The sequence below is a fragment of the Zingiber officinale genome, chromosome 6A (genome assembly GCF_018446385.1).
Source record: "Zingiber officinale cultivar Zhangliang chromosome 6A, Zo_v1.1, whole genome shotgun sequence".
Lineage (NCBI taxonomy): Eukaryota > Viridiplantae > Streptophyta > Magnoliopsida > Zingiberales > Zingiberaceae > Zingiber > Zingiber officinale.
Window position 1 is genome coordinate 148,345,798 of NC_055997.1, and position 141,533 is coordinate 148,487,330.

General features: G+C 40.5%; 10 protein-coding genes, 3 long non-coding RNA genes and 1 pseudogene across 24 annotated transcripts; 10 read left to right on the forward strand and 4 right to left on the reverse strand.

Annotated features, from left to right (window-relative positions):
- Positions 1-947: 947 nt before the first annotated feature.
- Positions 948-2,303, forward strand: LOC121998650. Its single transcript, XR_006116551.1, has 3 exons — positions 948-987; positions 1,099-1,231; positions 2,109-2,303. It is a non-coding gene; the product is annotated as an uncharacterized LOC121998650 (long non-coding RNA).
- Positions 2,304-2,487: 184 nt separating this feature from the next.
- LOC121998649 (protein NSP-INTERACTING KINASE 1-like) lies at positions 2,488-6,860 on the reverse strand. The gene is made up of 12 exons (XM_042553644.1): positions 6,726-6,860; positions 6,099-6,600; positions 5,895-6,027; positions 5,681-5,752; positions 5,461-5,604; positions 4,876-4,947; positions 4,735-4,794; positions 4,491-4,588; positions 4,223-4,372; positions 3,802-4,143; positions 3,242-3,621; positions 2,488-2,992 (listed from the first exon to the last, which is right to left on the reverse strand). The coding sequence occupies exons 2-12, from the start codon at positions 6,253-6,255 to the stop codon at positions 2,684-2,686; spliced, it is 1,917 nt and encodes a 638-aa protein (XP_042409578.1). The 5' UTR covers positions 6,256-6,600; positions 6,726-6,860; the 3' UTR covers positions 2,488-2,683.
- Positions 6,861-7,210: 350 nt separating this feature from the next.
- LOC121994553 (aspartic proteinase nepenthesin-1-like) lies at positions 7,211-8,582 on the reverse strand. The gene has a single exon (XM_042548550.1). The coding sequence runs from the start codon at positions 8,551-8,553 to the stop codon at positions 7,267-7,269; it is 1,287 nt and encodes a 428-aa protein (XP_042404484.1). The 5' UTR covers positions 8,554-8,582; the 3' UTR covers positions 7,211-7,266.
- A 4,752-nt stretch (positions 8,583-13,334) lies between these two features.
- Positions 13,335-27,907, forward strand: LOC121995474 (PLASMODESMATA CALLOSE-BINDING PROTEIN 3-like). Its single transcript, XM_042549205.1, has 5 exons — positions 13,335-13,376; positions 17,215-17,422; positions 17,493-17,551; positions 27,386-27,426; positions 27,874-27,907. Exons 1-5 carry the CDS (start codon positions 13,335-13,337, stop codon positions 27,905-27,907), a joined length of 384 nt encoding a protein of 127 aa, XP_042405139.1.
- Positions 27,908-34,809: 6,902 nt separating this feature from the next.
- On the reverse strand, positions 34,810-36,121 carry LOC121995475 (aspartic proteinase nepenthesin-1-like). The gene has a single exon (XM_042549206.1). It carries the CDS (start codon positions 36,119-36,121, stop codon positions 34,835-34,837), a length of 1,287 nt encoding a protein of 428 aa, XP_042405140.1. The 3' UTR covers positions 34,810-34,834.
- Positions 36,122-36,592: 471 nt separating this feature from the next.
- LOC121998651 (probable carboxylesterase Os04g0669500) lies at positions 36,593-56,350 on the forward strand. Of its 5 annotated transcripts, none has more exons than XM_042553646.1 (8): positions 36,593-36,835; positions 37,265-37,317; positions 37,519-37,600; positions 37,682-37,748; positions 40,428-40,602; positions 53,852-53,959; positions 55,522-55,614; positions 55,999-56,350. In XM_042553646.1, the coding sequence occupies exons 1-8, from the start codon at positions 36,775-36,777 to the stop codon at positions 56,074-56,076; spliced, it is 717 nt and encodes a 238-aa protein (XP_042409580.1). In that variant the 5' UTR covers positions 36,593-36,774; the 3' UTR covers positions 56,077-56,350. The 5 variants fall into 5 exon arrangements, with proteins under 5 accessions (XP_042409580.1, XP_042409583.1, XP_042409581.1 ...); XM_042553649.1 differs by having other exon boundaries at positions 36,593-36,826; positions 37,440-37,600; XM_042553647.1 differs by having other exon boundaries at positions 36,593-36,826.
- Positions 56,351-59,792: 3,442 nt separating this feature from the next.
- Positions 59,793-63,574, forward strand: LOC121998654. The gene is made up of 7 exons (XR_006116552.1): positions 59,793-59,884; positions 60,067-60,754; positions 60,851-60,937; positions 61,137-61,344; positions 61,912-62,038; positions 62,168-62,329; positions 62,425-63,574. It is a non-coding gene; the product is annotated as an uncharacterized LOC121998654 (long non-coding RNA).
- An 890-nt stretch (positions 63,575-64,464) lies between these two features.
- LOC121998653 (probable carboxylesterase Os04g0669500) lies at positions 64,465-67,186 on the forward strand. Its single transcript, XM_042553652.1, has 7 exons — positions 64,465-64,760; positions 65,238-65,290; positions 65,645-65,711; positions 65,948-66,004; positions 66,087-66,208; positions 66,502-66,609; positions 66,868-67,186. Exons 1-7 carry the CDS (start codon positions 64,478-64,480, stop codon positions 66,955-66,957), a joined length of 780 nt encoding a protein of 259 aa, XP_042409586.1. The 5' UTR covers positions 64,465-64,477; the 3' UTR covers positions 66,958-67,186.
- LOC121998652 lies at positions 66,951-68,208 on the forward strand. The gene is made up of 2 exons (XM_042553651.1): positions 66,951-67,092; positions 67,461-68,208. The coding sequence occupies exon 2, from the start codon at positions 67,598-67,600 to the stop codon at positions 68,132-68,134; it is 537 nt and encodes a 178-aa protein (XP_042409585.1). The 5' UTR covers positions 66,951-67,092; positions 67,461-67,597; the 3' UTR covers positions 68,135-68,208.
- Positions 68,209-68,889: 681 nt separating this feature from the next.
- Positions 68,890-73,063, forward strand: LOC121998655 (protein YELLOW LEAF 1, choloroplastic-like). 3 transcript variants are annotated; one of them, XM_042553654.1, is made up of 6 exons: positions 68,917-69,015; positions 69,407-69,439; positions 70,619-70,709; positions 72,303-72,400; positions 72,532-72,613; positions 72,721-73,063. In XM_042553654.1, the coding sequence occupies exons 3-6, from the start codon at positions 70,631-70,633 to the stop codon at positions 72,915-72,917; spliced, it is 456 nt and encodes a 151-aa protein (XP_042409588.1). In that variant the 5' UTR covers positions 68,917-69,015; positions 69,407-69,439; positions 70,619-70,630; the 3' UTR covers positions 72,918-73,063. The 3 variants fall into 3 exon arrangements, with proteins under 3 accessions (XP_042409587.1, XP_042409588.1, XP_042409589.1); XM_042553653.1 differs by lacking the exon at positions 69,407-69,439 and having other exon boundaries at positions 68,890-69,015; XM_042553655.1 differs by lacking the exon at positions 69,407-69,439 and having other exon boundaries at positions 68,923-69,015; positions 70,598-70,709.
- Positions 73,064-75,242: 2,179 nt separating this feature from the next.
- LOC121999029 lies at positions 75,243-75,391 on the reverse strand (annotated as a pseudogene).
- A 6,282-nt stretch (positions 75,392-81,673) lies between these two features.
- Positions 81,674-83,858, forward strand: LOC121994554. 2 transcript variants are annotated; one of them, XR_006115773.1, is made up of 4 exons: positions 81,674-81,772; positions 81,974-82,079; positions 82,682-82,976; positions 83,475-83,858. It is a non-coding gene; the product is annotated as an uncharacterized LOC121994554 (long non-coding RNA). The 2 variants fall into 2 exon arrangements; XR_006115772.1 differs by having other exon boundaries at positions 81,706-81,772; positions 81,967-82,079.
- Positions 83,859-106,078: 22,220 nt separating this feature from the next.
- LOC121998658 (glycerophosphodiester phosphodiesterase GDPDL1-like) lies at positions 106,079-107,430 on the forward strand. Of its 2 annotated transcripts, none has more exons than XM_042553661.1 (3): positions 106,079-106,171; positions 106,377-106,482; positions 107,080-107,430. In XM_042553661.1, exons 1-3 carry the CDS (start codon positions 106,118-106,120, stop codon positions 107,205-107,207), a joined length of 288 nt encoding a protein of 95 aa, XP_042409595.1. In that variant the 5' UTR covers positions 106,079-106,117; the 3' UTR covers positions 107,208-107,430. The 2 variants fall into 2 exon arrangements, with proteins under 2 accessions (XP_042409595.1, XP_042409596.1); XM_042553662.1 differs by having other exon boundaries at positions 106,095-106,171; positions 106,370-106,482.
- Positions 107,431-127,090: 19,660 nt separating this feature from the next.
- On the forward strand, positions 127,091-135,897 carry LOC121998657 (glycerophosphodiester phosphodiesterase GDPDL6-like). Of its 4 annotated transcripts, XM_042553656.1 has the most exons (8): positions 127,091-127,189; positions 128,080-128,373; positions 131,707-131,779; positions 133,410-133,451; positions 133,550-133,831; positions 134,223-134,363; positions 135,315-135,376; positions 135,448-135,897. In XM_042553656.1, exons 2-7 carry the CDS (start codon positions 128,365-128,367, stop codon positions 135,341-135,343), a joined length of 576 nt encoding a protein of 191 aa, XP_042409590.1. In that variant the 5' UTR covers positions 127,091-127,189; positions 128,080-128,364; the 3' UTR covers positions 135,344-135,376; positions 135,448-135,897. The 4 variants fall into 4 exon arrangements, with proteins under 4 accessions (XP_042409590.1, XP_042409591.1, XP_042409593.1 ...); XM_042553657.1 differs by having other exon boundaries at positions 127,107-128,373; XM_042553659.1 differs by having other exon boundaries at positions 127,113-128,373; positions 134,223-134,285.
- Positions 135,898-141,533: the final 5,636 nt, after the last annotated feature.

Here is a 141,533-nt window from a genome sequence, read left to right on the forward strand (position 1 = left end):
TCAACCATTGATGTTGAAATTCATGCTGTGCAAAATACAATGGAAGCTCTAAAGATTTATTTTCTTGACAAAACTGAACTTTGGTAAGCAGAACGGATTGTCAAGCCATTATAAGTTTCTTTGGTAAGACAGCTAATCACAAACCATCCAGAGTACGATGACTCTCATTTACCGATTATATCACTGGAGCTGGACCATTAGTGAAATTTGAACACATTGATGGCAAAAATAACCAGGTAGCAGACTCTCTCTCTCTCGCCTAATTTCAGTGTTAATTTTTACAGAATGGTCGGAACAAGACCTAGGCAGGTTAGCCTTGGTACCACTAGCACTCAAGGAGCTCGAAAGGAAGCCCAACCAGGAGGCCCAGGAGGCCCTGAAAGCCCTCTCGATCTCGATGAACAATACCAACGGGAGTCTAATAAATGCCATGGTCGTCCAGTCCCACTCGATGAGTTCCATCAAATCTCAGAAGATCTACATCAACTCGAGCAACGAGCAGCAATGCAAGCTATTATCGAACTACAACAACTACGACTCATCCACTCACTAAATCGTCAGGAATGCAATAAGTGTAGAGGAAAAGACAACTGGTGAAATGACTGATACCCAGCTGTCAAACAGTGCGATGATCAGCTTTCACAAACAGCCTACCTACTACAAGATTGTGTATCTCGGATGAGAAACTTTAAGATCTGATAGAGCGACATGGTGGACCCAATGATTTACGACTACTCGACTTTACTTTACATAAAGAAGAATAATTGCAAGCTGTCCAAACTACTTTAAGTAAAGTTACTTTTTCAAAGTAGCTTTAGTAGACGTGTAATAACAATTGTCTAGATTCCTTCTTATCTTCTTACTGATGAACGTGATGATGGAGCCCAATGAGCACCCAGCGTCATCTATAAGAAGAACTCTTGCAAGGAATTCAGGCATAACCTGAACCTTACTTGAGTGTTCTGCTTGCTTAGTATTCTAAATCTTGTAAGTTCCCTACTTTTATTTAAATTTTGTGTGTTTCTTGAATCTTGCGCGCTCTTTTTCTGGTATCAGAGCTATACATATTCTTGATTATTTGGGCTTGTTGGTATTAAGCAACCTTGAGAAGCAAAAGGATAGATCTTAACTTGGTTAGAGAAAGGCAAGGAGGCCTAAAATATAACCAAGGTCACATCTATATGAGATTCCCAGGGAAGGAACTGCCCTCGCCCGAGCTTCAGGAATCCCTGTAAGTACTGATCCCTTTTATGAATAATTATATCATTTCAAGAAACACTTCATCTTATAGAGAAGCCATTTCAAGAAACACTTCACCTTAAACAAGCTTGTTTTTTTATTATTAATATATCTTTTTATTAATTGATTAATAATCAATTCACGATTTGAAATTATTCGAATTCATCCTATTTTTTAACATAATATTTTTACTTCGTATTTTATATTTATCCTTACCTTGTTATTTATAACATTCCATATATTTTATAATTGTGCATGGACTCTTGATTAAATCTTTTGCATCCATAATTTATTATATTCGATCATTAAAAATTAATTTAAGTAGAAAAAAGCCGATTCAATTTGAATTGATAAAGAACTATCTTTGATCAACTATATCACAGCATAGATGGAATGACTATATTCTCTATTGAAAAGAACGAATCATCTTTTCCACGTTAATTTCTTTTATCTGTTGTTATTCTTACTTCAATCATACGGCTAATGTATAAAAATAATTATATTTAATAAATAAAATATATAAAACACTTTCATATTAATTTTTTTATGATCAAAATTACGTGATCAAAATCATTTTCATATTATTAAAATTATAGTGAAATTTGTGTTTTCTATGATATTATAATAGCTACTGTTATAATAATTTTATTCGTGTTGAAATAATTTTAAATAAGTAATTCTAATTAAATTGATAAAGAATTGTTTATACGAAAGTTCTATAAATTTTTAATCAAATTGAAATGATTTATTTTTAATAGCTATAACACTGCCAAAGTATATATATATATATATATATATATAGATAATAAAATGATTAAGGATTCCCTTTCGAATTTTGTCAAGTCTTTGAACTAATACAACTTCCCTAGTGGCTGGCTTCTGTAAACTCCTGGGAGTTGCCACAAAAGAATGAATGCCATCTCCCGCCATCGTCATGACCACAAACATCAGCTCCACTGCCATGGCGATCTCCGATGATCTCTCAGTCAGTGAAGGACTAGCTACTTGTGATCAGAGCAGAGCCATGGCTATTAGAATTACCATTGCCGTAATGCCTCCAGAAAGATATGGAATTGGAGTGTGTCACACTATCGATCCTGGTGAGCTTATCTCTTCTTTTTGTTCTTCTTGCTTCACCTTTTGGTGCCAAGGAAGCTCTACTTAAAGAGAGGAAAAGGGGTGGACCAATATAATTTAAACAGTTTGAAGTGTGGCTTTGGTCACTTAATGAAGCATTCAACTTTGAAGTGTTTCAACAAGAGCTTTTAGCACATAATTCCCATAAGAAACGACTTGTTATTACATGAGTTTAACTTTCAACACGCAATCATGAACAAATTCACCCATCACAAACTAATTCTATGCTATATATTCTATACAAGCTCTTTCACGCACTAATAACCAAGAACCAATTAAGATCTTTTATGTTTGTGGCTGTCACCAATTACCTTGGCCCCGAGAGCTCCATCGCTTCGACAAGCAAGTCATCGGTGAGGTCAGAGAAGCGCTCCAACGAGCACTCAGATGCCTTAAGCTTATGCACCTCTGCTCGCTGTGAGGCTTCCCATCTCTCTGCCAGGCCATCACCTTCAAGCATCCGAACAACTTCTGACATTTTGGGTCTGTGGCCTGGGAGATACTGAGTGCACAAGAGTGCGACTTGGACCATCTCCTCGAGCTCGATCCTATCGTAGTTCCTCAGCTCTTCATCCACAAGCGCATCGAGCCTCTTTTCTTCGTGCATCTTCTTTACCTGTCATAGAAAATAGTTTCATCAATGTGATTCCTTTTAGGCAAGACTAAATCAAGTCAAATCAATGTTAGGAGTACAGAATTTGGTTGTATCAATGTGATTTGTGGAATCAGCTAAAGAACAAGGCTTATTATGAGTTGTTATCATTGATTGAAGATTTGCAAAGCATTTCTAGCCTGAGATAAGCCATTTTGGCAACCCAAGTCATGTAATTGCCAAGAACAAAAGCAAACCATTTGAATTACATACCCAATCGAGCATGGCGCCTTTAGGCTTCGCTGCTTTTCCGAATCCCAAAGCTCTCGAGCCAGTGATCAGCTCCAGAAGAAGGATTCCAAATCCAAAAACATCAGTTTTCTCAGAAGACTGGCCTGTAGATAGATACTCCGGTGCTATGTGCCCCACCGTTCCTCTCACGGCTGTTGTTATATGTGTGTCCTTGTGATCTAAAAGTTTTGCAAGTCCAAAGTCTCCGACGACAGCCTCACAGTAGTCATCGAGCAATACATTAGCAGCCTTGACATCTCTATGAATGATCTTGGGATCACATTGTTCATGCAAGTAGAGTAAGCCTCTTCCAGCACCCAAAGCTATTCGTTTTCTGATACTCCAATCTAATGCTGGTTTTGCTGCAGAAGAAGATTTTTTTTAAAATAAAAAATGAAGGTACTAAATCAGTCACACATCCTTTTTGCCTAATTGCATCCAAAATCGACAAGGATATATATTTTTTCACATTGTAGAACTAGTTGCCTTATTGTGGCTTTGATGCATAAACTTTCATTCATCAAGATGACTTAAATTCTCACCTTTGAGCCGAGAAGCTACACTTCCATTCGACATGTACGGGTAAACCAGAAGCCTTTCCGTGTCAGTCATGCATATTCCATACAGCCTAAGAAGGTGTCGGTGCACAGCCAAACTTATCATTTTAACTTCAGTTCTGAATTGGATCTCTCCACCCATGGCATTTCCATCGTTTAACCTTTTAACAGCTACTAAAGTCCCATCTTGTAGTTGCCCCTTGTAGACGTTTCCGAAACCGCCTTTTCCGAGCAAGTTTTTGCTGCTGAAATTGTTCGTTGCAACTTGAAGTTCCCTCAAGTGAAACCGTCTCAAATTACCAAGGCAAACTTCTTCCTTTTCTTGGTCTGAGAAGAAGATATCACCAAGGATGTGAGATTGGGCAATGACACAGACATGGCTAAATTTCATGTTGAATATGATTACCATTTGCATTCAAGAACATTTGTCGATTAAGCTTTCGACTGCACCAAATAAATAGTCCCAATGTGATGCTAACAACGACAATGGTCCCAAGGCAGGAAGCAACGACAATCACTACTTTGTGCCTTTTTGGTTTTTGTGAAATTGGAACACCTTAAATAAACAAGAACAAACAAATGTCAGGATTAAAGGAGGATGAAGTATCTTGTGAATGATACTTCTTTGTGATTGTGGATGAACGATCACAATATTTATCTTGAATTGTGTATACCTTGAGAAATATTAGTGTAAAAGGTTCTTGGCACAGAAATCGTCGAATAGCATTTTTGCTCTAGGCGAGTAGGACAGATTAAGGGATTGCCAACAATGCTGCAGAAACAAAAAGCATATAATAAAATGGGAAACATTGTAGCTTAACATGTTTGATTCTGTCAATCCAAAGGCAAAACAAGTGTTCTTCTTTAAATAAACTATCGACAGTGTCTTGATGGCGAAAAATAGTGGATAATACTTACTTGAATGCTCTCTCTGGGAAATTTGGCACACGGCCACTCAAGTTGTTGTAAGACAAGTCCCTGCAAGTATAAAGTTATATACATCGATCAAATGATCAACCAGATCAAAAGGAAAAGCGAGTAGACTGCCAATAGGCTTACATGAATGTGAGTTGAGTGAGATTGAGCAAAGATTGAGGAAGTGCCCCTGAAAGACTGTTGTTGTTGAACCTCCTGCTCGGTCACCAAATCAATAACAAAAAGAAGGGTTAGCATATTTGTCTTATCATATCATATTAGCTTGTTAGATCATAAGAACATAAATTGAAACCAGTTAGTTTATCAGTTTGATTTAAGCTTTTGGAACTATGACAACCTGATTATGCACTAGCATGATTGATATTTCAACTAACAATGTCATAATCTCTAGATCTTATTACTCCATTAAGTTCGTCGCAAGGTTATATCACTAGTAATCTCGAGATCACATAACTCATTTTTTCAGCACATTAGCCCGGTATTTCAACTAGTTCATCTTGTCATTCTACTCTACCTTGACAAAATCATTGTAATTAGTTTAATGTCAGTAAAATAAGTCCATTCCTAACTACTTGAGCTTTTGGAATTCTTGATTTAACTTGTGAGATTATAAATATAGGACAAGTCCATTCCTAATTACTTTTTTTTTTCTGAATTGTAACAACTAAAATCAAATTTCAACCAAGAAACAAAAGTTTTGTCACTTACAAGTACATAAGGTCTTTCAAATTACCCAATGAAGCAGGGATTTCACCGGAAAAGTCGTTGTCGGAGAGATCCAACGTGTGAAGCTTGGAGAGCTTGCCGATCTCTGCAGGTATCTCTCCTGAGATGCTATTGTTCTGCAGCAGCCTGCAAACGCATCAAGTTCAGAAGAAAGGAGACTTAACTGATCGAAAGGTGGCAAAATTAGCCATTAAAAGCTTACACAAACTCAAGATTTGTCAAGTTTCCTATGCTTGGAGACAGTGTACCAGACAGATTTTGACCTGGTGTTCCTCTGCAAAAGATTTTCAAGTAAAGAACAACTACAAGAAACTACTTAGAAAGAAGGGGGAAAAAATAGATTAGAAGAACAGAAACTGGATAAGCACAAGCAATAATTTCAAGAAATGGTTGTAAAATTGCTCTTTATTTCTTACAGTCCGATGACCAGGTTCTCAGGTGAGCAGTTGATCATAGTCCAGCTGCATGGATCAACAGAGTTAAGGTCCCAGTTCTCAAGAACTTCGTGAGGATCCTCAAGGGAATCTTTTATGAACATGAGAGCTTGCACTGAAACACATACCGAGAAGATTTACAGAAAGAAGATTAAATAGGGAAGAAATATATCTCTAGACACATACCTTCAAAGTTGACACCTTTGGCCGAGAGAGCAGCAGCAGCAGCAGCCCAAGAGCAGAAGAAGAATACCCCAAAGGCCAAACCTTGCCACTCATTTGCCCCCATTGAGCTCACGGAGTCCACCAAGAACAGATGATAAGAGCTCGGCAGGGTTTTCATGGAGATCAGATGATTGATGGGGTGAAACTGGCAGCTTTATGGCATGCATGCGTTATGTCAGTCGCCATGACAACCAAGAACAAACAAGATGAGGGCGTAGGGTGTAGAAATTTGCGCAGGTTTTGGAATATTTGAAGGATGAATGATGCTCAACAAGAATCAAACTCAGTGTTTTGGGAACAGTACTATTGAGAATTTTTGGGCACGTTAAAGAATAACAATATTGGGAGTTTCTGCGAATATTGTTTGAACAAATTCTTAAAAAAAGGTGAGCTGATGTTCTTCTTCATCTACTTAATGCAATCCGTCAAAGATGCCTCGGTTCACAAGTGCACAATGTGATTACTGCCATAAGCATCAGATTCAAGCTTTTCAATAATTAAACAAAGACTAAGAACAGTAGGCTATCTTTTTATTAAAGCTTTGATAAGAACATTTTAAATTTTGGCTCGAGAATCCACCATGCATACCTTCTTCTCTAGGCTTTAGGTTTGGCCAAACTTGATTCGAGACACAAAAATTCGCAGTTGGCTAGGGACTAAATTGTGCTTGTGTAGTTGTGTATAGGGGGGAGAGCACAGACAGATGTTTGTTGGATTGTCTTGTCTTTTATGTCCTTTTTAATTAAAAAAAACAATAGGTACGTTGCAGTAATATAATAACAATGAATTGCAGAACCTAAGGATGAATGGTGTGGCGAAAAGCAAAAGAGTAATTTTATTTAATGTAAATGACTAATCAATAAATTAATTTTTGTGATATTTTTTTTTTTACAGGAGAGGCCCTTCCTTTAATATACTGACAAGTCAGGTAGTCTCACAGAGTGCACTGTAGAAGCAGCAGGCTCACAGTGATCAAATGAGCATTCAAAAGCAAAAGCTGCCACATCACTTCAATCACATTCAACATTTGAAAATGTCAAAAATAAATATTGATACATATAACATCTTTATTATTTCTCCAAAGAATCATTATAATCAACAACAATCAATTGCAGAAGAGAATATACATTTAAAAGCTTTCACAAGGGATGGACTCAAACAGGAGCATTCTTGAAGCTACATCGTAGATTATGTGCATATTTTGTTGTTGGTAGTTGCCGATGATGGTCAATTTGTCTCCGTTTTGCCCGGGTCGCATAACCAAGCAATAGGCTCTCGTTCTTTTATCGGCGAACATGTAGTTCATCTGCGGCATTCTCAGGTCGGCGCCGTTGTCGAAGTGGAACACCATGTCCGGCAACGGCGGTGGCGGCCATGACAACAAACCAAAGCAGAGGTCAAGGCCAACAGTCTTCGACATATCTTTCACCCGAAGTCCCACCAAAGACTGCAGCTCCTTCTTGATCACGTCGAACGCTGACTGCGGCAGCTGCGTCTGTCCGGTGCCGGAGTCAACGAGCACTCCGGTAGATTCTTCTTTGCTGTACTCAAAGACGGACGCCGGAATGGGCAGGAGGTTCCCACCGATGGAAATACCTCTCATGGCGACGTAGTACTGGTCGGTGGCATTCAGAAAAGGCGTCGATTGCACTTCGCCGGAACTCGCCTTCTTCGCGCTCGCAAAATCGCCGAGGAGAAGGTGGCTTTTGCTCGAGCTTTTGAACGGAGTGAGACAATAAGAAAACCTTCCCAAATTAAGCTGAGAAACCAACGAGAGTTTTCCTTGGCCGAGGCCGACGACGCCGGAGGCGCCTGAGAAAGTGCCCTTGACAAGTCTGTTGCAGCCGAAAGTCAAGTTGACCGTCGGTGACTCAGCGCCGAGCGAAAACGTCTCTGTCGCCAAGAATCCGTTGATCATCGCCGACCCATAAACATAAACATATTCACATTTTGGCACGCTGACGGACTTGAGTGGCTGGTAATCATACAAAGGACTGGAGCAGGGGAGCTTGGAGAAGGTGGAGGATTTCGACGGGTCATAAATGCCTATGCCTTTCTCATCGCATTGCTCACTGCAGGGGCGACACTTGGCCCAGACGACTTCACTTCCGGTGTCGAGGACGCCGGTCACGGGGAGCTTTGGAGTCCCTATGGAGTATTCTATGAAGTAGTCGAACATGGAAGCTTTGACAGGAACATTGAAGGATGCAGAGGGGTTATTTGCTAGCCTAGATTCGAGAACTTTTCGACGATGGAGACTCCGTTGCACGAGGCGATGAATGCGGCCAGTCGAGCTAAAGGGTTGGCCGGAGTCGACATGGGTCAACCGGAGATGAAGGCCGGCGGTATGAGCAGCAAAGATTGAGGGGAGAGAGGAGGACAATGCAAGCAGTGTAAACAAGAACAAGTGTGCCATCTTTGTCTTTATGCTATTGGTATTGAGATTGCAATGTGGAGAGGGATACGCTAGCATGCTTTTATATGCGAAGAAGGAGAGTCAAAATAGACTTCCAACAAATTGTTATAACGATTTGTTATATATAGATTTACATTGATGGATGCACATAAGAGAGGTTTAGGTGTTTAGTTTATTATTCCACGCTAAATTTAGATATCCATTAATTAGGAGATAGGATCTTTTGAATCATTTTTTGTGATCCAAGGGATGTGTCATTTGTATTTGTAGTTGGATCATGATCGTGATCTGGTCGTAAATGATTGTGATCCTTTTTTGGATTTATCATTCCCACCAGATTATAGTTTTTGTTCCGAGCGGGTGGCCTTCGGCCGCTTAGAGGATATCCTCGTTTGGCGCCCAGTAACCTGGCCACTTATTCACCACCGGAGATCTCCGGGCAGCCTCTGACAGCCCGCTCCAAATAAAAATTATAACCTGGTGGGGACGATGAATCCTGGAAGGGATGACAATAATTTACGACCGGATCGTAATCACTATTTGGCCACAAATACGAGTGACACATCCTCTAAACCACAAAAAAGTGGTTCAGGAGATTGTATTTATTAATTAGTTGGTTATATTATATGTTGAGCTAACTCATTAGGCTTAAACTTCTCTTCAGTTGTTCAGACGCCTCCAAAATGGAAAATAATATAATTTAATTAATTATTTTATAAAATAAGATAAAATATATCATTCAAATCCAATAATAAATTGGAATTTAATAAATTATTTAAGAGTAATGATATGCATAGTAAAAAAGAAAAAGCTGGATAAATATATATGTGTATCCAATGAAGGCGCGTAACTTCATCCTCTGGCTACATGGGTTGGCCAACGAGCCCATCCGGACCTTCTTCTCCGCTCCCGAGTTCAAGCTCTTCAAGTGGTCCTTCCCGTCCGCCCCTCGCTTTTCCGTCTCCTGCAACTGTACCATCCCTTATATGCTCCTTTGTTTCCTTTCGTTTATAAAGATAACGAAAAGGGGCAAGGCTTCATGCAATTGGAGTAACTTTGTTATCCGTTTCCGTTTCTTATCTGCATCGGTATTATGCCATAAGTTCACCTCTGAATTCCCGTGTCGTTTCGACGAGGAAAAGCACACTTTTTTTTTATGCAAAATGTAGCATTTCTCCCTATTTTTGTGCAAAATTAGGATGCTTTCTGATCTAGTGTTTATGCTTTGGAAGGGGTACTAGTTGTGTTTGGTCAATAGAAACCTGCTAAGTGAAGTTTGATCTATATGCATGCATCAAAGGAACGATCTTTCATTTCATACTTGTAGTATTTGTACTAGGAGAATAAATTTTCGCCTGAGTAGTGTTTTCTTACTTTGCAGATGGTGGTGTAATGCCTTCCTGGTTTGACATTAATTTATGAGATACCTGTGACTTCTGTAAGTGTTTCTTTAACTAATTCACGTTTTAATCCTTGTTCAATGCTAATGCTAGTCATTGCTACTTGTATTCCTGTAAAATAGCTGTTCATTGTCATCCATTCCAATATCTTGTTTGACACCCATCAACCCTGAGAATCCCATAATCTAAATTTTAAGTAGTTGGACATTTTCCTAACCATCCTACTTTGCCAATTTATAATAACTCGATAATGGAAGCTGATTAGGGTGATTAACTTTTTACAGGCGCCTTGACATTGGCAAGTGTATTGCTTTATCAGCGTATTCCTGGGCGCCCGTGGTGAGCGACCACTGTAGGCGCTTCTCACATTGTTTAAAACGTTGTTTTTTTAAAGTTCCTTGTTATACCAATAAGTTTTTATCTTTATCTTTAGATGGGAATGGTTTAAATTATCATGTATAATCATTATCTAGTAATCACATACCCAAGGTTATGATGAATAAAATATAACTTAATATTATTTAATTCAACTCTAGCTAATGCTATGACCTAATTTAATATTTACTGTACTATCCTTGGTTCAATCAAATATTTTTTTTAAAAAATAAATTAATAATATTAATGATAATAATAGATTGATAATATATATAATAAATAAATATATTACATAACGAAGTAAATATTCAAGCAACCACCTCATACATCCTTATGCTTTTTCACTATCAAAACTCAGATGCTCCAACATGCACTCCAATTTGATATCCAATCAATCTAAACTTATCAAGGAACTTAAGTCTCACAATGTAATTTTTTTTTTAAAACAAGTCTCTTTGACCGACTGATTTACTTAAACTTAGCTGATATTAAATGCATTTATTTACTAACATCCAAATAAAACAACTGAGATACCTATCCTTGCGTTTGCGTTATAAGCAAGTCTATTTTGAAACTACAATCCGTTCATTCTTAGTCTTATTTCACCTCATCGACTTTGTGGAAATCGATAATCACAGAAAAAAAAAACAGAAACATTCATCAAGCTTAGATTTTCTACTTCATAGCAATTCAATTAGAAGCCCCTTAGCTATAGAAAAGGGCAAAATTTTGATCAGCAGTCAATATGGTCAAATATGCAAAGGAGCCAATTTAAGAGTAGTTGATGAGGCGTGGGCAGTGGAGCCAGAGCCGGTCCTTGTTATTTAAAGGCCCTGGGCGAAACTATTAATAATGCCCCAATTTTATCCTTCATCAACCTAAATAATAATTATTTTAATCTATAAAATTTTATTTTCTGAAATGGGATAAAGAAACTTTTTAGTTGGAAGATGATTTTTTATTATAAGATGGTTGCTCCTTTCTTATTTACGTATAAATTTCTACTACTCTAACATAGAAATTAAGAATGAAGCATCATCTCTAAAATTATTGATATAATTTTTTTCCCATTCCTACATTATTAAATTATCTAAGAATGATAATTCTATTTGTAATCAATTTTATTCTGAATGCAAAAGGTATTTACAAAGAATGATCACAATTCTTAGTAAAATAACACTGACAGTGAAGAAAAATTTATAATCAATTTTAATGAATCTCTAAATCATTTACCCTTTGTTCTATAGTTAGAGAAGGAAAAAAATGGTATGAAAGAGTGTGTCACCAATTCCTTCATAATGTTGGTTTCAAGTTCGAAGTTCAACTAATCAATTGAAACAACTCATGGATTCAAATGTAAACAAATAAGAAAGTGATGTAAACGAAACACGAAAAGAATGAAAGCTACTTAAAACTTTCTTTTAACTCAAAAACATTTTATTATTCCAGCCTAATTAATGTATATACTTGCCACATATGATATCCTATAAAAGGATAAGTGCCACCAAATGACACTCATTTATCATAAAATCAAATTTGAGTTATACGATTTCAATATGGTGTTGAAATAAGTGAGTAAACTAATCATAAATCTTCTGCTTATATAGATTAAAGACTTGTGATCTAACATGATCATGCATAATATTTGGTTTCAGAATTAACAAAACCACCACACAGAATGATGTTAACAACATCACAAAGGTCTATTGAACATAAGAGTAAAGAATTGTAGTATTGATCTAAAATTAATGATGTTTAGATGAGGCAACAACCCGTACTAGGTAAATAAAATTGTTACCCTAGCAAATTAATTCCCTGTCAGAAGTGAGCAGGACAGTATTCTGTTGACATGGAGTTCTATTATGAAAATTAGCAAAATCGGCCAATTCACACCTGAAACAATAAAGATCAAATGCAAACAAGGTCATGAGACTTGCATGATACATACGTGACAACTCCACATTGTGACCTTTATCAAATATTTAGTAGCTTACAGGTGAGAGTAGTTAGAGTTGGTTGAAAATTATGAGATGAATCTATAGACAACAGCTTTTGAATTACGTTCCACATCCAATCTCTTTCTCTCTTTTTATATATTCATCTAAATGAACTACTGCACACTCTTTTGAACAATATGGTTCTAAAAAATACTGAACCTAGAGTGAAATTACCAATTTCCCTCAAGTTACAGACATTAACTAAGTAGCAATAACACTAGGAATCACAGGATCCGAATTTCATAGCACGCCAGTAAAGGCCTCAAACAAACTACTGGAATGAAAATTTTTAAATTTTGAAAATATTCAAATGTCAGATCTTAGATAAAAATAAGCAATTGGAAAGGCATTCCTTTGTCATATTATTTACTCGAACCCTGCAACCAAATCCCTAATCTAGAGCAACAAAAAGAGAAATAAAAGTAAAAATTGATGCAATAACTGGATTAATATGGCAAAAATCAATCGCTCAAAGTGATCAATCGAAATAAAAGAGCCAATCAAGACCTAAAAACAAATGGACCAGAAACTAACAATTTGTGTTGTTGTGCAGAAACAAAACATGACTAACAAGAAAATAGAAAGCATGAGTGTTACTAACAACGACAAGGGAGTTTCGTCGCGACGAGCGAAGGTTAGGCACAGCAAGGAAAATTAACAGCGAGGAAAATTAACAACGGAAGAGAGAGCCTCGTCTCACCGATGTAGGGCTCCTTTGAGAGAGGGCTTGTAGTTGTCGCGGCGAGGAGGGAGGCACGGCGAGGGAGGGCTTCGGCTACGAGAATCCCGAGGGCGAGAGAGCTGGGGCTCTAGAGGGGAGGGCTTCGGCGAAGAGTCGCGAGAGGGATAGAGAAGGACTTCGGCGAAGGTTTCAACGAGAGAACAAGAAAAAGTAATTTTTTAATATATATATATATATTAAAAATAGGCCCCTGAGTAATTTGGGCCCTGGGCAAGGGCCCTGGTAGCCCTGGGCCAGGGCCGGCTCTGAGTGGAGCCACATACCTTGATGGCGCTTGCTTGCTCGGAGGTGTGGGTGGCCTTGGCGAAGGTTTCCTTGTCCATGAAGATTGCAGAGAGTCAAAATTCGTACCCATCTCTGAGATGTTTACAAGCGCTGCCTTCCACCTCTCACCCTGGGCAGTAGGGAGCAGGTTGCTTCTTGTGTGAGGTGGCGTGGGCAGGAGGTAGGGGAAGAGGATCGTCGACACCACCTCCTCCGCAAGTTGCCGGTGCTGCCTCCTCCGCAAGCCGCCGACGCTGCTTCATAAGCTTCTGATCGCTAGCAGTCTGGTGCAGAACGAGTCATCCCGCTTTTGGCCGCTTGCCCTCCAACGCAGAACCATAAGGATAATTTTGCATAAATTTTGTTATTAAAAGACCCTACGCTTCCAAGATAATTGGATTCTCCTTTTTGCTGACGTTTTAATGATGTGACAGGTATCTTTCATTCATGAGAATTATCGATTATCTAAATCAAATAGGATTTTCATCGATAATCTTAGATGGATAATATAAATAAGATTATCAAGAATAACTCCTAACCAAACACACCTTAGGTTTCCAAGGTTTTCGAATTCTGGGTTATATCCCCTAATTATTGACGTGACGGGTATGCTTCATTTCAGGAAATCGCTCGTTACCTAAATTAAACAAGGTTTTTATTGACAACCTACTAAGGTTATCAACGATAAACTCCAACCAAACGTCTTTAGAGATTGTGTTATAGTATTAGGTAAAAAAAAAATTAAAACGAACAAAATTTTAGTTGTGCACAGGTGTGCAAGGTAACCAAACCCTATATATATTTATATATATATATATATATATAGCTTAACTCATACCATCAGTGTCAGAATTTGCTGGGGGTTGTAAGAAGAGAATTCCATCACCATTTGTGTTTTAACTTTTAAGTTCCTTGTTGATCATTTTTTAGTATTTTAGTATTCTAGTTCATTATTTACATTACACCCAACGATACATAATTCTTTAACCGCGAGCGGCAGGGAACAAACATATTGAAAACTGGTTGGTCAGGCATTTGCAAGAAATGTACGCGTTGAGCATTTTAACTACCTACATTTTTTTTCCACTATATCTAAGTTGGTTTCCATTTTAACTACCTACATTTCAAAACCCACTAATAGACCTAGAGAGCTCCGATTGTATTCATTTCAGTTTATATGGATTTCTAAAATTGCAAGGAGTTCAAATATGGTGTCCATTATTTATTTTGACTTTTTATATATGTTAACAAGCAAAAATCAAAAAATCGACAAAAAGCCCACATTGGACCTGATATAGACTCAAATCAGGCCCAACGTGGGCCTGATATGGAATGATATCAGGCCCACGTTGGGCCTGATATGATTCCATATCAGGCCCAACATGGGCTTTTATGTCGATTCTTTGATTTTGCTTGTTAACATCTATAAAATAGCTAAAATAAATAATGGATACCATATTTGAACTCCTTGCAATTTTAGAAATCCATAGAAACTGAAATGGGCGCAATCGGAGATCTCTAGGTCCATCAGTGGGTTTTGACCGAAACCCACTGATCGATCTAGAAAGTTCGATTGTACCAATTTCAGTTTTTATGAATTTCTAAAATTACAAGGAGTTAAAATATGGTGTTCATTATTATTTTTGGCACTCCTAGTGGTGGACCAGAGGTTTTGAAAATCCTAAATTTCTCTTTATTTCTTTTTTTTTATTTTATGTTGTGACTAGGCCTGATATCTCCCATATCAAGCCCACATGGGGCCTGATATGGGGAGATATCAGACCCACATTGGGCCTGATATGAAGAGATATCAGGCCCAACGTGGGCATGATATCTCTTCATATCATGCCTAAACAAAAAAAAAGGAAAAAAAGGAGAGATTTAGGGGTTTTCAAAACTTCTGGTCCACCATTAGGAGTGCCAAAAATAATAATTGACACCATATTTTCACTCCTTGTAATTTTCTAGATCGATCAGTGAGTTTCGGTCAAAACCCACTGATGGACCTAGAGAGCTCCGATTGCACTCATTTCAGTTTCTATGGATTTCTAAAATTGCAAGGAGTTCAAATATGGTGTCCATTATTTATTTTAACTTTTTATAGATGTTAACAAACAAAATCAAAGAATCAGCAAAAAAAGCTCACATTGGGCCTGATATGGACTCAAATCAGGCCCAACGTGGGCTTTTATACCGATTCTTTGATTTTGCTTGTTAACATCTATAAAAAGTCAAAATAAATAATGTACATCATATTTGAACTCCTTGTAATTTTAGAAATCGGAGCTCTCTAGGTCCATCAGTGGGTTTTGACCGAAACCCACTGATCGATCTAGAAAGCTCCGATTGCACCCATTTCAGTTCCTGTGGATTTCTAAAATTGCAAGGAGTTCAAATGTTATTTCTATATTCTGTCGATAGAGGAGAGAGAGAAGTGAGAGAAATATAATGAAGAAAAGAAAAATAATAGAAAAAATTAAATTATCAAAAGGGTAAAATAGGAAATGCTTTTAAAAAAGTACGCTCTTTGATAAATACCAAAATAGTATACGCCTTTTGATAAATTTAGATTTTCAAGTGCCCCTTTGGTAAATTGCCGCATATATTTTTTTACTGTTGAACAAAAGATGGCTCTCTTCCTGATGCTCTTTAATAGCTGCGTATTAACTTATAAACTGTGACTAGTGAAGAGTGGAAGCAGGCAGCCGCTTTCCAAACTTTTGAGACGAGCCCTAGCTGCCTTGCTCCAGCCCTCTAGCGGTTCTACTTCTCCCCCTCGCCGTGGGTGGTGGATCAGGCAAGTTCGAGTTCAAGCTCGTCGCCATCGTTTCGGAAGACTGCGACTTGTTTCTCTTAACCTTTTTTTTTTTTTTTTTGTCTTCCTTCTTCTAAAATTTTTTATGTTTCAAATCTGAGCATTGATCATGATGAGCTTTTTTTCTCCTGATCAAAACATGGAAACATGGAAGAAGTTCTCATCCTATATGGAGAAGATATGTGGGCATTTATTTTATGATATTTCTGTTTTTTTGTTCATTTCTCGGATCAAAACATGGTGAAAGTCAGTCTTTTTAGTAATGTAGTCTTCTGCTAGTCATCATGGTCCAGCCATATGCAGATTTCTATGATCTAAATCGAATGCACTATCTATATTTTGACATGGATTGGAAAAACTCTGCTCTCCCTGTTGTGCTTCCCTGAGTGATAGATAAGACATGAGACTGCCTATTGATGGTAGTGTTTGCTTTTAGTAAAGTTTGGGATAATCTTCTTCTCGATGCCTTTTTGCTGTTGATTTTAAGGGATTCGTTTCTTTCTTCTCTTATCCCTAACCCTAGCTCAAAGTTTCTTTTTAGCAGGTTGCTTTCCTGGTTTTCATCGCGCTGTGCTGTTCAGACTTTGCATTTTAACTTTCTCAAGTGTTCCTGTTACCGGTTTATTTCTCTAGTTTTCAGCAATTTTATTCAGATTGGATCGTTGAAACTAGCTGTTTACTTTTCCCATTTTACTTGTCTGAGTGTTTCTCTTTTCTTAAAAGAAGTTCTTCTGGAGTCCTTTGTTTTCTAGAGACGATAAATTCCCAAAACCTAAAATCATACCCAACTTATCCATTGCAATGCTGTTCCTACTATACGGAAAATATTTGAACTCCTCTAGAACAAAAAAAATTGAAAACTGCTCATCAGAAAATACCTTTTTCTGGTCTTTCATCCTATTCTTTTAAAATTTTTAGCTTGTTAATGCGTGAAATGAGTTGAGAGAAACTACATGTTGGTCTCTTTTCTCATTTTTTTCTCTCCTTTTACATATGTTTGCCATGGAATTTGAAGGTTTGCTTTCTGGCTTGGCAGATGCTGCTTGGTGTGTCTGTTAAGTCTGACAGAGTGATGCTGTTCTTCAGAAGACACTGGACTATACTTGTGGAGCAGGAGCTGATTGCTCCACCATTCTCCAAAATGGAGCTTGTTACAACCCCAACACAGTGAAAGCCCATTGCTATTATGCTACCAACAGTTACTTCCAGAGTAACGGGGAAGCACAAGGGGCTTGTGATTTCTTTGGTACTGCCACTCGCTCCACAACAGATCCAAGTCAGCTTCTTTGTCTCTTCTTAAACTCCATCAAATTATTCTGCGTTAACCTCACGCTACTTTCTTTCAGGTTACAGTGGCTGCACATACCCACATCGAGCTCCTCCCAGAACCATCGTTTCTTTGTGGGTCAGTTCGCCTTCCCATCTCTCCTATCTATTTTGATATTCTAGCTTTCTTTCATATTCCATTAAATCAGTTTTTCCCCAATTCCATTAAAATTCTAGCTGGCACATTAATCATTTTCAAACATCATAAAATCTCTATCACATTAATATTATTTTATTGTTTCTATTACATGAAGATGTCGGAATCAAGCATATTTTATTTCATTGCTCGTCCCGATTGTATCCTCTTTGTAAATATATACCATCATCCCAGAAGGGATGGAAACAACTTTTCTTCTCTGTATCTCTAAATTCTCTCCTTCGATCCCTACTCCTCTTCCTGGGCAACCCATGTTCCTACTCTACCGTCCCCTTGGGACGGACAATAGGCTAGCGCATGTGTGCAACTAAAATCTAACTAATTGAAAAGACATTTAATCAAACACTTGTGCGTGAGTCAATGCAATTGGAAACATAGTAGGTCAAGTTAATACAAGCACTTAGCATTCACATGAAATATATCAACTCAGCACATGAGAAGAATCCAACGCACAAAAACAACCAACAAACATAAACTACATATAAGAGTACGACCCAAGCTCGCAGATGGATTGCGGTTGTAGATGGTTCTTCAAATGTAGTGGTTGATTGGAGCTTGGATGAAGTAAGACCTCTGGTTAGAAGAGAAGTGGGCTGCTGGAATTTGGAAGGGCCTAACGTCGTAAGTGGAGATGGATTCTCCGATCTTCTAACCCTAAGAGGAGGTGGAGATGAAGTGGCCAGATCTCCCTCTTCTAACCTGAAGATGAAGTGTGGCCGGATCTCCCTCTTCTAACCCGAAGAGAACAGATGGCCGGATAATAAAGAAGGGGCTGCCCGAAGTGGAGGAAGAAAATGAAGCTTCGGTTCTCCCCCTTCTAACTCGAAGAGGGATGGCCGGAGATGGTGTGATAGGAATTCGGAGACCTATCACGTGGAAAAATCAAAAGAGAAAAATGAAAAAGGGGATAAAGTGATCACTTCGAGGGGATTAACTTCCAATAATCAAATGAAATTGATTAACTAAAAGGAAAATTACTTTTCTTCCAAAATTACGTAACGTCTCTTTAAAAAGACATCTAAACAACCTTTTCAAAGGAAAAGGTCTAAAATAAAACTATATTTTCAAGAGAAAATGTCTTATCTAAGACTTGTCTTATAAAAGGAAAATGTCTAAAACTTATCTTAAAAAAAAGGCAGGTGCACAAAACTCCCACTATGCGGGGTGAAGGATCCATTATGACCTTTTGATCACAAAACAACAACTTTACCGTTGCACCAAGGCTCCCCTTCATCTAAAACTTATCTTAGAAAAGGAAATAAAGTTAAAGGATTTATTTGAATAGATCCATTAAAGGATTCTATCATTCCACTGCCCTTCAAAACAACCTTGTCCTTTGTTTAGCAATAAACTCTGGAACATTTTCTTGAATGGTATCATATAATCATAAGTACTGCTCCAATTCTAACTTCGGATGCATCGGGTTCAGTGACAAATTGTTTATTAGGTAGTGCAAGAACTAGTGTTGTCATCATAGTCTCCTTTAAATTCTGGAATACCTTTTTTTTGCTTCAAGACACCATCTAAATGCATTTGTGAGACCCAAAAAATCACGTAATGCCTTGATACTCTTTGGGGTGGGCCACTTTATCATAACTAGCACCTTTGAGAGATCAGTAGCTACTCCTTTTTGGCTTACAATATGACCAAGGTATTCCACCTTAGTTGTCCCAAAGCTGTACTTTGCTCTTTTCATAGAAAGAGAATGCTCACGCAAAAGAGTGAGTACTTTATAAAGATGATGCAAATGATCTTCAAACGATGAACTATAAACAAGGATGTCATCAAAGAAATTCAAAATAAACTTACGGAGGTAAGGCCTGAAGATATCATTCATCAAACTTTAGAATGTAAAAGGTGCATTAGTTAAACCGAAAGACATGACTAAAAATTCATAATGACCATCATGAGTCTGAAAGGCTGTTTTTGGAATGTCTGGTTGATGGATTCTTATCTGATGGAAACCTGAGCAAAGATCCAACTTTGAGAAGAATGAGAAACCTCCTAATTCATCAAGTAATTCATCAATGATGGGGATGGGGTACTTGCCTTTCACTGTAATTTTATTGAGCGCCTGGTAATCTACACATTCACCAATTTCCGTCTTTCTTTCGTACATGCAGTATTGGAGGAAAATATGGAATTACACTTGGGCGAACGATACTAGCTTGATATTGGAGTGTATACTAAAAGCCTAGCTTTTGTAAACATTTATTTTTGAAATAAAAGAATCACATTGGTCAATATCTGCATTTATTTGTTAAATGTAATTGATCAATTAATTTATAAAGTAGATAACATGGAGTATGGTGTCACACTCAGGAGATCATGTTGTCGGTTCTCTATAAATTATAAACAGTTGCTCACGATTAAGATGGAAAGGAACAAACCATCAGAATAGTCGTAGTTTAATTAAGTATTAGTTTATCTTGACTAATAAATTACACTAATACACTTTAAGTGTATTGAGTAGGACCATTTAGGTAAGTTCTTTTTGTACTGACCTAGTAAAAGAACTAGACCTTAGTTATTATGGAAGTGTGTGCTCTTATAAAGGATGAGGTTTAGCTCGATAAATCAATATACCCGATAAGTTGGGAAATGATATTATTTATAGTGTGTGTTGTTGATTATAGAAGAAATCTGTGTCCTAATTATCTAGGTTGAGAATGTCTCCAAGAGGAGCTCATAAGGATTGTCATGTTAAACCCTGCAGGTGGACTTAGTCCGACATGACAATGAAGTTGAGTGATACTACTCTTGGAGCTGGATATTAATTAAGTGAGTTGTCAGTAACTTACTTAATTAGTGGGTGATCCGGTGGTAAGGACGGGGGACCCTCGTTAGCGGGAGGTCAACGACACGTGGAGGTCAATGGTCAATAGGGTCAACCCCAAGATCGCGCCGAGCGAATAGAGGCCGTGCCGAGCGGAATGGCAGGTCGACCGAGCATCCGGTCGATCGAACATCCGGCCAGGGGTCTCCAAGGCCGGACGAAAGACAACCCGAACAGGGTCGGGTTTCCGATACTCAAGGTAAAAGAGTCTATGGTCTGCTCGGCCGAGCCACAGGACAATAAGACGCAATTCCATCCGAGCACATGAGCAGGGCTTCCCTGCTCGAGTCGAGGTATGCACATTCATTGAGGCCATGAGCGCCGAGCGGTTGGTCCGCTCGGCCTGGGAATAGGCAAAAGCGCAAAGGGACAAAAAGGACAGTTGGTAACATCATCCTCGAGACACCTGCCGCCGACAAACAGCATGGTCGACGGCCGGAGCAGACAGAGTATCGTACGGTGGAAGTTTCCACCGTTACATCAGGGATATATTCGGACGATTGCGGAATGACGTCAGACATGCTTTTCTGACACAACCCTACTGAGGTATGTTTGGGGAAGTGCGCACGCATCGAGAAGCGTGCCCGCGCCTCCCCGGGGTCCTATATAAGGACCCCTAGACTTCGACGGAGGTATGCGATTCTCATCACTATAGCCGAGCGAATAGAGGCCGTGCCGAGCGGAATGGCATCAAGATCGCGCCGAGCGAATAGAGGCTGTGCCGAGCGGAATGGCAGGTCGACCGAGCATCCGGTCGACCGAACATCCGGTCAAGGGTCTCCAAGGCCGGACGAAAGACAGCCCGAACAGGGGTCGGGTTTCCGATGCTCAAGGTAAAAGAGTCTATGGTCCGCTCGGCCGAGCCACAGGACAATAAGACGTAATTCCATCCTAGCACATGAGCAGGGCTTCCCTACTCGAGTCGAGGTATGCGCATTCACTGAGGCCCTGAGCGCCGAGCGGCTGGTCCACTCGGCCCGGGAACAGGCAAGAGCGCAAAGGGACAAAAAGGACAACTGGTAACATCATCCTCGAGACACCTGCCGCCGACAAACAGCATGGTCGACAGCCGGAGCGGACAGAATATCGTACGGTGGAAGTTTCCACCGTTACATCAGGGATATGCTCGGACGATTGCGGAATGACGTCAGACATGCTTTTCTGACGCAACCCTACTGAGGTATGTTTGGGGAAGTGCGCACGCATCGAGAAGCGTGCCTGCGCCTCCCTGGGGTCCTATATAGGACCCCCAGATTTCGACGGAGGTATGCGATTCTCATCACTGTAGCCACAGTAGCGTTACTTCGTTCCTCTTCTTCTTCACTGCTTGACTTGAGCGTCGGAGGGTCGTCGCCGGGAAACCCCTCCCGGCTCGACTTCTTTGCTGGTTCATCGGTGGTCTACACCATCATCAGAGGACAGCGGAGAGCGCCACGTCCCTAGCGTCCATCGACTCAACGCTCGGACAGGATCAAATTGGTGCCGTCTGTGGGAACGCACCTGAATCCGAGCAAAGAAGATGGAAGAAGCTGGACGCCAACTCATTGTGACACTCTCCCCCGAAGAGCTCGACGCACTCATCCAAGCGCGAGCAGCCAAGATAGTCGAGCAACAACAAAAGGCTCAAGCCGATCAGATAGCGCAACAGGCAACGTCGGCATCAGGCGGTCTGGCGGCACCAGACGATCGGCCGGAGCAGCTCTCAATATGGGACCAAAACAAAGGGTCGATCGCCACTCAGGTGGAAGCCCCGCCCGCCCCGATACCGTTCAATCGGGCTTTATTCCAAACGCCCTCGAAAGTCGCGCAAGCCAACCTCGACCGGGGCTCTTCGTTCGATGAGGCGCCCCTCCGCCCCGATACCGTTCATGAATGAGCATTTGATGATAATGAAGGGTATGAGACCTTCATTTGAATCGTGTGTGAAGACAACGAGTGAAGTTGTATACAACAAGTGAATATACCAAGTGGTATATGCTCAAGGATGGACGTTAAGAATAATGAAGGGTATGTGACCTTCGTTATTATGTTGTGAACAACGTAGGGTAACTCTTCAGGAGGAGAGTTTGTTTTTGTTATATGCCCAAAAATGAGGCATGTAGGGATTTGATGTGTGCCAATAGGGAGAGAATGAAAGGGTTTAAGTTAGGTCTTCATTATCTAAGAGGGAGTTTGCCCTCTTAAGGGGAGAATGTAGGGTTTAACTTATGTCTTCATTACCTAGTGGCATGAAGGGAGTTGAGGCTATGTGATTAGCCTAACTTAAATGCGGTATTGTCAAACATCCAAAAGGGAGAGATTGTTGGTGAAATATTCCTTAGGTCAAGGTTGACCTGATTGACTGAGCTTGAATTGATTCAAGCTCGAGTCTTGATGTTTGGGTTTCAATGTTTGACAATACATGGAGATAAGATATGGAGATTGCAGGTGTAATTGTTCATGTGGTTAGATTGTGAAGGAGAGTCAAGTAGGTCAAGGTTGACTGGATACTTGACTGGAAAATCCTAGTGAGTGAAGTTAGGTGAAAGTCCTGGTGAGTGAAGCCAGACAGTTGGAAAATCCTAGTGAGTAAAGTTAAGTGAAAGTCCTGGTGAGTGAAGCCAGGCAACAGGAAAACCCTAGTGAGTGAAGCTAGGCAGAAGAGAAATCCTGGTGAGTGAAGTCAGGTGAAAGACCTGGTGAGTGAAGCCAAGCAAAGAAAATCCAGATGGATCAAGGATGATCGGACATCTGGTGTTGGGAAGTCCAAGTAGGTCAAAGGGATTGACCGAATACTTGACACGAGAAAATCCAGATGGGTCAAGGTTGACTAGATATCTGGTGGAAGTTCAAGTGGGTCAAAAGGATTGACTGGACACTTGGTGAGCGAGTTCTAGCAGGTTAAGGGTGTCCGGATGCTAGGCATGATGGACCAACAGGTCATAGTTGACCGGATGTTGGTTTAGGAGGCTTTAGACTTGATTTTGGGAGAAATCATGAGCTGGATCGATCCGTCGATCGATTGGCTCATGCCCAATCGATCGGCTGATCGATTGGGCAAGTCTTTGCGACAAGCCTCCTCCCAATCGATCAGTGGATCGATTGGGAGAAGTGCGCGATCGCACAGAATAGCTCTGGATCGATCGGCCGATCGATCCATAGCCCCTAATCGATCAATGAATCGATTGGGAGTCGCGATTCTGCGCAATAAGCCCTGGATCGATCAGCCGATCGATCCAAGCATTTCCCGAGAGCACAGAGGCGTTCTGGATCGATCGATCGATCGATCCAAAGCCTCCCCGATCGATTGGGAGCAATCCAATCGATCGTGATCCGATCATTGGCGTCGTATTTAGCTGGTGGCGTGCGATTTTTTCGAGAGCTCTCGACAAGAACTCACGGTCTTCGTCTCCAGCGAGAACAGATCTTCACAGCGACTTCTCCACAGCTCTCACGCCGGATCTTGAAGGTTCTTGGAGGTTTTCCAAGTCAAGAGGCGAGGAAGAAGCTAGGGTTAGAGTTTATTGTGCATATCTTGTAAGCTTTTGCTTATTTTGTATTTCCCTTTCCTTCCTCTTGTACTGAGAGTGTTGTAGGGCTTTTCCGTCTTTGGTAGTTATCATAAAGGAGTGTTTTTCACAGTGTTCTAAAACGCGGGCTAGGCGGCCGCCTAGGCGCCGCCTAGTCGCTGTGCGGCAGCAAGCCGCGCCGGAAAACCCCCAGGCGGGTGACCTCGGCGGCCCAGCCGCCTAGGCGGCTCTCGGCGGGCCTCGTCGGGCCTCCGCGACACGTTATTTAGGTTTAACTGTTTTGGTATTTTGTTCGAAATTTCCTGTTTACGCCTTCGTCGTCTCTCAGCGTCGCTTCGTCTTCTCATCGTTGCTGCGTAGCTGCATTGTTGCGTCGAAGGCTTCGTCGCTCCGGTAAGTTTTTACGTTTTTAAGTTTTTACGTTTAGACTTGATACATCAACAAAAGAACAGTGTTGAGTCATCGCCGTGGCACGTCTCCGGCGACGCCGGACGCGTCCGCAGCCGCCGGACGCGTCGTAGGACGCGTCCGACAGCATCGTGTGATGCTTGGACTTCGCCGAACGCGCCGGACACGTCCGGCGGAGCTTTTGGCGACGCCGGAGGCCTCCCGCGAGGCGCCGGTGGCGTCCTCGCTGTCGCGCGAGTCGCGAGACGGCGTTTTTTGTTTTTTTTTTAATTTAATAAATTCAAACAATTCCTTTAAAATTTAAATATATTTAAAATTTATTTTTTTAATAAATTTTATTAATTTATATAAAACAAATTTAAATATATAAAATTCCATTATTAATTTTATAATTTATTATTTATATAATCACTAATCAGATTTTAATATATAAATAATATATTTAATTTTTTTAATAAATAATATTAAATATTAATTTATATATTAACAGATTTAAAAATTATAATAAATATTATCATTTATCAGATATTCAGATTTAAAAAATAAAAAATATTTAAATTTTTAAAAAATATAATACATATTATTAATTTATATAAATCATATTTATAAATTTTATATATTATTAATTTATATTAATCGAATTTATAAATATTAAAATTATATTAAAATTCTAATAAATATTTTTAATTTATATAAATCAGTTTTAAAAATATGAAAATTAAATTAAAATTTTAAAATTTCCAATAAATAATAAATATGATTAGTTTATAATTATATATAACAGTATAAAACAGATTTAAAAATATAAAAAAAATATATTTAAAATTTAATTTATTTAAACACATATCTAATAAATTTTATTAATTAGATTAAGATATATAAAAAAATATTCTCAGATTGGTTAATGACTTAATGTTATTAAAATATTTTGTATTGTATGCCTGTATCTGTATAGTATAATTAAATATTTAAATTTTATTATCATGTTATGTCTTGTTAGTTATTAATATATATAATTTTTTCAGATTATATCTGTTATCAATGGCAAGTAATCCATCTTCGATAGCATCTGTCACTCAACTCGAATCCGGGATTCTTAGAAGAAAGTCAAATGACATCGGATGGGAGTTTGGGATATTAATTGATCCTAAGAACCTCGACAAAATTAAATGTAAGTTATGTGGAAAAGCAATGTCAGGGGGAGTGTATAGGATAAAGGAGCACATTGGAAATATACCTGGAAATATATCTGGTTGTCGAAAAGCATCTCAAGAAGACAAAAATAAGTGCAAACAGGCTATTTTAGAAGGGAGGAACAGAAAGAAGAACAAAATAATGGAAGAACAAAGTTGTAGAGCAGAGGTGGCTATTTCCGTAGATGAAGAAGAAGGTCTTGAAATTGAAGGGATGGATGGAGTTAAAAAACCTCTTCCACTTGGCCCCATGGATAGATATGCATCAGCAATTGCTCTAGAAAATGCAGGCTCCAGTGGAAGTAAAGTACTTCGCCAAAAAAACATAAATGAGACTCTTTTCAAAGAGAGAACTCAACAAGTTCAACAATATGTTGGGAGATGAGTTTATGAAAATGGAATCTCATTCAATGCTGTCGATAATGATAACTTCAAGCAACTAATGGAGGCAGTGGGTCAATTTGGACCAGGATTCAAGCCTCCAACTCAATATCAACTTAGAGAGCCACTATTGAAAGCCGAAGTTGAAAGAACAAAACAATTGCTGAAGAAACATGAAGAAGAATGGGTGCTCAATTATGACAGATGCATGGAGTGATAGAAAAAGAAGAAGCATCTTAAATTTATGTGTTAATTGCAAGGAGGGTGGCGCATACAGCTGAACTTATTTTTGAGTATGTTGACAAGTGTGTTGAACAAGTAGGAGCTCAGAATATTGTTCAGATTGTAACAGACAATGCCACCAACAATATGGCTGCAGCTAAATTGATGAGAGAAAAACGACCCGGGATCTTTTGGAGTTCATGTGCAACTCACACTATTAATCTCATGCTTGAAAGTATTGGCAAACTTCCACGATATAAAAAGGTGATTGAGCAATTCAAGGCTTTTACCATTTTCATCTATGCTCACCATAATACTTTATCATTGATGAGAAGTTTCACGAAGAAGAGAGACATAGTCCGACCAGGAGTTACCAGGTTTGCATCAAATTTCCTCACATTGCAAAGTTTGATTGAAAAAAAAGCTAGTTTAAGAGCCATGTTTACAAGTGATATGTGGGAGAAATGTAAATGGTCAAAAACAAACAAAGGAAAATTGGCTTACTCTACAGTGATGAGCATGAGTTTTTGGAATGGTGTGACACTTTGTTTGAAAATATTTGCTCCTTTGGTAAGAATTCTTCGATTGGTAGATGGAGATAGAAAGCCATCGATGGGGTTTCTATATGGGGAGCTTCTTCAAGCTAAAGAAGATAACTCTGAATAACGTGGAATCAAATTATCAATCTATCATAGTCATTATTGAGTCAAAAATGAAGGATAGACTTGATACATCATTGCATACCACTGCATTTTTGTTGAATCCTTATTTTTACTACAAAGATAGTTCTATTGCTCTTTATGAGGAGGTCGCGATGGGGATTTTTGAATGCATGGAAACTTTGCATGCCAATGAGTTAGATCTACAAGATACAATTATTAACAAGGAATTTCCAAAATATAGAAATAAGACTGGGTTATTTGGAAAAACATTGGCAGCAAAAGCATGTGAAAAAAATGATGATACATTTGATCCATGTGCATGGTGGAGTACATACGGTGCTCACACACCTAACTTGCTAAGGGTGGCATTGAGGATACTTTCATTAACTACAAGTTCATCGGGGTGTGAAAGAAATTGGAGTACATTTGAAGGAGTAAGTTTTAAACTTTCAGTCTACTCTTTAATTAAATTAGTTATAATTTTTAACGTCTATACTTTATATTCAGGTACTGACTATAATATTTACTTTCTCTATTTTTTTTAGATTCACACAAAGAAAAGAAATAGGTTGGATGCCAACAGGTTGAACAATCTAGTATTTGTCCAATTTAATGCTAGATTGTTGAACAAACAAAAAAGAGAAAAAGAAAGAAATGTTGATGTCCTTCTTGCAAAAGATGCTTCAAATGCACAAGGTTGGATTGTGGATGGTGGGGAAGATGATGAAGTTGAACTAGGTTCCGGGCTCACTTGGCAAATGGTTGATGAAGCAAGTGGAGCAGATGAAAATCTACAACCCCGAAGAAGCTCTAGAGTGAGAGAACTTCATGAAGATGATTTTGAATCTGAAGAAGAAGACGAGGATCACAATAATGATATTGAGTTTGTGTCCGATGAAGAACAAGTTATTGAAAATTATGGAGAAGAGGAAGCAGAATAAATACGAGTTTATGAGATATTATTAGTTGTGTAATTTTGAACTCATTTTGTTAAGACATGATTTACGTTATTTAACAATTATATTTTGCTTAGTGGTTACTGGTTACTGATTCACAATGCATTGTAATCTTGAATTGAACTATTGCTACTATTTTCCAATGTTCTACTGTTTGTTATATGATTATGATAACTTACTGCATGTTCTATTGTTTAACTGCTTTTTTTAACTCATATTTACTAAGTCTAGTATATTTCCTTTGCACAAAACTATTAATTTTCTTTTATAGTTTTTCATTTTTTGGTATTGGAAAGTATGTATTTATTTCAGCATACATAGTTAGATCTCCATTGTTATGAAATTGTTTAAGACAACATTTAGATTTGTATATGACATTATCCACAGTCCACATGAAACAAGGAATACCGAGGAATCCGCCTAGCGCCGCCTAGTCCCCGCCTAGGCGGCCTAGGCGCTAGGCGCTGGTCCGCCGCCCGACTAGCGCCTAGCGAATTTTAGAACTTTGGTTTTTCATAGTGGAGGGTGCGTGAGTGTGTGGATCCTTGGATTAGTCACCTCTTGTGAGGTGGATACCAAGTAAATCCTTAGTGTTAGCTTTGTGGTTGTTTTCTTTGTATTTTCCGTTGCATATCCTTGAAGAAACAAACAACGAAGAGCACGACGAGCGCACCGAGCTATTCACCCCCCCTAGCTATATAATCGGTCCCAACAATGACTACGTTATCCACGTCTTCCAAGATAAATGACTATATTGTTCATGTCTTTCGGGAGAAATAATTCAACGAACTACGTAGGATGCAACCTCCGTAGGAGGGGGTTGAGTGACCAAGCGACAGGAAATGGTGATCGAGCGAAGGGAAGTCGGGTGACCGAGCTACAGGAGTCAGTGACTGAGCTGAGGAGTCAGTGGTTGAGCGAAGGGAAGTTAGGTGATTGAGCTGAAGGGCGTTGGGTGACCGAGCTGTAGGAGTCAATGACTAAGCTGTAGGAATCGGTGACCAAGCGGTGAGCAAGCTATAGGAGTTGGTGACCGGGCTACAGGAGTCGACGACTGAGCTGAGAGAGTTGGGTGCATGGCCTTGACCAGGGTTGACCTTATGCTCCCCTTGACTTACAACTTTGCTTGATTTTTGACCAAGGACTCAACTTCTATCTTGACCTTGTCATGTGTAGACCTCCACTATCCGCCACATCACAAGCCTCTTTGTCGAGTCTAGTCGAAGGAGGGCTCGAGTTGATTGATTAGAATGTTGTGTTTCAGGCTTAGACTCATTGATAACGTCCAATTTTGTCATAAAATTGGTATAGATAAAATACCGAAACCCCTCTATCTACACGAATGTAGTATAGATATAGCCCAGATCGTCTCTCAAGGAATGCAATTGGTCAATTCAAATCTCAGAATCAATTTATTAGAAATGGGGGTTGGTTTCAGACTCTCTCTACACGAATGTAGTATAGATATAGCCCAGATCGTCTCTCAAGGAATGCGACGGGTGAATTCAAATCTCAGAATCAATTTATTAGAAATGGAGGCTGGTTTGAGATCCCTAAACTAATGACAATTGAAATAAACCTAATCTATTCTAATCTAAAATTACAAGGAAATTTAAGAAGCAAGAAGCAATTAATGAAACCTAAGGTATTAAATGAAACCTAACACTTACAGTTAAAAAGAATTGTAAACTTATAGTTTAAAAGAATGAATGACATCTTTGAAAAGGCATACAGATTGGAAACCTGCTAAAGAATCAATGAACAGTTGGATCCGTCGAACAAGCCCAGGTAATCCTAATCTTCTTTTTTAACTTTCTTCTCCGTCCTACAACGCAAAGGGCCAAAGGCACCAGTTCTGTCGTAATAGCGCACCGGCGGTCATTCACACGACCTAATGCCGCAGTGGCTGTCTCACTCGCGTGACCTAATTGCACGGGGGTTGTCACACGCAATGGCGGCTATTCCTGCGACCTAATACCACAATGGCTATCTCGTTCACGTGACCTAATCGCGCGGTGGCTGTTACACGCAACGCCAACTGCTCAAGCAACCTAATCGGCTGCCGCCAATTGCCACTGCCTAGAACCATGCATTGGTCTCAACCTCGATCGTCTTAGCCATTGTCATGGTCACGCAGTCTTGGCTGCGCCCTTTTCTGCTTTGTACGCTGCGGATGCACAATTAAACTTTACTGTTTTATTTTTTTTAATATTTATTATTTTATTAATAAATTATTTTGTAGATTCATCTAAAATTATATCGTATGTGGCAATGCATTAGCTTCCATTTGCCACTTAATTTTATTATAGATTCAAAATATATTATAAATAATATTAAATTTCTTAAAACTGATCAAATTATAAGTTAAATAACACCAAAATAATTTATTTTAAAATTTACTCCTGAACAAAAAATCAAAGTACCACATATTTCAGTAGCCAGTCGTTATATAAGTTAAATTGTTATGTTCAGAATAAAACACAATGAACAGATGAGGAATGAAATGAATGATTGCTAGGAAGTCCTTATATATCAGTCTGGTCATCTTTAAAAACAGTTATCTGATAAAAGGAAATAACACAAATTAACAACAATATCTAATTAATTTAACATAGAAAAAGATTGTGAATGTTCAGAAATGAGTATTATAGATTGTTAGTATCAAATAAGCAATATAAAGGCATGTGAAATATATTATAGAGGTGTCGAGCATGCATCCAAAACGCTGATCTGTGCATGCATGTCTTCCATTCGATGGTCTGTTTCACTTGATGGCCTACCCGGCCCACCTACTCAGGATTTAGCTTAATTGGTTCCATTGAACCGGACCAGATTGGCTGGTTCAGTCTGATTCTAATAAAATTACTTATGGCACGTACCTGAAAACAGTGTAATAAATAAAGGACATGGCAGCCAAAAGCTAGGTTCCTAACAATTTAATATTTTGGAATAAATACTCTCCGGTTGCTAATATATAAACAAAGAGAACTCAAAAGGAAAATGAACCGTTCTTTGAAATTACTTAAACCACTTTCTTTATCGTAATGTGAAATAAAATCAAGTATGTTTTTATGGATTATTTGAATAGGTAGAGATTCTGTCTCCTTTTTTTATTTAAAAAATTTCTTTACATGGATATTCATGTACTTTTGTAATACAAGTTAGTCATGACATAACAAAGCTTAAGTACCTTCCGTCAAGCATTTCATATGATAATTAACTTTTAAAAAGTGTTGTTTTTTTTACCTAAGTATTATGGAAAAGAAAGTTTTGCATACTATTGTTGGTAAAATAAATTATTTACCGAAAAGAGAGCTCGAAATAGGAGATGAGGGAATTCTTATCATAGACATCTTCCACTAGATATTTTTCCACTAACTATTTTCACTAACTTTTTGAGTGTTGGGCATGAGATAACAGATATGCTCCAAGTAGGGGTTAGCAGTGAGCAAAGGTTGGATGAAGTCGAATAAACCAACCTAACTGGCTGAATTCAAAAATTCAGTTTGGTTAATTCAAAATTTTTTGTTTTTTTTAAAAGGTTATATTAGTTAATTTAGTTCAATTTGATTTAAAATCTCTTATTTGCTTAAGCTGAAAAATTGAAATAAAAATTATTCGGTAAATGCCAAAGTATATAAACCGATAAGTCCTTAACTAATCTATAAATCTCCCCTGGTACCATAAAATTTTGGTAAATTTGGTTTTTGATTGAATTATCTGATCTTTTATCTATTCGCTTTGTTCGGTATCTATTGAAAAATGAGGTCGGTTTAGTTAATTCGAAAAAATTGATTTATTCAATTTTGGTTAATTCAGTTCGATTTGATTCGGTTTTAATTAATCGAATACTATGAAAGGCAATTCAAATCAGACAATTTATTCAAAAAGAGTTAGTGTAAGTCGAGTTGGCGGAACTTCCAACAAAACTTTTCAATTCTTCCGTATAACAAAAATGATACTCTGAAGATACTGAGGTTTGATAGCTGAAGAACCTATATGATGTTTCTTAACTTTTTGCATTCATCAATGTTCAATTTGTGAAGATTAAGAAATATTATTTGAGGTTATACTTCTTTCCAAGAGATTTCCTAAAAATCTTCGACAGCCATGACCGTTATATCTCTCAAACATTCAAGGCCTTTTTTCACGATCCTCATTACTCTAAGCATTTGTTAATTTACCACTGTCATGACATTTACAATCTTTAGTAGTTTAAGACCGTGTCTTGTGTTGTGGCTAACTCATGATGCTCGTAAATAGTTGATTTCAATTAGTCAAGTCTCTTATGTTTTATAGTTGGAGTTTTCATCTAGATAATTGTGGTAAAGAATTCAACCATTCAAAATCTGTCATTGAGTATAGGATAATTCCAATGTATCTTTGGCATTGAGTACAAGATAATTGCAATGTTTGTTACTGAGTACAGGGTAATTGCAATATATCTTTGGCATCCTTTAAATCCCTCTAGCTCATCCAAGTTAGTGCTCTTGCTCTCATATAAATCTGACAATTTAATCAAGGTAAGCTGGATATCGTTCTCTTGGGTACTTGGGCAAAAGTCATAGTCCCTTCCAAAGACTTGAGTTTAGCAAGGTTAGTCAACTCTACTAGCAACACTTTGACTAGGGTGAAGTCAAGCCTGCAACTTTTTGCCTCACATCAACCCCCATTTCAATGCATATATACTTGCTTGCTAAGTGTCATGAAAATTACCACCTTGTACTTCAAATGCTCGCAATACTTGCTCCATCCTATAAGATCATAAAATTCCCAAATGTCATCAAGAAATAATAAGCAATTATTTTCCTTGAGGAAGTTGAAAAGGTTAAAAGTGATACCATATACTGCACCGAATTCTAAATCATATATTTTATATAATACAAAAAGTTAAGTTAAAAAAAAATTATATCGAAATCGTACTAAAATTTTGATATATCAAATTTTTTATATACCAAATTTTTGGTATTCTATATATTTTATACCGTTTAATTAAAACTTTGGTATCGGTACGGTATATATACCATATCGAAATACTAAATTCCATACCGATATAAAAAATTTCAGTAATATATTTTATTGTACCAAAATTTTTGGTATACCGATAATATCGATATGGTTAGTATATTTCAGTATGGTATATCAAAAATTTGGTATTTTTTTTCCATCTCTAAAGCCAATGCTAGAGTTGACGGTACTTACACCATTTATCAATTCTTCCATATCACAAAATGATATTTTCAAGATATTGAGTTTTGGTAGCTGAAAAATCCATATGTCATTTCTCAACTTTTTGCATTCAACAATGTTCCATTTGTGGATATTAGGAAATATTATTTGAGAATGAACTCCTTTCTAAGTGATTTCTTGTAAATGTTCGACAACCAATAAATGTTATATCCCTTGAATATTGAAGGCCTTCTTCATGATCCTCATTCCTTTGAGTAACTGTTAATTTATCACCAATAATGACATCTATAATTTCTAGCATTTCAAGATCTTGCTTGTGTTGTGGCTACTCATGGTGCTCTCAAATAGTTGACTTGGATTAGTCAAGCCTCTTATGTTTTCTAGTTGGAGTTTCCATGTAGATAATTGTGGTAGAGCTCAATCGTTCAACTGTTTAATTGAGTATATGGTAATCGCAATATATTTCCTAGATCTTTTAAATTTCTCAATCCGATCCCTATCAATGTACTTGCTCTCATAACAATTTCAACAAAGGTAAGTTGTATATTGTTCTCTTGGGTACTTGGGTAAGATTCCGAGTCTCTTCCAGAAGCAAGTACTTGAGTTTAGCAAGGTTACTCAACTCTACTGGTAGTGCTTTGACTGGGGACCGGGGTGAATAGATATTGGAGCTCGGATAACATGTTGATTTCCTTATGAAGCATTGTGATGTTTCTACCTAAGAGATCCAAGAATGTCAAAATACGAAAAGACGGGACAAGTGGCCAGGAATTAAGTTTAGCTTACGGATCCATTGGAACATGAGCATGGAAAGTTTAGGAAATGTGGGAGTCCACAAGTTGAAGATGTTAAAAGTGATACCGTATAGATTTTAAATCATATACTGTATATCGTACTAAAAAGTTTGGTATAAAAAAATTCATATTGATAACGTATCAAAATTTTAGTATATTGAATTTTCGGTATTGTATAAAATCTATATTAATTAATTAAAATTTCGGTATTGATGTGGTATACAAATTTATATCAATACTGAATTTTTTAATAATATATTATACCATATTGAAACTTTTGGTATTTCTATAATATTAATATGGTTCAATATATTCTGGTATGATATATGTGATAAATCAAAATTTTAATTTTTTTTTCCGCCTATAAAGTCAATATTAATATTGACGGAACTTTCAATAGGACTTATTAATTCTTACATATCACAAAGTAATACTGTTAAGACAGTGAGATTTAGTAGCTGATAATCCATTTATCATGTCACATTTCTAACTTTATGCATTTATCAATATTGAAGTTTAAAAATCTAACTTTATGCATTTATCAATATTGAAGTTTAAAAATCTAAGAATCTTGTGAGCATATTATCTTGCCAAACCATTTCCTCTGTTTTTTCCAAAAACATCAAAGTCCTAAGCACATTACTTTTTATGATTTAAAAAAAAACAGACAGAACTATTTTACTATTCTAACAAGCTAGATTAAATGGATTTACCATTTAAGTTGGTTTTAGAGAAAAATTATTATAATAAAATAAGAATTTGAATCTCGATAAAATCAAAGAAAAAAAAAATCTTTTCCGTACTAGTCAACTATAGCTTCCTCATTTATTTCCTCGCATATAGTCGTGAGATTGATCATGTGAAACAGCTGGGATGATGGATTCACCTTGTGTTACAGTGTTCGAGCATTCGAAATCAAAAGCTCTTCCGTTACTTTCAATCACAATTCAACATTTGGAAATGTAAAAATAAATATATAATACAAAATCTATATTATTTCTCCAAAGAATAATTAGAATGAGCCAATAAATCAATTGCAGAGGGGAATATACATTTAAAAGCTCTCACAGGGGGTGGATTCAAACAAGAGCATTCTTGAAGCTACATCGTAGATTATGTGCATATTTTGTTGTTGGTAGTTGCCGATGATGGTCAACTTGTCTCCGTTTTGCCCGGGTCGCATAACCAAGCAATAGGCTCTCGTTCTTTTATCGGTGAACATGTAGTTCATCTGCGGCATCCTCATGTCGGCGCCGTTGTCGAAGTGGAACACCATGTCCGGCAACGGCGGCGGTGGCCATGATGACAAGCCAAAGCAGAGGTCAAGGCCAACAGTCTTCGACATATCTTTCACCCGAAGTCCCACCAGAGACTGCAGCTCCTTCTTGATCACGTCGAACGCCGACTGCGGCAGCTGCGTCTGCCCGGTGCCGGAGTCAACGAGCACTCCGGTAGAGTCTTCTTTGCTGTACTCAAAGACGGACGCCGGAATGGGCAGGAGGTTCCCGCCGATGGAAATACCTCTCATGGCGACGTAGTACTGGTCGGTGGCATTCAGAAAAGGCGTCGATTGCACTTCGCTGGAACTCGCCTTCTTCGCGCTCGCTAAATCGCCGAGGAGAAGGTGGCTTTTGCTCGAGCTTTTGAACGGAGTGAGACAATAAGAAAACCTTCCCAAATTAAGCTGAGAAACTAACGAGAGTTTTCCTTGGCCGAGCCCGACGACGCCAGAGGCGCCTGAGAAAGTGCCCTTGACAAGTCTGTTGCAGCCGAAAGTCAAGTTGACCATCGGTGAGGCAGCACCGAGCGAAAACGTCTCTGTCGCCAAGAATCCGTTGATCATCGCCGACCCATAAACATAAACATATTCGCATTTTGGCACGCTGACGGACTTGAGTGGCTGGTAATCATACAGAGGACTGGAGCAGGGGAGCTTGGAGAAGGTGGAGGATTTCGACGGGTCATAAATGCCTATGCCTTTCTCATCGCATTGCTCACTGCAGGGGCGACACTTGGCCCAGACGACCTCACTTCCGGTGTCGAGGACGCCAGTCACAGGGAGCTTTGGAGTCCCTATGGAGTATTCTATGAAGTAATCGAACATGGAAGCTTTGACAGGAACATTGAAGGATGCAGACGGGTTATTTGCTAGCCTAGATTCGAGAACTTTTCGACGATGGAGACTCCGTTGCACGAGGCGATGAATGCGGCCAGTTGAGCTAAAGGGTTGGCCGGAGTCGACGTGGGTCAACCGGAGATGAAGGCCAGCGGTATGAGCAGCAAAGATTGAGGGGAGGGGGGAGGACAATGCAAGCAGTGTAAACAAGAACAAGAGTGTCATCTTTGTCTTTATGCTATTGGTTTTGAGATTGCAATGTGGAGAGGAATACGCTAGCATGCTTTTATATGCGAAGAAGGAGAGTCAAAATAGACTTCCAACAAATTGTTATAACGATTTGTTATATATAGATTTTCATTGATGGATTCACATATCAGAGGTTTAGGTGTTTAGTTTATTATTCTAAATTAAATTTAGATATCCATTAATTAGTTGGGTGTATTATATGTTAACCTAACTTTCTTTTCAGTTGATTTAGACGCCCCCAATATGTAAAATAATATAATTCAATTAATTATTTTATAAAATAAGATAAAAATATGTAATTCAAAATTCAAATAGAATAATAAATTGAAATTTAATAATTAATTCAAATAAAGTTAATGAAAAATCTGTTTTTTCCTAAATTGGGCCTTGTTTTTAAATTTGGGTCCCTTATTAATTGGATCTAGTTGTCTTAGGCTTGACATTATTAAATGTGATTTCGCCCGTTGTTCTTGTCGCCTCTCACGGCCGTCCTTGTCGCCGTCTTCTTCTCCTCCTCCTCCAGCGTTGGGGCCTTCCTTCTTCTTCTTTCCTCCATCCGTCCTCAGATCCAATGGCGGCGCGTAGCTTCATCCTCTGGCTGCATGGGTTGAGCGACTCTGGACCGGTCAATGAGCCCATCCGGACCTTCTTCTCCGCTCCCGAGTTCAAGCTCTCCAAGTGGTCCTTCCCGTCCGCCCCTCGCTCTTCCGTCTCCTGCAACTGCACCATCCCTTATATGCTCCTTTATTTCCTTTTTTTTTTTTTTTTTTATAAAGATCAACGGAATGGGGCAAGGCTTCGTGCTGATGCAATTGGAGTAACTTTTTTTTTTATCAGTTTCTGCTTCTGATCCACATCGGTATTTCTGTGTACGAGGAAAAACACTTTTTTTTTAAAGCAAAATGTTGCATTTCTCCCCATTTTTGTGCAAATTTGGGATGCTTCTGATCTAGGGTTTATGCTTTGGAAGTGGTACTAGTTGTGTTTGGTCAGTAGAAACCTTCTAAGTGAAGTTTGATCTATATGCATTCATCAAAAGAACGATCTTTCATTTGATACTTGTAGTATTTCTATTAGGAGAATAAATTTTCGCCTGAGTAGTGTTTTGTTACTTTGCAGATAGTGGTGTGATGCCTTCCTGGTTTGACATTTATGAGATACTTGTGACTTCTGTAAGTTTTTCTTTAACTGATTCACGTTTTAATTCTTGTTCAATGCTAATGCTAGTCATTGCAAATTGTATTCCTGTAAAATAGTTGTTCACTGTCATCCATTCCAATATCTTGTTGACCAGACGTGTGTTTTTTCACCCATCAATCCTGAGAGGCCCGTAATCTAAATTTTAAGTAGTTGGACATTTTCCTAACCTTCAGAACGTGCATGCTATGATAGACAAAGAGGTTGACAATGGAGTAAACTCTGAAAACATATTTGTTTTTGGATTTACCCAAGGAGGTATAGAAAGAAATCACCCCACTTTGACGATTTATAATAACATGATCACAAAAGCTGATTTGGGTGATTAACATTTTACAGGTGCCTTGAGATTGGCAAGTGTGTTGCTTTACCAAAGAATTATGGGAGGTGGTGCAGTTTATAGTGGGTGGGTCCCCTTTTAATTCATCAATTATTGAACGTATTTCACCAGAAGCAAAAAAGGTATTTCAAGTTATTTTGAAACAAAACGGAAGAATTGTTATATATCTTGTTTAAAAAGATCAAGTTAGTTTAAGTTAATGGATATCAATTACCAATATCTGGAAATAAAGATTATGAAAGCATATATACCAAACTGGATTGTGAAAATGTCAACATCTAGATATAAGTTATCTATGAAATTATAGCAAAACTCCAATAATTAGATGCTTATTATTCTTTACATGTCCTTGTGGTAAGGAATGTTTGTAGTTGAAGGAAGCTATGTGCGTAGCAAAGTTTATGTTTTTAATCTCCCTGTTGAGATCTATGGTGTCCATCCTAGTGGCAAAAGGTGATTCGTTCGCCCCCACGGTCTCCGCCAACCCGTCCCTAGCCAACACGGAAAAGGTAAATCACGAGTGACTACTAGCTTTGGGTAGTTGAATAGTGCATAGGGGAGGCTAGGAGGATGTCCATCCTGTCAAGATATTTAAGATTTGATTTATTGAGTCTAATCAGTATCTTCTTTTTGCTTGTAACAAGAAGCAGTTAAAAACTCAAAATAAAAATTAAAAAATCAATAAATGAGCAAATTTCAGCACTCACCAGGTAATGATCTAGATAAGAAGAGTCCAATTTCTTACTTGAATAAGATACAAACCCATCCCCCAAATGCTCGTATTTAACAATTGGCTTGTGAACATTAAATAGTGATTTCAGACACCCTAGCATCTCCCATGCGCTATTTAACTGCCCAAAGCTAGTAGTCACTCGTGATTAACCTCTTTCGTGTTGGTTGGGGACAGGCTGGTTGAGGCCGCGAGCGAGTGAATCACTTTTTGCCACCAGAATGGACACCCTAGATCTTAACAAGGGGATTAAAAACATAAACATTGCTACACACATTGCTTCCTTCAACCATAATCATTTCTTACCACAGGGACATGTAAACAACAATAGGCATCTAATTATTGGAGTTTTTCTATAATTTCGTAGATAACTTATATCTAGATGTTGACATTTTCACAATCCAGTTTGGTATATATGCTTTCATAATCTTTATTTCCAGATATTGACAATTGATATCCATTGACTTAAACTAACTTGATCTTTTTAAACAAAATATATAACAATTCTTATGTTTGGTTTCAAAATAACTTGATACACTTTGATAAGAATATCTAGAGTCTTAAAATTAGATGGTGTATTGATGCATGATTAGGTGGTGTATAAATTTATACTCATCTTGTTCATTTGCATCTTTTCACAATTCTTAGTGTACAAGTTTGAATTATATTTTACTAGTCTACTCCCTCAAATAGTTGAGGATTGTGTTTCTCTAGAAGTTTCTATTAGCAACATCTGCATACTTGCATTTTTTTTATACTAATTCTTTATCTAGATCTTACAATGCGCATTGAATCTACATTGGACTAAAAAAAAGGATTTGCTTCTCCATGATTTCTTCTTTTGGTTGAAGGTTATGCTTCCTTTTCACCAATTTAGTCTATAGGCTTATAATTTAGCATGCATCATCTGTTCTAATACTTTTACTATGATACCTCATGCTCGTTACATACCATCAAGCTATATGTTTCTTAAAGTCAAGATGTTGTGATAATAATCAACTATTGCTATTTTTTAACTAGTTATGTTATATTTTCACTTACAATGTGTTATACATTTGTTGTCGACATTATAGATAATTTAGCCTCAGAAGCATATTATAAGTTGCATTCTTGATTGACAACCGTGAAAGAGTAATTAAATCTGGCATGTCATTTGTGACAAATTGTAAATTATATGGTAAGTTTCACTTGTAATGTCATTTGCATGTCTTAGCACCACTAGGCAAAAGAATCAAGGTATCAACTCAAAAAAATTAAACTCTTTAGTTACTGGTTGGGTTTTTATTTGATCCACAATGCCCTTAGTTGTGGTCTAGCCAAATGTTGATTTGGCAGGAAAAGCGGAATAAACACAATTGAGACGGTTACAATATTTTGTAACTTACTTTTGTCATATTTTTATTAAATGATATTTTAGTTGCAATAGACTTATATCTAATAGTAAACAAGCTAAGTGGATGAGGACTATATTAAAACTTATTTGATTTCATCTTGATATGCCTGGGAGCAATCATATGCATACGTCAATATGATCTATGATGGTGAATCAAAAGTATGTGTTGTTAGGGTGATAGATGTACTGAGTGCTAACAATAACTATATAGAGTAATGCTTTGTCTGAAATTATAGTCTTGATATCAAGCTAGGCCTACCCTGTATATACCATGTCAAAAGTATGTGTGGTCTTTTTTTACTTTCATAAGCTAGAATATTCTCATTTTATGGTAAAATTTCATTGAACAATTTGAAAAAATAATAAAGTATGAAGAGACACATCAATTTATAACATGTATAGTTACGGATCTCCCTACTGACATTAGGGAATCTAAATGATTTGTTTATCATATAAGACTAGTTTATTATATAATTAATTATGGAATCAGATTGTGTATCCACTTCTATAAAATCAAATATAAAGAATAATCTCATTATTATATCACCATCATTATCAAACAATATTGGTCTTGATTATTTTAGGTTGTATCTTATTCATCCATTGTACTTGCATCGTGCAGCCTTCTATCTTCTTACAAGAAAGATGAGGATGTTGAAGTACAAGAAGAAGAACCGATTGTAAAAGATGAGGATGTTGAGGTACAACAAGAAGAAGAACTGACCGAAGAAGATGAAGTTAAATTTATTAAAATCGAAGAGTCAGAAGAAGAAGATGCTATTTGTCTTCTTCAAAAGGTAGGAGCATCATTTGACAAGTCTTTAGTAAGTAGCCTGTACTGTTTGCTTACAAATTGTCTTCTTTTTTTTTTTTTTTTGCACTGTTTGATACATCAAAGATTAGGGATGGGAAAAAATGTTGAAAATTTAGTATACCGTACTTATTGTATCAAAATATACCGTACGGTATTATACTATACTGAATTTTTTGGTATTTGTATAAAATTTATATCAAAATTTTTGGTTTACTGCATCAATATCGAAATTTTACTATAAACAGTATGGAATTAATACTATATCTAAATTTCGGTATATCGAAAATTTGGTATACCAAAATTCCGGTACGGTATCTGTATGAAATTTCTTATACCGAATTGTTGGGTATGATAACGATATATGAGTTGGTGGTTCGGTATACCGTAATGAACACCGCCCCTATCAAAGATGGTCCTTTCACTATTACAAAGTGATCCTGTCGAGAATATGAGAAGACGGAACTGTCAGTGTGATGTGTCTGGAATGTTGACCACATCTCCATGACTTGGATGGCGAGCTGTCTTTTATGTTGACCAAGTCGCCAGAAGTCCTCTGGTCAACAATACTTGTAGCCAGCGATCGGGTTGCCTCGGTCCCTGATACCTCGATGCTCGAGGCGGGTCCCACGAATATATAAGCAGTTGAATAATAATAGAATAACTAAATAAATACAAGATGAGTACAGTGACGTACCCTGACCCCGGGAGGTGGGGCGCCCTCAGATGGATCGATGAACTGGTTGCGATGCTGTTCGAGCCGTCGCGGGCCTGAAGGGTAGATGAATGTGAGTCAGTTGAGGAGCTGGATTTACATGGGCCACGCGCGACCTGGGTTCGGAAAGTGACACGTCGACCGAGAGATAGTAGCGGCACGTAGGCCGAGAGGTGACGTCGGTATGCAAGCTGGGAGATGACATCGGCATGCAGCCTGAGATATAATATCGGCACGCAAGCCGAAACACCACAATGGCACGTAGGATGAAACACAACAACGGTGACTCAAAGGCCATATCAGTGCCGAAAGCGTCCGTCGGCATGGATCGGCATCAAAACTATACGGCAGCGCGGATTGTAGGATGACAACAGCCGTGAAATCGACGGAGGTCGTGGATCGGCCGATGGATGCCGCTGGATGCAGCAGCCGAAAAGGGGACGAGGATGAGGAACGTAGTCTAACAGCCGGTAAAGGCAGTGGGGTGGCTAGCCGGAAGTGGTGTTGATGGTCAGAGGTTGCTCGCCGGAGGTTGTGGAGCGGACGACAGCGCTGGGAGGTAGAGGCGTGGTCGGTGGTTGCACTCGCTAGCGGTGGCGCCTGCTGGGGGCGGAGGCAGAGGCACTCGCTAGAGGCGGCGCTCGCTGCAGGCGCCGACCACGGGAGGCGCCGGCCACTGGAGGCGGCTGCGGTAGCTGCCGGAAGCGATGGCGACGTTTGCGCTTGAGAAGAAAGGGGAAGAACAGGGTTATGTATAAGCTCAAAGCTCTAATCGTAAAAATACCAAAATGCCCCTCCCTTATTCCCTAATTACTCCTATGCCCTCAGCTACATTTGCATCACAAGCCTCCCTTTAAGTCTAGTCGAAGGAGGCGCAAGTCCGATTGACTAGATAGTCTGTCGCAAAGACTGACTCGCTCTTGATATCAAAGTCAAATCACTGAACCCCTCGTATAATGGCAGGCGAGCGGCCGCTATCGTAATGGTGTCGCATGAGAGATGGTAGCGATGTCGAGCGAATGACGAAGCAACGAGTGAGGCAAGTGCTGACAGAACGACGCACACTTGGCAGAGTGGTGAGAAAAACGTGTGTCGACCGAGCGGCGAAAAATAGTGTCGAGCGGATGCCAAACAAGCTATCGGTCGAACGCCAAGTGAGTGCATAGGCGAATACCGAGCGAGCGATAAAGCAGCGCCGGGCGGGAGTGGAGCCCAAAAACTGAGCAGGAGCATAGCTCGTAAAATCGAATGCACACGAAAACGAAAGTCGTGAGCCGAGCGAATTCAGGGCCCATGAGATATTCTGGTCCGAAATCAATGGAGGCGCTCTCGTCCGCGACCATTGGAGATAGCTCGATTCCGAACGGCAAGAAGGATGTTCTAATACGTTGAGCTGTGCCTAGTGAAAATCGCTCGACCCTGAACATGGGAGATAACAGAATCCGCTAAGTTGGTCCGCGACCAGTGAAGACCTCTCTACCCCGGACGGGGGAGATATGAGATCCGATAAGCTGGTCCGCGACCAGTGAAGACTGCTCGACCCCAAACGGGGGAGATAGATGCTCTGATAAGCTGGTCCTTGACCAGTGAAGACTTATCGACCTCGAACGGGGGAGATAGAATATCTAATATGCTAGTCCGAGAATAATGATGATCGCTCGACCTCGAACGGGGAGATAAAATATTCGATAAGTTAGTCCGAGACCAGTGACGACCGTTCAACCCCGAACAGGGAAGATAAGATATCCGATAAGCTGGTCTGTGACCAATGAAGACTGCTCGACCCCGAATGGGGGAGATAGGCAATCTGATATGCTGGTCCGCGACCAGTGAAGGCTGCTTGACCGCTAACGAGGGAGATAGATACTCTGATAAGATGGTCCGTGACCAGTGAAAACTGCTCGACCCTGAACGGGGGAGATAAGATATCCGATAAGCTGGTCCGTGACCAGTGAAGACTGTTTGACCCCGAACGGGGGAGATAGGCGATCTGATATGCTGGTCCGCGACCAGTGAACGTTGCTCGACCCCGAACGGGGGAGATAGGAAATCTGATATGCTGGTCCGAGACCAGTGACGATTGCTCGACCCCGAACGGGGGAGATAAAATATTTGATAAGCTGGTCCGTGACCAGTGAAGGTTGCTCGACCCCGAACGGGGGAGATAGGCGATCTGATATGTTGGTCCGTGACCAGTGAAGGCTGCTCGACCCCGAGCGGGGGAGATAGGAGATTTGATATGCTGGTTTGAGACCAGTGACGACCGCTCGACCCCGTACGGGGGAGATAAAATATCTAATAAGCTGGTCCGAGACTAGTGACGACCGCTCGACCCCAAACGGGGAGATAAGATATCCGATAAACTGATTCGAGACTAGTGACAACCGCTTGACCCCGAACGGGGGAGATAAAATATCCGATAAGCTGGTCCGAGATCAGTGATGACCGATCGACCCCAAACGGGAGATATAAGGGAATCTGCTAAGCTGGTCCAAGACTAGTGAAGACCGCTCGACCTCGAACGGGGGAGATAGAATATCCGATATACTGGTCCGTGATCAATGAAGGTCGCTCGACGGTGTTCACATGGGTTTAACGTCGCCGCTCAACGGTCTTCACATGAGTTTAACGTTGTCGCTCGACGGTCTACACAGGGGTTTAACGTCGTTGCTCGACTTCTTGAGTTTATAGTCGCCACTCGTCTTTTAGAGCCCGTGACTCTAATATAACTTAAACCCAGTCGATCGGCTCAGGAGTCTCTGACTCAAGGGTTTATAGTCGCCGCTCGTCTTCTTGGGTTTATAGTCGCCGCTCGACTTCTAGAGCCCGTTGCTATAATATAACTCAAATCCGACCGATCGACTCGGGAGTCTCTGACTCAAGAGTTTATAGTCGCCGCTCGACTTCCAGAACCCGTGACTCTAATATAACTCAAACCCAGCCGATCGGCTCGGGAGTCTCTGACTCAAAGGTTTATAGTTGTCGCTCGATTTCTTGGGTTTATAGTTGCCGCTCGACATCTAGAGCCCGTGACTCTAATATAACTCAACCCCGGCCGATCAGCTCGGGAATCTCTGACTCAAGGGTTTATAGTCACCGCTCGACTTCTTGGGTGTATAGTCGCCGCTCGACTTCTAGAGCCCGTGACTCTAATATAACTCAAACCTGGCCGATCGGCTTGGGAGTCTCTGATTCATGGGTTTATAGTCGCCGCTCGACTTCTTGGGTTTATAGTTGCCGCTCGACTTCTAGAGCCCGTGGCTCTAATATAACTCAAACCCGACCGATCGGCTCGGGAGTCTTTGACTCAAGGGTTTATAGTCGCCGTCGACTCCTTGGGTTTATAGTCGCTGCTCAACTTTTAGAGCCTGTGACTCTAATATAACTCAAACCCGGCCGATCGACTCGGGGGTCTTCGACATTGAGCCCGTGACTCTAATATAATATAAACTCGGCCGATTGGCATGGGAGTCTTCAACATTGAGCCCGTGACTCTAATATAATATAATCCCGGCCGATTGGCACGGGAATCTTCAACATTGAGCCCGTGGCTCTAATGATATAAATTCGGCCGATCGGCACGGGAGTTTTTGACATTGAGCCCGTTGCTCAAATATATCTTAAACCTGGCCAATCGGCACGGGAGTCTTCGATCGGGGAACTATGGCAGATCATATGACCGAAAGAGAAAATATAATGGAAAAGCTGACCTGTCGACTAGCAGAGGATCTGACTCAATTCCTCAACTCTCGAATACCCGTGGAGTGAGGAGAACATGATATGCTCGTCGAAATCCACCAAGGCCATGAATATAATAGAATTTTCCGGCGTCGTTCATCTTCACGTTCCAGATTAGGTGAAGTTCCCACAAACGGCGCCAATATGATCCTGTCGGGAAACTGAGAAGACGGAACTGTCGGTGTGATGTGTCTGGAATGTTGACCGCATCTTCATGACCCGGATGGCGAGCTGTCTTTTATGTTTACCAAGTCGTCATAAGTCCTCTAGTCAACAGTACCTATAGCCAGCAACCGGGTTGCCCTGGTCCCTGGTACCCCGATGGTCGAGGCGGGTCCCACGAATATATAAGCAGTCGAATAATAGTAGAACAACTAAATAAATACAAGATGAGTACAGTGACGTACTCTGACCCCGAGGGGCACCCTCAGATGGATCGATGAATTGGTCGCGATGTTGTTCGAGCCGTCGCGGCCCTGAAGGGTAGATGAATGTGAGTCAGCTGAGGAGATGGATCTACTTGGGCCGCGCGCGACTTGGGTCCGGAAAGTGACACGTCGATCGAAAGATAGTAGCGGCACGTAGGCCGAGAGGTGATGTCAACGCTAGAGCTTATGAGCTTCGGAAAAAAGAGGAATCATGTCAGTTTATTGTAGGCGGAGAGGGAGTTGTTGTCGAGAGGGATAACCTCTTTGGGGAAAAAAACTGCGGCGCACTTTTTGAATATTCCGCCTTTTTTAGATATACCTCAACAAAGTACCGATATATATTATTCTAAACACTTTTCGGTTTGAACTTAGTGCATCAGCGCAGTTGATTTCTTTCTCTTGTATGGTGAAACTTCCATCGGCTCTGATGAGGTAAAGGATCTTTTCTTCTCGATGGTTCTATTTTATTTGCAAGGCTAATGGGATCTTTTGTTTGATCCTGAATTTGCTTTATGTAACCCGTTTCCTTGTAAAGCCTCATTGATAGATTTCTTAGCTTGTTGTATCATTCACTTAGGTCTACTTGAATAAGAGTTTACTGTTTATTGAATTTGGTTTGTCGTTGAAGATGATCCTGTTGAGCAATATTACCATCTCTCCCCTGCATTCATGGAGGCTAGCTGGGTAATTGTTATTTCCTGCTAAATATCTACTTTCTCCTTTGATCGATTAATGTTACTGCTCTTCTCAGACAAGCGATCGATCTAAGAACAATTTAAATATTACTTTAGCATATTTTTGTTTAATTTCTATGGATTAATTGGATGTATGTGTTGGTTATGTTGTTTTCTCTTTACTGTGAAGCATAATCGCCAGTCCACCATTTGACCGGCCTAATCCGAGAACTTCTCGACCGTTGATGTTTCCCTCTTCCCAATTCCTTCTCCACTAATTGCAATCCAAACATTTGCTGTTTCGCCTCCATCGCCATGGCCACCATCAACTTCGGTAAATTCCTCAACAGGATATACGATATAGCTTTGTTCCACCTCGCCAGGCCTCGATCCGGCGTCGAAGACTTGCAGAGAGACGCGGAGCTATTGAGGGCCAAACTGGAAGACATCGACCGGGCCATCGATGAGGCTGTGCGCAATGGGCAAATCGTCAGCGTAGAAACTCAATTGTGGAAGCGCCAGGCCGAGGCGTTTATATCTGAGGAGGTCGCCGCCATCCAACGGGACTACAGGGCGATGGTGTGCTTCAGAGGCTTATCATGGAATTGCATCTCCATCAATCAGAGGGTCAAGAAGATGAAGGAGATGTCGGCGTTGATTAATCAAGTAGATAGTTCTAGGATTGCCACGCAGCTGCCTCAGCCACTCCTGCCGTGGAGGTTTGTGCCATTTCAAATAATGTCGTCGGGATGCAATCGGATGTGATTCAGATTGTGAACCAAATTAGGGATGAAAATGCCTGGGTTATAGGCATCTACGTCATGGGGGAAATAGGTAAGACGACGCTTCTGAAGCTAATCAACAATCATAGATGGATCTCCGAGTTCAAGTTTGATTATGTGGTCTGGATTGTAGCTTATAAAGGACACAAATTGCAAAAGATTCAGAAGGATTTGGCTAAGAAAGTAGGATTGAATCTTGAAGATGATGTGAGTGACGAGGATTATGCTTATCCTTCTGAATCTTTTGCAATTTGCGTCCTTTATAACCCACAATCTAGACGACATAATCAAACTTGAACTCGAAGATCCATCTATGATTGTTGATTAGCTTCAGAAACGTCGTCTTACCTATTCCCCCCATGCCGTAGATGCCTATAAACCCTGACATTTTCATCCCACGCATCCGATTGCATCCCGACGACATTATTTGAAATGGCACAAACCTCCACGGCAGGAGTGGCTGAGGCAGCTGCGTGGCAATCCTAGAACTATCTACTTGATTAATCAACGCCGACATCTCCTTCATCTTCTTGACCCTCTGATTGATGGAGATACAATTCCATGATAAGCCTCTGAAGCACACCATCGCCCTGTAGTCCCGTTGGATGGCGGCGACCTCCTCAGATATAAACGCCTCGGCCTGGCGCTTCCACAATTGAGTTTCTACACTGACGATTTGCCGGTCGACGTCTTCTGCAAGTCTTCGACGCCGGATCGAGGCCTGGCGAGGTGGAACGAAGATATATCGTATATCCTGTCGAGGAATTTACCGAAGTCGATGGTGGCCATGGCGATGGAGGCGAAACAGCAAATGCTTGGATCGTAATCAGTGGAGAAGGAATTGGGAAGAGGGAAACATCAACGATCGAGAAGTTCTCGGATTAGGCCGGCCAAATGGTGGATTGACGATTATGCTTCACAGTAAAGAGAAAACAACATAACCAACGCATACATCCATAGAAATTAAACAAAAATATGCTAAAGTAATATTTAAATTGTTCTTAGATCGATCGCTTGCCTGAGAAGAGCAGTAACATTAATCGATCGAAGGTGAAAGTAGATATTTAGCAGGAAATAACAATTACCCAGCTAGCCTCCATGAATGTAGGGAGGAGATGGTAATATTGCTCAACAGGATCATCTTCAACGACAAACCAGATTCAATAAACTCTTATTCAAGTAGACCTAAGTGAATGATACAACAAGCTAAGAAATCTATCAACGAGGCTTTACAAGGAAACGAGTTACATAAAGCAAATTCAGGATCAAACAAAAGATCCCATTAGCCTTGCAAATAAAATAGAACCACAGAGTAGAAAAGATCCTTTACCTTATCAGAGCCGATGGAAGTTTCGCCATACAAGAGGAAGAAATCAACTTCGCTGATGCACTAAGTTCAAACCGAAAAGTGTTTATCGAGAGCGATGAGCCTCCTGAAGTAGCTCTTATAAGACCGAGTGAGACTGAGGTACGCATAATCTGCCTCGGAAATATAGAATACCCTCCTCATCTCGGGTGAACTCGGTCTGCTGCCCGGAAGCTATCTGGCTGCCAATGAACTGAAAATGCTGATCACCGGCCTGTGCCTCTCGGATCCTCGTCCTGATCGACGACTGAGCAACCATGGTAACAAGAATACCCTGCTCTGTCTGTCCCTGCTCCTCAAGGCCTAACTCGGAAAAAACCTGAATCAAGTTTGTGACTGAAGCCTGGTGGCAAGCCAAAGTCCCTCTGGACTTCCTGCTGAGTGCATCGGCAACCACATTAGTTTTCCCCGGGTGGTAGCTAATGGTACAATTGTAATCTTTCAGGAACTTCATCCATCTCCTCTGTCGGAGATTAAGTTCCTTCTGGGTAAAAATATATTTGAGACTCTTATGATCAGTGAGAATCTCAAATATAATTCCATACAAATGATGCCGCTAAATCTTCAGAGCAAATATAATAACAGCCAACTCCAGATCATGAACTGGGTAGTTTTTCTCATGCTCCTTCAACTGTCGAGAAGCATAGGAGATTACCCTGCCGTGCTGCATCAGAATAGCGCCCAAACCCTGAAGAGAAGCGTCGGTGTAGAGTACAAATCCGTCCTCTCCAGAAGGTAAAATCAAAACTGGAGCCGACACTAATCTCCGATTTAAGCTGGTCTCGTAGTCCTCAGACCACGTGAACTTCACGCCTTTCCTGGTTAAATGTGTCAGCGGCATAGCAATCCGGGAGAAACCCTCGACGAAGCTCTGTAATATCCTCCAAGTCCCAAGAAACTGTGGATCTCCTGTACTGATTTCGGCTGCTCCCAACTGGTGACAGCCTTGATCTTCTGGGGGTCTACTGAAATACCTCTGCTAGAGACCACATGAGCCAGAAAATCGACTGAAGATAGCCAGAAGACGCACTTGCTGAACTTCGCATATAGCTGATGTCGTCGAAGAGTCTCCAAGATTATGCAAAGATGCTGTGCATGTTCCTCCTCGGAACGCGAATAGATCAATATGTCATTGATGAAAACGACAACGAACTGATCTAGATACTCTAGAAAGATGCGGTTCATCAAGTCCATAAACACCGCTAGAGCATTGATAAGCTCAAATGACATTACCAAAAACTCATAATGTCCGTATCTGGCGCGGAATGCTGTCTTCTAGATATCAGAATCTCGGACTCTCAGCTGATGATATCCGAACCGCAGATTGATCTTAGAATACACTGATGTACCTCTGAGCTGATCAAACAAATCCTCAATCCGTGGTAAGGGTACTTATTTCTGACGGTCACTACATTCAGCTGTCTGTAATCTATGCACAACCTCAGAGTACCATCCTTTTTCTTGACAAACAACACCGGAGAACCCCACAGAGAAACACTAGGGCGAATAAATCCCCTGTCCAAAAGATTCTGGAACCTTCAACTCGTTCAACTCTTTTGGTGCCATACGGTAAGGAGTTTTCGATGTCGGCGTGATCCCCGGAATTAGCTCAATAACGAACTCCACTTGCCTTCTGGGAGGCAAACCTGGCAGCTCCTCTGGGAATACATCAGGGTACTCTTGGACCATCGGAACGTCGGAGAGCTGCGAACTACTGTTGTCGTCAGTACTAATCAAAGATAACAGAAAACCTTGACAGCCATGCGACAGCAGCTTCTGAGCCTAAATCGCCGAAATAGTCGATATGCTGTCGTCTCTGTTGCCAGTGAAATTCCACGAGAGTTGGTTCGGAGGCCAGAATGTGACCACCCTCGTCTGGCAATCAACAGTGCATGATATGCTAACAGCCAATCCATACCAACAATGATATCGAACTCAACCATCTCCAGTACTAGAAGATCTACCGTAAGTATCATGTTGCCTAAGTTTAACGGGCAACCTCTTACCTCCTGGGTGACATCCAATGTATCACCGGACGGTAGAGAGACGGTCAGTCGCTGCAGTCTAAGAGTGAGTAATTTACCAATCTCCCTTATAAAGGTACGGGAAATAAACGAATGCGAGCTACCAGTATCTATCAGCATATGAGCAGATAAGGCATAAATAGAAATCGTACCGCGGAAAACGGATCTGTCGGCCCGTTGTGCATCTTCTCTGGTAATCGCATGAATACGTCTAGTCTCTGGCAGAGGTGAAGGTAGTAGCACTACCAGCGGCCGCTGCATCTGGCAGGAGCCTGCCACTGAGGGGTGCTGGATACCGTGCCAGAGAAATCTGATAGGACTGCGACTGATACTGTATCGGTGGTTGGGACTGAGTCTGGTATTGAACCAGAGGCTAAGGCTGCAGATACTGGGCTAGGGCTGTGGCTGCAGCTGAAACTGAGGTCCCACGCCAGAACTCTGGGGTACCAGTAAGGCACTGGGGTGCTCCTGTCCATGCATGCCATACGTAGCTGCTGCAGGGGGGGGCGGACATTTGCTGACGATGCGAAGATTGAGGTCTTTGCCCTCCTCGCCGAGTCCCTGACTGACTGTGCTGTCCTCCATGAGCAATGACTCTGGAGGCAATATGCTGAGTCTTCAGCGGACAATTCCCGGCTCTGGTGCCCAGGCAGTTTGCAATAATTGCAAACTGGCTGTCCTAGAGAGCAGGCTGGGGTGATGTGGTCTCTAGATCCACATCAGAAACAGTGAATGTCACAGGCGGGTTGTTTCCTGTTCTGCTGAGAAGACCGGAAACGTCTGAAGACTGCCCTGACTTCTGCGGCTGACCAGATGCCCCAGAAGTACCCTGACTTGGCCGACTACGACCAGTCTGCTGCTGTCCGGTAGCCTGAGGCGGCTGAATCTGTCCTGATGTCCGGTCAGTCTACTTCCTTTTCCTGTCCGGAAACGCTTTCTGCTGAGCTGACTCAATCATGAGGGCTCTGTCCAACATCTCTAAATAGGATGAACTCCCAAATCCAACAAGCTTTACTTGCAGATGACCATCCAGTCCCTGAATAAACTATAGCATGCGGGATCTGTACTCACCAACTAATTCTGGACAAAACCTGGCCAATCTGTTAAACTCTACATTATACTCTGTCACCGAGCGGTTGTTCTGCCGCAGACTCAGAAAATCCTACCGGCGGATCATCTGATATGCCTGTGGAAAGTAGCGGCTCTCAAAAGTCTCTTTGAATCTGACCCAAGTGATGTTTTACTCGCCTATGATAGAACGCTGAGAGTCCCACCAAGTGTCGGCCTCATCCCGTAGATGGAAAGCAGCCAGCTCTTCTTTCTCCCACTCGGAGCAAGCCATATAGAAGAAAGTCCGCTCCATCGTCTCAATCCAGGACTGAGCCACACCCGGATCAGACTCTCCGTGGAACAGTGTGAATTGACTCTTCATCGACTCTGCTAATGCTGAGATTCTGGCTCGTGTCGCGACAATATCCGTGAGGTGGGTAGCGATCGCCGCGGGAGTTGGCGGAATCATCGGGGCTGATGCTGCAGGTGGTATTGCTGGATAGACCAGGGAGGTACTCTCGGTGCTGCTACATAAACTGGAGCAGGTGCCGCTAGTGGCACTGCAAGGTCAACATGGGTAGCCCCAGCTGGAGGTACGGGGGGTGGTGGGTATACTGTAGGCACTGGGAGCGTCGGTGCCGCTGGTGCCGGGTGCATGGTAGGTCCAGGTGGCGGTGGTGCCGGGTATACCGCAGGAGGTACTGTGTGTACTATATGGGTGGGCACCTCAAACGAAGTCATCGGTGTCTACGAGCCTGACGCACCCGCAGTATCTTGAGTCTGTCCCTGAACGAGAGGCTCAACTCCAGTAGGGATCTTGGCGACTCCGTTGCCAGAGGTTCCAAAGTCCTCTTACGTGGTCGTCCTGCACCACGTCTCGGCGTAGCTGCACGAGCAGATCTCCCAACCAAAACTGAACCTCATCGTGGATTGATCAAGGGTAGAGGGCACTAGAGCAGCGGCGTCGGCAGGGAACAGTGGCGCTTAGTGGCTGGCACAGAGGAGGCGATTTGTGGTGGGTCGGCGTTGCTCCGTGTGGCGGCGATCTAGGGCAGAAACGTCGCAAGAAAAGGGCGATCAACACTAGGGTTCTTGTGGCCGACGGTGTCTCGGGAGGGTAAGGGAGTCGCGCGTTGGCCGGGGCTAAGGCAGAGGAAGCCGCGGCGGCGTAGGCAGTGGCGACGATAGCGACGCAAGGCTCGGATGCCGGCAGATCGGGGGTCGGCGTTGCATCGGCCAGAGGAGGGGAAGAGGGGCGGCGCGATGTGGCGTCGCTAGCGGCAGTAGGAAGAAGGGTTCGGCTCGGGGAGAAAGAAGGAGAAGAAGGGGATCGGCTCGACTTTAATCGTGAGGCAGAAGGGAACCGTCGCGGCGCCGGTTAGGGCACGTGAGGAGAAGGCGCAGGCGAGGCTCGGCACGCGGGGGAAGGAAATGAAGGGGAAAGGCACGGGGAAAAGAAATAAAGAAAAAGAAAAGAAAATAAAAATAATTAAACATTTCGTCGTTAAACGGGGTAGCCTAAACAGGCTTTCCCGTGGCCCTATATTTATCCCCGTAATCTATACTATACGATCTCCGAAAAATTCTCAGAAAATTTTCAAAAATTCCGGAAAATTTCTTTATGGTGATTCGCCCATTTTCGGTATTTTACATCTTCTCCGCTCCCGAGTTTAAGCTCGGCAAGTGGTCCTTCCTGTCCGCCCCTCGCTCTTCCGTCTTCTCCTGTAACTGTACCATCCCTTATATGCTTCTTTATTTCCTTTTGTTTATAAAGATCATCGGAAAAGGGCAAGGCTTCGTGCAGATGTAATCGGAGTAACTTTGCTATCGGTTTTCGCTTCTAATCCACATCGGTATTATGCCAAAAGTTCACCACTGAATTCCCGTGTCATTTCGACGAGGAAAACACACTTTTTTTTGGATGCAAAGCTTATCATTTCTCCCCATTTTTGTGTAAAATTAGGATGCTTTTGATTTAGGGTTTATGCTTTGGAAGGGTACTTGTTGTGTTTGGTAAGTAGAAACCTGCTAAGTGAAGTTTGATCTATATGCATTCAGCAAAGAAACGACCTTTCATTTGATACTTGTAGTATTCCTACGAGAATAAATTTTCATCTGAGCAGTGTTTTCTTACTTTGCAGATGGTGCTGTAATGCCTTCTTGGTTTGACATGTATGAGATACCTGTGACTTCTCTAAGTTTTTCTTAACTAATTCACGTTTCGATTCTTGTTCAATGCTAATATTAGTCATTGCAAATTGTATTACTTCACTGGTAACTTCCTCTTTTGATCAAATGCTCTTTGGTAGACAATCTAGCTATGAGTGGCAGGGAACAAACATATCAAAACTAGCCACATTATTTGGTCAAGCATTTTAGCTACGTGCATATTTTTTCCCACTATATCTAAGTTCATTTCTATTTACTCGTGTTCATTTGTCATATGGGATGGTTGCAGACACCTATTCTCTGGTCTCATGGTATGGCTGACAGAACTGTATTATTCGAGGCGGGCCAAGCTGGTCCTCCTTTTCTTGTGCAAGCTGGTATGAGCTGCGAATTCAAGGTAATTGATGTTATCTTCTTGCCTTTTGCATCATGGGAATTAGAAGATAAAAAGGCTTTAAAATGTCTTCCTTTCCCTTGGCTTTTCATCCTTAATAAAACAGGTGAAAGAAGCTTAATGAACTTTTCCTTCTAATATGCAATTACAAGTTTACAACAACAACCAACCCTTATCCCACTAGGTGGGGTCGATTATTCCTTCTAATCTGCAATTAAGTAGTCAAAAAGGAAAACAATTTCGAATATTTTCTCCCTTCAGCTCTTCCATTTTGTTCCCAAAAGTGTTAACTTCATTCTACTATTATCTTCCTTCTACAACCTAGGAATATTTAGTTGCTGTTAAGTTTTCTGTGTTCAGTAGTTGATGGGAGATTTGGATGTAATATTCAATCTAAATATGAGATTTGTATAACCACGGTGAATTACACTTATAGTGCCTAGGAGAACACATGGAGTGGATGCTGGCTATTATTTCAGTGTGACATATTTATAATCACATGAGATGAGATGTTGTCAATTTCTTATAACATTTGACCATTAGTGAAGGATTGTAACTCAGAGAACTTCAAGTGGGAATTTGTTCAAGGACGTTTTCCATTCAGTAAGACAATAGTGGGTGTATGCTGTGATGATGTGGAAGGATCATGGGAGTGTTCTCAGACATACTGCTGCAGGTCCCAGACATAGGGATAGCTCATTGGAGTCTATACTGCTTGGCTCCTGTCCAAGATGTGGTGTTTCTTTCCAACTGTAGAGGACCACACCAGCCAAGGCATGTGGGTTTTACCATCTTGCTGTCACCTCTACTGTATGACGGAACTAGATGTATGTTAAGCGTGTCTTCAGTAGAAGAAGGGGCATAGTTGAGGCCGTTGAAGATTCTACAGTGTTCAGATTATGCTGCCATGGTTTGTTTCACAAATTGTTTTAGAAATTAAATATGTTGTATGCAAAATTTTTTTTGGATGCAAAATGTAGCATTTGCGTCCAACTATTAATTGTGTTTTTTTTTTTTTGTGAAAAATTATGATGCTTCCAATCTAGGGTTTATGCTTTGGAAGGGGTACTAGTTGTGTTTGGTCAGTAGGAACCTGCTAAGTGAAGTTTGTGGATTTAGCCAAGGAGGTTTAGAAAAAAAAAACGCCCTATTTTGACAATTTATAATAACACGGTAACAAAAACCGATTTGGGTGATTAACATTGGCAAGTGTATTGCTTTACCCAGGAACTTTGGGAGGTGGTGCAGTTTTTAGTGGATGGGTCCTTTTTAATTCATCAATTATTGGACGTATTTCACCAAAAGCAAAAAAGGTATTTCAATAGGATCCTTTGCCAATTTGCTGGGTTGTAAGAAGAGAATTCCCTGTTGATCACCATTTGTGTTTTAACTTTTAAGGTCCCTGTTGATCACCTTCTAGTTATTCTAGTTGGTCAGGCATTTGCAAGAAATGTACATGTTGAGGAATTTAACTACCTACTTTTTTTTTCCGCTATATCTAAGTTCATTTCTGTTGACTTGTGTTCCTTTGTCGTATGGGATTGTTGTGGACACCTATTATCTAGTCTCATGATATGGCTGACAGAACTGTATTATTTGAGGCGGGGCAAGCTGGACCTCCTTTTCTGGAGCAAGCTAGTATGAGTTGTGAATTCAAGGTAATCGCTGTTATGTTCATGTGAATTAGAAGATAAAAAGGCTGAAATGGGTTCTTTTTCTTCATTTTATTGTTTTGCCTTGAAGGAGTAGAAGCGCAGAGAAACTATGATACCTTCTTTCCTTACATTTTATTGTTTTATCAGCTCAAAAGTAGACCAAGAAGTAGTAGATTTATGATGAAAAATGCTCTTCATTCCCCTTCACTTTTCCTCCTTAATAAAACAAGAGAAAAAAAAGATTAGTGAACTTTTCCTTCTACCGTGCAATAAAGTAATCGAAAAGAAAAAGCTTTCATATATTTTCTCCCTTCAGCTCTTCCACTTTGTTGAAATAGTGTTAGCTTCATTCTACTATTACCATCTAAGATCCTTTCGAATTTGCAGGCTTATCCTAATGTTGGTCATTCTATCACCACCGAAGAATTGTTGCATCTTCAATCGTGGATCAAGGCTCTCGTCTGAAGAGTTCATGAAGACCATCACCAACTTCGCTTCACAATTTTTAGATCAAGCTTGGCAATAGAAGAAGAGATCATGCTTGGCAAGTGTTAGTTTCATGCTATTATTATCATCTAAGATCCTTTCTAGTTTGAGGTGCAGCAAATGCAATTGTGTAATTTGAGGTTGTTGGTTTTGGAATGCTTTTACTTCTTCCAGAAAAATAGTTAAACATCAAGACTCACTATGTTGGCTGTCGATCAGCAGTGATCTTCCATATTATATTCTTTTTAGATAATCTTGTGATTTGATTTTGAAATATTTATAATTTCCAGCCTTCTTTGTGAATGCCTAACGCAGTGTTAATTAAATGATAACTGCTAGTACTATTGGTGAATATATTTTTATCATATCTTGGAGTTTCTATCTAACTCAAAATTCAGATTCTTAATGTTTCCCATTGATGTATTATTAAAAAAATAGTTCTTTTTTAATAAATCGATTGATTTATCTTTAGATCGTATTTTGTCATGCTCATTTTTTTTTTTTGTATTTTTTCCCTTTGAAAATAATGTGAAGGTAGGGGAATAAGAAAGACACACATTTGAAGCTCGTCAAGATCTCCAAGCTCAAGTTTTGAGCATGTCGTCTGAATTGTGGCCTTCAAAGGAATGCAAAAGCTTTAGATGGATCTGGCTAAGGTAGGATTGAATCTTGAAGATGATAAAAGTGAAGACGATTGTTCTTACAAGCTCTGTAACTTTTTAAAGGAAACAAATTGCTTGTTATTGCCGGATGACATTTGGCAATCCTGTGCATCCTGATAACTACCACCTTACACTTTCGCTCCTGAATCTCTCCGCCTATGGCATTTCCGTTGTGTTACTAAAGGCCCATCTTGTAGTTGCCCCTTGTAGACGATTCCAAAGACTACCTTTTCCGAGCAAGTTTTTGCTGCTGAAATTATTTGTTGCAACTTGAAGTTCCCTGAAGTGCAGACTTCTGGCTTTTCTTGGTCTGAGAAAAATATATCATCAAAGATGTAAGATTGGGCTCTAATAATATGGTAAAGTCAATAGTCAAGTGACTTGGAGGTTAAAAGTCAAGAGAAGATGACAATTAAGATCGGAGAGTTCTTCAAAGGCCGCATCGATGATCCACAGAAGTAGTTCTCAAGATCCACTCTCGGTCGACTTCTCAGTAGGTCGGATCGTCAGGGCTTAAGTCCTTCATCTATACCTGGGCATTGTCCTAGTCAAAAGTCTCGGCCAGCTTCTTAGTCAATCAAGACTTTAGAGCTCAATCCCCTCATCCATTCTGGGGTACCGTCCTAGTCATAAGTCTTGACTGGCTTCTCAGCTGGTCGAGCCTTTAGAGCTTAGTCTCCTTATCCACTCCAGGGCACCATCCCAGTGAAAAGCCCCGGTCGGTTTCTCAGTTGATTAAGCCTTTAGAGCTTAGTCCCCTTATCCACTCCTAGGCACCATTCCAGTCAAAATACCAAGCTGACTTTTCAGTCTTTAGGGCATAGTCCCCTCCCCTTGCTTGCCGGTATGGCCCTAATTAACGCCCAACTTATTGCTCAATCGGACAAGTTCTCAAGGCTGATCTTTGCTTCCAGATGACGCTCCCTACGCTCTCGGGTGGCCCTAACGCTGATCTGACCATAGGTTGGCAACAAGGCTGTTAGAGAATCGTAACCACTTGCAGAGAATAACGACTATACGTCAAGGAATATTCTGATACCTTATCACCTACACCACATAGAACTTTCCTCCACCCAATAGGAGTTCTCCGTACTGCATCCACTGCTTAGCATATTCTGACACTAGACATTCTCTGATCTCTCATCATTGCGGAGGTTATGAAAGATAGTATAAAAAAGGAGGTCCTTCCCTTCAGCCAAGTGGCACACACATATGCATCTACTTCATTCCTACAATTCATGAGACTCTCAGTCTGATTTGAGTATCGGAGAGCCTTCGTCAGGGACCTCTTCCCTGGTTTTTGACACTAACCCTCCTGGGTGATTGGTCTGTGGCGTGCGCAGGTGCTCCTTCCGTCAACATTATCGCCTCGTCATTGGCACCCCCATTTGATGCAGCTTTCGGACGAGATCAAATTTGACATCTTCTGTATTGGTGTCATATGGCAGCATTCTGAAATTTTCGGAGATGATCCTCTAAGTCATTGTTATCCCCAAATTCTCCGATAGCCGGGGGCTTATAGCCTTTCGGTAGTTTTTCATCCAATACTTCTTGAGAGAAAGGCACACTAAGTTGTTCATGTATTTCACGAACGACCAAGGTATTCCCCTTCCTAGGTCTCTAATATCTTTCATAACCCCCGCAATGATGAGAGATCAGAGAATGTGGGGTGTCAGAGTATGTTGGGCGGTGGATGGAGTACGGAGAACTTCTATTGGCTGGAGGAACGTTCCGTGTGGCTCAGGTAGCAAGGTATTAGAATATTCCCTGACGTATAGCCGTTATTCTCTATGAGTGGTTACGATTCTCTAACACCCTTGTTGCCAACCTATGGTCAGACCAATGTTAGGGCCACTCAGGAGTGTAGGGAGCGTCATCTGGAAGCAAAGGTCATCCTTGAGAACCCGTCCAATTGAGCAATTTGCCTAGCATTAATTAGGACCATACTTGCAAGCAAGGGAGGGGGACTGTGCCCTAAAGATTGATCGGTCGGGTGGGTATTTTGACTAGGATGATGCCCAAGAGTGAATAAGGGGAGTAAGCCCTAAAGGCTCGATCGACTGAGAAGCCGATCGGGACTTTTGATTGGGATGGTGCCCTGGAGTGGATAAGGGGACTAAGCTCTAAAGGCTCGACCGGCTGAGAAGTCAGTCGGGACTTTTAACTGAGACGGTGCCCCAGAATGTATGAGGGGATTGAGCTCTAAAGTCTTGACCGGCTGAGAAGCCGGCTGGGACTTTTGATTGGGACGATGCGCAAGAATGAATGAGAGGCTTAAGCCTTGATAATCCGGCCTGCTGAGAAACTGGCCAGGAGTGGGTCTTGAGAACTGCTTCTCTGGATCGTCGACGTGGCCTTTGAAGAATTCTTCGGTTTTAGTTGTCATATTTTTTTTTAACTTTTGATCTCCACATCGTCTGACTATTGACTTTGCCATATTATTGCCCCCTATTGCATGCCACATCAGTCATGGATTCCGAAGTAGAAAAGAAGGCATTCTCTTCGATAAAATTTTATGTAGGATTACCACATGCATTCAAGAACATTTGTCGATTAAGCTTTCGACTGCACCAGATAAATAATCCCAATGCGATGCTCAGGGAGGAGATTGATTTGTTGGTAACAATGACAATCCCTACTCTGTGCCTTTCCGGATTTATGAAATTGGCACAGGGCCATTGAAGAAACAAAGGCGAAGTGCTCGCCCCCTCGGCCATTTCTCCTCTTCTATTAATTTGTTGTTAATGATTCTGTGAAGAAATAATAAAGATTTAAGAAGCAAAATAATGAAAGAGATGTGGCAGCTTTTGAGTTACACTGTGAAACAGCTGTATGGGACTGTCTGACTTGTCAGTATATTAAAATAGCTCTTTTATTTTAAAAAAATCATAAAACTAATTTACCGAGAAATAAATAGTCATTTACATTAAAAGCTGCCATCTGTTCTTGGTGGACTCCAGGAGGGATATCCCGTTTGGGAAAAAAAATTTCGGTTAACTTTTTTAAATGTTCCGAAAAACTTTCAGTGTGCCCGTCGGTCTAAACACTTTCGTTTTGAACTTAGTGTTCCAGCGCAGTTGATTTCTTCCTCGATCGTTAGCAAAGCTTCCATCGGACCTGATGAGGTAAAGGACCTTTTCTCCTTGATGGTTGTATTTTATTTGCATTCTTGGAGGCTAATTGTTATTTCCTGCTAAATTTCTACTTTCTCAGGCAAGCGATCAAAGAACAGTTTAAATCTTACTTTAGCATATTTTTGTTTAATTTCTAAGGATTAAATGGATGTGTGTGTTGAATTTTGAAACAGGGACTACGTTGTTTTCTCTTGCGGCGGTAGCGACGGGGGCGCCGTTGCTATTAAAGCATAATCCCCAATACACCATTTGGGCTAATCCGCTTCTCCATCGCTGAAGTTTCCTTCAGTTTCTCCACTATTGCGATCCAAGCATCCCCTTCTAGATCGTTATGGCCACCATCCACTTCGGGAAATTCCTCGACAGGATATACGATGTAGCGTCGTTCCACCTCGCTAGGCCTTAGATCTGGAGTCGAAGACTTGACGTGAAGTTATTGAGGGCTAAACTGGAAGAGTGACGCGGATGAGGCTGTGCGCAACGAGGCAAACCGCCAATGACGAAACTCTACTGTGGAAGCGCCGGGCCGAGGCGTTTGTATCTGAGGAGGTCCATCTGCCACCTCCTCCTCCTCCTCTTGTTGCGAAGCTTTTTCCCATTTCAAGCCACTGCCTCCTCCTACTCCTGTCGTGAAGCTTGTTCCATTTCAAATGATATCGTCGGGATGCAATTGAATCTGATCTATATTGTGAACCAGATTAAGGATGAAAATGCCAGGGTTATAGGCATCTATGGCATAAGGGATAGGTACAACCATGTTTTTGAAGCTAATCAACAACCCTAGACGGATCTCCGAGCTCAAGTTTGATCAATGTCGTCTGGATTCTGGCCTCCAGAGGATGCAAATTGCCACATTATTTGGTCAAGCATTTTAGTTACCTACATATTTTTTTTCCCACTATATCTTAGTCCATTTCTATTGACTTGTGTTCCTTTTGTCATATGGGAGGGTTGCAGACACCTATTCTCTGGTCTCATGGTATGGCTGACAGAACTGTATTATTCGAGGCAAGCAAACTGGACTTCCTTTTCTTGAGCAAACTGGTATGAGTTGTGAATTCAACGTAATCGCTGTTAGCTTCTCGCCTTTTGCATCATGGGAATTAGAAGATAAAAAAGGCTTTGAAATGTCTCTTTCCCTTGTCTTCTTTCATATATTTTCCCCCTTCAGCTCTTCCACTTTGTTCCCAAAAGTGTTAGCTCCATTCTACTATCATCATCTAAGTTCCGTTCGAATTTACAGGCTTATCCTGATGTTGGACATTCTATCACCACTGAAGAATTGCTGCATCTTCAATTGAGGATTAAGGATTTAAGGCTCGTCTGAAGAGTTCTTCATGAATACCATCACCAACTTCTCTTCACAATTTTTCGGCCCTCTCTTGACCATATTCTATAAGCTTTGCTATGGCTATGCATCAAGTGATACACCATCTTGTTTTCCAATTCAGGTGAGTGGATATTCAAAACTGTTATCTAATTTTTACACACAATTATTTATCTGCATTGAGTTGGGACAGCTGCGAATATTGATGAGCATGTTAATGAAGTTGTCATTTTTAAAATTTTGATTGAGAATTGTTACTCGCTGAAAAAGACCTAGAAAACTTCAATCCAATGGATCTGATGGGTTTACATCAGATTTTATCATAAAAACAGTGATTTCTTTTGTGAACATCTTTCAATGGGTCTTGTGACAACTCTAGATTCTATCATATCAACAAAAGTTTGATCTTCATTATATTCCTACCTACCTCTTGTAGCAACTCTGTATCTATCCTGTAATGTTGGGTAAGTTTCATGCTTTGTTGTTAGCCAATTATTTCAGGAACTCTACAGTTTATTTGGATTCATTTGTTTTTTACTTCTCTTTCCAAACCTGATGTTGGGATTCATTTTGTTTTATTATGTTCTTATTTACCAGTATGTGACTAAACATGCCTTGTTTGCCAAATAATGGGATGATGGTATCTCAACTCTTCCAGGGCTGATATTGTTGTTTGCTTGTTTATATACAGAGAGGAGGCTTTAACTTAGCCAGAATGGTCATGAACATTCTGTTGCATTCTCCAGGAAAATTTCAACTTAGCCAAAAGCAAACTGCAAGAAGTCGATCATCAACAATCTCAGCCACTCCCACAAAAGGTAATTTTAGTGCTGTCACTTACACAAATTTGAGTAGATCTTATCAATCTTATTTGAAAATTTATATTTTAAATGAACTCTTATCATCCTTTTAATTTCACCTAATTATTCGACCTTTTATATACCTAGAAACCTATGAAGCTTGACGAAGAGGGCCAGGGGTTCCCTGCATGGTTTGATGGTTTACGGGTTATGATTCAACCAGAAATCAGATCCCCAATTATAGAAATCATATAAATCCCAAATGTTATTGACAAACAAACAATTGTTTTACCCGAGGAAGATTAAGAGGTTAAAAGCGCAATCTTTCACTCTGATCATCTTCAAGATTCAATCCTACCTTATGAGCCAAATCCATCTGATGCTTTTGCAATTTGTATCCTCAGGAGGCTATAATCCAGACGACATGATCAAACTTGAGCTCGGAGATCCAGCTATGGTTGTTGATTAGCTTCAAAAATATCGTTTTACCGATCCCCTATGCCGTAGATGCCTATAACCCTGGCATTTTCATCCTTAATCTGGTTCACAATATGGATCAAATTCTATTGCATCCTGAAGATATCATTTGAAATGGGGCAAGCTTCACGACAAGAGAAGGATGCGGCGGTTAAAATGGGAAGAAGTTCACAACAGGAGGAGGAGGAGAAGGCGGAAGCGGCGGATGGGCGATCTCCTCAAATACAAACGCATCGACTTGCCGCTTCCACAGTCGAGTTTCTTCATTGACGATTTGCCCATTGCACACAGCCTCATCCGCGTCACTCTTTCAGTTTAGCCCTCAAAAGCTTCACGTCTCTCTGCAAGTCTTCGACTCCAGATCAAGGCCTGACAAGGTGGAACGAAGCTATATCGTATATCCTGTTGAGAAATTTCCAAAGTCGATGGTGGCCAGAAGCGGATGATTGGATCACAATCAGTGGAGAAATTGAGAAGAGGGAAACTTCAGCGATCAAGAAGCGGATTAGCCCAAATAATGTACTGACGATTATGCTTCACAGCAAAGAGCACCGGTCACTACCGCCGCAAGAGAAAACAACATAGTCCCAGTTTCACAATTCAACATATCAAAAGCTCACCCATCTCTTCCATTATTTTGCGTCTTCCATGGCATTCAATCACATTTAAACATTTAAACATATCAAAAGCTTTGACGGGAACATCGAAGGAAGTAGGAATGCTATTTTAGCCTGGATTCGAGAACTTTTCGACGATGGTGACTCTGTTGCATGAAGCTATTAATGCGGCTGGTCGAGCTGAAGGGTTGGCCGGAGTCGACGTGAGTCAACCGGAGATAAAGGCCGGCGGTATGAGTAGCAGAGATTGAGGGGAGAGAGGAGGACAATGCAAGTAGTGTAAACAAGAACAAGTGTGCAAGCTTTGTTTATGCATTGCGATGCGGAGAGGAATAAGTTACAATGCTTATAATGATTTGCCATAACGTTAGTATGCGAAGAAGGGGGACAAAATACACTACCAACAAACTGTTATAACGATTTGCTATATATAGATTTACATTGATTGATGCACACTAAATTTAGATATCGAATAATTAGTTAGTTATGAGAAAAATGATGATCATCTTGAGCTATAATTATGACTTTAAACTAGCAAATAACTATGGTTATAAGATTTGCTAACCTAATTAATTAGCTTAAACTTCTCTTGTATTACAATCCATAGGAAAGGAGGATTTTCAATACGAGATATAAAAACATATCTCTCCGTAGCACCTGTGCTAAGTACTCTATGATTTGGGTCTTTAGCAGGCCTATTGATAGAGATTAATCGTTTATTCCGGGATGTCTTGTCATTCCCATTTTTTTTATTCTAGTTATTGATTATGTGAAGAAATAAATAAAATTAGAGATACAATTTTACATGACTCAAATTTTGAATTTCCTCCCTCCTTTTTCAGTTCTTTCATTTCAATTCCTTAGCTTTAGGATAGGGAGAAAAGAAAAAAAGTGTATGGAACCTCAACAAAAATGTGATAGATCGAAGATCGAATTTGGGAGACCTAAAATTTAAATGTGGATCTAGTCTAGGGAGGGTTCCGCGAGAAAGAAGATACTTAAATTAAATAAGAATAATAATTTAGTGGATTTAGGATAGGAACAATTGATAGTTAGAAAGAAATTGTATTACTTAATTATTACTTGATAAAATAAAATTATTATTTTATTGTTCTATAAAATATAAAATGAAAATTTTTACTTAATTACAATTACATTAATATAATATAATTAAATTAATTATTTTATAAAATAAGATAAAAATATATAATTCAAAATTCAAAAAGAATAATAAATTAAAATTTAATAATTAATTTAAATACAGTTAATGAAACATCTATTTTTCCCCCTAAATTGGGCTTTTGTTAAAATATTTGGGCCTCTTATTAATTGGATCTACCTATCTTGGGCTTGACATTAGTAAATGCGACTCCTCCCTATGTTCTCGTCGCCTCTCACGGCCGCCCTCGTCGCCGTCTTCTTCTTCTTCTTAGCCGTCCTCCTTCAGCGTCGGGGCCTCCCTTCTTCGTCTTTCCTGCGTCCGTCCTCAGATCCAATGGCGGCGCGTACCTTCATCCTCTGGCTGCATGGGTTGGGCGACTCCGGACCGGCCAACGAGCCCATCCGGACCTTCTTCTCCGCTCCCGAGTTCAAGCTCTCCAAGTGGTCCTTCCCGTCCGCCCCTCACTCTTCCGTCTCCTGCAACTGTACCATCCCTTATACGCTCCTTTATTTCCTTTTGTTTATAAAGATCAACGGAAAAGGGCAAGGCTTCGTGCTGATGCAATTGGAGTAACTCTGTTATCGGTTTCCGCTTCTGATCTACATCGGTATTAAGCCATAAGTTCACCACTGAATTCCCGTGTCGTTTCGACGAGGAAAAACACACCTTTTTTTTTATGCAAAATGTAGCATTTCTCCCCATTTTTGCGCAAAACTAGGATGCTTCCGATCTAGGGTTTATGCTTTGGAAGGGGTACTAGTTGTGTTTGGTCACTAGGAACCTACTAAGTGAAGTTTGAACTATATGCATTCATCCAAGGAACTATCTTTCATTTGATACCATGCAGTATTCCTATTAGAAGAACAAAGTAGTGTTTTCATTCATCCAAGGAACTATCTTTCATTTGATACCACGTAGTATTTCTACTAGGAGAATAAAGTAGTGTTTTCTTACTTTGCAGATGGTGCTGTAATGCCTTCCTGGTTTGACATTTATGAGATACCTGTGACTTCTGTAAGTTTTTCTTTAGCTAATTCACGTTTCAATTCTTGTCCAATGTGAATGCTAGTCATTGCAAATTATATTACTTCACTGGTAACTTCCTCTTATGATCAAAAGTTCTTTGGTAAACAATCTAGCTAGCTGTTAACTAACACTTGCTTGAACATGAATACTGGGAATAACACTTGTCCATATGAATCTAGCATGACTAAATCCTGGAAAATAGATGTTCACTGTCATCCATTCCAATATCTTGTTAGACCAGGCATGTGTTTTTTCACCCATCAATATTGAGAGGCCTGTAATCTAAATTTTAAGTAGTCGGAAATTTTCCTAACCAATTTAATGCCTTGCTGATAAATTCAGGAATCCCCCAAAAATGAAAGCGATGTTCTTAAAGCTGTTCAGAACGTGCATGCTATTGCAGCAAAAGGCGAAGCCCTCGCCCCCAGGGCCCCCACCGACCGGACCCACAGCCATTGTGAGGGAGGTAAATTGTAGCACCCGAGCTAGTATGGGACGGACCGGGTGGGATACAGGGATAGGGGATTTATTCCCCCGCTGCCACTGAGTTTCGACCCGGCGGCCTCATTGCAGCAACTCCCGTCCCATACCGTCTCGGATGACCCACGGGGTCAACCACAAACGTGCATGCTATGATAGACAAAGAGGTTGACAATGGAGTAAACCCTGAAAACATATTTGTTTGTGGATTTAGCCAAGGAGGTATAGAAGAAAAAACACCCTACTTTGACAATTTATAATAACACGATAATGGATGCTGATTTGGGTGATTAACATTTTATAGGCGCTTTGACATTGGCAAGTGTATTGCTTTACCCAAGAACTTTGGGAGGTGGTGCAGTTTTTAGTGGATGGGTCTCTTTGAATTCATCAATTATTGAACGAATTTCTCCAGAAGCCAAAAAGGTATTTCAATAGGATCCTTTGTCACCTTAACAATATATATAGTTTAACTCATACATTTGTGTTTTAACTTTTAAGTTCCCTGTTGATCAGCTTCTAGTTAGGCTAGTTCAGTATTTACATTACACCCAACGATACACAATTCTTTAACAATGATCGGCAGGGAACAAACATATTGAAAACTAGTTGGTCAGGCAGTTGCAAGAAATGTACATGTTGACTACGTACATTTTTTCCCCACTTTATCTAAATCCATTTCTATTTACTTGTTCCTTTGTCATATGGGATGGTTGCAGACACCTATTCTCTGGTCTCATGGTATGGCAGACAGAACTGTATTATTTGAGGCGGGGCAAGCTGGACCTCCTTTTCTTGAGCAAGTTGGTATGAGTTGTGAATTCAAGGTAATCGCCTTAGCTTATTGCCTTCTGCATCATGGGAATTAGAACATAAAAAAGGCTTTAAAATGTCTTTCTTTCCCCTGAGTTTTCCTCAACAAAAAAGGCTGAAAGAAGATTAATGAACTTGTCCTGCTACTCTGAAATTAAGTAGTCAAAAGGAAAAAGCTCTCCTGTATTTTCTTCCTTCAGCTCTTCCACTTTGTCCCCAAAAGTGTTAGCTCCATTCTATTATTATCATCTAAGTTCCTTTCAAATTTGCAGGCTTATCCTAATGTTGGTCATTCTATCACCACGGAAGAATTGCTGCATCTTCAATCGTGGATCAAGGCTCGTCTGAAGAGTTCTTCATGAAGACCATCACCAACTTCTCTTCACAATACTTCGATCATGCTTGGCAATAGAAGAACAGATCATTTACCCTCTCTTGACCATAGGCTTTGCTATGGCTATGCATCAACTGCTACACCATCTTGTTTGCCAATTCATGTGAGTGGATATTCCAAACTGTTGTCAAATTTTTAGGCATACAAGTGAGAATATTGATGAAATGTTAATGAAGTCGTGTCATTTTTTTTATTGAGGATTTGTAGCATCTTAAAAATCGGATTAGTTATAGTGCTCATTTGATTTCCCCCCTGCAAAATTTTAAGAATGTTATGGGGGAAATATTTGAGCAATGCATTTTAACAATAAATTAAACAATCGACAATTCATCCCTACAAGTCTAGCCAATAGGAAGTAGTAATTTCCCTCCCCACTTTCCCTTCTTCCACCAAACCCTCTTCTTAAACCAGACAAAACACAAACAAGGAGCCCTTTTCCTTCATTAATTAATGGTGTCTGTGGCTCAACAGCTACACGGGAGCTAAAACACTTCCTGTTTCCATCACTCATCCTCCTTCCTCACCAAACTCTCAATCCAAAGCAACCATTTTTACTGCGCCTCCCCTGCTTCCTTCCGCATCCAGACCTTCAAAAAGCGATCTTGCAGATGAAGAAGCCCTCCAATAGTGTCGCGGCGCGGGGGGTTCACCCCGCCCCGCAGCTCGACCGCCTGGCGGCGCTCCCGTCGGCGGTGCTGGCGCTGGCGGTCGCATTGTCCGCCGAGGAGCAGGAGGTCCTCGGCTACTTGCTCTCCTCTGGTGGGGAGTGGCCCCGCCAGCGGGAACACCTGCCGGAGCTGGGATGCCGCTGCTTCGGGTGCTACAAGAGCTTCTGGGCGCGGTGGGACGCATCGCCGAACCGGAAACTCATCCACCGCATCATCGACGCCGTGGAGGAGGGCATCGAATGGCAGGAGCAGGAACGCGGCCGCGTCCGCCGCAACCGGAGGCGGAGGACGAAAGGAGCCAACTTGGAGGCCACCTCGACGGCAGAGGAAGATAAATCGGCTCCGGAGGCGACGCACTTCCCGGATAACGACGACGGCGACGATCGTGCCAGTAACTCCACCATTAATGGAAGCAAGAGCTCTGCGAGGGGATTGATGAGCTTCATCGGTGAAAATTTTTGGCGCGTTTGGAAGTGAACTCATTGAGAAATTGAAATGGGAAAGAAAAAAAGGCAGGATTTTTGACATTCGAAGGTCAGATTTTGATGGAAGAAGTGAGCTTACTCCTGTTTTTGCTTTGTCGCAACGATAACTAGGGTTCTAACTTCTTGGCACACAATCGCCTTTTTGCTCAGTGTAAACGTTCACTCCGTTAGCAACAAGATAGTTTCCATAAAATTTTTGATTTTCTTTTAATTCAATTTTATGTTTTTTCGAATAAGAAAATATGGAACATGAATTAACTTATTCGCAAAAAACTAATTTATTCAAAAAAAATATTTTTTGAATATATTTTATAGTTTATTGAAAAATTGCACGAATAGTGACGTAATAATTCATCATGGTTCCCCAAACCGACATAATTAATAAAAAAATTTAACTATTTAACACCTTTTTTTATATTGGCAATTACCTAAAAGGACTGCTGATGAGATATTCTGAACCGAATCAATGTATACCATTTATCAAAAATTCTAATATGATATTATAGCATATTAAATTTTTTTATATGGATATTAATTTTATTATTTTTTAATATACCAAAATATTGAATAATTTTGTTATAAAACACTATTTTCTTAAGGTATAAAATTCATGAGTTCTCAGTCTGTCCCGTCCAGTGGAGGTGATTTATGCAGGCCAAGAAAATGTGGAGGGTCGAAATAGAAAATGTCAGAAAGGGTCAAATCGTAATTTTCAATATTTTCTGATTGTTGGATATCTTGTAGAGCAAGAAAAGAAAGGCTATAAATAGCTCACTCGATGCTGCCGTACGTTTCCTTCTCGTCTCTCCTCTTCTACGGCGGAAGGAGGAGGGCATCGGTTGCTCGTTTCTTCCAAGAACGCATCGGTTGTTGGTGCGTTCTCTCTTCTTGTTTTTTTTTTTCTTAGGAACGCATCGGTTGTTGGTGCGTTCTCTCTGGTTGCTTTTAGTTCTTTCTTTTTCGTTTTTAATTGTGAGCTAGAGACGAACGAATGGGGCAAACCCTTTTAGGTCATATGTTTAATTTTCAGTTCTGTTTTGTCTCTAATTAACAGAAACTACGATTAGACCCTAGGGATTTCTTTATCGGATGAAAAGCTATATTCAATGCATTCGATGTTTGAGATTTTCCATGGTCACATGGAAATTCAAAATATCACAGGCAATTATTACAAAATCTAAGATATTTTGTGATCATGATTTGTTGATTGGCGGCTGCATTGGCTCATATTAGATTGGTAAAACAATACTCTTTCTCTCCACAGATTCACTCTGAATAGTGGTTCCTGGCAAGGCTTGTAAGTTGATTTTTCCAGTTTGATTTCATGTCGGTACTTTGGGGTTCTTAGACATCCTGCAAGTCGAGGTTTTTTTGTATCAGCCATATTACCTTACAGTTTACAGAATTTCATAATCCGTATCCAAAGCACGACCTAACTTTTCTGAATTGCAACTGTGCAAGGTCAAAGCAGACATGATATTTTCAATTTTGCTTCATGTGGTAAGGAGTAGATTGAAATAAGTACATATGCTCTGTAGAAATGTTTTGTGGGCAAATCAGATCTCAGCAAGACGTAGGCATGCTTAAGTGCTGTTGAGGACCAAATGCAATCTGATATACTCCAGAAACAAAGTTCTACAACCTAGGAATATTTGGTTGCTGTTAGTTTTTCTGTGTTGATGGGAGATTTGGATGTGATATTCAATCTAAATATGAGATTTGTATAATCACGGTGAATTACATTTCTAGTGCCTAGGAGAATACATGGAGTGGATGCTGGCTATTATTTCAGTGTAATACATTTATAATCACACAAGATGAGATGTTGTCATTTTCTTATAACATTTGACCATTAGTGATGGATTTTAACCGGGAGAACATCAAGTGAGAATTTGTTCAGGTAAAAACATTTGCCATTCATTAAGAAATTAGTGTGTATGCAGTGATCTATGTGGAAGGATCATGGGAGCGTTCTCAGACATACTGCTGCAGGTCCCAGACACAGGGCTGGCTCATTGCAGTTTATACTGCTTGGTTTTTCTTTTTCCAACTGTAGTGGACCACACCAGCCAAGGCAGGTGTTGGTTACCATCTTCCTGTCACCTCTACTGTATGACGGAATTAGATGTATGCTAAGCATGTCTTCAATAGAAGAAGTGGCATAGTTGAGGCCGTTGAAGATTCTAGGGTGTTCAGATAATTATTTTAGAAATTAAATATGTTGTATGGTTAGTTTTCCACAAAAGAAATGGGCATTAGTAAGCAATCAGATTGAACCCAAATAACACCATGCTGTACCTCATAAAAAAAAATCTATGTAACTCGGATTAAAATTTATCTTTATCAATTTTTGGTTTGGAACTTTTTAAACCATGTTAATTAGATTTATTTTATTATTTAAGACAACATTTTTCAATATCAATGAGCATTTCGTTGATTGCTTTCTCTTTATCAGTGTGTGACTTAAAATTTGTAGGTCTTTGAATAAATGGTGATGCACACATTTGTTACATCACCAGCACCAACAGTACAATGGCCAGCTTTTCTTCATTCCCAGAGATTATTAGGTACAAATATGACACTGCTAAAAAGTTCTGTTTTGATTTTGACTGAGTATGTGCAGATATTTTGTTTTCTCTGTAGTTTTTCAATTTTACTATTGTCTCAATTCATTGAGCACATTTTGTCTACTGAGACTAAGGGATAATTGTTTGAATTAATTAGGTATCATGGGAGTTTATTTAGATAATTGCTTCATTATGCAGTGCAAACATGCAATGCTTGATCAATTTGAAGATTCATTAGATATAAGTTGCTTCTGAACCTTTGATGAAAGCAATGAACTAGCTTTTAGGTTAATATTTAATGCACTTTTTGGTTGGGAGGGAAATCAGGTTTTCAACGAAATTGGTGATGTAAAAAGGCAACAATTTCCATTTCTAGTTTTGAGAGCCATAATTTGTTTGTTACATGAAAATAAAGTTCAACTAAAAATTGTTTTCAACAAAAATTCAGGAATAACTTTGATTAGCTAAAACAGTTACTTCGGCAGATAAACTAAATTCAACTAAGTTGACTAGCCTGTCGAACTAGGCTATTTTGTATGCCAAACTAATTTGACCTATAAGTAACACCAGCCTGATTGAACCGACTAAATTGGTGATGCAAAATAGATATGGATTTTTTGTATTTGTAAGGGATTAATTTGGTAGGCTCTCCTCTTCAGGAGAACAAATTTTTATTAGTGTTTTAAGATGGTAATTTTTTTGTTTTAGGATGTTTAATAGTTTTGAGAGACAAAATGTTTCAATATCATTTCTTTGAGTTTGATTCGATCTGGTTTTGTATCAATTTGGTAGCATAGCATTTTTCAGGCTATATCAATTTGCTATCAATCTATTAGCCCATCAGTTTATCAGCCATCTGCATGAACTTGGTAGATTGGCTCCAACTACCGGTTACCCAAAGCCAACCTGTCTGACATTATCGATCAATCGATTAATTCAGATTGACACTATCAAATCTGTTGGTATCAAAGACCAAGAAAATGCTAGATTAGTACAATCATTTGTTACTAAGACAATGAGACATATCAAATAAATTTCATGAAAATAACTTTGAATCTTCGACACTAAGAGTTACCTATAGTGCTTGTCTGAGACCACTTCTGATCAAGAATTCTTACTTGCTAACAAAGGCCCAGAAAACTCTAATTCAAAGGATCTGCTGTGTTTACATCAGATTTTATCATATAAACAGTGATTTTTTTTTTAACCTCTTTCAGTGGGTCTTGTAGCAACTCTGAATTCCATTGTATAAATAAAGGTTTGATCTCCATTATACTCCTAGGTACTTCTTGTATCAACTCTGTATCTGCCCTGTACGGGTAAGCTTCATGCTTTGTTATTTTTATGGATACTCTAGATTGGACAGTACTCTAACGGAAGTCGATTACTTCAGGAACTCATTACTGGGTTTCACTTTTTTCCTTTCTTTTTCCAAACCAGATCCTGGATTCATTTTGTTTTATTATGTTCTTATTTCTAAGTATGTGACTAAACATGCCTAGTTCGCCCAATAAAGTAGATAGCAAACCAAATGGGATGATGGTATCTCAATTCTGCCAGAGCTGATATTGTTGTTTTCTTGTTCATATACAGAGAAAAGAAGCCTTCAACTCAGCCAGAATGGTCATGGACATTCTGTTGCATTTGCCAGAAAAATTTCTCCATCCACAAGGCTACGTGTCGTGAATTCGGTACGTGGCACAATAGAACAATCAGTCGTCCAATATAGATACATCATTTGCCACTTAGCAGCATTTTTTAATAGCTCACTTGCATTTGTTTTTCTTCTGTATTATTGATTGTATCCAATTATATGCTTCAGAACGCCACTTGTGCGGCAACTCAGACTGAAAAGCAAACTGCAAGAAGTCGATCATCGACGATCTCAACCACTCCCACAAAAGGTAACTTTCCTAACTTTAGTGCAGTTGTCCAAATTTGAGTTGATCTTATCAAAATCTTATTTGAAAATTTATATTTTAAAATGAAATCTTATCCTCCTTTGAATTAGATACCCAGAAACCTATGAAGCTTGACGATGGGGGCCAAGGGTTCCCTCCATGGTTTGGTGGCGGCGGGGGCGGTGGGGGAGGAGGCGGTGGGAGTTCATCGGGGGGATTTTTTTTGTTTTCTTTGTTACTATTTTTTGATTACTTGAAGGAGCTAGAGGGGGATGACCCTTTCGATGATAGGGGAAGGATGTACTAATTAATATTTCAGATACATTCCACGATAGCATCGCATCGCATGCATCCCTTTTCTTGTTGCAAGTAATTTCTTTTTCATGTATATTCCATATACCAGTTCGGATCTTTTGAATAATTAATAATATTCTAATTTGCTGTTTGATTCTAGTTTTTTATTAAGGAAATTCAACTAAATTAAATCAATTTTAGGTCTATTTTGCAAAGTCAAGCCCGTGATGAATTAGTCATAGGCGGTCTAAGATCATTCACATCAGTATCCTTATCCAAAATCTAAAATTTAGAATAAAAGAACTACTTTATTAAATTTAGATATCCGTTTTTCATCACATGATACATCAGTTTTCCTATAACTTATCATATATTTATTTTTTTATTATTTTTTCTCTTTCTTTAAAAATTTTTTATTATTAAAGGAGGAGAGAAAATAATATTTTAATATTTAGGGAATGGATTCCATTATCTAAATTTAAAAAATTACTATTCATAAAATGTATATTCAGAGAATGAATAGGGTATCTGATGCGGATGTTTTTTTAATATAAAATGTAAAATTTAAACTAAAAATTTAGTTTAAGGTAATTAATGTGGATGCTCTAAGTTCGGATAAAATGTAAATGCTGGATATATTAAAAGACTACAAGGGAAGTATATTGATGAGTTACCCTTATCATTTTCTTTTAACAACTTTCATCTATTTGCGCATCTAAGCTCGAAATAATTTATTGTTACTCTTGGGTTGATTCGTGTCATTTGCTCCCAAAATTATCAAATCATTTTATAATTTTTAAAAACCTATCGTAATGAATACTTTGTTTTATATTAAACTAACTATCACGTATCCGCATTATATGTATAATATAATATATAAATATATGTAAATTAGTATTTTAGATTCTTAGATTTGGTAAGGGTGCGTTACATCATACAGTAGTGCAACATAAGGATAGCGCTTGATGATCCTGTCTGAAATCGATGAAAATAACGTGTTAGGTATGTGGCTATGTTGTTAACTAGGAAAAGACTCTGAGAGAGAGAGAAAATATGACATCTGACCCTCCTTCCTCCGCACACAGCAAGAAAGTAAAAGGAAATGTTAGTGAGAATTATGAAAGGGGTCCTTGGCGCAAGTACTTCGACAATCAAGTTAATATAGTAGCTGAGCGAAAAGTGTAAAAAGAGATGAACAGTAAATATGTGTGTGTTATAATGTTGTCAAGCATACCTAACCAACAGAGATGATCTTCTTTTTATACTGACTCTCAGAACTTTTGTAATCATGAGGTATCAAAGAATGTCTGATGTCTAGTATCATAATATGTTAAATAGTAGAATATGTATGGCTACCCTCCGTGGAAGTTTCCGTTATAGGTATCTAAATTGTCTTTTGTAATCTTCATATTAATGAGGGGGTTGAGAATGTTTGATGTCAGAATATGCTAAGTAACGCCAGACAATGAAAGTTGTATGAGTATCCTCAAAGGAAGGTTCTCTCGCATGTATATGCTATGGTAATAGAATATTTCCTGACGAGTAGCTGTTATTTTCTGATAGATTGTTGTGATTCTTTGATAATTTTGTTTCTTGGAAACAGTCCGAACGATCTTGTAGCCAACCGGATATATGATGAGAGACTGACATATGAGAAGTGGGGAGTTTAGTCCCATAGATTCGTCCAACACTTTAGGTCGACCGACCATATACTAAGAGTTATATTGTAGAAGCAAGGAGCTAGGCCCCCTATGTCTAACTGGTGCTAGAGAATGAAGTGCTAAGTCTTTTAAGCCGATTGGCTCTAGGGTCGATTGATTGTATGCTGTGAGACTTGTAATTAAAGAATGAGGATCTATGCCTTATAAGTCCGACCAGTTCTAGGGGCGATCGGTGTATGCTACAGACGTGTATTTGAAGATTGAGGATCTACGTCCCATAAGTTCAACCGACACTAGGGAATGGGGTGTTAAGTCCCTTAAGTCCGGCCGAGTGTACTCTATATATGTATCTTGCTACTAAGGAATGGAGTGATAAGTCTCCTAAATCCGATCGGCTCTGAGGTCGATCGACCGTATGCTGAAACACTTGTGCTTGAAGAATGGGAGGCTAAACCAAGTAAATTCGACTAGCTTTTGGACTGATTGACTATATATTGAACGGCATGATACTGAGAAGTGGAGCGCTAAGGTCCCTAAATCTAACCATCTCTAGGGTTGACCGTCTTCATACTGAATTCTTTAGTGCACTGAGGAGTCAAGAGCTGAGTCCCGATGAAAGTAAGTTGTTTAACTGCATATACTACCACCTCACTTTGACCATCAATTCCATATTATCCTTGGGGTCATACTCACAGTACACCGTATCACTTGAGAACCACATGAGCAAGCTACTATAACGAACTCTCTTTCGTAAACAACTAATTTAATTTTTTATATCAGATATTAAACTGATAAGAATAGATACTACACTTGATCCAGTAGAGATCCTCTGGTCCGTAAATTACGGACCGGGGATGATCCACTGATGAAGACCCTTGATTTGGATGGACCCCACCTATTTAAAGATGGAGTTCATCCAAATCAAGAATCCTCATATAATGGGCCATCTCCTGGTCCACAATTTACGGACCAGAGGATCTACTCTCCACTTGATCTTAGTTAAAACACCAAGAAAGATATATTTTTTAAATTATCAACTTTAATATGTGGGACTAAAGAAATAATACGACAAGGTATATTTTTTATATAAAAGTAATCAAAGAAAATTATTAATAAATGTTAAAATTATTTTTTTTTAAAAGATAAAGAATATTAAAGTAATTATATTTTGAGCTCGGTCAAATAATTTGAAGGTTGATATATTCTTATTTATAGTATGATTTATAGCATTTAAACTCAACTAAAAGTTACGTGTCGTACCCATCTATTCCTCATCTACTAGTTGCCATAAAAAATAATTATTATAAAAAGATAAACCCCTAATAGCAGCAACGACAGCCAGTTTATTGGAATAAATAAATAACGTTGCAGTGTAAATAGTTTTAGAAGAAAATTTCCAAACGAAAAACTAATAATTACGATATGAGGATTTTTGTTTTTCTCTTTCTGAACATTTAATAGGGCATTGGAGTACTTTTGCGCATTTATTTTATTTTTTTTTTTAATTTGGCATTAGGTGTCTAGTTCTCGGATTATCAAGTTCAATTGAGAAGCGTTCCTGATGATTTATCCATATTAGCTATTTTTTTTTCAAATCTACCATTCATTTAAGAAAAAAATCTCCACTAATTCATCATAGTTGAATCTTGACTATGAGATTTTTAAGATCTACATTTGAAGATCTAATCATGGTACCATAATATTTAGGGTATGTTTGATTGAAGATTGTCCTTGATAATCTTGGTTATTCATCCAAAATTATTAATGAAAATCCTATTTGATTTAAGTAATCAATGATTTCTGAGTAATGTTTCATACCTAACACGTAAACAAAAGAGACATGTAATCCGGATTCGGAAAACTTCAGAAAACTGAAGTTTCTCTTGATTCTGGGATTAACTAAATTTTTTTTACCCAAAATATCCTCGAATAAGAGAAAAATGTGATAAAAAATAAAATATAAAAAATAAAATAAAAATTTTGAAAAAATAAAAAATGTAAAAAACTTAAAAAATAGAAAAAACATTAAAAAAATTTAAAAATAATAAAAAAAGGGGGGAAAACATAAAAAATAGGAAAAAAAGTAAAAAAATTTTTTAAAAAATGTAAAATAATAAAAAAAACGTTAAAAAACTTAATATATATATATATATATAATAGAAAATAAACATAAAATAATTAAAAATTAAAAAAACATTAAAAAACGTAAAAAATTTAAAAACCTTTAAAAAAATTTTTAAAAAAAAGAAAAAAGAAAAAAAGGAAAAATGAAAAGAAATAAAAAACACATAAAAATAAAGAAAAAAGTGAAAAATAAAAAATAAAAAAATATAGTGTTTAAATAATAATAATAATAATATATGGTTGATTTTATAACTAAGGATAATATAGTAAAATATTAAACTAGGTTATTCATTAAAACCTTCAAACAAATAAGTTTTTGTTATATTATCTTTATTGAATAAAAAAATATTTGATTATGTTTTATTCTCCATAATCAAGATTATACATGATAATTTGAATCAAACACATCTTTAGAGAATTACTTCCTTATCTACTTACTCTAGGCATTTATTAGGTATTTGCATTTGCCATTAGCACGGTCCTTGTCTATCCTATTTAGGAAGTAGTCAATGTTAAGATGATTTGTAGTTGAGGGGTTGGGCATTAGGCTACTTCTGTATGTGGCGATGCTAGCAAATGACAAGGCTTATGGACGAGGTGTTGATGTTAGAGGCAACTGTTGAATCAATATTAGGCACCTTATAAATGACAAGTTAATACTAGTAAATACGCATGTTATATATTTGGATATCTTTCTTTATTATATCATTTATTACAAATACGTTTAAATTTATCCTACGGTGGAAAATTTTTAAAGATTGTATGGATCATTCTCATAGTTAACTAGATATTTAATGCTAATTAGAAAAAGAGTAATGTATCAGAATCTGGTCAGTTAAAATTCATACATATACAAGGGTATTTTAGTAATATCATATGCATATATTAATTACATGCATGTACATGCATATATTATGATTGAACGATAAAAAATTCTAGTTGGCCAGATTCTGACCAACAAGATATACTCTTAGAAAAGGGTAATGCTAAATGACCAGAATCTGATCAGCTAGAATTTATGCATGCATACGTATACAAGGGTATTTTAGTAATATCATATGCATATATTAATTACATGCATGTATTATGATTGGACGATAAAGAATTCTAGTTGGCCAGATTCTGACCAACAAGATTTACTCTTAGAAAAGGGTAATGCTAAATAACCAGAATCTGACCAGCTAGAATTCATGCATGCATACATATACAAGGATATTTTAGTAATATCATATGCATCTATTAATTATATGTATGTACAGGGGCGTAGCCACCTTAAGGAGAGGGGGTGCGACCGCCCCCTCTCAAATTTTATTAAAATTTTTTTTATATATTTATTTATTTATTTGGAAGTCCTTATCATCACTTTGAGTAGTTGATTCATCATCATTCAATGTCGAAAACTGAAATTGATCATATATTTGGAAAGTTCATGACCTAAGTTATCAATTGGTACCACTTCTACGAGAAAATATCACAATTTGAAATGTTAAGTATTGAATTTTAAAAATAAAATATATAATAATAAACGGATGAACTAAATCGTAGAGCACAAAGTAAGGAAACTAAATTAAAATTGAATCGAGTTTGAACTAAATTCAACGGGTAGATATGAAGATAAAAATTATGTTGGTTCAAATTGAAATTGATTTAAAGTTGAGTTATGACCGAACCAAGTTTAATATTTAACCAAGTTTAATTGATTTGAATTAGGATATTTTTGACGAAATCTTTCATTTTTTTCTCTCCCTCTTCTCCCTATGCATGTTACATCCCCGCCGTACCATATGCAACCCCTTCACCCATTCCTCTCTTTTATTTTTTTCTTCCTCTTCTTCCTCATTTGCTTCTTCTCCTTCTCTTCTCCAACGTTGGTAAACCTACAATTTTTTTCTATCCTCTTTTGAAGCACAAGAGCTTTTTTCTTCTCATTTCTCTTCTCCAGCAAGCAAGAAATACAACACCAGTTGCTGCCCTCTTCTAGCAACAAGATCAAGTAGCCATCAACCCCCATATCTTCTTCCTCTTTTGGTATTTTTTAGGATTTTATTTGCACAACAAAATAATCATGTTTTGTCTTACCTTGCTTTCTTTGTGTTATTGCCGAGCTCATCGAAACTAGTCAAGATTGCTAACGAAGAAAGTAAAGTTCTCCATTTTTTTACTTCTTCCTCTCTATTTTATCTTCTCTATTTTTCTCAAAAGCAATGATCTTCAAAGAGTTGTAAGTTATTCCTTTCTCGTTTCATGAATTTTTAAAAATTACCCCTCCTAATCGAAAATCCTGGCTACGCCCCTGTGTATGTACATGCATGTATTATGATTGGACGATAAAGAATTCTAGTTGGTCAAATTTTGACCAATAAAATTTACTCTTAGAAAATATAATGTTAAATATATATATATTAAGGACACTTGTAGTAGTGAATGTACAAGTGTCAAGATGTCACGTGAAAAATTGAGGTGTCAAAAGGGCTCCCATATTTTTTTTTATTTGAAAAATGTAAACAAATACTTTCTAAGTATGACGTGAAGTCTTACTAAAAATGTTAAAACGAAAAGAAAAAACAGAGTCGTGAGGCAGAATGCACCAGAACAATCTTTACAGAATCTAACTTGCCTACCATTTTAGACCCCCCACCCCTACTTTTTTGCCACTTTATATGAAAAAACACCTCACCTCCCTCCCCAAATTCTACCCAAAATTTCAAGTCAACAAATATTTAATTCCATATATATTTTTCTAGTGGAGTGACAAATAGTCAAATTCAACTGCGTCGACACGTAAAGCCTTCTAAATGCTCGACTCGTGCACTTTTTAATGTATCCTAAACAAATAAGTCCACTCGTCATGTCGATTAACTATTTCATTTCTAATGGGTAGCCGCCACTTGTTTGACTCTGAGGCCGTAAACAAATCCGGCCGAATCCAGGGTGCTAAAATTTCTTTATAAAATAATTGGATCTAAAATGAGTTAAATTGTTAAAATAATTATTTAAATTTTATTAAATTTATTTATATTAAATATAAATAAATTTTTACTAAATTTCAATATTAATTTATTCATAAATATTCGATTCACTTACTATCCCCACTCAGCTCTCGTCGAAATAATGTACACATACATGTGACAAAAGGTGATTCGTTCGTCCCAACATCCCTGTCAACCCGTCCCTAGGCCAACACGGAGGAGGTAAATCACGGGTAGCTATTAGCCATTAGTGCAAATGACCAAGACATAAGGAAGGTTATGTTCGGTCACGTCGAATTTCGATTCTAAGACCTCATATAATAACATCCTATGTTTTAATCATCGCACCGCCTCGAAAGGACAATAATGTACACATACATACAACTCCTCAAGAGAAAAATAAAATCGGTTCAAATTTTTAACTTTTTACATAAAGAAAAAACAAAGAGATGTTTGAGTGTATGGCACGCCATCGATTAGATTCCTACACTCACCAACGTGACACAAGCACGCAAGAAAGCGTAAACGAGTTAAAATGATGAAGTCATTCTACATTAGATTCCATAATTAATTAATTATGTATTATTTTCAATGTAATTACCTTATATAATGATATAAGAAGTTATGATGGGAAATTTTAAATTTTATAATGTTTGAATTAAAAAAAAAACCAACATATAATATCTTATGAATTATCAATGGTAGGAGAAGCAAGAAGATCAAGGCGGAGAAGATCGACATAGAAGAGCCCGAATGAGAAGTGCAAGAGGAAGAAGAGGATACAAAAGTGGAGGGTGAGATGGGAGATAGCGATATCGATAGTGTGAAGCTACTGGAGAAGTTGATTGAGGGCATTGATACAAGTGGAAGAGACATACATGCACATTTTTGTAGAAAAGGAAGTTAAGTTTTTCTTCATCAACTCAACTACCTTTTACACCAAATATAATAGAAAAAAGGGAAAAAAAAACATACAACTTTGATTCATTTTCCCACATTATATTCCATCAACTAACAATTGGTCAAGCAGCCTTTGCATTGAGAATTACATCATGGAACACTAAAAATTAATTAAAATTCAACAAATAAATAGATTAAATTTTCCACAAATGCATGAAGAATAATTCGGTTTGAGTTGTACTGCCGGCCAAGTCTCCTTAGTTTGCACTCGCTTGGATGCTTCCCTCCACATTAATTCCCCATGCATTCCGCCACGTGAGCGTATCTAACCATCTCCATTAATCAATTTCCATGGTCAATCTCAACCAATTAGGCCCCTCCTCACCCCCAAAACCCCTATATAAACCCTACTCCACCACCTTCCATTTCACTCGTCAAGCTTCGCCTACCTCCTCCTCCTCCTCCTCCTCCTTGTTTCGTCATGGCTTTTGTTGTGCGCTCACTCTTCCTAATTCTGTTAGCGATCACCATAGCTCTCAATGGCGTGCTCCTATCCACTGAGGCGCGCACTTTGAAAGAGATTGGGGTGCTCCGAGATGGTAGGAAGATGGCCGAGTTCGTTAATGATCTAGTGACTTTTGAGACAATGAAGGTAGGAGGGTCGAGCCCAATAATCAAGCATGCAAAAGAGAACAACAATTACTCACATCAAGATGAGGGACCGAGTCCGGGGATTGGGCACCGAATAATCAAGCACACAGAAGAAAATAACAATGACTCGCAAAATGTAAAGGATGAGGGACCAAGTCCTGGGATTGGACATTAAATTATAGCGAAGATATATTTACTTTATATGTCATCAATTGAAGTAATATGAATGTAATCATATATTTAGTTTGGAGTAATTAATATACATGATGTGGTGATTTGACTAATTATATCGGAATAATACATTTTATATGATCAATTTATATAAAATCATTTTTTTATTGTTGAAATTTAAATTTTATGGTAAATGAGAGAGAAATTAGGAGAATAATAAAAAAAACACTTAATTTAATAGCTTTTCTAAACTACTACTAATATTAAAAATAAATATCAGTTTATTTTAAACTGCGTCAAGCTTCGCAAGTTTCGACTCGTTCACTCTGGCGACGAGGATGGCGAGCGTTTGCCGGAATGGAGGTTACGGCGAGTGCTTCTCCATTAAAAGGGTCAGCATTGTGAGAGATTTAAGCTCCTCCGTTATTTTTCTTTCTATTTTTTTTTTTTACTGTCACAGAGATTGACGAATCGAATGATTATTAGGTTTCCTCGGATCAGGAAACCATCAATCGGAACCCTATTGAAAGGGGATTCTTTTTTATTTTCCTTTTTTTATATATAACAAAACATTTTGGTTTTGAAGTTTGCAGGATTTATCTTTGGGATTGTGGAATGTTGTTAAATGTGTTTATTTTTGTCGCACTTCTCATGGGGCTGCAGCTGCAAATTCTTCCGCACAATGGCAGACCTTGAGTGGTATGATTAAGGGTTTTGTTATCAGTACTATGCTTTGAGGATGCATGTTATTCTGCTCAATGGATTTATTGTACAAGAATTGAGAAGAAAAAAACGAACTTTCTTCCATCAAAGGCATCAAATTTATGTTGTTTCCTCTTTGTACGAGTTAAGTTGATTTCCTTTACAAGTTGAACCCTAAGTTTTCATTTAAAAATTTGGTTTTCTATTATACTACTAGATATTAGGCTTGAACCCAAAATCATAAAAGCAATATACTCTTGAATTTGAATGGTTGGAAAGTAGAGAGTTTGCTCCATATAGATGATAAATAATCCCTAAGAAATTCCTCAAGGGACACAGCTACTATCAAAGATGATCGAATTTTTTTCCATTGTTTTTCTTTACCTGATACATCTCAGTACTACCTTACATGTTGTAATTTGCTAATAGTATCATATGTTATTATTGGATATTTGTTACAAGGTTATTCAAGCACAATTCTGTATTCTAAATTACTATCTAACTAATATGGAAATTGTTAAATTTCACTTTCCAAGCTGCCATTGTATAATTTATGTGACTTGTCATAGTATATATTTACTTTCACATCCATTTCGCAGGTAATGCTCCCTGAGTTATAGCACGTGGCAGCTTCTGTGGAGTTTTCCCAGAATCCAGCCAGTATGCTTACCAATTTGCACTGGCAAATAGTGTGGAAAATGTATTTTATATTGTGACCTTCAATTAACAAAATATGGAGCTGGAATCTGCCAGTCAGATTATAGACTGGATAATTCAACAACTATTTCATCTGTCTTCCCGGAAGGGCAAAAACTTATCCTGTCAATGGAAAACAGCTTCAAGGATGGTTTTCTGTTGATTTCACTTCAGATCAATTAGATAACAATGTCTCATGTGAGTGTAGCTTTTTTATGTTTACTATTGAGTTGTATTAACTTTTTTATGCAGTCAGTTTAAGATTTAACTGGGAGTGAAAATCAAGATTTAATGAATTGCAGATTACATAGATTATTTTAATTAGGTATCTTCTCATAAAGTTTCTCTTTTATTTAGTAGATGATATTTTTCCATGTTGAAGTTTATTGATGAATATCTGTATATAACATTGATAATAATAATAATAGCACCATTTTTTGTTTGCACATCTACTCGTAGCTGCTGCATTCTTGTACGTGCATGGATAGAAGCTTCTCCTATTCTTTTTAATGATGAAAAGATTCTTCACAGTTATAATCTTAAAAACAATATGCATTGACATTGATAGTGATTTTTTTACCATATCAAGTGTTATAAAAATTTCAGATAATGACTAATTCCTTGTTTCATATCAATATAATAATTAATAAGTCATCTAAACTTTTCCTTTTTATGTTTTATGTGCATGATTCAAAGTGTCTTTTCTCGACCAAGCATATTTGATGCAAGTCTGCCAATATGTATGGTGGAAGATGTTGCTGGGCTTCACCCATCTCAATATTGGATAAATGTTCACGTAAGAGCTTCAAAATTTTAGTTATTTTATCTTGATGTTCTTTGGAGAAAAGTCTTTAATCTTCATGTTTCTACAACTATCTTTTCTTCGGTGAAATACTTGAGCTTAAAAGTATGGTAACATGAATCTTTAGAAACTAATATTAAGGAGTTATCACTAAGATGTCCCATCTATTTCTATGAACTTGATATTCCACAGCTATCTGGAAATTCAATATCTGAGATACTGATTAACTTTATAATGTCTTTCAACTTGTAGTCCAATACATTTTTCAAGGATCACAATCTGGATGTTGTGGACAACATTACGTCAGTTTGAAAGCAAATAGTTTTTGATTTTATATCTTCTCGAGAAGTAGAATTCCTAAAAACTATGAATGGGATGCTCGAAAGAGCCAAGACAAAGTTCATTTTCCTATTCTTAAATGTGGATTATGTGGAACCTTCCACAAATCAAACTTATAAGGCTCTTCTCGTTGATATTTTTGTTGGTACAATCGACCTCTGGGGTTTCGATATTTGATAATATACCAATGTCAGATCAAAAGGTCACGGGTTCGAATCTTGGAAACAATCTCTTGCAAAAAGCAGGGTAAGGCTGCGTACAATGGATCCTTCTCCGGGACCCTGCATGGCGGGAGCTTCATGCACCGGGCTGCCCTTTTACCAATGTCAGATCAGGTTGACTAAGGGTTAATCCAAATAGGAGGTTTGAAAGAGTAAAGTCTAGTCAGGACTAGATGACTGGCAAGGGTAAGTCCTAACCAAAGGTTTGGCAGGTGAGAAGTCTACTAAGTAACTAGTCCTAACCGAAGGTTAGTCAAGGGGTAAGTCCTAACTGGAGGTTAGGCAGATGAGAAGTCTACTGAGCAACTAGTCCTAATTGTAGGTTAGGCAAGAGGAAGTCCTGGTGAGTGGAGCCAGGGAATGGAAGCCCTAGTGAGTAAAGCTAGGCCCTAGTGAGTGAAGCTAGGTGGTGGGAGTCCTGGTGTGTGAAGCTAGACCCTAGTGAGTGATGTTAGGTAGTAAAATTCCTAATGAATGAAGCAGGCAGTGAAAGTCTTAGTGAGTGAAACTAGACCCTAGTAAGTGAAACTATGTGAAGAAAATTCTAATGAGTGAAGCTAGACAGTGCTCTAGGTAATGAGTGACCGACTGGTTTCCGATTGACCACTCGCGGTCGACCGAACCAGCGAATTCATAATACTGCTAACACTATTATATTTTACTATTTTATATATAATGTGCTAACTTAGTGTTGCAGGTAAGGCTTAGTAGATCATATTGATTAGACATTAAGCAAGACCAAAAAAAAGTCCAAACAAGTCTGGAGGACCAAATGTTTGGTAGGTAAGTGGAGGTAAAAATTGGAGGAGAGATCCAGTGAGAACGCATTCCCGGTTGAGCGAACAGTAGGCGTCGGTCTGACTTAGGGTTTCAGCGGAACTCAAAGTCAGGACCGGACAGTCCTGAAACTATCAAAATATTAATACTTATTTTTCATGTTATTGCCTGTTTTCCTAACTCTGTGGTGCAGGAAACCTAAGCTGAGAGTTGGATGGAAAAAGGAAGTCCGGGCGCCCCGGAAGGGTCCAAGCGAGCGGAGGTCCAGGCGCCCCGAATGGGTCCAGGCGCTTGGAAGGGGTCGATCCTAGCCACGGGTGCAGCTGAGTTGGCGTGCTCCGATTGACTGACACATGTCAAATCCATGCGCTCGGATCGGTACTGGTGCTTGGACTAGTCCAGCACCTGGAGTTGGATAAAATTTTCACGAATAGAGCTTTGTCGAAGTGCAGTCACATCAATGGTCTCGGTGCACGGGTGTGGTCTAGGTACCCAGAGTTGGATAACTCAGTGACGAAGCAGAATCGGATAGGTCTCGATTGAGGCACCCAGGAGTGGTCCGGGCGCCTAGAAAGCTCTATAAAAGAGATTTCGGCTAATAGCTTCAAGACGACAATTGCTCCGACTTTCATACTCACGTGCTGCTCCGAGAAGCTCTTCACGACACTGAAAAGCTGCTTCGACAACCAATACTCAAGCTACTAGTCTACTTGTTGTCGGTATATTTTATTTATTGCTTTGTACTTAAAATCTTTATATTTATTTGAGCTCATAATGAATTACTCAATGAAAGCACTCATTGAGTGCAAGCCTTGGAGTAGGAGGCGTAAAAAATTCCGAACAAAGTAAAATCAACTTGTGTTAGCGTTTGCTTTTCTCTCTTTATTTTCCGCTGCATTCTCTTGATTTTCGAGAAACGTAAAAAGCGACTCGCATGATTCACACCCCGTTCTCTCGCGTGCATTGATCCTACACTTTCTACCATTAAGTCGTATGCTTCTGGAATCCTTGTTCCTAAGAGTTACATATTGCCAGTTAATGAAGATTAACATCTGCAGCTCCGTACTTCTTTGGTGAAGATGCTCATGGTCATTTTGACCCAACAGTTGAATATTTGCAGTTTATTGACAATTCAAACTTCTCAGTAGATGGAGTGCTTGCAGATTTCCCATCGACAGCATCATCACCTATATGTAAGAATATAATACTCATCCTCCATTTTTTTTTATCTTAAATGTCATTTATCTAGAATATGTTTCTATGGAACTAAAAGAGTTATCCATTTATATAGATTTCTTAGTGTGATAATGTAGGATCGAAGGGTGAATAACGCATTTCGTATGCGTTCTGAAATCGTTCAAAATCAAAGTAATGCAGTAGAAAAACTAAAGATAGAAATAGGAGAAGATGCAGTGATTTTACTTGGTTTGCAACCTCATGACTTTCACTCCAAGGCTTGCAGTCGTTTTAACCACTTTCGATGGGCAATCACTATTAACCTTTTTTAGAAAGAGAAGAAGATTCGTTGCTTTTATAATGATAGAGTTCGGTAACAATCTTACCGACCCTTAACGATTTCAAAATATGCAACTAACAAGGAGTTACCAAATGCTAGGCTCGTTCGATTGTCCGGTTGTGATTTACTGTCGCTCGATTGACATTTTTTCGATCGTGCCCTCAGAACCCCTTGCTCATCGTCTTTCGATTCGCTCGGCATTCTCTCTATGGTCTGGCCGACACGCATTCATCGATCCCACCTCCTTTCGTCGCTCTGCCCGGTGCTCATCGTTTGCACCTCATTTGTTGCCCTGCCAGGTGCTTGTTGTTCGTCGTCATTCATTGGATGTTATACGGCAAGTCTAGTGATCGGGCTCTGTATTTAGGACGGATTTCGCTGTTCATTTGGCTTGGTCTAGTCAGTCGAACTTGCACCTCCTTCGACTAGACTTGAGGGGGAGGCTTGTGATACGAATAGGGGTAGAGGACAGAAGGGTAATTAAGAAGAAAGGGAGGGGCAATCTTGTCGTTCCCTTGTTTAGGGCTTAAGGGGGGTTGGTGGGTTTGGTTTGAGGAGAGGCTGTTTCGTGGAATTTCTGTCCGCCGCCATCTCCCTCTCACGATCCTCGCCGGAGCCGCCATCGGCCGCCACTCCTACTCCTCTCCATCTCCTCCACGCGACGCCACCGCCGGGCGGACCGACCGTTATTCCTCCTCCTTCGTCTCTCTCGACGGCACCATCGACAACAGATCCTCGGGAGGGAGGCCGATGATAGATCGATTTAGAGCGATAGAGGGGGGGGGGGTGAATATCGCGTCTTTTTAAAACTTTTCTTTATCTTTTAAAGTCAGAATTAAACAGCGGAAAATAAAGAGAGACAAAAGTGTTTACTTCGTTTTGAGCCTAGCTCGACTCCTACTCGAAGGCCCGCGGTCCTTAACCGCACCGATGGGCAAATCACTATAATTCTTCTTTCCGAAATCCTCGGAAAGAAGCGAATCGTACAAGTACAAATATGTAAGATAGTAACACTCCTACTATCTTACAGAAATTAAGTGCAGTACTAAAATAAATATATACCGACAATAGAAGAAGTAAATCGTAGCTCGGTCGGTACTGTTGGATGAAGTTGCTTGCAAACTTGATGACAACATGTAGCGTGAGCAGCTTGCAGAAGAGCACAAGAGTTGATTAGAAAGTTCTATCTGGCCTCTGACTTCAAGCCTCAATTTATAGGTATGATGGATGTTCGGTCGACCGATGTTCGGTCGACCGATCCCTCTGTTCGGTCGACCGAACCAGCTCCGATCCCTTCCAGCTGTAGTCTGATGTTGGCTCGATATTCTGCATTAACTGGCTTTCAATGGTTCGGTCGACCGATCATGCCTTTCGGTCGACCGAACAGGATCTTTTCCCTGTTCGTCACAATTAGCTGAGATCTTCATTAAATGTTGTTTGATGCTGATTGGATCGGTCGACCGATCCTCTGGTTCGGTCGACCGATCAGCCTTTTTCCTTTTTCTGCTGATCGATGTTGATGGTCTGTTCCGTTCTGAGTCACTATGGTTCGGTCGACCGATCCTCTTATTCGGTCGACCGATCAAGCTTTGACCGAACTGTACTCTGTTTTGGTCTGAACTGATACCTGCTTTGAGTTGACCTGGTTTGGTCGACCGATCCTCCTGTTCAGTCGACCGATCAGGTCGAACCTGCAAAACAGTGTTAGATAATAATCCTGCAAAACAGATATTAGCACAGTAATATAAAATGCATGAGTAATAATATAAGACAGTAGAACTGTCTTGATCTCAACTTAGAAACCTACCCGGTTTCTTCAGTTGGATCAACGACCTTAGGTTGTTCCCTTCAGGAACTCGACCTCACTGTCGCTCCTCCAGTTGCTTACCTCAACTTACCTGCTAAACATAGTCCTCCAGACCTGTTTGGATTTTTGCCTGCTCAGTGTCTGATCGTCTGATCCACTAAGACTTTTCCAGCAATATTATATTAGCAAACATCAATAATAATACAAAAAACAATGGTAAACATAAACCTAGATTTACCGAGATCCACTGGTCCGGTCGACCACGCGCGGTCGACCGGAAACCATCCGAACAACTTTGCTTGAAGTTCGCTCCTCCAAGACTTCTCGTTACCTAAGGTTATCACCCCTAGGATTTTCTCCACTTGACTTCACTCACCAAGACTCAGTATTCGGCTACCCAGGGATCAAGTCCTCCAGACCTATCCACCTGGCTTCCACGACATACCAAGATTTCCCTTACCTAGCCTACAACTAGGACTCAGTATTCGGCTACCCAGGAATCAAGTCCTCCAGACCTATCCACCTGGCTTCCACGATATACCGAGATTTCTCTTCTTGCCTAGCCTCCAACTAGGATTTCCCTTGCCTAACCTACAACTAGGACTTCCCTAGATCAAGCTTCATACTTAAACATACTTAAACATATTTGTTTGACATTAAAACCTTGGAGGTCGATTGTACCAACAGCCGACGCCGACGAAGCCGCCGACACTGCAGCCCCCCACCCCCACCACATCCCTCTCTCTCTGTCTCGCAGCCCTAACCACCTGAGCTCACCAGCCGACACCGACAACCTCCCTCTCCTCCTCCCCGCGTGTTGCCGCTACCGGACCGGCTACTGCCCCTCTCCTCTTCCTCACGCTCCACTCTTCGCCGACGCTCGCCAGTGCTCCTCCTTCTCCTCACGACATCCTCCTCACGACGACCGCCTCTCCGCATGACTCGACGCCGGCGACAAAGACTACTGCAGAGCCACCTTTGTATCTAGCAGCCACGCTCCGCTCCATCTCCCTCCTGACTTGCGTCCTTCTCTCTTACCGGTGCCCTTCTCTTCGCCGTTCATCGGTCATCGCCACCCGACGCTGCCCTTTGGGGTCGTCGCCCATCTTATTATCGCTGTGAGATCGCCGGCTGACCACGCTCGTGCAACATTTGCCTTGAACCACAGCTGGTTCTCACCGTCGCAAACTGCCTCTGAGTCGCAGCCGTCCCCCATCGTCGTAGACAGCCTCCGATCCATGCTGTCATACATTTCCTATGCTGATTTGGTATCCGGTCCATGTTGTTGTATTCCGGCCTTCGAGCCGTGGCTATGCTTGTCTTTGAATCATCCGACCTGTGTGTTAGATTCTAGATTGTAGGTCATATCTAGGGATGACAATGGGTAGGGTTCGGGTCGGATTCTATATCCTCCGTACTCATACCCATCGGGTATAGGATATCCAATGGGTATACCCATACTCATTAAAGGACCGCATATATTTTATACGTGTAATTTTTCTTCTTTCTATCGAGCTATTATCATTCAAAAAAACATATTAAAATTAACATCCTATTAAAAAATTTATATATAATTATAAAAAATAGATTAAACATCTATATAGGCCTACTAATATCAACAAAAAATAGTAAATTGATTTTAGAAAAAGAAAATTTTCTTTAATATATGTATATATATTATTTAATCGGATATTCGGGTCGGGTATCGGGTATTGATAGTCCCTCCATACCCTCCTCCATTCGGGTCGGATGTCGGATCTTCCATCGGGTTCGGGTGAAATTGCCATCCCTAGTCATATCTCGGCCTGCGTGCCGGTATCTTGTTCAGGCTTTCGCGTTGTCATTGTATCCCGACCTGCGTGCCGATATTTTATCCTGGTCCGTGTGCCGGTGTCTTATCTCAGCTTGCGTGCCGAGATTCTATCCCGGTTTGCGTGTTGGTGTCTTATCCCGGCATGCGTGTCGGTGTCTTATCCCGATCTGCATGCCGATTGCCGATCTCATGTCCCGGCTTGCGTACTGATCTCGTGTCCCGGCCTACGTGCCGATCTCGCTTCCCAGTCCGTGTATCGTCTTCTGAATCCAGGCCTCATTCGGCTCTGTGCCGCTAGACCCAGCTCCACATCCGGCTCCGAGTCACCTGCTCTTCCGGGTCGCGACAACTCGAGCAGCGTCCCATCCGAGGGCGCCCCCTGGGCCAGGGTACGTTCTCCGTACTCACTCCCTCATTTATTTCATTATTATATTATTAGTCTGTTACTCATATGTTCGTTGGATCCGCTTCGAGTCTCGGGATACCAGGGACCGGGGGGGGCCCTGTCGCGGGCCACAGATAGCGTTGACCAGAGGACTTTTGAAAACTTGGTCAACGCAGAAGTCATCTCAGCACATCTCCCTCCGGGACACTACGACTCGATCAACATTCTCATCACCTCACTCGACGATCCGTCTGACTCATATTCTGGATGGGATCATACTAGTTGCCATAAAAAATAATTATTATAGCTAGAAAGATAAATCCCTAATAGCAGCAACGACAGCCATTTAATTAGAATAAATAAATAAATAACTAACGTTGCAGTCTAAATACTTTTAGAAAAAAATTTCCACAAGAAAAACTAATAATTACGATATGAGGATTTTTATTTTTCTCTTTCTGAACATTTAATAGGGCATTGAAGTACTTTTAATAGGGAATTGGAGTACTTTTGCCTCTCTTATTTTATTTTTTAAAATTTGGCATTAGACGTCGTCCAATTTTATAATTTTTTTTATCCATTATTAAGTTAAATTAAGAAGTGTTCATGAAGCTATATTGACTACTTTTTTTGATCTACTATTTATTAGAGGAAAAAATCTTCTCTAATTTATCATAATTGAATCTTAATTCTGAGATTTTTAAGATTACATTTGAAGATCTAATCATTGTACTATATCCCCAAGAGAGATACTTCCTTGTCTACTTATTCCTAGGCATTTATTAGGTATTTGTATTGCCATTAGCACGGTCCTCATCTATTTAGGAAGTGATCGATGTTAAGATGATTTGTTGTTGTCGGGTTGGGCATTAGGCTTCTCGTGTATGTGGCGATCAATGCCAAGAAGTGAGGGGTACGTTATTGTGGACAAGGCTTATGGACGAGGTGTTGATGTTAGAGGCATCTGTTCAATCAATATTAGGCACCTTATAAATGACAAGTTAATACCAGTAAATACGCATATTATATATTTGGATATTTTTCTTTATTATACCGTTTATTACAAGTATTTTTAAATTTATCCTACCGTGGAAAATTTTTAAAGATGGTATGGATCATTCTTATAGTTAACTAGATATTTAGTGCTAATTAGAATATATATATGATCAGGTGGTAAGGACAGGGGACCCTCATGGGCGGAGGGTCAAAGACACGTGGAGGTCAACCCCAAATTCGCGCCGAACGGAAGCATGCCGGGCCGAACGGAAGGATGCCGGGCCGAACGGAAGGATGCCGCGCCGAACGGAAGCATACCGGGCCGAACGGAAGCATGCCGTTCGGCCGAACGGAAGCATGTCGGGCCGAACGGAAGGATGTCACGCCGAACGGAAGCATGCCGGGCCGAACGGAAGGATGTCGCGCTGATCGGAAGCATGCCGAGCCGAATGGAAGGCAACCCGACCATAGCCGGGGTTCCGACGCTAATGTTGAACAGAGTCGTATGGCCGAGCAGGTAGCCCGCTCGGCCGAAGGCACAAAGTAGCAACACTGCGAACAGTCCACCCAACATAAGACCAGTCGGACGTAAGGGGATTGCCGACCGGACGGACACTCGGGACGGAGTAAGAATAGACAACAGGACAAGGAAACATTCTCTGACAGCGGGTATGTTCGAGGAGCAGGCCATACGCAGGATCTTATAACAGGAGTCCGCTGTCCCATCAAAGACGTGCTCGGACTGTAGCAGTAAGGGGTCAGGTAAGCTCTTCTGACAAGCCCATACCGAGGTATGGACAGAGGACACGTATGCACCTCGGTGGATGTGCAGGAGCTCTTTCACCGCTCTATATAAAGAGCTTCATACTTCGCCGGAGGTACGCGTTCAAGACCTTTGGAGCTACTTTTTCCACCACCTGATTACCTGACTTGAGCGTCGGAGGGTCGTCGCCGGGAACCCCTTCCCGGCCCGACTTCTGTGCAGGTCCGCCGGAGCATCGTGCCACCAGTCGAAGATCCACGTCAGCAATCGGAGAGCGCCCCGTGCCCAGCGTCCGTTGATTCAGCATTCGGACAGGATCAATTTGGCGCCGTCTGTGGGAACGCTCTTGCATCCGACCGGAAACAATGGACGAGGCTGGACGACAACACACGGTGACGCTTTCGACGGAGGAACTCGACGCCCTGATCGAGGTAAGGGCCGCCAAGCTTGTGGAGCAAAAATAGAAAGCCACAGCCGAACGGCCGGAGCAACAAGCAACGTCAGCGTCTGGTGGTCGAGCGGAAGCACCGCCGACCACCGTTGCATTTCATCGAGCCCTATTCCGCACCCCTGAAGCCGCAGTAGCTCATAGAGATCGTGGATCTTCTTCGGACGAAAATGCCTAGACGAGATGACAGAAAAGGGAAAGCCCCCCGAGCTGACGCATCGCCCGAGAGGATTAATCGCCAATTTTCAGAGGCTATTCTACGAGATCCTCTGCCGAAGCACTACGTGCCTCCGACGATCGGCGAGTATAATGGGACAACCGACCCAGACGATCATCTGGGTAAGTTTGATAACACAGCTACGCTCCATCAATATACAGATGGAGTAAAATGTCGAGTTTTTCTTACCACTCTCGCGGGATCGGCTCAACGGTGGTTTCGGAGGCTGCCGGACGGATCCATCACAAGCTTCAAGGATTTCCGGACGGCCTTCCTCCACCACTTCGCAAGCAGTCGGCGCTATCAGAAAACCAGTGTTAGTTTGTTTGCCATCAAACAGGAGCCGAGAGAGCCGCTCAGAGCTTATATCCAGCGGTTTAATCATGTAGCCATGGATATTCCAACGGCCACCTCAGAGACAATGATGAACGCATTTACACAACGCCTCGTGGACGGGGACTTCTTCCGCTCGCTCGTTCGGAAGCCGCCTCGAGACTATGACCATATGCTACACCAAGCCAACGAGTACATCAACGTGGAGGAGGCCCAAGCGGCTCGAAGAAAGGAAGCTCCGACTGATCGGGCTCCACCTGCAGAGCGGAAGCCTCCCACCGCTCATCAACCGCCAAGAGGACCGAGGGCCGAAGCAATCCGCTCTCCTCATGTGAGGTCCCACGTGCAAGAGGTAACGGCCGCCCGGCCCAAGCCAAAGAAGAAATGGACCCCGATGTTCTGCTCCTTCCACCGGACGGATACGCACAACACAAGGGATTGTCGAAGTCTTCCCTTCGTGGCTCATCCCATGCCCCGGAATGGCGGCCGACGGTCTCCCTCAGTCGACAGGCGACAGAGAACTAATGAAGCCGATCGGACGAGAGCTGATAGGCGACAGCAACAAACTCCCGATCGGCATCGTTCTCCAAGGCAGGACAATCGCCGAACATCAAGAGAACGGTCCCGACCGTCCGCTCGGGAAGAAGAAAATAGAAGCAATACTTCCCGAGGCAAGATCAACATCATAGCTGGTGGGCCGACCGGAGGAGACTCCAACCGAGCCAGAAAGGCGAGCGTCCGGCAGCTCCAGATCCATGCAGTCGGCTGTAGCCGAGAACGAGCGGAGGGATCCGAAATCAGTTTCGGGCCCGGAGACTTGGAAGGAGTTGAAGTACCCCACGACGACGCTCTGCTCATCAAAGCGGTAATAGCCAACTACACTATTCACCGCGTATTTATTGACACAGGAAGCTCGGTCAACATCATATTTAAGAAGGCGTTCGATCAACTACAAATTGACCGAGCCGAGCTGCTGCCCATGACAACCCCACTCTACGGGTTCACGGGCAACGAAGTCCTGCCGGTCGGGCAAATCCGGCTGGCCATCTCACTGGGAGAAGAGCCGCTCAGGAGGACGAGGACAGCGAACTTCGTGGTGGTGGACTCTTCCTCATCCTACAACGTCATTTTGGGACGACCGGCGCTCAGCGAGTTCCGGGCAGCCGTCTCAACCTTCCACCAGAAGATCAAGTTTCCCGTTGAAGACAAAGTAGGAGAGGTACGGGGAGACCAACTGACAACTCAGCGATGCTACATTGAAATGGTCCGAACAGAAGCAAGTTCCACTCGGAAATAGCCACGGATCGAGGTGAATGCTATAACTGAAAAGCCTCCCTCTTTAGTTTACGAAGAAAAGGAGGAAGTACAGATACACCCCACCCGATCGGAGGCTACAACATTCATCGCGTTCGATCTGGAGGTGAAGCAGAAAGAGGAGCTGATCCAATGCCTCAGAAGAAACCATGATGTCTTCGTCTGGTCGACACATGAGTTGCCCGGAATTTCACCAAGTATTGCGCAGCATGAGCTCCACGTCCGACCGGACGCTCGGCTAGTCAAGCAGAAAAAAAGAGATTTCAGCACCGAGCAGAATGTCATCATCCGAGCAGAGGTGGAGAAACTCTTGGAAGCCGGCCATATACGCGAGATTCAATTCCCGAGCTGGCTGGCGAATGTGGTGCTAGTTTCCAAGCCCGGCAACAAGTGGAGAGTGTGCGTCGATTTTCAGGATCTCAACAAAGCTTGCCCGAAAGACTTTTATCCCCTGCCCCGAATAGATCAGCTGCTGGACTCTACGGCCGGATGCGAATTAATATGTATGCTCGATGCTTACCAAGGCTATCATCAAGTACCGCTCGCCCGTGAAGATCAAGAAAAAGTCAGATTCGTGACGGCCGATGACACATATTGCTATAATGTGATGCCGTTCAGATTGAAGAATGCGGGAGCCACCTATCAGCGCTTGATGAATAAAGTATTCAGAGAACAGATCGGGCGAAATCTGGAAGTGTATGTGGACGACATTCTCATCAAGACCGTCCGAGCGGCCGATCTCTTCAAAGACATGGAGGAAACCTTCCGAACGCTGTGCAAATATGGAGTCAAGCTAAATCCTCAGAAGTGCCTGTTCGGAGCAAAAGGAGGGCGTTTCATAGTGACCGAGCGGGGAATCGAAGCAAATCCCAGCAAGGTGAAAGCTCTACAAGACATGCCGCCTCCAAGAAATACAAGGGAAGTGCAACGTTTGACCGGTCGGATAACCGCCCTGTCCCGTTTCATCTCCAAAACTGCCGACCGGAGCCTCCCTTTTTTCAAAATCTTGCGCAAGGCCACAAGGTTTCACTGGGATGAAGAATGCGATCGGGCGTTCAAACACTTGAAGGCATATCTGAATTCTCTCCCGGTATTGGCCAAGCCGGCTGCGGGTGAGCCACTTTGTATTTACTTGTCTTCAACCGAGCAAGCAATCGGCTCGGCATTAGTGAGGGCGAGCGGAGAGGAGCCCGTGTATTTCCTTAGTCACATTTTAAAAGATGTTGAATCTCGCTACACTGGACTCGAAAAGCTGGCTTTTGCTCTGGTCCTCGCCGCTCGGCGCCTTCGCCCATACTTCCTGGCGCATACCATCATTGTCAAAACCAATAGCCCGCTCGGACGTGTATTATTGAATCCAGAAGCGTCCGGGTGGCTCATCAAATGGACGACGGAGTTAAGTGAATTTGACATCCAATACCAGCCCCGCTCGGCAATCAAAGCGCAATCCTTGGCCGATTTTGTGACTGAGGTGCAAAGGCCGGAGCCGGAAGCTATGTGGAGAGTATATGTGGATGGGTCATCCACTCGGCTCGGAAGTGGGATTGGAATATTGTTGCTCTCCCCTCAAGAAGAAAAGATGCACTTATCCGTCCAGCTGGATTATAAAGCTACTAACAATGAAGCAGAGTATGAGGCCCTCATAGCCGGCTTGCAGGCAGCTCGGCATGTTGGCGCCGCGCAGTAGCTCTCTGGCACTTTTGAAATTAACAGCGCCCGACTCAAGCTCTATGCTGAAGCGTTTGAGAAACTTAAAGCCAATTTTAGAGAAATTATTGTCCAGAAGATACCCAGAGCAGAAAATCAAGCAGCCGATGAGTTAGCCAAACTCGCGAGCTCAATAACGCCGGTCGCCATTCAGCAGCCAATTGAAAAAGTACTGTTGGTGGCGCACGTCGACCGGATGGAAGGCCTCACGTTTCCAAGCGACTGGCGGACACCCATCATAGAGTTCCTCCGCTCGGGCGCCACACCATCCAATGAGAATGAAGCCCAGCTGCTAAGGAGGAGAGTCGGTCGGTTCACACTCATCGGAGATCAGCTTTACAAAAAGGTTTTCTCACGCCCGCTGTTGAAATGCGTGAGCTTGAAGGACTCGGCTTACATCCTCCAAGAAGTACATCAAGGATCGTGCGGAGGGCATCCGGGCGGACGATCACTAGCTAAGAAGATCTGCTAGCTGGATACTTTTGGCCGACTTTACAAGCGGACGCCGCTCGGACCGTGTCGACGTTCCTTTCGTGCCAGAAGTACCATAACTTCTACCACCGACCGGCAGAGGAAATGAAGGCCGCCACTGTGTCTTGCCCGTTCGACCAATGGGGAATGGATATTGTGGGTCTGTTTCCTATGGCGACCGGACAGCGGAAATTTCTATTAGTGGCGATTGATTATTTTTCCAAGTGGGTGGAGGCCGAGCCGCTAGCCAAGATCACCGAGCAGATGGTCAAGAAATTTATTTGGCAGAACATCATCTGTCGGTTCGGCATCCCCCGTCGACTTATCTCCGATAATGGGCGACAATTCACAGGAAAGTTGCTCGAAGATTGGTGCCAAAGCTATGGCATCGAGCAACACTTCACGCCCGTGGCCTATCCCCAAAGTAACGGTCAAGCCGAGGTAGCCAATCGGGAAATTCTTCGCATTCTGCACGCTCGGCTTGATCACTTGGGAGGAAGTTGGGTAGATGAAGTGTCGGGCGTCTTATGGGCCATCCGAACAACTCCAAAGGAAGGGACGGGCGTCACGCCTTTCCACTTGGTGTATGGCGGCGAAGCGGTCATTCATATTGAAGTCGGCGTCGAGTCCGCTCGGATCCAAAATTATGATGAGGACAACGCCGAGCGGAGGAACATGGAGCTGGATTTGGTCGAAGAAGAAAAAGCCAAGGCGTCCGTTCGGCTGATGGCGTACCGGCAGCGGATGAAGCAAAACTACAACCGCCGCGTAATCCCCAGATCATTCCAGGTTGGCGATCTTGTCTGGAAGAAAGTCAAGCCGGTCGGCGACGTTGGCAAGCTAGAGGCACCGTGGGTGGGCCCCTTCAAGGTTATTGAAAAGCTCCGCTCGGGCGCTTATTATTTGGAGGATGAAGGCGGGCGTCAACTGGACCGGTCGTGGAGCGCGAATCATCTCCAGCCTTATCGGGCTGGGTGAAAGGTGCACTAATGTAACTTATTTTTGCATATATGTTGGTCGCCCGTACCCTTGTAATGCAGGAAGCAAAATTAATTCAAAGGATGGCCAATGGGTTTGCTGAGCGGCTGTATTAAAGACCGTTGAGCTCCGACGTTAAATATCGAGAGACGAGCCGGCGTCTATAAACGTCCGAGCGGAAGACCGTCGAGCGCCGACGTTAAATATCGAGAGACGAGCCGGCGTCTATAAACGTCCGAGCGGAAGACCGTCGAACTCCGACGTTAAATATCGAGAGACGAGCCGGCGTCTATAAACGTCCGAGCGGAAGACCGTTGAGCTCCGACGTTAAATATCGAGAGACGAGCCGGCGTCTATAAACCTTCCGAGCGGAAGGCCGTTGAGCTCCAACGTTAAAAATCGAGAGACGAGCCGGCGTCTATAAACGTCCGAGCGGAAGACCGTCGAGCGCCGACGTTAAATATCGAGAGACGAGCCGGCGTCTATAAACCCTCCGAGCGGAAGACCGTCGAGCTCCGACGTTAAATATCGAGAGACGAGCCGGCGTCTATAAACGTCCGAGCGGAAGATCGTCGAGCTCCGACGTTAAATATCGAGAGACGAGCCGGCGTCTATAAACGTCCGAGCGGAAGACCGTCGAGCGCCGACGTTAAATATCGAGAGACGAGCCGACGTCTATAAACGTCCGAGCGGAAGGTCGTCGAGCTCCGACGTTAAATATTGAGAGACGAGCCGGCGTCTATAAACCCTCCGAGCGGAAGGTCGTCGAGCTCCGACGTTAAAAATCGAGAGACGAGCCGGCGTCTATAAACCCTCCGAGCGGAAGGCCGTCGAGCTCCGACGTTAAAAATCGAGAGACGAGCCGGCGTCTATAAACTCTCCGAGCGGAAGACCGTCGAGCTCCGACGTTAAAAATCGAGAGACGAGCCGCCGTCTAAAAACCCTCCGAGCGGAAGACCGTCGAGCTCCGACGTTAAATATCGAGAGTCGGACCGGCAACTATAAACCCTCCGGCCGGAAGACCGTCGAGCTCCGACGTTAAATATCGAGAGTCGAGCCGGCGACTATAAACCCTCCGAGCGGAAGACCGTCGAGCTCCGACGTTAAATATCGAGAGTCGGATCGGCGACTATAAACCCTCCGGCCGGAAGACCGTCGAGCTCCGACGTTAAAAATCGAGAGACGAGCCGGGGTTTATAAACTCTCCGAGCGGAAGACCGTCGAGCTCCGACGTTAAAAATCGAGAGACGAGCTGGCGTCTATAAACCCTCCGAGCGGAAGACCGTCGAGCTCCGCCGTTAAATATCGAGAGTCGGACCGGCGACTATAAACCCTCCGGCCGGAAGACCGTCGAGCTCTGACGTTAAAAATCGAGAAACGAGCCGGCGTCTATAAATCTTCCGAGCGGAAGACCGTCGAGCTCCGACGTTAAAAATCGAGAGACGAGCCGACGTCTATAAACTTCCGAGCGGAAGACCGTCGAGCTCCGACGTTAAAAATCGAGAGACGAACCGGCATCTATAAACCTTCCGGCCGGACGAATGCAATAAAGAGGTTTCACTGGTGAGTCGTTTATTCGATCAGCCAAGTACCCAAAAGTACTTCGTCAACGTCCAGCGAACAACCTCTTTTGTCGAGACATGATATATTAAGCCGAGTGGAAAATCTACGCAAAATACTTCGTGAGAAATCCCTTGCAAAACGCAAGAGAGGTAGGATGAGAGGCGATTAACGAGGAGAAGCGGAGGATGGTTTCTTGGATGCACCGCTCAGCACTACGGGCGTCCAGTGTCACGCCCCGAGGAAGTCCCTGTCCGAAGAAATTTCGGCAGCACCTCCCCTGTACGGGTGACAATCTGAAGCAATTCTACATACAAAATATACATCAGCCACAAGCGGCTGGAATATACACACAACCACGCAGTTTATATCATCAGCCCACTCGGCTGGAACAAAATAAACAACCACGCAGTTATATATATATTTAACAGCCTACACGGCTGTACTAAAACCAAAAACACAACGGAAAAAAAACAACACATACAACCCAAAACGAAAACTGCTAGCCGGCTAGGCTTACACAATAAACAAAGCAACATTTCCAGAAATAAAACCGGAACACAGAACCAAAAACTCACATATCATATACCATGATAAAACAACAAAAAGACAGCGACATGTCTTCTGATGTGACGCGGGGACCAGCAAACAGGATGCTCCAAGCGACACCATAAATAACCTGGTACCTGAAAAAGATAGTGTCCACGGGGGTGAGTTCAACAACTCAGCGAATACCAATAGACATGCCTAGTAAGATATATCTAACAGCAATAAACATGGAATACAACTTCCGAATAATATATAGGAAATATACAAAATTGAAAAGTAACCGAGGAAGCTGTACTCACCAGGAACTCCTATCCTGAACTAAAGGGTCATCAAACCGATACGCAGTATGTCTCCTGTATGCTTGTCAAACAAATGCATCCACCAAAATGCAGCATATAAGTGCAGCAAATACAAACAAATAAATGCAATCAATGCATGTGATGACCGTGCACTCTAACATCACTACTCCTGAACAGTGACCGAATGGACGGAATGCTGTCGGAGTACTTCTGTCCTCTGACCCCAAATCATAAATGGGGGAGCTCAATGCTCTCATCTCTCGGTACACGATGACGGGGAGGTATCTCTGCCGGCTACCACGTTGAGTCACCTGACCAACGGAGCCAAACAGCAGCACCGCCACACACCTGTCTGTTATACCACTAATCCATGAGCGGAACTGTCTGGCGGCTACCACGCTGAGTCCTCAGACCAACGGAGCCAAACAGCAGAACCGCCACACACCTGTCTGATATACCACTAACCCATGAGTGGTGGTGTGTGCAGTACATGTAACTAGCGATGTGCTCAACCATAGTGGAGCCGACAATTGCCCAGCATGCAATCATGATGCATGATACTAAGCATGACAATAAACTGATCAGCATAACCATATCCTTATACATAAAATGAGTATCATAATATCGATGGTCACATACCAAGATCTAGAGTACACAGGTCAGATAGAATATCAAAAATCTATGTCCTGAACATAATAAGTATGGAATATCCTAATCAGCATAGAAAAATCCATATATACATAATATGGGTACCACAGTATCAGTAGGTCAAATCCACGGATCTAGGGTATACATGTCCTCTATGGTATAACAACCAAGATCCTAAACATATCCCCCTTCCATAGCATATGTACCAACAATATGCACAGATCAAAGCCACAAGGTCTAGGTACATGAATCATATATGATATACCAATAGAAATACACAATCCAGGCATGGCATAAAGGCCTAAGTATCAGATAATTTGGATACACATGCCAGAAACAAAAATCCAGAGCCTAATCCTAACCTCAGTAAAGCATGGTATGTCACTCTAGAAACTAAGATACTCATGGCAATAAGATACTCATGGCAACAAATCACGAGATATAAGCACGGATACATCACAGGCGACAAACCTAACATGCTATGGATATCAAACAGTGTCATACCAAAGGTAAACATGTTCATTGCTTGTAGTTATAAAATACTATGCACATCCAAATGACAATATCATAAAAGATAAGTCAAGAGGTACCCGCCTCCAATGTAGATCGAATCAAACCAATCCAATGTCGAGACGCCCGTCTCAAATCACAGCCCTGCAATCACATGATATACATATATATATTATTTAGCTAATCACATAATCAACAACTAGCTAAACCTAGAACCTAATCCAACGTCGATTAGGTCACCCTGTTTAATTCCACATAAATATTCAAACCAAAGTAGATGATAAATCCAAGAAGCAATTTGTACAGGAATGTATCTACTAGAATCCAACAAACATAACCACACTCACCTCAAACAACCCCCAAAACTTCAACCGAAACCTTACTCAGCCGTAAGAATGCATAGGACAGAAATATGCCTAGAGGAAGTCCATCAAGGAGTTGTTCCTATGCCTCCCACGAGTCCAACATCAGGAAGAACATCACAACGGAAACTAATTAGACCATTATCAATGAATTCTTCAAGATTCCAGACAAGCTTACCTAGATTGATCACCCTCTGGTGGTGGCACTCGAATAGAACAAAGAGGAGGAAAAAGGTAAGGATGCAGCCATACTTTCTCGGTTAGAATCTGTTGTTCCGGTGATGCAACATCAATTCCGCAAAGGTGTTTGCTCTATGGAGGAAGCAAGGCACGAGAGGAGATCGGCTAAAGATGGAATTAGGGAAGGCTTGTCCGGCAATGGGTTGATCGCTAGCGAAGATCGATGCTAGGGCTTGGCTCCCCCTTCCTTGCCGAAGATCTTCCTGTGCAGGCGACAACCTTGAGAGGAAGATGACCCAATAACCTCCGGTGATCAGCGGAGAAGAAAGCAAGATCAGTGACTGCACAACACCTATGCGATCGGACGATGTCCGCCGGCAACACGGCATCAAGCAGCATCGACTCGAGAGGAAGGAGAGGGAGTGGAGGCTCGGTCAGTTTGTGAACCCAACCTAGGGCTCAGGAAAATCGGCCAAATCGGGCGGCGATGGCTCGGCCGGCAGTGGCTCGTGCTCGCCGGCGCTTGTGCAGGGACGGAGGAGAAGGGAGATGGGAAGGAGTAGAAGGAGAAGGGAAAGGAGCTTCGGCGCCACCCGGAGATGAAGAGAAGTGATCGGCGCCGGTTGGGAAGGGAGGTTAGGGCACAAATAAGGTTGAAGAAGAGGGCGCGTCGGGTTCGGTGGTGAGGGAGTGAAAACGGCGTTTATGGGGAGAAAGAAAAGAAAAAGAAAAGAATATAAATAAATAAACTTTTCCTCTCTTAAATGGGGTAGCCTAAACAGGCTTTCCCTGGGTCCCGTTTTCATCCCCGTAAACTCGATCATACGAGCTCCGAAAAAATCTCGAAAAATTTCTAAAAAATCCGAAAAATTCTCTTATCATTATTCACCATTTTTTCGGTATTTTACATCCAGTCAGTCGGACTATGCGCCTCTTTCGACTAGACTTGAAGGGGAGTCATGTGATCCGGTAGTAAGGACAGGGGACCCTCATGGGCGGAGGGTCAAAGACACGTGGAGGTCAACCCCAAGTTCGCGCCGAACGGAAGCATGCCGGGCCGAACGGAAGGATGCCGGGTCGAACGGAAGCATGCCGGGCCGAACGGAAGCATATCGGGCCGAACGGAAGCATGTCGTTCGGCCGAACGGAAGCATGCCGCGCCGAACGGAAGCATACCGGGCCGAACGGAAGCATGCCGGGCCGAACGGAAGGATGCCGCGCCGATCGGAAGCATGCCGGGCCGAATGGAAGGCAACCCGACCATAGCCGGGGTTCCAACGCTCATGTTGAACAGAGTCGTATGGCCGAGCAGGTAGCCTGCTCGGCCGAAGGCACAAAGTAGCAACACTGCGAACAGTCCACACAATATAAGACCGGTCGGACGTAAGGGGATTGCCAACCGGACGGACACTCGAGACGGAGTAAGAATAGACAACAGGACAAGGAAACATTCTCTGACAGCGGGTATGTTCAAGGAGCAGGCCGTACGCAGGATCTTATAACAGGAGTCCGCTGTCCCATCAAAGACGTGCTCGGACTGTAGCAGTAAGGGGTCAAGTAAGCTCTTCTGACAAGCCCATACCGAGGTATGGACAGAGGACACGTATGCGCCTCGGTGGATGTGCAGGAGCTCTTTCACCGCTCTATATAAAGAGCCTCATACTTCGCCGGAGGTACGCGTTCAAGACCTTTGGCGCTACTTTTTCCACCACCTGCTTACCTGACTTGAGCGTCGGAGGGTCGTCGCCGGGAATCCTTTCCCGGCCCGACTTCTATGCAGGTCCGCCGGAGCATCGTGCCACCAGTCGAAGATCCACGTCAGCAGTCGGAGAGCGTCCCGTGCCCAGCGTCTGTTCATTCAGCATTCGAACAGGATCAAAATATATATATATATATATATATATATATATATATATATATATATATATATATATATATATATATATATATATATTAAGGACATTTGTAGTAGTGCATGCACAAGTGTGAAGATGTCACATGAAAAATTGAGGTGTTAAAGGGCTCTCATATATTTTTTTTTATTAGACAAATATAAACAAATACTTTCTTAGAATAGTATGACGTGAAGCCTTACTAAAAATGTTAAAACGAAAAGAAAAAACAGAGTCGCGAGGCAGAATGCACAAGAACAATCTTCACAGAATCTAACTTGCCTACCATTTTAGACCCCCACCCCTACTTTTTTGCCACTTTATATGAAAAAAGACCTCACCTCCCTCCCTAAATTCTACACAAAATTTCAAGTCAACAAATATTTAATTCCATATATATTTTTTTTAGTGGAGACGCAAAAAGTCAAATTCAACTGCGTCGACACGTAAAGCCTTCTAAATGCTCGACTCGTGCACATTTTAATGTATCCTGAACAAATAAGTCCACTCGTCATGTATTGAGTAGCCGCCACTTGTTTGACTCTGAGGCCGTAAACAAATCCGGCCGAATCCAGGGTGCTAAAAGTTCTTTATAAAATAATTGGATCTAAAATAGTTAAATTGTTAAAATAATGTTTTAAATTTAATTTAGTTGATTTTTTTTATAAATTTGAGTTTGATTTATTTAAATGTCATCCAACTCTCAATTTAAATTTATTTTAAAATTTTTACCTTTTAAATCTATTCAATTACTTATAGAACTTGATAATATAAATATGTACGAGTTAACTCCTCAGGAAAAAAATAAAATCGGTTCAAAATTTTAACTTTTTACATAAAGGAAAAAAAAGAGGGATGTTTGAGTGTATGGCACGACATCGATCGTCCTACACTCACCAAAGTAACACAAGCACGCAAGAAAGCGTAAACGAGTTAAAATGATGAAGTCATTCTACATTAGATTCCATAATTATGTATTATTTTCAATGTAATTACCTTATATAGTGATATAAGAAGTTATGATTAGAAATTTTAAATTTTATAATGTTTGAAGTTAAAAAAAAAAACATCATATAATAGCTTATTAATTATCAATTGTAGGAGAAGCAAGAAGATCAAGGCGGAGAAGATCGACGTAGAAGAGCCCGAAGGAGAAGTGCAAGAGGAAGAAGAGGATACAAAAGTGGAGGGTGAGATGGGAGATAGGATAGTGTGAAGCTACTGGAGAAGTTGATTGAAGGCATTGATACAAGTGGAAGAGACATACATGCACATTTTGGTAGAAAAGGAAGTTAAGTTTTTCTTCATCAACTCAACTACCTTTTACACCAAATATAATAGAAAAAAGGCAAAAAAAAAAAAAAAAACATACAACTTTGATTAATTTTCGCACATTATATTCCATCAACTAACTTGGTCGAGCAGCCTTTGCATTGAGAATTACATCATGGAACACTAAAAATTAATTAAAATTCAACAAATAAATAGATTAAATTTTCCACAAATGCATGAAGAATAATTCGGTTTGAGTTGTACTGCCGGCCAAGTCTCCTTAGTTTGCACTCGCTTGGATGCTTCCCTCCACATTAATTCCCCATGCATTCCGCCACGTGAGCGTATCTAACCATCTCCATTAATCAATTTCCATGGTCAATCTCAACCAATTAGGCCCCTCCTCACCCCCAAAACCCCCATATAAACCCTACTCCACCACCTTCCATTTCACTCGTCAAGCTTCGCCTACCTCCTCCTCCTCCTCCTCCTTGTTTAGTCATGGCTTTTGTTGTGCGCTCACTCTTCCTAATTCTGTTAGCGATCACCATAGCTCTTGATGGCGTGCTCCTATCCACTGAGGCGCGCACTTTGAAAGAAATTGGGGTGCTCCGAGATGGTAGGAAGATGGTCGAGTTCATTAATGATCAAGTGACTTTTGAGGCAATGAAGATAGGAGGGTCGAGCCCAATAATCAAGCATGCAAAAGAGAACAACAATTACTCACATCAAGATGAGGGACCGAGTCCGGGGATTGGGCACCGAATAATCAAGCACGCAGAAGAAAATAACAATGACTCACAAAATGTAAAGGATGAGGGACCAAGTCCTGGGATTGGACATTAAATTATAGCGAAGATATATTTACTTTATATGTCATCAATTGAAGTAATATGAATGTAATCATATATTTAGTTTGGAGTAATTAATATACATGATGTGGTGGTTTGACTAATTATATCGGAATAATACATTTTATATGATCAATTTATATAAAATCAATTTTTTATTGTTGAAATTTAAATTTTATGGTAAATGAGAGAGAAATTAGGAGAATAATAAAAAAAACACTTAATTTAATAGCTTTTCTAAACTACTACTAATATTAAAAATAAATATCAGTTTATTTTAAACTGCGTCAAGCTGCGCAAGTTTCGACTCGTTCACTCTGGCGACGAGGATGGCGAGCGTTTGCCGGAATGGAGGTTACGGCGAGTGCTTCTCCATTAAAAGGGTCAGCATTGTGAGAGATTTAAGCTCCTCCGTTATTTTTCTTTCTATTTTTTTTTTTTTACTGTCACAGAGATTGACGAATCGAATGATTATTAGGTTTCCTCGGATCAGGAAACCATCAATCGGAACCCTATTGAAAGGGGATTCTTTTTTATTTTTCTTTTTTATATATATATTAGAAAACATTTTGGTTTTGAAGTTTGCAGGATTTATCTTTGGGATTGTGGAATGTTGTTAAATGTGTTTATTTTTGTCGCACTTCTCATGGGGCTGCAGCTGCAAATTCTTCCGCACAATGGCAGACCTTGAGTGGTATGATTAAGGGTTTTGTTATCAGTACTATGCTTTGAGGATGCATGTTATTCTGCTCAATGGATGTATTGTACAAGAATTGAGAAAAAAAACGAACTTTCTTCCATCAAAGGCATCAAATTTTTGTTGTTTCCTCTTTGTACGAGTTAAGTTGATTTTCTTTACAAGTTGAACCCAAGTTTTCATTTCAAAATTTGGTTTTCTATTATACTACTTGATATTATGCTCAACCAAAATCATAAAAGCAATATACTCTTGAATTTGAATGGTTGGAAAGTAGAGAGTTTGTCCCATATAGATGATAAATAATCCCTAAGAAATTCCTCAAGGGGCACAGCTACTATCAAAGATGATCGAATTTTTTTCCATTGTTTTTCTTTACCTGATACATCTCAGTACTACCTTACATGTTGTAATTTGCTAATAGTATCATATGTTATTATTGGATATTTGTTACAAGGTTATTCAAGCACAATTCTGTATTCTAAATTACTATCTAACTAATATGGAAATTGTTAAATTTCACTTTCCAAGCTGCCATTGTATAATTTATGTGACTTGTCATAGTATATATTTACTTTCACATCCATTTCGCAGGTAATGCTCCCTTAGTTATATCACGTGGCAGCTTCTATGGAGTTTTCCCAGAGTCCAGCCAGTATGCTTACCAATTTGCACTGGCAAATAGTGTGGAAAATGTATTTTATATTGTGACCTTCAATTAACAAAATATGGAGCTGGAATCTGCCAGTCAGATTATAGACTGGATAATTCAACAACTATTTCATCTGTCTTCCCGGAAGGGCAAAAACTTATCCTGTCAATGGAAAACAGCTTCAAGGATGGTTTTCTGTTGATTTCACTTCAGATCAATTAGATAACAATGTCTCATGTGAGTGTAGCTTTTTTATGTTTACTATTGAGTTGTATTAACTTTTTTATGCAGTCAGTTTAAGATTTAACTGGGAGTGAAAATCAAGATTTAATGAATTGCAGATTACATAGATTATTTTAATTAGGTATCTTCTCATAAAGTTTCTCTTTTATTTAGTAGATGATATTTTTCCATGTTGAAGTTTATTGATGAATATCTGTATATAACATTGATAATAATAATAATAGCACCATTTTTTGTTTGCACATCTACTCGTAGCTGCTGCATTCTTGTACGTGCATGGAAAGAAGCTTCTCCTATTCTTTTTAATGATGAAAAGATTCTTCACAGTTATAATCTTAAAAACAATATGCATTGACATTGATAGTGATTTTTTTACCATATTAAGTGTTATAAAAATTTCAGATAATGACTAATTCCTTGTTTCATATCAATATAATAATTAATAAGTCATCTAAACTTTTCCTTTTTATGTTTTATGTGATTCAAAGTGTCTTTTCTCGACCAAGCATATTTGATGCAAGTCTGCCAATATCTATGGTGGAAGATGTTGCTGGGCTTCACCCATCTCAATATTGGATAAATGTTCACGTAAGAGCTTCAAAATTTTAGTTATTTTATCTTGATGTTCTTTGGAGAAAAATCTTTATTTCATCTTCATGTTTCTACATTTATCTTTTCTTCGGTGAAATACTTGAGCTTAAAAGTATGGTAAAATGAAGATTTAGAAACTAATATTAAGGAGTTATCACTAAGATGTCCCATCTATTTCTATGAACTTAATATTCCACAGCTATTTAGAAATTTAACATCTGAGATACTGATTAACTTTATGATGCCTTTCAACTTGTCATCCAATACATTTTTCAGGGATCACAATCTGTTGTGGACTACATTACATCAGTTTCAAAGCAAATAGTTATTGATTTTATATCGTCTCTAGAAGTAGAATTCCTAAAAACTATGAATTGGATGTTCGGAAGAGCCAAGACAAAGTTCATTTTCCTATTCTTAAATGTGGATTATGTGGAACCTTCCACAAATCAAACTTATAAGGCTCTTCTTGTTGATATTTTTGTTGGTACAATCGACCTCTGGGGTTTCGATATTTGATAATATACCAATGTCAGATCAAAAGGTCACGGGTTCGAATCTTGGAAACAACCTCTTGCAAAAAGCAGGGTAAGGTTGCGTACAATGGATCCTTCCCCGGGACCCCGCATGGCGGGAACTTCATGCACCGGGCTGCCCTTTTCCCAATGTCAGATCAGGTTGACTAAGGGTTAATCCAAATAAGAGGTCTGAAAGAGTAAAGTCTAGTCAGGACTAGATGACTGGCAAGGGTAAGTCCTAACCAAAGGTTTGGCAGGTGAGAAGTCTACTAAGTAACTAGTCCTAATCGAAGGTTAGTCAAGGGGTAAGTCCTAACTGGATGTTAGGCAGATGAGAAGTCTATTGAGCAACTAGTCCTAATTGTAGGTTAGGCAAGAGGAAGTCCTGGTGAGTGGAGCTAGGGAATGGAAGCCCTAGTGAGTAAAGCTAGGCCCTAGTGAGTAGAGCTAGATGGTGGAAGTCCTGGTGTGTGAAGCTAGGCAGACTTGGTAAGTGAAGCTAGACCCTAGTGAGTGATGTTAGGTAGTGAAATTCCTAATGAATGAAGCAGGCAGTGGAAGTCCTAGTGAGTGAAACTAGACCCTAGTGAGTGAAACTATGTGAAGAAAGTTCTAATGAGTGAAGCTAGACAGTGCTCTAGGTAATGAGTGACCGACTGGTTTCCGATTGACCACTCGCGGTCGACCGAACCAGCGAATTCATAATACTGCTAACACTGTTCTATTTTACTATTATATATATATTGTGCTAACTCAGTGTTGCAGGTAAGGTTTAGTAGATCATATTGATTAGACATTAAGCAGGACCAAAAAAAAGTCCAAACAAGTCTGGAGGACCAAATGTTTGGTAGGTAAGTGGAGGTAAGAATTGGAGGAGAGATCCAGTGAGAACGCATTCCCGGTTGAGCGAACAGTAGGCGTCGGTCCGACTTAGGGTTTCAGCGGAACTCAAAGTCAGGATCGGACAGTCCTGAGACTATCAAAATATTAATACTTATTGTTCATGTTATTGCCTGTTTTCCTAACTCTGTGGTGCAAGAAACCTACGCTGAGAGTTGGATGGAAAAAGGAAGTCCGGGCGCCCCAGAAGGGTCCAAGCGCGCGGAGGTCCAGGCGCCCCGAATGGGTCCAGGCGCTTGGAAGAGGTCGATCCTAGCCACGGGTGCAGCTGAGTTGGCGTGCTCCGATTGACTGACACATGTCAAGTCCAGGCGCTCGGATCGGTACAGGTGCTTGGACTAGTCCAACACCTGGAGTTGGATAAAATTTTCACGAATAGAGCTTCGCCGAAGTGCAGTCACATTAGTGGTCTCGGTGCTCGGGTGTGGTCTAGGTACACAGAGTTGGATAACTCAGTGACAAAGCAGAATCGGATAGGTCTCGATTGAGGCACCCAGGAGTGGTTCGGGCGCCTAGAAAGCTCTATAAAAGAGACTTCGGCTAATAGCTTCAAGACGACAATTGCTCCGACTTTCATACTCACGTGCTGCTCCGAGAAGCTCTTCACGACACTGAAAAGCTGCTTCGACAACTAATACTCAAGCTACTAGTCTACTTGTTGTCGGTATATTTTATTTATTGCTTTGTACTTAAAATCTTTGTATTTATTTGAGCTCATAATGAATTACTCAATGAAAGCACTCATTGAGTGCAGGCCTTAGAGTAGGAGGCGTAAAAAATTCCAAACAAGGTAAAATCAACTTGTGTTAGCATTTGCTTTTCTCTCTTTATTTTCCGCTGCATTCTCTTGATTTTCGAGAAACATAAAAGCGACTCGCATGATTCACACCCCGTTCTCTCGCGTGCATTGATCCTACACTTTCTATCATTAAGTCGTATGCTTCTGGAATCCTTGTTCCTAAGAGTTACATATTGCCAGTTAATGAAGATTAACATCTGCAGCTCCATACTTCTTTGGTGAAGATGCTCATGGTCATTTTGACCCAACAGTTGAATATTTGCAGTTTATTGACAATTCAAACTTCTCAGTAGATAGAGTGCTTGCAAATTTCCCATCGACAGCATCATCACCTATATGTAAGAATATAATACCCATCCTCCATTTTTTTTATCTTAAATGTCATTTATCTAGAATATGTTTCTATGGAACTAAAAGAGTTATCCATTTATATAGATTTCTTAGTCTGATAATGTAGGATCGAAGGGTGAATAACGCATTTCGTATGCGTTCGGAAATCGTTCAAAATCAAAGTAATGCAGTAGAAAAACTAAAGATAGAAATAGGAGAAGATGCAGTGGTTTTATTTAGTTTGCAACCCCATGACTTTCACTCCAAGGCTTGCAGCCATTTTAACCATTTTTGATGGGCAATCACTTTTAACCTTCTTTAGAAAGAGAAGAAGATTCGTTGCTTTTATAATGATAGAGTTCGGTAACAATCTTACCGACCCTTAACGATTTCAAAATATGCAACTAACAAGGAGTTACCAAATGCTAGGCTCGTTTGATTGTCCGGTCGCTCGATTGACATTTTTTCGATCGTGCCCTCAGAACCTCTTGCTTATCGTCTTTCGATTCGCTCAGCATTCTCTCTATGGTATGGCCGACACGCATTCATCGATCCCGCCTCCTTTCGTCGCTCTGCCCGGTGCTCATCGTTTGCACCTCATTTGTTGTCCTGTCAGGTGCTTGTTGTTCGTCGTCATTCATTGGATGTTATACGGCAAGTCTAGCGATCGGGCTCTGTATTTAGGACGGATTTCACTGTTCGTTTGGCTTGGTCTAGTTAGTCGAACTTGCACATCCTTCGACTAGACTTGAGGGGAAGGCTTGTGATACGAATAGGGGTAGAGGACAGAAGGGTAATTACGAAGAAAGGGAGGGGCAATCTTGTCGTTCCCTTGTTTAGGGCTTAAGGGGGGTTGGTGGGTTTGGTTTGAGGAGAGGCTGTTTCGTGGAATTTCTGTCCGCCGCCATCTCCCTCTCACGATCCTCGCCGGAGCCGCCATCGGCCGCCACTCCTACTCCTCTCCATCTCCTCCTCGTGACGCCACCGCCGGGCGGACCGACCGTTATTCCTCCTCCTTCGTCTCTCTCAACGGCACCATCGACAACAGATCCTCGGGAGGGAGGCCGATGATAGATCGATTTAGAGTGATAGAGGGGGGGGGGGTGAATATCGCGTCTTTTTAAAAGTTTTCTTTATCTTTTAAAGTCAGAATTAAACAGCGGAAAATAAAGAGAGACAAAAGTGTTTACTTCGTTCTGAGCCTAGCTCAACTCATACTCGAAGGCCCGCGGTCCTTAACCGCACCATGGGCAAATCACTATAATTCTTCTTTCCGAAATCCTCGGAAAGAAGTGAATCATACAAGTACAAATATGTAAGATAGTAACACTCCTACTATCTTACAAAAATTAAGTGCAGTACTAAAATAAATATATACCGACTGATATGGGTTAGGTTTTATGGGTCTCCGGATGAGGAAAGAAAAGGAAGAAAGAATCAAAGGAGGTAGGCCAATAACGACCGAGACATACTTTCAGAACAAAGATAGGCCAATATCGGTCGATACATGTCTGCCGAATGAAGGTAAGCCAATATCGGTCGGGACATACCTTCATAGCAAAGGTAGGGCAATATCGGTCGATACATGCCTACCGTATGAAGGTAAGCCAATATTGGTCGGGACATACCTTCAGAGCAAAGATAGACCAATATCGGTTGATACATGCCTGCCGTATGAAGGTAAGCCAATATTAGTCGGGACATACCTTCAGAGCAAAGATAGACCAATATTGGTCGATACATGCCTGCCGTATGAAGGTAAGCCAATATCGGTCGGGACATACCTTCATAGCAAAGGTAGGCCAATATCGGTCGATACATGTCTGCCGTATGAAGGTAAGCAAATATTGGTCGGGACATACCTTCAGAGCAAAGATAGACCAATATCGGTCGATACATGCCTGCCGTATGAAGGTAAGCCAATATTGGTCGGGACATACCTTCAGAGCAAAGATAGATCAATATCGGTCGATACATGCCTGCCGTATGAAGGTAAGCCAATATCGGTCGGGACATACCTTCATAGCAAAGGTAGGCCAATATCGGTCGATACATGTCTGTCGTATGAAGGTAAGCCAATATCGGTCGGGACATACCTTCAGAGCAAAGATAGACCAATATCGGTCGATACATGCCTGCCGTATGAAGGTAAGCCAATATTGGTCGGGACATACCTTCAGAGTAAAGATAGACCAATATCGGTCGATACATGCCTGCCGTATGAAGGTAAGCCAATATCGGTCAGGACATACCTTCAGAGCAAAGATAGACCAATATCGGTCGATACATGCCTGCCGTATGAAGGTAAGCCAATATCGGTCGGGACATACCTTCATAGCAAAGGTAGGCCAATATCGGTCGATACATGTCTGTCGTATGAAGGTAAGCCAATATTGGTCGGGACATACCTTCAGAGCAAAGATAGACCAATATCGGTCGATACATGCCTGTCGTATGAAGGTAAGCCAATATTGGTCGAGACATACCTTCAGAGCAAAGATAGACCAATATCGGTCGATACATGCCTGCCGTATGAAGGTAAGCCAATATCGGTCGGGACATACCTTCAGAGCAAAGATAGACCAATATCGGTCGATACATGCCTGTCGTATGAAGGTAAGCCAATATCAGTCGGGACATACCTTCAGAGCAAAGATAGACCAATATCGGTCAAGAGGGTTCTTTCGAGCAAAGAACCCACACAGTTCTTTCAATGAATACCTTAGAAACATGTTGAATAAAATATTATTTTTTGACACGACAAAGATACAAATAGAAGTCGCAGGAAGAAGAATCATACATGAATATATCGAATAGAATAATTCATGATAGAGAATATATATTTTGGCGGGAAATATGCTTTCAGATTGTCTTGCAGGCGCTAAACGACAAAGAAGGTACATCTGGGGTACAAAAAAGATTCCTTAAAAATCATTTTCCCCAAGTACGCAGCTGATGTCATAACGAACTCTAACAAACCGGGGTCCACTTCATGACTGCGGAGGTTATATGAAGTGGTATAAAAGGGGGAATCCTCTCCGTTGGCTAGGTAAGTTCACATCATCGTGTACTTTCACAACCCTAATTTTCGGACTACTGTTCATCTTCTTTCTTCTTCCTTCTTCACATCAAGAGAGATCACTAACTTGAGCGTCGGAGGGCCTAGCCAGGGATTCCCACCCCGGTCTTAGGTCACTGACAATAGTGTTGGCTGGTCTCTTGTGTGCAGGGGGCCTTGAAGCTGGGGAGTTTGGTTTCTCTCCCCTTTTGGATTACGATTTCTTCCTGCTTATCATATTACTTTCGGTGATCCTGGTTTTCTTTCGATCCGCTTTGGGTTTCTCGGATCGAGGTTCTATTGGAATTGTTCTTCCTCAGTACATTGGGTTCCTTTCTTCCGGATCTCCGTCACGGTCAGCTTCTCAGACAGGATCACCGACAATAGAAGAAGTAAATCGTAGCTCGGTCGACACTGTTGGATGAAGTTGCTTGCAAACTTGATGACAACGTGTAGCGTGAGCAGCTTACAGAAGAGCACAAGAGTTGATCAGAAAGTTCTATCTGGCCTCTGACTTCGAGCCTCAATTTATAGGTATGATGGATGTTCGGTCGACCGATCCCTCTGTTCGGTCGACCGAACCAGCTCCGATCCCTTCCAGCTGGAGTCTGACGCTGGCTCGATATTCTGCATTAACTGGCTTTCAATGGTTCGGTCGACCGATCATGCCTTTCGGTCGACCGAACAGGATCTTTTCCCTGTTCGTCACAATTAGCTGAGATCTTCATTAAATGTTGTTTAATGCTGATTGGATCGGTCGACCGATCCTTTGGTTCGGTCCACCGATCAGCCTTTTTCCTTTTTCTGCTGATCGATGCTGATGGTCTGTTTCGTGCTGAGTCACTATGGTTCGGTCGACCGATCCTCTTGTTCGGTCGACCGATCAAGCTTTGACCGAACTGTACTCTGTTTTGGTCTGAACTGATACCTGCTTTGAGTTGACCTGGTTTGGTCGACCGATCCTCCTGTTCAGTCGACCGATCAGGTCGAACCTGCAAAACAGTGTTAGATAATAATCCTGCAAAACAGATATTAGCACAATAATATAAAATGCATGAGTAATAATATAAGACAGTAGAACTGTCTTGATCTCAACTTAGAAACCTACCCGGTTTCTTCAGTTGGATCAACGACCTTAGGTTGTTCCCTTCAGGAACTCGACCTCACTGTCGCTCCTCCAGTTGCTTACCTCAACTTACCTGCTAAACATAGTCCTCCAGACCTGTTTGGATTTTTGCCTGCTCAGTGTCTGATCGCCTGATCCACTAAGACTTTTCCTGCAATATTATATTAGCAAACATCAATAATAATACAAAAAACAATGGTAAACATAAACCTAGATTTACCGAGATCCGTTGGTCCGGTCGACCACGCGCGGTCAATCGGAAACCATCCGAACAACCTTGCTTGAAGTTCACTCCTCCAAGACTTCTCGTTACCTAAGGTTACCACCCCTAGGATTTTCTCCACTTGAATTCACTCACCAAGACTCAGTATTCGGCTACCCAGGGATCAAGTCCTCCAGACCTATCCACCTGGCTTCCACGACATACCGAGATTTCCCTTACCTAGCCTACAACTAGGACTCAGTATTCGGCTACCCAGGGATCAAGTCCTCCAGACCTATCTGTTGGTGCAACAACCCTCAGGTCAAGGTTGACCTGGTTGACCAAGCTTGAGTCTTGGTTTGAGTTTCGATGTTTGACAATGCAAGGTTGATTGAAGAAGAGTCAAGTAGGTCAAGGATGACGGGATACTTGACTGAGATGTTAGGCAGAAGGAAAGACCTAGTGAGTGAAGCTAGGCAGGAGGAAAATCCTGGTGAGTGAAGCCAGGAGAAAGACCTAGTGAGTGAAGCTAGGCAGGAGGAAAATCCTGGTGAGTGAAGCCAGGAGAAAGACCTAGTGAGTGAAGCTAGGCAATTGGGAAGTCCTAGTGAGTGAAGCTAGGCAGGAGGAAAATTCTGGTGAGTGAAGCCAGGTAAAAGACCTAGTGAGTGAAGCTATGCAATTGGGAAAGTCCTGGTGAGTGAAGCCAGGCAAGAGAAATCCAGATGGGTCAAGGTTGACCAGACATCTGGTGAGAGACCAAGTAGGTCAAAGGGATTGACCGGATACTTGGCACGAGGAAGAAAAGTCCAAGTAGGTCTTAGGGAGTGACCGGATACTTGGCACAAAGAGAAAAGTCCAAGTGGGTCAAAGGGATTGACCGGATACTTGGTGGGGAGTCTTGGCAGGTCAAGGGAGTGACCAGATGCTAGACATAATATACCAACAGGTCAAGGTTGACCGAATGTTGGTTTGAGAGGCTTGTGACTTGGTTTTGAGCAAAAACCAAGAGCTGGATCGATCAGTGGATCGATCCAGAGGTCCCAATCGATCAGCCGATCGATTGGGACGCTGCTGGTTCGCGCGATAAGCGCTGGATCGATCCGTGGATCGATCCAGGCGTTTTCTCCAGAGCACAGAGGCGCTCTGGATCGATCCGTGGATCGATCCAAAGCCTCCCCGATCGATTGGGAGTTTTCGAATCGATCGGGATCCGACCGTTGCGTCGTATTTGAGCTGCAGGCGTGCGTTGGCTGCGGCAATCTCTTCACCGATTCATTTCAGATCTTCACCAGCTTCTCCACAGCTCTTCTCAAGCTCGAGATCGCCAGTTCTTGAAGACTCTTGGAGGTTCTTCCAAGTCAAGAGGCGGATCAAAGCAAGAAGAAGAAACTAGGGTTAGGGTTTTTGCTCTCATTGTAAGCTTGTAAGTTTGTATTTCATTACCTTTCCCTTTCTTCTTGTATTGAGTCTTGTAGGGCTTCTCCGCCCTTGGTAGTTACCATAAAGGAGAGTTTTATTAGTGGAGGGTGTGTGTATAGGTGTAGATCCTTGGACTAGTCACCTCTTGTGAGGTGGATACCAAGTAAACCAACCTTGTTAGCGTTGTGTGGTTTGTTTCTGTATTTTCCGCTGCGCATCTTTGAAGAAACAAGCAATGCCGAGCAAAGAGCACGCGACGAGCTATTCACCCCCCCTCTAGCTACTTTTCGGTCCCAACAAGTGGTATCAGAGCGAGGCCGCTCTTCACCGGAATCATCGCCGGAAGGGTCAAGCATAACAAGAAGAGCTAGAGGGTGAAGAAGTTGAAGCAAAATTGTCAAAGTCAAAGAAATTCAAAAGCTCAACTTCTACAATGGAATTCCGAGATGGGCTCGGATTCGACACGAGGGTGGCTCCACCATACACTTCCACGAGCTTTGATTCTTGGAAATCAAGAATCGAAAATTTTCTTATGATGGAAATAAAGCAATGGTTTGCTCTTATGGAAGGCTTCAAGACTCCAACAAACTCAAAGGGCAAAGTTCTCAAGAGGAGCAAGTGGAGCCAAGAGCAAGTCCAAAGGTGCGAGGCAAATGACAAAGTGACCAAACTTTTGGTCAATTTATTGCCAAGCACCATCCTTTGCAAAATTGGAGAATTTGAAGATGCAAAGGAATTATGGAGTAAATTGGCCAACTTCATGAAGAGATCCCCTCCACTGTACAAGAGCAAGAAGAATCCAGAGAGGGTGACTCTTTGGAGCAAGACCAAGAGGAGGACTTCGAGGTTGAGAGATGCTCAACCTCCGAAGAAGAAGTCCAAGAAGAAGCTTCATCTTCAAGGGAGTGCAATGAAGAGAACAAGGAGGGAGCATACTCCTTGTTCCATGTACAAGATGATGAAGCCTCCACCTCTAGGATTGAGGGGGAGTGTAGATCAATGAACCCGGAGCAAGAAGAGGCCTCCACATCCGGGTCAAGTGAAGAAGAAGAAGATGGTGCCACCTCCAAAATTCAAGAAATATCAAATGGAGGAGCAAGTGTCATCCCTACACAAGAAGGTATAAATGTTTCAATTAAAAATAAAAATCATATAATATGTTTTGAGTGTAGGGAAAGTGGGGACTATAAGAGCAAGTGTCTCAACTTGGCCAAGAAGAAGAGTCAAGTGACACAAAAGGGCAAGGAGAAGCCCAAGGAGACCACCCCCGGGACGAAGAAGAGCAAGAAGCACATTGTGTGCTTCTTGTGTCAACAAAAAGGGCATTACCGAAGTCAATGCCCCAAGGGGAAGAAGATGGTCAAGGCTCAAGGAGGCACTAGTCAAGGGGGAGCCTCCAAGGTAAAGAAGAAGGTAGCATTTATTGAGCCTACCCCTTTACGTTATGGTAAAAAACATGATAGTTCAAATTTTTATCATTTTAATGCAATTTACCATAAGAATAGAAAGCATGAGGGCATTAAGGAAAAGCATGTGGCCCTACATGCCAAGACTACCCAACCTAAGGTTAGAAAGGTAGATAGAAACTTAGGTAAGAACCCTAAGGATTCTAGGTATGTACCTAAGATGAAGAAAAATCATGATTTCAGTGAAAAATCTATGGTTGAGGGATTATGGAAGGAAAATCAAGTCTTGAGGTCAAGACTTGATAAATTAGAGAAGACCCTTAGAAAAATCACAAATATGACACAAGGGTCTAAGGGTAAAAATCTATGCCTAGGAGTATCAAAGTCATCCAATGACCATAGAGGTTTGGGATACAAATCTAAGGCTAAGAAGGATAAAATTTCGTACCATAAGGTTCCATATAGTTATGGAACTAACCCTAGGTCTAGAGGTCAAGTCAAGGATACAAGGGAAGATATCCCTAGAAGTATCTTTGCAACCAAAGTGACTAAGACTTCTAAGAAGTCTAAGAAAGTCGCTAACAAGGTCACAAGGGAGGCTATCCCTAGAGTTGACCTAGAAAATGTGACCAAGGCTTCTAAGAAGCCCAACAAGGTCACTAGAAAGGTATCTAGGGAAGTTATCCCTAGTGAGTACCTAGAGCATCCAAGGAGCACCAATAGGTGTTGGGTTCCTAGGAGCATCTTCTCTATCCCATAGATGGGTTAGAGAGTGTCAACTCCGATTAGAAGGGTAGTTAACCCAACTTTGAGGAAATTGACACTCAAGGAGCATTTTCAAGGTTTTTGTTAACCTTTGAAAATGAAATGGAATTATTATTTACTCCTTGAAAGAGTAAAATGTGTCTAATGGGGAAAATTGATTTTATCTTAAAATGGCATAAATTGGGAAAACCTAGAGAAATACCAAGTTGGGATTTTGGTATTCTCTTAGAAATTTAAGGCAATCCGGGCCTTGATTTATGTGATTACTCTTGAGGAAAAATAAAATATGCCAACATTTGAGGATATGCTTAATTTTTAAGGGGCATAAACAAATCAAGAGAAATATAAATGTCAATTTAGGTTTTGACATTTCTTTGAAGCATTTAGGGCAATTTAGGTTTAACGTTTTAAGTTAAAACAAGTTGTATATTTTGAGTTAGTTAAGTGGTTAAGGATACTTAGATAGGTAATCTAGGTATATTTTATTTATGCTAAATCTTGCCATGATTATTTGCCCATCATATGCCATGACATCATGTCTATTTTTGCATTCATGTTTTATTTTGAAAAATCCAAAAATACCATGTCATGACATTCATACATCATGTAGTTATAGGATATTTTCTTTTGAAAATTATTTCCTTTTGATGTATGCCATAACATAGTCATGCATTAAGTTTAATTCCTTATAATTAAGGACAAATGACATTTAACAACATTTATTAACAAGTGACATCCTAGGTGGATGTCTAATATCTCTAAAATGCCTAGATAGATATGCATGATCCCTAGAATAGGACAAAACCAAATTTTACATCTCACAAAGACCTATAAGATGACTTGTATGTGTTTTGTTCACAATAGATACAAGTGAGATGTTAGGATGATGAACAAAACTCAACATGTTGATTTAGTGCATTTCTTTGAGTTTTAAGTTCATCAAAACATATAGTTATGTGTTTTCCCATCATTGGGAAAGCTAATGTACAAGTCATGTGCATTAAGCCCAAGGAACATGGTGGGATATTGGTTTTGAAAATGTTTTTAAAAAAATTAATTTTGGAAAACCTTGGTGAAGGCTATCTTTTGATAGTAATCACCATTGAATAGTTAGACACAAACTTGAAGAAAACACTAAAGTTTTTGCAAGTTCTCAAATTTGTGTCAATCTTTGAAAATATGATGTATTTTCATAGAAAACTATTTTTCCATGATAAATTATACCCTAAATAATGTCTACACAAATTTTTACGATTTTTGAAATTTTGTAGAATTTTCTAGGGGTTTCTGAAATTGGCTGAAATTGAATTTCAGCAATTTCAGGCCTTCAATCGATCAGTGGATCGATTGGAGTGCCTCAATCGATCAGCCGATCGATTGAGAAGGCATTTCTCGCGAGCAGAAGCTCGCTGGATCGATCAGCTGATCGATTCAAGAAGACTGAATCGATCAGTGGATCGATTCAGCAGGGTTCAATCGATTGGAACCCAACTCCAATCGATTGAAGATGCTGATTTTGGCTGGGAAAGCTTATTTTCAGCATTTTGAACCTATTTTAGTCTAGGTAACCATTCCAAACCCTTGAAAATACATTTGTATACATAAAACGGGTGTTTTCGTGTGGAAAACAAGGATGGATTGGTTAAGGAAGGCTAAGTTGAAGTTTAGGTTGAGGTTTGTTTCAAATTTTGAATATTTGAACCTCAAAACTTCTAAAATTGGGTTTCCTAAAGTTTTAGGGATTCCAAGTCATTGTTGGTGCAATGACAGAAGTTACCACAATGTCTTTAGGGGGAGAGACTCTTTAAAGACATAAAAATTATTTTTCATGAACCTTGGAAGGTGGTTAACCTTCCGTTAAGAACATGCTCAAGGTTGAGCGTTTGAACTTTAATGGGGAGTGGATATCCTCATTGTTCAAGTGGTTTCAAGTGGATAATGCTCAAGGATGGACATTTGCCTACATTGGGGGAGAATGTAGGGTTAAGGATAATGAAGGGTATGGGACCTTCCTTATCTTGCTGATCACAACGAGTGAAGTTGTGAACAACGATGAGCAACTTTTCAGGGGGGGAGTTTTCAACAAGTGAATTTGTTGATGTGTGCCCAAAAATGGGGCATGGTTTGATGTGTGCATATAGGGGGAGAATGAAAGGAGTAAGTTAGGCTTTTATCAATTAGAGGGAGTTTGCCCTCTTAGGGGGAGAATGAAGGGCTTAACTTTTGTATTCATTACCTAGTGGCATGAAGAAGGTTTAGGCTATGGGATTAGCCTAACTTACATGTGGTATTATAAGTGATAGTGTTGGTATTGTCAAACATCAAAACGGGGGAGATTGTTGGTGCAACAACCCTCAGGTCAAGGTTGACCTGGTTGACTAAGCTTGAGTCTTGGTTTGGGTTTCGATATTTGACAATGCAAGGTTGATTGAAGAAGAGTCAAGTAGGTCAAGGATGACCGGATACTTGACTGGGATGTTAGGCAGAAGGAAAGACCTAGTGAGTGAAGCTAGGCAGGAGGAAAATCCTGGTGAGTGAAGCCAGGTGAAAGACCTAGTGAGTGAAGCTAGGCAATTGGGAAGTCCTAGTGAGTGAAGCTAGGCAGGAGGAAAATCCTGGTGAGTGAAGCCAGGTGAAAGACCTAGTGAGTGAAGCTAGGCAATTGGAAAAGTCCTGGTGAGTGAAGTCAGGCAAGAGAAATCCAGATGGGTCAAGGTTGACCAGACATCTGGTGAGAGTCCAAGTAGGTCAAAGGAATTGACCGGATACTTGGCACGAGGAAGAAAAGTCCAAGTAGGTCTTAGGGAGTGACCGGATACTTGGCACAAAGAGAAAAGTCCAAGTGAGTCAAAGGGATTGACCGGATACTTGGTGGGGAGTCTTGGCAGGTCAAGGGAGTGACCAGATGCTAGGCATGATATACCAATAGGTCAAGGTTGATCGAATGTTGGTTTGAGAGGCTTGTGACTTGGTTTTGAGCAAAAACCAAGAGCTGGATCGATCAGTGGATCGATCCAGGCCTTTCCCAACGAACAGAAAGCCTCTGGATCGATCAGTGGATCGATCCAGAGGTCCCAATCGATCAGCCGATCGATTGAGACGCTGCTGGTTCGCGCGATAAGCGCTGGATTGATCCGTGGATCGATCCAGGCGTTTTCTCCAGAGCACAGAGGCGCTCTGGATCGATCCGTGGATCGATCCAAAGCCTTCCCGATTGATTGGGAGTTTTCGAATCGATCGGGATCCGACCGTTGCGTCGTATTTGAGCCGCAGGCGTGCGTTGGCTGCGGCAATCTCTTCACCGATTCATTTCAGATCTTCACCAGCTTCTCCACAGCTCTTCTCAAGCTCGAGATCGCTAGTTCTTGAAGGCTCTTGGAGGTTCTTCCAAGTCAAGAGACGGATCAAAGTAAGAAGAAGAAACTAGGGTTAGGGTTTTTGCTCTCATTGTAAGCTTGTAAGCTTGTATTTCATTACCTTTCCCTTTCTTCTTGTATTGAGTCTTGTAGGGCTTCTCCGCCCTTGGTAGTTACCATAAAGGAGAGTTTTATTAGTGGAGGGTGTGTGTGTAGGTGTGGATCTTTGGACTAGTCACCTCTTGTGAGGTGGATACCAAGTAAACCAACCTTGTTAGCGTTGTGTGGTTTGTTTCTGTATTTTCCGCTGCGCATCTTTGAAGAAACAAGCAACGCCAAGCAAAGAGCACGCGACAAGCTATTCACCCCCCCTAGCTACTTTTCGGTCCCAATACTATTCACCTGGCTTCCACGATATACCGAGATTTCTCTTCTTGCCTAGCCTCCAACTAGGACTTCCCTTGCCTAACCTACAACTAGGACTTCCCTAGATCAAGCTTCATATTTAAACATATTTGTTTGACATTAAAACCTTGGAGGTCGATTGCACCAACAGCCGACGCCGACGAAGCCGCCGACACTGCAGCCCCCCCCCCACCACATCCCTCTCTCTTTGTCTCACAGCCCTAACCACCTGAGCTCACCAGCCGACACCGACAACCTCCCTCTCCTCCTCCCCGTGTGTTGCCGCTACCGGACCGGCTACTGCCCCTCTCCTCTTCCTCACGCTCCGCTCTTCGCCGACGCTCGCCACTGCTCCTCCTTCTCCTCACGACATCCTCCTCACGACGACCGCCTCTCCGCATGAATCGACGCCAGCGACAAAGACTACTGCCGAGCCACCATTGTATCCAGCAGCCACGCTCCGCTCCATCTCCCTCCTTACTTGCGTCCTTCTCTCTTACCGGTGCCCTTCTCTTCGTCGTTCATCGGTCATCGCCACCCGACGCTGCCCTTTGGGGTCGTCGCCCATCTTATTATCGCTGTGAGATCGCCGGCTGACCACGCTCGTGCAACATTTGCCCTGAACCACAGCTGGTTCTCACCGTCGCAAACTGCCTCCGAGTCGCAGCCGTCCCCCATCGTCGTAGACAACCTCCGATCCGTGCTGTCATACATTTCCTATGCTGATTTGGTATCCGGTCCATGTTGTTGTATTCCGGCCTTCGAGCCGTGGCTATGCTTGTCTTTGAATCATCCGACCTGTGCGTTAGATTCTAGATTGTAGGTCATATCTCGGCCTGCGTGCCGGTATCTTATTCAGGCTTTTGCGTTGTCATTGTATCCCGACATGCGTGCCGATATTTTATCCCGGTCCGTGTGCCGGTGTCTTATCTCAGCTTGCGTGCCGAGATTCTATCCCGGTTTGCGTGTTGGCGTCTTATCCCGGCATGCGTGTCGGTGTCTTATCCCGATCTGCGTGCCGATTGTCGATCTCGTGTCCCGGCTTGCGTGCTGATCTCGTGTCCCGGCCTACGTGCTGATCTCGCTTCCCGGTCCGTGTATCGTCTTCCGGATCCAGGCCGCATTCGGCTCCGTGCCGCTAGACCCAGCTCCACATCCGGCTCCGAGGCACTTGCTCTTCCGGGTCGCGACAACTCGAGCAGCGTCCCATCCGAGGGCGCCCCCCTGGGCCAGGGTACGTTCTCCGTACTCACTCCCTCATTTATTTCATTATTATATTATTAGTGTATTACTCATATGTTCGTTGGATCCGCCTCGAGTCTCGGGATACCAGGGACCGGGGGGGCCCGGTCGCGGGCCACAGGTAGCGTTGACCAGAGGACTTTTGAAAACTTGGTCAACGCAGAAGCTATCTTAGCACACCTCCCTCCGGGACACCGCGACTCGATCAACATTCTCATCACCTCACTCGACGGTCTGTCTGACTCATATTCTGGACGGGATCATACTAGTTGCCGTAAAAAAATAATTATTATAGCTAGAAAGATAAATCCCTAATAGCAGCAACGACAGCCATTTAATTAGAATAAATAAATAACTAACTAACGTTGCAGTCTAAATACTTTTAGAAAAAAATTTCCACAAGAAAAACTAATAATTACGATATGAGGATTTTTATTTTCTCTTTCTCTTTCTGAACATTTAATAGGGCATTGGAGTACTTTTAATAGGGCATTGGAGTACTTTTGCCTCTCTTATTTTATTTTTTAAAATTTGGCATTAGACGTCGTCCAATTTTATAATTTTTTTATCCGTTATTAAGTTAAATTAAGAAGTGTTCATGAAGCTATATTGACTATTTTTTTTGATCTACTATTTATTAGAGGAAAAAATCTTCTCTAATTTATCATAATTGAATCTTAATTATGAGATTTTTAAGATTACATTTGAAGATCTAATCATTGTACTATATCCCCGAGAGAGATACTTCCTTGTCTACTTATTCCTAGGCATTTATTAGGTATTTGTATTGCCATTAGCACGGTCCTCATCTATTTAGGAAGTGATCGATGTTAAGATGATTTGTTGTTGTCGGGTTGGGCATTAGGCTTCTCGTGTATGTGGCGATCAATGCCAAGAAGTGAGGGGTACGTTATTGTGGACAAGGCTTATGGATGAGGTGTTGATGTTAGAGGCATCTGTTCAATCAATATTAGGCACCTTATAAATGACAAGTTATTACTAGTAAATACGCATATTATATATTTGGATATTTTTCTTTATTATAAGGTTTATTACAAGTATTTTTAAATTTATCCTACCGTGAAAAATTTTTAAAGATGGTATGGATCATTCTTATAGTTAACTAGATATTTAGTACTAATTAGAAAATATATATATATATATATATTAAGGACATTTGTAGTAGTGCATGCACAAGTGTGAAGATGTCACATGAAAAATTGAGGTGTTAAAGGGCTCTCATATATTTTTTTTATTAGACAAATATAAACAAATACTTTCTTAGAATAGTATGACGTGAAGCCTTACTAAAAATGTTAAAACGAAAAGAAAAAACAGAGTCGTGAGGCAGAATGCACAAGAACAATCTTTACAGAATCTAACTTGCCTACCATTTTAGACCCCCACCCCTACTTTTTTGCCACTTTATATGAAAAAAGACCTCACCTCCCTCCCTAAATTCTACACAAAATTTCAAGTCAACAAATATTTAATTCCATATATATTTTTTTAGTGGAGACACAAAAAGTCAAATTCAACTGCGTCGACACGTAAAGCCTTCTAAATGCTCGACTCGTGCACTTTTTAATGTATCCTAAACAAATAAGTCCACTCGTCATGTCGATTAACTATTTCATTTCTAATGGGTAGCCGCCACTTGTTTGACTCTGAGGCCGTAAACAAATCCGGCCGAATCCAGGTGCTAAAATTTCTTTATAAAATAATTGGATTTAAAATGAGTTAAATTGTTAAAATAATTATTTAAATTTAATTTAGTTGATTTTTTTATAAATTCGAGTTCGATTTATTTAAATGTCATCCAACTCTCAATATAAATTTATTTAAAAATTTTTACATTTTAAATCTATTCAATTACTTGTAGAACTTGATAATATAAATATATACGAGTTAACTCCTCAGGAAAAAAAAAATTAAAATCGGTTCAAAATTTTAACATTTTACATAAAGGAAAAAAAAAAAGAGAGATGTTTGAGTGTATGGCGCGCCATCGATCGTCCTACACTCACCAAAGTAACACAAGCACGCAAGAAAGCGTAAACGAGTTAAAATGATGAAGTCATTCTACATTAGATTCCAAAATTACGTATTATTTTCAATGTAATTACCTATAAGAAGTTATTATTGAAAATTTTAAATTTTATAATGTTTGAAGTTAAAAAAACAACAACATATAATAGTTTATTAATTATCAGTTGTAGGAGAAGCAAGAAGATCAAGGCAGAGAAGATCGACATAGAAGAGCCTGAAGGAGAAGTGCAAGAGGAAGAAGAGGATACAAAAGTGGAGGGTGAGACGGGAGATAGCGATATCGATAGTGTGAAGCTACTGGAGAAGTTGATTGAAGGCATTGATACAAGTGGAAGAGACATACATGCACATTTTTGTAGAAAAAGAGGTTAAGTTTTTCTTCATCAACTCAACTACCTTTTTCCACAATATCTAGCTAGCCAATTGTAAAAACAGAAAATAATATTACACTAAATATAATAGAAAAAAGGGAAAAAAAAACATACAACTTTGATTCATTTTCCCACATTATATTCCATCAACTAACTTGGTCAAGCAGCCTTTGCATTGAGAATTACATCATGGAACACTAAAAATTAATTAAAATTCAACAAATAAATAGATTAAATTTTCCACAAATGCATGAAGAATAATTCGGTTTGAGTTGTCCTGCCTGCCAAGTCTCCTTCGTTTGCACTCGCTTGGATGCTTCCCTCCACATTAATTCCCCATGCATTCCGCCACGTGAGCGTATCTAACCATCTCCATTAATCGATTTCCATGGTCAAACTCAACCAATTAGGCCCCTCCTCACCCCCAAAACCCCTATATAAACCCTACTCCACCACCTTCCATTTCACTCCTCAAGCTTCGCCTACCTTCTCCTCCTCCTTATTTCGTCATGGCTTTTGTTGTGCGCTCACTCTTCCTAATTCTGTTAGCGATCAACATAGCTCTCGATGGTGTGCTCCTATCCACTGAGGCGCGCGCTTTGAAAGAGATTGGGGTGCTCGAAGATGGTAGGAAGATGGTCGAGTTCGTTAATGATCAAGTGCCTTTTGAGACAATGAAGGTAGGAGGATTGAGCCTAATAATCAAGCATGTAAAAGAGAACAATAACTACTCGCATCAAGATGAGGGACCAAGTCCGGGGATTGGACATCGAATAATCAAGCACACAGAAGAAAATAATAATGACTTGCAAAATACAAAGGATGAGGGACCAAGTCCGGAGATTGGACATTAAATTATAGGGAAGATATATTTACTTTATATGTCATCAATTGGATTAGTTAATTGATTGAAGTAGTATGAATGCAATCATATATATAAATGTATTTAGTTTGGAGTAATTAATATACATGATGTGGTGGTTTGACTAATTATATCGGAATAATACAATTTATATGATCAATTTATATAAAATCAATTTTTTATTGTTGAAATTTAAATTTTATGGTAAATGAGAGAGAAATTAGGAGAATAATCAAAAAAACCCTTAATTTAATAGCTTTTCTAAACTACTACTAATATTAAAAATAAATATCAGTTTATTTTAAACTGCGTCAAACTGCGCAAGTTTCGACTCGTTCACTCTGGCGACGAGGATGGCGAGCGTTTGCCGGAATGGAGGTTACGGCGAGTGCTTCTCCATTAAAAGGGTCAGCATTGTGAGAGATTTAAGCTCCTCCGTTATTTTCCTTTCTATTTTTTTTTTTTACTGTCACAGAGATTGACGAATCGAATGATTATTAGGTTTCCTCGGACCAGGAAACCATCAATCGGAACCCTATTGAAAGGGGATTTTTTTTTTTAAAAAAAAATCATTTTGGTTTGAAGTTTGCGGGATTTATCTTTGGGATTGTGGAATGTTGTTAAATGTGTTTATTTTTGTCGCACTTCTTCATGGGGCTGCAGCTGCAAATTCTTCCACACAATGGCAGACCTTGAGTGGTATGATTAAGGGTTTTGTTATCAGTACTATGCTTTGAGGATGCATGTTATTCTGCTCAATGGATGTATTGTACAAGAATTGAGAAAAAAAAACGAACTTTCTTCCATCAAAGGCATCAAATTTATGTTGTTTCCTCTTTGTACGAGTTAAGTTGATTTCCTTTACAAGTCGAACCCTAAGTTTTCATTTCAAAATTTGGTTTTCATTTATACTACTTGATATTATGCTCGACCAAAATCATAAAAGCAATATACTCTTGAATTTGAATGTTAGAAAGTAGAGATTTTGTTCCATATAGATGATAAATAATCCCTAAGAAATTCCTCAAGGGGCACAGCCACTATCAAAGATGATGGAATTTTTTTCCATAGTTTTTCTTTACCTGATACATCTCAGTACTACCTTACATGTTGTAATTTGCTAATAGTATCATATGTTATTATTGGATATTTGTTACAAGGTTATTCAAGCGCAATTCTGTATTCTAAATTACGATCTAACTAATATGGAAATTGTTAAATTTCACTTTCCAAGCTGCCACTGTATAATTTATGTGACTTGTCATAGTATATATGTACTCTCACATCCATTTCGCAGGTAATGCTCCCTTAGTTATAGCACGTGGCAGCTTCTATGGAGTTTTCCCAGAGTCCAGCCAGTATGCTTACCAATTTGCACTGGCAAATAGTGTGGAAAATGTGTTTTATATTGTGACCTTCAATTAACAAAAGATGGAGCTGGAATCTGCCAGTCAGATTATAGACTGGATAATTCAACAACTATTTCATCTGTCTTCCCGGTAGGGCAAAAACTTATCCTGTCAATGGAAAACAGCTTCAAGGATGGTTTTCTGTTGATTTCACTTCAGATCAATTGATAACAATGTCTCATGTGAGTGTAGCTTTTTTATGTTTATTATTGAGTTGTATTAATTTTTTTATGCAGTCAGTTTAAGATTTAACTGGGAGTGAAAACCAAGATTTAATGAATTGCAAATTCCATAGATTATTTTAATTAGGTATCTTCTTATAAAGTTTCTCTTTTATTTAGTAAATGATGCTTTCCCATGTTGAAGTTTATTGATGAATATCTGTATATAACATTGATTATACTAAAAAGAAAGAAACTTTCCATTTTACTAATAATGTAGGTTATTAAAAGGTTCCTTAATCGATTACTTGTCGTTTGCATTGGTTTTGTAGTGAGTTTAATTTTTTTGCAAAGTATTTCTATCCATGAATGACATAAGGTCATCTTGACTGGTGAGGATTCTTGTTTGGAAACAGGCAATGTATTGAGTTATGAGTGAAATCATCAACTATTTTTAATGGTTTTAAGTCATCCTCGACCTACTATGCCTCCTTATTGAGCATCAGTATCTAGTCCAGCTTACATAAATTAACCATGTACTGAGAAGTATTCCTTTTATGGTTATTGCCACATGGTTTATTACTTATATACCGATATACGACTCTAATGCACATCTATTGAAAGAAAGGCCAAGTTTGGATGCACAGAGTGTACAATAGCACCATTTTTTGTTTGCACATCTACTCTTAGCTGTTGCATTCTTGTCCGTGCATGGATAGAAGCTTCTCCTATTCTTTTTAATGATGAAAAGATTCTTCATAGTTATAATCTTAAAAACAATATGCATTTACATTGATAGTGATTTTTTTTACCATACGAAGTGTTATAAAAATTTCAGATAATGACTAATTCCTTGTTTCATATCAATATAATAATTAATAAGTCATCCAAACTTTTCCTTTTTATGTTCTAAGTGATTCAAAGTGTCTTTTCTCGACCAAGCATATTTGATGCAAGTCTGCCAATATCTATGGTGGAAGATGTTGCTGGGCTTCACCCATCTCAATATTGGATAAATGTTCACGTAAGAGCTTCAAAATTTTAGTTATTTTATCTTGATGTTCTTTGGAGAAAAATCTTTATTTCATCTTCATGTTTCTACATTTATCTTTTCTTCGGTGAAATACTTGAGCTTAAAAGTATGGTAAAATGAAGCTTTAGAAACTAATATTAAGGAGTTATCACTAAGATGTCCCATCTATTTCTATGAACTTGATATTCCACAGCTATCTAGAAATTCAACATCTGAGCTACCGATTAACTTTATGTTGTCTTTCAACTTGTCATCCAATACATTTTTCAGGGATCACAATATGGATGTTGTGGACTACATTACATCAGTTTCAAAGCAAATAGTTATTGATTTTATACCGTCTCTAGAAGTAGAATTCCTAAAAACTATGAATGCAATGCTCGGAAGAGCCAAGACAAAGTTCATTTTCCTATTCTTAAATGTGGATGATGTGGAACCTTCAACAAATCAAACTTATAAGGCTCTTCTCACTGATCTTTTTGTTGGTGCAATCGACCTCTGGAGTTTTGATATTTGATAATATACCAATGTCAGATCAGGTTGACTAAGGGTTAATCCAAACAAGAGGTTTGAAAGAGTAAAGTATAGTCAGGACTAGATGACTAGCAAGGGTAACTCCTAACCAAAGGTTTGGCAGGTGAGAAGTCTATTAAGTGACTAGTCCTAACTAAAGCTTAGTCAAGGGGTAAGGCCTAACTAGAGGTTAGGCAGATAATAAGTCTATTGAGTGACTAGTCCTAATTGTAGGTTAGGCAAGAGGAAGTCCTGGTGAGTGAAGCTAGGCAATGGAAGCCCTAGTGAGTAAAGCTAGGCCCTAGTGAGTGAAGTTAAGTGGTGGAAGTCCTGGTGTGTGAAGCTAGGCAGACTTGGTAAGTGAAGCTAGACCCTAGTGAGTGATGTTAGGTAGTGAAATTCCTAATGAATGAAGCTAGGAAGTGGAAGTCCTGAGTGAAACTAGGCCCTAGTGAGTGAAACTAAGTGAAGAAAGTCCTAATGAGTGAAGCTAGATAGTGCTCTAGGTAATGAGTGAGCGACTGGTTTCTGGTTGACCATGCGCGGTCGACTGAACTAGCGAATTCATAATATTGCTAACACTGTTCTATTTTACTATTTTATATATATTATGCTAACTCAGTGTTGCGGGTAAGCCTTAGTAGATCAGATTGATTAGACATTAAGTAGGACCAAAGAAAGTCCAAACAGGTCTGGAGGATCAGATGTTTAGTAGGTAAGTGGAGGTAAGAATTGGAGGAGAGATCCAGTGAGGGCGCATTCTCGGTTGAGCGAACAGTAGGCGTCGGTCCGACCCAGGGTTTCAGCGAAATTCAAAGTCAAGACTGGACAGTCTTGAGACTGTCAAAATATCAATACTAATTTTCATGTTATTGCCTGTTTTCCTAACTCTGCGGTGCAGGAAATCTAAGCTGAGAGTTGCATGGATGAAAAAAGGAGGTCCGAGCACCCCGGAAGGGTCCAAGCGCGCGGAGGTCCAGGCGCTTGGAAGAGGTCGATCCTAGCCACGAGTGCAGCTAAGTTGGCGTGCTCCGATTGACCGACACATGTCAAGTCCAGGCGCTCGGATCGGTCTAGGTGCTTGGACCGGTCCAGGCACCCAGAGTTGTATAAAACTTTCACGGATAGAGCTTCGCCGAAGTGCAGTCACATCAGTGGTCCAGGTGCTCGGGCGTGGTCCAAGTGCCTAAGTTGGATAACTCAGCGACGAAGTAGAATCGGATAGGTCTCAATTGAGGCACCCAGGAGTGGTCCGGGCGCCTAGAAAGCTCTATAAAAGAGACTTCGACCAATAGCTTCAAGACGACAATTGCTCCGACTTTCGTACTCACGTGCTGCTCTGAGAAGCTCTTCACGGAAAAGCTGCTTCGACAACCAATACTCAAGCTACTAGTCTACTTGTTGTCGGTATATTTTATTTATTGCTTTGTACTTAAAATCTTTGTATCTATTTGAGCTCACAGTGAATTACTCAATGAAAGCACTCATTGAGTGCGGGCCTTGGAGTAGGAGGCGTCGAAAATTCCGAACAAACTAAAATCAACTTGTGTTAGCGTTTGCTTTTCTCCCTTTATTTTCCGCTGCATTCTCTTGATTTTCGAAAAACGTAAAAAGCGACTCGCATTATTCACACTTCGTTCTCTCGCATGCATTGATCCTACACTTTCTACCATTAAGTCATATGCTTCTGGAATCCTTGTTCCTAAGAGTTACATATTGCCAGTTAATGAAGATTAATATTTGCAGCTCCATACTTCTTTGGTGAAGATGCTCATGGTCATTTTGACCCAACAGTTGAATATTTGCAGTTTATTGACAATTCAAACTTCTCAGTAGATGGAGTGCTTGCAGATTTCCCATCGACAGCATCATCACCTATATGTAAGAATATAATACTCATCCTCCATTTTTTTTTATCTTAAATGTCATTTATCTAGAATATGTTTCCATGGAACTAAAAGAGTTATCCATTTATCTAGATTTCTTAGTGTGATAATGTAGGATTGAAGGGTGAATAGCGCATTTTGTACGCGTTCGGAAATCATTCAACATCAAAGTAATGCAGTGGAAAAACTAAAGATAGAAATAGGAGAAGATATGGTGGTTTTACTTGGTTTGCAACCCCATGACTTTCACTCCAAGGCTTGCAGTCACTTTGACCACTTTCGATGGGCAATCACTATTAACCTTCTTTAGAAAGAGAAGAAGATTCGTTGCTTTTGCAAGGATAGAGTTCGGTAAGAATCTTATCGACCCTTAACGATTCCAAAATATGCAACTAACAAGACATTACTAAATGCTAGGCTCGTTTGAGCTCGTAGCGGCTTTGTGACGTTGTTGTGTCATTGTAGTTGGAGCGTAGGAATGAGAAACAGAGTTTCGATGTCTAGAGAGTGTATTAAAGCACTTAAAATCTCATTATGAGGCTTTGGTTGAGACCTCTTTTTATAACTGACTACAGGCTTATGGATTAGCTCCAGGCACCTCCACCTTGGCTTATCTGATCCAACTTCGTCGGTGACTTAGCAATCTCCAAGTGCATGGATCCCTTCCAAGTGTTTGGACTGCTGATGTGGCACCATCTAAATGAACCTTTATCCGATCTCTTCTGTCGTTGTTTTATCCCTTCTCGAGCAATTGGATCCCTTCTGGGCGCTTGGTTGATGACGTGCACCGCCCAACCAAGGCGTACCAACTCAGCTGGGCATAGGGCTGGATTTGAAGCCATTAGGGGCGTCTGGATCCGCTCAGGGCACTCAGACCTCCAGTCGCCTAAATCCTCGTCAGATGCTCGGAGTTCCCTATTTCCGGACAGCTCTCATTTTCAACTTCCTTCATGAGAGTGTTCTGATTGACAACTTTCCAAGCTGTCTCGTCTCAACTGCAAGTCTCTTGTGAAAACTTAGGTTGAACCAATGGATACTGCTCTCTTTCCGAGAGCGTGCCCTTACCACTCCACTAGGAAGAGTTTACCTAGTGCCAAACGGTCTACCCGACCTGTTTGGATTTTTGCCCAGCTTGATCTTAACCCTCGGGACTTTTCACTCTCCGGTCCTCGATCCATCTAGACTTCCCGCCTAGTCTCCTCGCCCCCCAAGGCTTTCTGCCTAGTGTTCTCGACGCAGAGCCTTATGCCCAATGTCCTCTATTTGTCAAGACTTTCTGCCCGATCCCTCCAACCAGGACTTCCTTTGCCAACATCAATGCCTAAGTTCGATCGTATGACACTTCTTGCACTAACATATAAGGCTTCTCAAAAGTATAAATTATGGCGTCAAGAAAAGAATGCTTAGTGCTACAAAATTAAATGGAGAGTAGGATGCTACATTTGATAGAATACATTAAATCATTATCTTTAATTGATAACTTGCTTTTCCTCAAACATCTTATACTGTTTTAGTATAAATATTTAACTAAATACCCTAATAAACAAAGCCTTACCAATAACGATGTTCTAAAGTTTGTATATTGATGTAAAACTCTTATTATTTGTCCTTTTTGTCTGATGCAGCTTGCTTGGCACACAACAACAAGCGGACTCGCCCTGGAAAAGGTAAATAAATTTTACTTCAATGAACACACTGCTTTTTTGTGCTGAAAAACTTTTTGTTTGTCTCTGATGCACATACACTTTTCACAATCCTGATGCAGATCGAGCATTGATTACCACACACAATGGTGCGAGTGGAATCTATGTGGGATCCACTAATCTTGCTTATCAACAGGCATTCGAAGATGGAGCAGATGTAATAGATTGCTCAATCCAGATGTCAATAGATGGAGTAGCCTTTTGTTTAGAATCGGCAGATCTTATGGGTCACACAACAACGGTAAAAACCTTTATGCCTCAAGCAACATTGGTTCCTGTGATACAAAAGAGTAACAGAATCTTCTCATTTGATCTGTCATGGAGCAACATCCAAAGCTTGAAGCGTAAGAAACTTTCTTCATTCATTTGTCATCTTTGATTCCTGATGTAATTTAGTCTTCAAGGGATAATCACATGATATTATAATGTTAGTCATCATCATCAAGCTGGGTTTTGTTTTGCATCTCCATTGAGCTCTATGTAAGATATGATATCATAATCACTAAAGTGCTATAATTAAATAGCTATTTCTTTGTGCTAAAATTTAAATAACTGTTGATTTATCTCTTAAATTAAGTTTTGGATAAAAATTCCCATAATTCATTCTTGATAACTATCTAGTTTTCTCTAGAGCTGCTCAAATCAGAAGGAATTTTTTATGCTTTTGATGATGTGAATAGCCTTAAGGAAATATTGTAGCTACACTAATCTACTGTTTTTGTTATTTTTCTTCAGTGGAATTAACAAGCCTGTTATTTGCGTCTGGCATGACAAGAAATCTTGCTGTGAAAAATGAGGGTAATTTTATGACCAGGAATGAATTTCTTAACTTTGCGAAGAATAGCACAATCTCTGGAATTCTGATTAACATAAGAGGTAGAAATGGAATTTCAAGTATTTTTCTAATTGACATATTTTTTTTTTTTTTTGTTTTATCTTTTTCACAACATGTAATTATTCCTCGAAACAGAAAAAGGTTTACGTGCTAGAAAGCGATCGAGTTGTATGCCTCAAACCTAGAAAAACTGAATATTAGAAAGGCACAACAAAAAATCAAGACAACCAGACCAATGAGCGACAAATTATTACTTATGTTCACGCTCACTTGGAAAGAGATCTCTTATATTGTTACTTAATGAATCACTTCATACCATTGCTGCTACCTCTCACCATTAGATGATTTACTGAATTTTTTCACAGATCAAGTAGTTGATAGCATGCATGGTACCCGTTCACGAACATACCAAGTCCTATACGTAACTGAGACCGTGCCAGTTCGTGCAACACCAGTTTAGGTAAGCATGACTTCTAAGCAAGTCAACATAGCTCCTAGTCGACTCGATATATGTATGAGCACTGAATCAGGAAAAGCCAGTCTGAAATCCATAAACCTGCTCGACCACAATCTGTTGGTCAATCAGTTATCAGACCAATGTATCTTACGAATCAGGCACACAGTGGCACATCTGCTCATGTTTGCATTTGTACATTAAGAGATCAAGTGAGACAATTGCTAGGAGATTATCGTCTTTGCAGATTTATATCATTCAACTCATGGCTATAACTTATGTGGCATCTTTGTGTAGAATGCCTTATCTTTGTGTAGAATGCCTCATGGCTCATCTTGCTTCAAAGATAGGCCTTGAAATAGTAGATGTGGTCTCTAGTGCATTGTTAAATGTTAGTTTTGACAAACAACCAAATAAGCAAGTTTTCATCCAGTCTGATGACATTCAAGTACATATTTCAATCCTTAGGAATGACTACCTGGCAATAGCATTTGATTACTTCTCTGACCCATCTTTGAGATTGAGACACTGGTTGCAGGTATAGGAGAGGAGTCGATGGGATTGTGACAGACTTTCCGACAACTGCAGCTGCATATTGCAGTAAGTATCAACCAACATTGTACTTTTACCATGCACAAGATTTTCGAGATCAACTTTGAACCATTTTGTAGGGAGCCCTTGCTCTGATGTAAATGCCAAGTTGGCCTACCCATAGAACCCATAGAGCCCAGTGCTCTTATCGCACTGGTTCCACCTGAGCCATTGCTTCCAGCCGAAGCTCCTGCCCCTGCTCTTCAAGTTTCAGACATTCAAGATCCAGCACTACTACCGGTGGCCGGCCTCTGGGAAATATCAACGGCCATCGCTCCTCCGACAACTACTCCATCAAGCAGTCAATCAACAAATGTTGCCAGCATTGCTCTGTCTCTTGGTAGTGAGCTCAGTTCCATGTCTTTGAGCTATCAGTGATGCATGGGGTTCATGATGGTTTCAGTTAATTGTCATTGTAGATATCTCATGTCACATTGAAACAGATAAATTAAGTTTTTCTCATCTGAAATAGATGAAAATTGTTTATCTAACTTTATGAGGATGAATAAATACGAGTGAGATGATTCAAACATTGTTCAGAATTTATATTATTAGTTACTCTTGAGAAACATATCGCCGACAAAAAGAATACTCATGGGCAACAAAACTCAAAATTATATATATTTTTTCAATAACCAGTTCCTTAATGATGTTACTAAATGTTAATGTGGCTTACAGAAACCCACAAATGTCTACTTCAACAATAGTTGTTGTTCCTGTCCGAACCCTCAGTCGACGGATACTGGAGACGTGGCGCTCTCAGTTGTCTTCAACTGGTGATGTGGATCTCCGGCGAATCTGCAAAGAAGCTGAGCCGGGAAGGGGTTCCCGGCGACGACCCTCCGACGCTCAAGTCAGGCAACGAAAAAGAAAGGGGGCAGAGTAACTGTGACTACAGTGATGAGAATCCTTCATACCTCTGTCGAAGTTTGGGGTCCTTATATAGGACTCCGGGGAGGTGCGGGCACGCTTCTCGATGCGTGCACGCTTCCACAAACATACCTCCAAATGAGTGTGTCAGAAAAGCATGTCTGACACCCTTCCGCAATAGTCCGAGCATATCCCTGACGTGACGGTGGAAACTTCCACCGTACGATACTCTGTCCGGTCTGGCCGCCGACCATGCTGCTTGTCGGCGGCGGGCGTCTCGAGGATGATGTTTACCAGTTGTCCCTTTCATCCTTTTGCGTCTCTTATCTGTTCCAGGGCCAGGCGGTCTTGCCGCTCGGCGTTCCTAGCACTCGGGTACGTGTATGTATTGGACCGAGCGGGAAGATCCTCGGTCCTGTGCTCGGCTGGGATCGCACCTCAGTGATTTGTGCTTCGACCGAGCGGTCTGTCCGCTCGGCCCATAAGCTCCTTTACCTTAAGCGTCGGAAGCTCGACCTGTGGTCGAGCTATATTCCGATCAGCCTGGAGGGCATCCGACCGACCGGTCAGATGTTCTGTCTGCTCAATAGGACCTTGGGCCCGCCCCTATTGACAATTGACCTCCACGTGTCGTTGACCGCCGCCGACGTGGGTACCCCGTCCTTACCACCGGATCAGTTGTCAATCAACATGTTCTAAATGACACAATTTTATCTTTGCATGTAGTCCCCATATCAAAAAAAAAAAAAAACTTTATTTCCACTTCCTAACAAAACATAATACACACAAATTTACCTAATCGCTCCTCATATTTTTTAGGTAAAAAAGTCAAAAAATGAACATAATTCCTTTTAAATTCAACACATTAAACTAGAATCTAGTATATTTTCTATTAAATTGAGCACGACTTTTTTTCTACCTTGGAAAATATACTAGATTTTCTTTATATGGTACTCAATTGGATGAAAATTATACTAGATTCTCTTTAAATAGTGCTGAATTTAAGAGAAATTATATTAAGCGGGAAAACAATCATGCTCAATTTGTTAGAAAATATACTAAATTCTAATTTAAAGTGCTGAATTTAAGTGGAATTATACTCATTTTTGGACTTTTGTACCTAAAAAATATGAGAGGCAATTAGGTAACAATGTTTACATGAGAGAGTTGAAACAAATAAAATTTTACATGCAAGAAGTGAAAATAAATTTTTTTGATATAGGAACAATTGGAAATTTTAAGACAATTTGCTGTTGTTGGGGATCCGCTCTAAATGAACAAAGAAAAATAATTTTAAAAAAAATCACAACTACATATTCATTGGTTCAATCACTTGAGTAGCATCACAATTAATCTCTCACCAGCCCAATAGTACAACAGAAATTTTGGAGTTGCTCGAAGGTATGCATCCATATCATAGCCTGAAAGATGCATCCTTTCTGCAAGTTCTAGGATAGGATCCTTCTTGTTTTGCATGCAGAGATTCTTCAAAAATCTGGAAGGATCTTGGCCTACATTAGGATCTGAAAAATCTGGAAGGCTTTGTCCATCTTTTTTATCTGACAAAACCCAATGAGCCAAATTGTGTAGGGGAACAGACCAAGTACATAATGATTTTGATCTAGCTCAACCAAGCCTTTAATTAGGGTTGGTTTACTATGGTATACTGAATTTTTCATACGATACCATATACTATATCAAAAATTTTGGTATAAAAAAATTTATACGGACATCATACCGAAAATTTGATATATCAAAACTTCAGTATATCAAAATTTCAATATAGTAAAATTGCATACCGGTCGTACCAAAAATTTTAGCTAAAAATTTCAATATTCAAAAATTACTTTGACACTAAGAAATATAATCAATTCAGAAATCACACAATACCCTATTTGTCTTTATTTCCATTACTTTCTCTTCTTTGTGTTTGCATTTGATTTTTTGAAAATTAGTCAAGCTGTGAAGCAACAAGAGTTTGATTATTTCATGTTGTCACTCCAATGGCTAGCCATATTGTGTCAAGATGTACAAGTATGTTGTAAATCTAATGGTTGTTGCAATTATGTAATTTTCTTATTAGTAATGATTTGTCATTTGATTTATATTACTAGATAATATTTTATTTTCTTAAATATATTATTTGCAAGAAGGAAAGGTCTATTAAACTTCAAATCCATAATTAAATTTCAATTGTTTATCGTTATATCATTATTATATTGAACAAAAAAATTTATATCGATACTATACTAAACATTTAATATATCAAAACTTTGATATAGTATAAATTGTATTCCGATCATATGGAAAATTTTAATACACCCAAAATCACTTTGGCACCAAGAAAGATAACTAATTTAGAAGCCACATAATGTTGGTGCAGAAAGCATCCGACGATCGAACATTAGTTTTGATAATGGCAAAGGGATTCAAAGTTAAGTTTAATTGTTATCTAATGGGTATGACTGAGTGTTTCAGGAAAGTTCTAGCTGCGGTTAGGCAAGGGAAAACCCTAGGGGGTGGTAACCCTGTGCGGGAAGTCTTGGCGGGTCGACGCTTCGGGCAAAAATCCTAGGGAGTGGTAACCCTAGGTTAAAATCCTGGTGTCGCGAACCGGGTAGAAGTCTGGATGGGTCGAGGACCGGACATCCAGCATGAAAACCGGAAGCATCGGACGCTGAGCAAAAGTCTAGTCGATCTGGAGGATCATACTGGCAACAGGTAAATCTCCTCAGAGGAGTAGGTGATGACGCGTTCCCCGTAGAGGGAACAGTAGGCGTCGGGTCGACCTAGGATTCCCGGTCGGAAACCTGAAGTCAGACCCGGACAGTTTGGTTATTATCAAATTTACTTCTATATATTATCTTTTTGTGTTCTAACTCTGTTTTGCAGGAAACTAATCTTTTTGTGCAGGGTTAGGACTGACCATGATCGGTCGACCGAACCTTGGGATCGGTCGACCGAACCCACAAGCCAGCAGATCAGATCTCCAGAGGTTGGACCAGGCTCGACCAGGGGATCAGTCGACCGAACCATGGGATTGGTCGACCGAACCAGGGTTGGGCATCGACTGGATCAGGCCAGGTTGATAGAGTCAGGAGAGCTGATCGGTCGACCGAACATGGTGATCGGTCGATCGAACCTCGGATGGAGTTTTGACCAGATAGAAGCGGAGCGAGAGGATCGAGCGGATCGGATGGGAGAAGATCGCTTGATCGGTCAGCCGAACAGGGGATCGGTCGACCGATCCACGTCAGGTCAAACTTGATCCCGAAGCTTGGGGATTTGAATCAGACTTTGCAGAGCTATAAAAGGAGGCCTCGAGGTGCAGCTCAGACATCAATTCGAACAGAAGAACGTGTGACCTTGTACGCTGCTCCGAAAGCTTCAACTAGACTCTGCTACAGTCCGACAATCGACAACCACTTCATATTTGTATTTGTCGATATAATCTTTTAAAGTTTAATACTTGTACTTATTCACTTGTAAAAGATTTGCGCTATATAGTTGTTGCCCACCGAAAGCGGTCAACGACCGCGGGCCTTCGAGTAGGAGTCGAGATAGGCTCCGAACGAAGTAACTTCTCGTGTCTTCTGTGTTTGTGTTATTTCTTTTCCGCTGCGTTTACTTTGACTATTCCAAAATTTACCGTGAAAGCCACGAGCGCTATTCACCCCTCCTCCTCCTCTAGCGCTTTCGATCCAACACATAATACCCCCATTAGTCTCCATTTCCATTACTTTCTGTTCTTTGTTTTGCATTTGGTTCTTTGAAAATTAATCTAGTGCAAGCTGTGAAGAAACAATGGTTTGATTATTTCATGTTGTCACTTTAATGGCCGATCACGTTGTGCCAAGATGCATAAGTATGTTGCAGATCTAATGGTTGTTGCAGTTATCTAATTTTCTTATTAGTAATGATTTGCCATTTGATTTATATTATGAGATGATATTTTATTTTCTTAAATATATTATTTGCAGAAGGAAAGATCTATTGTACTTCATAATTCGTAAGTGAAATTTTAATTGTTTATCATTATATCATTAATATATTAAACAAAAAATTTATATCGATTTTTGGTATACCAAAACTTCAGTATATTATAAATTACATAAGGTCATACCAAAAATTTTAATATATCGAAATCACTTTAACACCAAGAAACATAATTAATTCAGAAGTCACACAACACCACATTAGTCTTCATTTCCATTACTTTCTCTTCTTTATGTTTACATTTGGCTCTTTGAAAATTAGCCTAGCGCAAGCTGTGAAACAATGAGAGTTTGATTATTATGTTGTCACTTCAATGGCCTGCCACATTGTGTTAAGATATACAAGTATATTGCAAGTCTAATAGTTGTTGCAGTTATGTAATTTTTTTATTAGTAATGGTTTGCCATTTGATTTGCATTATGAGATGATATTTTATTTTTTTAATATATTATTTGCAAAATGAAAGATCTACTATACTTCACAACCCGTAAGTGAAATTTTAATTGTTTATCATTATATTATTATTATATTAAATAAAAAATTTGTACCGATACTGTATTAAAAATTTGATATACTTAAATTTCAGTATAATATAAATTGTATACCGGTCATACTAAAATTTTCGGTATTCCGAAATTACTTTGATATCAAAAGACACAATCAATTTAGAATCCACACAATATCCTGTTAGTCTCCATTTCCATTACTTTCTTTGTGTTTGCATTTGATTTTTAGAAAACTAGTCTTAGTGTAAGCTGTGAAGCAAGAAGAGTTTGATTATTTCATATTGTCACTTGATCACATTCTAATGGTTGTTGCAAAATAATTTTCCATTTAATTTGCATTATAAGATATATTTTTTTTAATATATTATTTGTAGAAAGAAATATCTACTGTACTTCATAATTATATAATTAGTGTATTAAACAAAATCTTTGTTTCCAATAATAATAATCACCTAAGTTTTTGCCCAAGCATTTGAAAAGGATAAGGTTTAATTTAAATTTTTTTAATTAAATGAAACAAAATTGGAGTTAATTAACATCTAATTATTTTAATATATTATTCACAGAAGTAAATATCTACTACTTCACATTTCATAATTGAAGTTTTAATTGTTTATGGTTATATTATTATTATTATATTAAACAATTTTTTTATAGATGGGCTATTATTTTTCACCGGTGGTGAAGTATTTGATGTCGATGGTGAAGTATTTGAAAAAAATAAAGTATAGTTTTAATCTATTTTTTTAATTAAATGAAACAAAATTGGGGCTAATTAACAAAATTGGCGTCAA

What these genes read in the sequence shown, in the direction of transcription:
- LOC121998649 (XM_042553644.1), bottom strand. Translation starts at nt 6,255, where the DNA reads ATGAAAACCCTGCCGAGCTCTTATCATCTGTTCTTGGTGGACTCCGTG. An exon ending in TTGACAAATCTTGAGTTTGT is followed by an intron (nt 5,605 to 5,680) that starts GTAAGCTTTTAA and finishes ATGCGTTTGCAG; the next exon opens with GCTGCTGCAGAACAATAGCA. An exon ending in TGTAGCTTCTCGGCTCAAAG is followed by an intron (nt 3,622 to 3,801) that starts GTGAGAATTTAA and finishes CTTCTTCTGCAG; the next exon opens with CAAAACCAGCATTAGATTGG.
- LOC121994553 (XM_042548550.1), bottom strand. Translation starts at nt 8,553, where the DNA reads ATGGCACACTTGTTCTTGTTTACACTGCTTGCATTGTCCTCCTCTCTC.
- LOC121995474 (XM_042549205.1), top strand. Translation starts at nt 13,335, where the DNA reads ATGGCGCTTGCTTGCTCGGAGGTGTGGGTGGCCTTGGCGAAG. An exon ending in TGTGGGTGGCCTTGGCGAAG is followed by an intron (nt 13,377 to 17,214) that starts GTTTCCTTGTCC and finishes TAAGTCTGACAG; the next exon opens with AGTGATGCTGTTCTTCAGAA. An exon ending in GAACCATCGTTTCTTTGTGG is followed by an intron (nt 17,552 to 27,385) that starts GTCAGTTCGCCT and finishes TATTTTTTTTAG; the next exon opens with ATTCACACAAAGAAAAGAAA.
- LOC121995475 (XM_042549206.1), bottom strand. Translation starts at nt 36,121, where the DNA reads ATGACACTCTTGTTCTTGTTTACACTGCTTGCATTGTCCTCCCCCCTC.
- LOC121998651 (XM_042553646.1), top strand. Translation starts at nt 36,775, where the DNA reads ATGAGCCCATCCGGACCTTCTTCTCCGCTCCCGAGTTCAAGCTCTCCA. An exon ending in ATGAGATACTTGTGACTTCT is followed by an intron (nt 37,318 to 37,518) that starts GTAAGTTTTTCT and finishes CCTAACCTTCAG; the next exon opens with AACGTGCATGCTATGATAGA. An exon ending in TTTTGGATTTACCCAAGGAG is followed by an intron (nt 37,601 to 37,681) that starts GTATAGAAAGAA and finishes AACATTTTACAG; the next exon opens with GTGCCTTGAGATTGGCAAGT.
- LOC121998653 (XM_042553652.1), top strand. Translation starts at nt 64,478, where the DNA reads ATGCGACTCCTCCCTATGTTCTCGTCGCCTCTCACGGCCGCCCTCGTC. An exon ending in CTCTTCCGTCTCCTGCAACT is followed by an intron (nt 64,761 to 65,237) that starts GTACCATCCCTT and finishes CTTACTTTGCAG; the next exon opens with ATGGTGCTGTAATGCCTTCC. An exon ending in GCATGCTATTGCAGCAAAAG is followed by an intron (nt 65,712 to 65,947) that starts GCGAAGCCCTCG and finishes TGATAGACAAAG; the next exon opens with AGGTTGACAATGGAGTAAAC.
- LOC121998652 (XM_042553651.1), top strand. Translation starts at nt 67,598, where the DNA reads ATGAAGAAGCCCTCCAATAGTGTCGCGGCGCGGGGGGTTCACCCCGCC.
- LOC121998655 (XM_042553653.1), top strand. Translation starts at nt 70,631, where the DNA reads ATGGTGATGCACACATTTGTTACATCACCAGCACCAACAGTACAATGG. An exon ending in GGCTACGTGTCGTGAATTCG is followed by an intron (nt 72,401 to 72,531) that starts GTACGTGGCACA and finishes TATATGCTTCAG; the next exon opens with AACGCCACTTGTGCGGCAAC. An exon ending in CTCAACCACTCCCACAAAAG is followed by an intron (nt 72,614 to 72,720) that starts GTAACTTTCCTA and finishes CCTTTGAATTAG; the next exon opens with ATACCCAGAAACCTATGAAG.
- LOC121998658 (XM_042553661.1), top strand. Translation starts at nt 106,118, where the DNA reads ATGGCGAGCGTTTGCCGGAATGGAGGTTACGGCGAGTGCTTCTCCATT. An exon ending in AGTGCTTCTCCATTAAAAGG is followed by an intron (nt 106,172 to 106,376) that starts GTCAGCATTGTG and finishes TGAAGTTTGCAG; the next exon opens with GATTTATCTTTGGGATTGTG. An exon ending in ACAATGGCAGACCTTGAGTG is followed by an intron (nt 106,483 to 107,079) that starts GTATGATTAAGG and finishes TCCATTTCGCAG; the next exon opens with GTAATGCTCCCTTAGTTATA.
- LOC121998657 (XM_042553656.1), top strand. An exon ending in GCGGACTCGCCCTGGAAAAG is followed by an intron (nt 133,452 to 133,549) that starts GTAAATAAATTT and finishes ATCCTGATGCAG; the next exon opens with ATCGAGCATTGATTACCACA. An exon ending in CAACATCCAAAGCTTGAAGC is followed by an intron (nt 133,832 to 134,222) that starts GTAAGAAACTTT and finishes ATTTTTCTTCAG; the next exon opens with TGGAATTAACAAGCCTGTTA.